This window comes from Arvicanthis niloticus, chromosome 4 (assembly GCF_011762505.2).
Source record: "Arvicanthis niloticus isolate mArvNil1 chromosome 4, mArvNil1.pat.X, whole genome shotgun sequence".
In the NCBI taxonomy this organism is placed as follows: Eukaryota; Metazoa; Chordata; class Mammalia; order Rodentia; family Muridae; genus Arvicanthis; species Arvicanthis niloticus.
This window is the reverse complement of record NC_047661.1, coordinates 56,300,957-56,445,135: the sequence shown is the minus strand read 5'-3', so window position 1 is coordinate 56,445,135 and position 144,179 is coordinate 56,300,957. Positions and strand designations below refer to the sequence as shown.

The 144,179-nt window shown below is 38.6% G+C and overlaps 1 protein-coding gene across 2 annotated transcripts; it reads left to right on the top strand.

The window, feature by feature from the left end:
• The first annotated feature begins 58,630 nt into the window (after positions 1 to 58,630).
• Golim4 (golgi integral membrane protein 4) lies at positions 58,631 to 138,951 on the top strand. 2 transcript variants are annotated; one of them, XM_034500090.3, is made up of 16 exons: positions 58,699 to 59,488; positions 105,764 to 105,838; positions 107,243 to 107,292; positions 109,037 to 109,090; positions 110,667 to 110,817; positions 113,707 to 113,789; positions 114,508 to 114,591; positions 118,714 to 118,875; positions 121,473 to 121,775; positions 122,669 to 122,922; positions 123,728 to 123,810; positions 125,068 to 125,171; positions 129,039 to 129,206; positions 129,532 to 129,600; positions 136,807 to 136,875; positions 137,228 to 138,951. In XM_034500090.3, the coding sequence occupies exons 1-16, from the start codon at positions 59,302 to 59,304 to the stop codon at positions 137,372 to 137,374; spliced, it is 2,043 nt and encodes a 680-aa protein (XP_034355981.1). In that variant the 5' UTR covers positions 58,699 to 59,301; the 3' UTR covers positions 137,375 to 138,951. The 2 variants fall into 2 exon arrangements, with proteins under 2 accessions (XP_034355982.1, XP_034355981.1); XM_034500091.3 differs by lacking the exon at positions 114,508 to 114,591 and having other exon boundaries at positions 58,631 to 59,488.
• The last annotated feature ends 5,228 nt before the right edge of the window (positions 138,952 to 144,179 follow it).

Sequence of the window (144,179 nt, the reverse complement as noted above, 5' to 3'; positions counted from 1 at the left end):
CAGATATACCATACTACACTAGAGACACATTAAACATAGGTAATAAACTCCAGTTAAATAGGAGAACCATTCTAGCGTGTGATTTCTGATGTTTGAAGTCAGCAGTCTCTTCTATTTCGTTACAGAAGTTTTGAGGAACTGATTCAGACTTCTTCTGAAGACAGGCGTTGTGCTACCACTTTGTAGGTTTGCTCCTTTTTATTAGCTTTTATAGTTAGCAGAGAATGTAAGGGTTTAATTGTGGCATAGCTGTTCTTACTTATGCATTTCCACACTACCATTTCCTGACATCTGTCTTATTTCTCCCTGGTCTTCTGCTTTTTTCCACAATCCCTTCCTCTTTCATATCACAAGCATTTATTACCCTCTCCTTTGCTATTGGAAAAAAAAATCGCCCTTTAATCTAACATCTACATTAACACATCCCTGTAAACAAATGATGAGAATGGTCACAAAATTTAATTATAGTTCATTATCAACTTAACTAACTTTGGTTCTGTAATTAAAAGAGGAAGTAAACTACTCCCTAAGGACCAAGCAAAATGTTAATAGTAAAATGATGAAATAGCCCTGTTTGAACACAAGCACAAAGTACACGTGTCCAAGCACACAACAGTTATTTGATTATTACAATGATTAGACTGGACTTATATTTAGGAAAGTAGCACATGGAGAAGACGATATTGCTCACTATAGATATCAAGAAAGAGAGATCAAGAGAAGAATAAGTAAAATGCAAATTTTAACTCATATCTCTTCTAATCTAAATAGAAAATGAGAAGAGGATGAAACAAAGAAAGGACCCAACTTCTACTAGCCTATGTTATACAGAGAGGGATTGTGTTCATATTTGTCAAAATGACTTTTGGGTTTGGTAAAAAGAACTTTGGTCCAGTTTGCTAATATTGACATTGAGAGAAATAAAGCTTCATTAAAGATAAGTAACTGCTAGTGTGAGATATCAAAGGCAGGCAGGCTCCTGTGTGAGATCCCAGGAGTTCAATCATCCAAATCATTTTCTGTTGTAGGTTTTGTAAGTAAATTGTAATGTAAGTAAAATAACTTACCAGATATTTTATGAAAAAGAATAGAAAAGGATGCAAGGGTGTTCTTAAGATAATCAGACAGAGATGGTAAGGGCATTACAAGTCTCATTGCTGCAGTGCACACTTCATTGGTCAGAACTCTGAAGGAGGGACACAAATAGAATGCACCAAAGTTCAGACACGGACGAGTCCCTCTCTCACAGGAAGAAAGAAAGTGAATTTGAAAATATCATTAAGTTTGATGTTTTATTCTGCTGTGCCGAGTAAAAGGATCCTTAGTAGGCAGAGAAAGGAACTAACATGAAAGCAGCAGAGATCGGTGAGAAAACAGTGTCGGTGACCAAGGAGCCTCATAAATACTGCTTGGTATGGATAGGAATTAGCCAGATTCTAAGAATATAAACACTAATTGAAAGAAAATGAAGAATTCTAATGTGAGTTTGATGTTTACAACTCCTGTTGTTTTGTATCTTGTCTAAAATACAAACAGACCCATAAAAAATAATTGGCACTTTGTTGTGTGACTGTTCTTTCCAATTGAGGAAACTATAGGAAAAAATATTAGGGAGCTTGTTTCATGCAATGATTGCATTGGTTCATTAAACACAATGCAGAGCCAAAACCTACAACAGAAAAATCATCTGGATGATTGGGCTCCTGGGATCCCACACAGGAGCCTGCCTGCCTTTGATACCGCACACTAGCAGTTACTTACCTTTAATGAAGCTTTATTTCTCTCAATGTCAATATTAGCAAACTGGACCAAAGTCCTTTTTACTAAACCCGAAAGTAGTTTTGACAAATATGGACACATCCCTCTCTAGGCTAGTAGAAGAAAAATTATTTTGATTAGATTAATATTTGAACACCAACCCCCATATTAGCTGGTTGTGGGTTTCACCAATCCTTCTTATGTTGTGAAAGTCAGTGTCTTCACTTATGAAACAGGGCTGATAAAATCCTGCTGTACACCTGCCCTAACGCAAGGGAAACAGTAATTTAAAGGACAGCATCATGCCTTGCTTATTACTATTCCTGAATGTTTGCTCATCTATCGATCATCTGTCTGGCTGTCATGAATCTCTCCATCAACCACCTGTCATTTCAAAATTATAAGACATGCCTAGCCCAATAATGAATAGTTGATCTTTCTAGTGTTCAGAAATTGTTTAAAGTTTAAAATTTGTTCATTACATTTTGTTATGTTCAATGATCATCAGACAATCTAACACATGTGTATATATGCATGCTTGTGATATAATATATATATGTCATCTAAATATATGTTACATATGAAATATAATATCATGTATAAATTATATAAAATAAACTCCATAACTATATCTATCTGGTAGGATAATGAGTCTACACAAAACCAATAAAAGTAGATTTAAGGTCATGAAGTCAAGCAGGCAGAAGAAAGTTTCACTAAGTGTACCATAGCTTGAACACTATAAATGGAGATATTTTAACTATCTCGTATTATAACAGCTCATGTTATAAACTTATCAGTTTCCTTCAAAGTTCTATAATTATTCAGATTAAGACAGTGCTTCAATATGTACCAACTATAAGAAGCTGGTCTTTGAAAGAGTTTACTTAAGGATTAAAGAATTACATGTGTTACTACTTCATTAAATGCAAATGATGTTAAATATGTCAAGCCCACTGTTTCAGTGTTTGTCACTCATATGTTTATAATATCACTCATATGTTTATAATAGTGAACACTATCTAACCAGTCTTGAGCATTATCCAAGACTTTATTTTGTTAAGTATTGTTGGTGCTTCTTGTGCCCATTGCTAAAGCAAGCTTGGATAACTTTTATTTTGGTGCACAGAATTAAAAAAATATATATATGAACAAGAATTTAAATAAATATTAACTGTAATTATCCTTACTTTAAATGCTCTTATTAGTTGCTTTATCTCTATCATAATAATATCTAACATTAAACACTTTTACTATTCTACTCAGTATAATCATTTCTCACTGTGAGTAGTTAAAGAATGTTAAAAATCATTTATAATAGAAATTACCTATGAATTTCACTGTGTAGATCCCACATATTGCTGTATCATGGATTGATTACCTTCTTTTATAAATTTTATACTTTCTATTTTAATGACATTTTCATCTATATATTATATAAAAGATTATTTTATATTTTTCATTGATATCTACTTAATTAACAATTAAAGGATGCTTAGAGAACACATGAAAATAACCGCATACTGAGTTATATACGTTATGTTTGTAACAATTTTCTAGATGTAGTTAGTGTTACTTTTTAAAAGATGTTAAGAAGCAGGAAATAAACAATTCTCAAAGTATTACAGAAACTAAAATTAAAATTTGAGATTTTTTTTCATCTCATTTTATATAGCTTTAATAAAAAAACAAAACTACTTGTAGGATTTCTATATTTCACCCTAGGTAGATGACTTTGATATTAAAATAATTCTTTGTTTTGTATCTTAATTCAGTCTGAAGTTTTGGGTAGTCTAATTTTCAGCATTATTCAACAACCACAGCCTGATTTTCCATTAAAAGTAAATATTTATGGAAAGTTTTAGGTGAGCCACTGTCACATGATCCCTGTGATATAAACATTTATATCTCCCAAGAAGATGCAAATATAATAAATAGAAGTATCTGAGACTCAGAACTCCTGGGTGTCTTTCATCTCTGTAATCTTATGGTGTATGTTGCATTTGCCATGATCATTCAGCAGTAGCCATCTGGTATATGGGATATGAAAACAGACTGGTCTATTTGCTGGATTCTAGCTAGCTGAGTTCTCTCAGTTGTTTCCCCAGCTTCTGGAGCCCTGTCTCACCTCTGGGAGTTCTGCTTCAAGGACCATTCTCTTCTTCCTGTAGACTTTCATTAGATTGGTTCATTGGTATAACTGTTCACATGGCATTGTTACCACACTCACTGTCAACAACTGCCAAACGATAAAGCAGCTGCTAGGGTCAACTTGAAGACCTGATTCTTGTCCAGCACCAGTTTCCATCTGTGTAGGACAAAAAGACATGTCAAGAAATTATGCTTGCTAACACTCATCTCAAAATGTGCTTTGGTTTAACACATCACATATGCTTCCTGTTTTTCTTTTTCTTTTTTTTATATATTGAATATTTTATTTATTTAGATTTCAGGTGTCATCCCCTTTCCCCATTTTTCCTCCCTAGAAACCCCCATCCCTTCCCCCTTCCTGCTTTTTGCTTTTATACCATTTTAATTACATGCAAGTATTAAGGTCAGTTCTAGGTTAAGCTAGCAATACATGTTTATTGCCTTGCTTGTTCTTTGACTTCCTGTTTTTCTTACACATGACTTTTGTTCATAGACGCTCTTCCCTTTAATCAGAACACCTCCTTTTTTCCTTCTGTTATACTGTGTTCTGTTACTATAATACCAAATATATCAAAGATAATTTATTTGTAGATTAAAAAAAAAAGAGAGAGAGAGACTTATTTTGGATTTATTTTGAAGATTACAACTCAGTCAATTTATCCCACTGTTTGAGTGCTCAAAGACAGATACTGCATCAAACCAGGAAGTGTGTGGTGAAACAAAATGATTCTCTGAATGGCTCAGAGCAAAGGATAGGACAGACAGATGACTGGAGTCCCAAAATACCCATCATGATCACACCTCCAGTGATCAAAAACTTCTCACTAGATCTCAACTGTTAAAGGTTTCATTGATTCACCCAGGGGAACCACTACCCCACCACCCAGGGGAACAAGTGTTCAATGCCTGAGCTCTTGGGTAACATTTAAGGTCCAGACTAGAGAATGTGTATTCCCACACCTCCTGTCTTCCTGGATTGGCTGACTCTCCATGTGATGACTGACTCATGACAGTGTTGCTTTCTATAAGAAGGGTTACTGCAGTCAAATGCTCTACCACTGAGGGTGATGTGTAGGAGGAGCTAAGGTGGGAGGAGTACTGAGAGGAAGAAAAGGAGTAAGAAGAGGAGAAGAAGAAGGAGAGGAGAAGCTAGGTGATGAAAGAGAGATAGAGGGGGGAGACAGGGAAGCAGATGTTCATGTATCTCCACCAGTCAAAGATAGTTGATATATCTAGGTTGGGTAGTGGGTTACACCTCTGATTGAACAATACCAAACTTATAAAGCCTATGATTAACATTTCTTAAAAAAATGTATAAATACAAAATGAAAAGGGGGCATGGGATAGGGGTTTTCTAAGGGGGGGGAATGGGTAAACGGGATGGTATCTGAAGTGTAAATAAAGATCTAATAAAAAAAAAGAAAAAAAAAGAAAGAAAAAAATGAAAAAAAAAAAAAAAAAGAAGGGTTACTGATGGTTGGCTTATTTCATGTTGGGTCACATAGCTTCTTCTCTTCCTCTTAACAGATATCTTATTATAAAAAAATAATCTTTAAAAGTCTCTAATTTGCTTATAGTACAAAGAATTATGGTTTATTCATCTGTGCTCACCCAGACACTTGAGTTTAGTAAAAGAGTTCATATGCATGGTATTATTGCATTTTATATAGGATTGGCACAGACCAATAATGATTTAAGTAGCAATAAGCTACCATGAAATGGATTAAAAACTGTACTGTGATAATAGTTTTATATATACTTTGCTGGGTTTTGGAATATGATTTTTATTCATTGAGGATTAAACCCATTCAAAGAAATATGCATGCTTCTTAAGAATCTTTGAATATTTTTCATTTTTCCTTTGGTGTTAAAAAGATCTAAGCAAAAATTACCTATGTATTGATTTCAGATACTTGACATTATGTCTTACTATACAGCCCTAGCTGCTATGCACATTGCAATGTCAATACAAACAACTATAGCAAGAATGTGCTCATTTAAGGGAGTCTTGGTGATCATTAGTTTAAAATGGCTTTTCAGTTGCTAGTGCTCTTTCAGCAATTTGCCACCTTGAGAATCTTATTTGGACTGTGACCACTTGTCAAAAGTCAGAAGTACTTCATTTATCTGCTAGAAAAAATAGATTGTCTATCCATATACTCATCTCTAAACCTCATTTATTTGGTGACCTTGACCAATGTGAAACTTGTTGAGTATATCACAAATTGGTATTAGATTCTGAAACCAAAAAGATGAATTGTAGAGAGCAGGTCATTGAAACTGATAGGAATAATTTATCTTAACAGCATAATAGAATGATCACATCCTGATGGAGTACATGAAATGCTTGAAGAATGATTTTGAAGTCAAAGTCCAGGAAAATTAACAATTTCCAACCCAGAGATGCTTCTATAGTTGTGTATATTTTCTCCAATCACCAAATGCTGTTCTTTGGAAAACATAAGCATATCTTCATGTAACAATTTGGAGAATTACAAATAATTGGCTACAATTAGAAATAGTTTCCACCAGGTTCTTCTGAGTGGAATAATGTAGACTAAGCGCTTCTTGGTATTTAGGTTTTCTCTTTTGTAATTTTAAAAAATATCTAAAACCTCATTATTGTCCTTTCTTCCTGTTGTCTCTTTTAATCTTTTTCCTTTGGGCTATTTTTCTATAAAACATTATAATTAACATTGCACCAGGAAAAATGCAGTAAGGGGAAACACATTAGTAAAATTTTGGGTGATGTAACTTCTCATGTAATCTTAATACAGATTTATTTTATTATACTCTCAAATGGTATTTTTACCTGTTCATGAAAAAATCATGAAAATGGCAGTGTGCTTGAAGGGACTACATATTTTTAGAAACTGAAAGGTGCAACAAGAAAGGACATGATTGTGCATGCCTGCAATCTAGGAGCAGAGATAGGGGTTCACTAGCAGTTTGAAAATGACATGGTCTTCATAGGGAGCGCTAGACCAGCAGGGAAGTACAGCAAAACCTCTTTCAAAATAAGCAAACAAAAAGACAAAAGCAAGCAAAGTAAAAACTCCAAATTGAAAGATAGACAAGAACATACTTATTTATTTTATATTGATATGTATTCATTGTACATAGTGGTGGGCTCTATAAAAACATTTCACTGATGAATATCATGTACTATGACCATTTTCAGCCCTCTGTGTTCTTTCTCCTGCACATGCTGATAATCTGCTTCCTCCTTTATATCTCTCTCCTGCATTAAAGTGTGTGTGCATGTGTTTGTGTGTGTGTGTTTGTGTGTGTAATTTTATGAATCTGTAACACCTGGGATTCATAAATAAGAAAACATATGCTATTTGTCTCTATCTGTTTTATTTTTCTTAACCTGAGCATCTCCAGTTGCATCTGTTTCATTGGGAATGACATAATTTTATTTTTCTTTTTGGCTAAATAAAATATTCCACTTTTGTGTTGATACATCCGTTGATAGACACACAGGCTGATTTCATAACCTACTAAATTGCACGTGTAAGGAGCTCAATGCTATGCTCATTTAGAGTCCTTGGGGTGTATATACAGGAGTAATATACCTAGGTCACAGAATAGCGCTTTTGAGGATAACTTGGTCATACAGTTGTTTATATTCAGCTTTATGAGGAATGGCCACCATGATTTTGGTAATGGCTGAACTAATTTATATTTTCTTTAACACAGATTAATGTTTTCTTTTCATTCATTAACCTGTCCTCTAAATGCCAACTGCAGAAGGATTTTTTGTCTATTTGTTTAGTGATAGAAGTGATAACTGACCTGAGGTGGAGTTCTAAGACAATTTTAATTTGCATTTCCCTGATTACTAGTGATATCAAACAAGTTTTTGTTAGATCATGAGTTTATCCCTTTAAAATGCTGGTCACTCGGAGTTGGCCAGATCTCTCGTTGACTAAATAAATCAGGCCATAAAATAAATCAGGCCATAAAATAACTCATACAACTCTCTCTCTCTCTCTCTCTCTCTCTCTCTCTCTCTCTCTCTCTCTCTCGTGTGTGTTTATGTATGACAATTAAGAGGTCCTATTGAACTGTAGCCTAACGGTCCTTCAGTTCTGATCCTTCCCACGTCCTATGTCATGTAGGCTATAATGAACTAAATCCCATGGTATACATCCCCAAAAGATAAGATGTCAAATATTTTAAGGGTTCAACACTCTTGATCATCAAGGAACTGCACATTAAAATTTGATGATTCATCCTATCTCAATCAGGCTGCTAAGATCAAAAAAATAATTCACTACAATTACTGGAAAAATGTGAGGAAAAGGTAACCACTATTTACAATGAATTCATACACAGTGAAGGTTGAATCATAAATAAAATGAAATCAGAGTTTTTAGATAAATTGATGGAACTAGAAAATGCTACAGTAAGTAAGGTAATCCATGACAGAAAAGTAAACATAGCCTGCTCTCTTTAATTCATAGAACCTAGCACCAAATTCTTAAATCCAATCACATAACCAGTAATAACCTCAGACCCAAGACAGTACAAGGGACAACAGAAATACATGGGAAAGGAGGAAACTTATCTAGAGAGGGGAGTAAGGACAATACCACAGTGTAGGAAGAAAGGTGAGGTACATAAAAACTAAGGACTAAACCACCAACCAAAGAGTACACATTAAGGGATCCATGGCTCCAGCAACATATGTAGCAGAGGATAGCCTTATCTGCTGCCATCAGTGGGATGGGAGGCCCTTGGTCCCATGGAGTCTTGATGCCCTAGCATAGGGGGTAAGGCAGGAATGGGTGAGTGGGTGGTGGAGGACCCCCAATAGAGGCAAAGGGGGGATGGGATGGAGAATTTGTGGTGAAAGAGGGAAGGGAGATATCATTTAAAATGTAAATGAATAAAATGTTTAATAAAAAACAAATAAAAATAAAAAATAAAAGACATAGCAAAACATCATTGTAGATGCTTATTAAAAGTTTATAACCAATTATATCTGAGCCTAGAGAGATGGCTCAGTGCTGGTTTTGCAGCAGATCAGAGTTCAGTTCCCTGATGAGGAAAAAAAGTGATCAATAATTTTATTCAGCTATTAAATCTGGGAACCAATATGACCTGCTCCCTAGGATCCTGTAGAATTCTTGATTCTCAGGTTCTGAGACATTTCAATGAGAATCCTTTCTCTTCCTGAACCCTTATTTTCTCTGTCTTTCCTTCCTCACTGAGCATATTGAACCTATAAGCCTATTTATCTAAAACCTATTTATCTATATACCTGTTTATCTGAAAATTGAAAACTATTCAATAATTACTTATGCAATTATTTTATTTTCTCAGTTCTTTTCCTTTTTGCTACTTGATTTAGCTAGGTAAGTAAATTAGTAAAATGATCAAAAACCTGAGGAAGAACATAGAGAGCATGAGGTCCTTGTACTCACAGGTTAACACTGGGGAAACCAGGAATGTTAAATGCATGGGAGTGTCTCCTTGATAGAGGAATAAAATACCAGAATTTCTCCCAGAAAGCTGAGGGTGAATGTTACTAATGACCTGGTGGCTTTCACCATCTGTAGAGCCAGACTTCACCCAAATCCCCCAGAATGATCATCCCAGACTCTCCCTCTCTAGACTTTATCTTTAGGTCCCAGTTAATAGAACCCATTATTAAGGAAGATGTCACCTGTACTTTATAGCCACATCAGATCCTAGATGTCAAAGCTATAGAACACATCTTCATGGCCACACGTACTTTGCAAAAGAATTTTTATGTAATTGTGGCCTAATCTTTATAGCACACTTGGAACTGGAATCATTGTTGCCTGGAAGCTATTTTCCAAAATTGAATTGTGTATAAATATGTTTACAATAAATCACCTAGCATCAGGATCTCTAGAATTTTGATCCAGCATAAGTCAAGCTGAACCAGGTTTTCATTCCCACTTCTTCACGAATTATTTCACCACCAACTATGACACCTGCAGGGATGAGCACAGAAGAAGAAAAGTTGACAGGTCTCAGACCATCCAACCATCCTGTTTATTATGCATTCCTTCTTTTTCAGGGGAGATGATTTTATGACAATCATCAAGCCTGCAGAAATTGTACTGTTTTCTTCTATCTTCTGTTCAGCCCTATGTATCCTACCAGGTCTGAGAGTTTCCATTTATTTTTTTCTCATTTGTAGTGTTTTCATTTCTTTGATGGATTATTTTTATATTTAGTCCAGAAGCCTTCAATGCAAAGCATTTAGTTTCTTTTCAAATAATGCCAATATTGAGGTCACTTCAGTGCTCTGCTTTTCTTTTCTCTATATTGACTCTATTTATAAGACTTTTCATATGCTAAGTAACTTGGGGCTGTTCCCTAGGATTTAGGAATGTTTTTTGTGAGATCTGAATTATTTTACATTTTTTTTTCTGAAATGAGATGGTATTATTATGTAGTAAAAGCTAAGTCAAATCAAAAATTTCCTAACTTCCGTGGTTAAGAATTCAATTTTGTAAACCAGAACCTTTTTTTGTTTGTTTCTTTTATGTTTATTTGTTTTTAGGTTAGAATAGCCAGCTTTTATTTCTAGATAGATTGAACATTTTCCTGAATCCAAAGTTATCTACAGTGTGACTTAAATACATGCCAGAGCATTTACAGTCAGGTTTGCTCTTAAAGTCATTTCTACTAAGCCTGCTGCTCACACAACCACTTAACTATAACCTTCAGTACTGCCACTCTAAAGTATTTTATTTTAGATTGGATATTTTATTTATTTACATTTCAAATGTTATCCCCTTTCCCAGGTTCCCCTCTGCAAACCTCCTATCCCATCCCTCCTTACCCTGCTTCTCTGAGGGTGCTCCCCCACCTACCTACAAGCTCCTGCCTCACCACCCTAGCATTTCTCTATACTGGGGCATCAAGCTTCCACAGGACCAATGGCCTCCCATCCCGTTGATGCCAGATAAGGCCCTTTAAGGTCCTTCAGTCCTTCCCCTAACTCCTTCACTGGGGTCCCTGTGCTCAGTATGATGGTTGGCTGTGAGAATCCGCATCTGTATTGGTCAGAATCTGGCAGAGCCTCTCAGGAGACAGCTATATCAGACTCCTGTCAGCAAACACATCTTGACATCAGCAATAGTTTGGTGTCTGTATGTGGGATGGATCCCCAGGTGGGGCAGTCTCTGAATGGCCTTTCCTTCCGTCTCTGCTCTACTTTTTGTCCCTGTATTTCCTTTAGACAGAAGTAATTCTGGGTTAAAATTTTGGAGATGGTTGGGTGGCCCCATCTGCCAACCAGGGGTCCATGCCTAACCTCTGGATATGGTCTCGACAGGTTCTCCCTCCCCTTTGTGGGGTATTTCAGCTAATGTCATCCCCGTGGGGTCCTGGGAGCCTCTTGCTGTCCTGGCATCTGGGACTTTCTAGATGCCACTCCCAGTTCTCCATCCCCCATTTTAATGAATAGAGGTCACACATCAGACATGGATCCTATATTCAGAGTTTGGCCCTTTTTTCCTGGCTCTCTCTTTTCTGAGAACTTCTGGGTACTCACAGCTGATATAGACTCCCCAGGCAGTTCTGTTAAGTCTTGCAACTTAAAACACAACTGGGCTTTTTACTGTCTTAACACTGCCTAAGCTAAAATAAATATTGTTTATGAGATTTATTTTCTTTAAGGTTCAACTCTCTCAAAATTTGTCTATGTATTCAGTGTTCAGAGCCAGTTAACTAAAACTACTATAACATGTATCAGAATCACTTATATTCATTTTAAACAGTTGTAATAAGTGACTTCTAGTTTCATAAGGCAGATGCAGTTGTGGATGCCAGGAAATGAATGCTGACAGGAGCCTGATATAGCTGCCTCCTGAGAGGTTCTGCCAGAGCCTGACATATTCAGAGGCAGATGCTTGAAGCTAACCATTGAACTGATAACAGGGTTTCCAATGGAGGAGTTAGAGAGAAGACTGAAGGAGCTGATGGGGATTTCAGCTTCATAGGGATAGCAACAATACCGCCCAACCAGAGCTACCTGGGAGCAAACCTGGGAGTCTAAACAGCCAGCCTGAGAGCACACAGGGAGGGACCCATGGCTCCAGCTGTATATGTAGGGGAGGATGGCCTTCTTGGGCATAGGTAGGAGAGAAGGTCCTTGGTCCTATGAAGGCTGGATGCACTAGTGTGGGGGAATTCTAGGGCAGGGAGGTGGGATTGGTTGGTTGGGTGGGTGGGGGCACACCCTCATAGAAGCAGAAGGAGGGGGGATGGAATGGGGGTTTCTCGAGGGGGGTGGAGAATGGAGAAAGGGGATAACATCTGAAATGCAAATAAATAAAATAGCCAATTTAAAAAAAAGAACTAATAAAAACTATCTACTTACAAATACTCTTTTTAATACTATTAGAAGCCTCAGAAATATTAACAATGATACATATTGTCTTAATTAGGGTTTCTATTGCTGAGAAGAGATAGACAGCAAGAGTTATAAAAGAAAACATCATGGTGGGAATCATTGTGGCATGCAGGCAGACATGGAGCTATGAGCCTATGGGGGACATTTTCATTCAAAACATCATATATACTTAATGTGTGACACAGGTATATTTATTTTGCACTCAGACACAAAGTGTTTGCTAAGAACATGTTACCATATTAGCATATATCTTTTTGGTCAAAATTTTAGATTTTTGAGGATAATATTTTCTCAATTAAAGATATTTGTTATTATATTGTCTTTATTTAATTTTGTAAATATTATTGAAAGAAGTTCATATGTAAATTAAATGTTTGTCTACCTTTGATATCTCTAACTTCATACCACTCTAATGATTTAGTACAATGCATAATATATTTCAAATGTTAGCCTATACGTACCTTTTATTTTTTACTCTCAGACTTTATTCTGAAAGCACATAATAGGAAACTGCTTCATTTGGTACTTTTTGTAGATTAAAACAGCCTTTAATATGCTGCTAAATAGTTCAGTAACTAATAATTTTGTTTTTTACTGAAACTGTAAAAGATATAATCTTTCTTAAATACCAAATTCAATTAAATATCTTTCAGTGATGATACCAAACAATGTTCATTTTTCTTAGCAATACAAACATCTATAGTATTTTGCTTCTTGACCTGTTGGTAATTTGAAACTTTCTGCTGTCAGATGGTTGGACTGTTAGCTCAAAGAGTGTTTCATCTTGCTGTGGACAGTGTTTGGCCTTTATAAGGCAAAACAGTTCTGTTGTTGTTTTATGGGCAACATAATGATATTCATTAGAAGCTTTCCCTTTGAAAACCAGGTTGAATACTATAGCAAATCTGCATCACAATGTCCTACGCTCCTTTCAATGTGTGAGGTAGGACAGAACTTTAATAAAGATGCTTCTTACAACTTTGGCAGTGCGTTCCATGTATGATAGTGGGTTGGTGCTGAATCATTTAAGATATGATATTTTACAAGAATATTAATTAAATAATGTATAAGAAAATTATATATATATATTCATGTTTTTCAATAATTTCTATTTACTATGGATCTGGAGAGAAGGCTCAGCACTAAGAACACATACTGCTTTACAGAGGATTTACTTGTTTTCTGAAACTGTAATCTGATAGGATCCAGAGGACATCCAAGAGCATCCATACTCCCAGGCACACATCCTCACAGAGGGCACCCATGCTCATGTGCACACACTCTCACACAGGGCACCATGTTCACATGTACACACCCTCACACAGGGCACCCATGTGCCCATAGGCACACCCTCACACAGGGCACCCATACTCTCACACTCTCATTCTCACAGGGACAGACACAGAATTTAAAATAAAAGTAATGCTAAACCATTTTGAAAACTAAGTAAATGAAATGAACCAGTTGTAGAATATCAGCTTGTACAAGGACACATGCCAGCTCTATGTTGACATTATGAGTGATAAAGTGGTTGTTTTAGGAAGAGGGGGTATAAGAGAAAATCATTTGATTACATGCAAGCTTGGGAAAACTTCCAGTGAGTAAGCAGGTGATGATATTTTTTTTTGGAGTCCACACACTGAGTTTTAGGAAGAAAGTTATTAATTTCATACATTTTATGATACAGAGCTAGCTGTGAATGATACTAAAGTAGCAGAATTTCTTTCTTTTTAGCCTTGCAAAGTGCTTATTAATTAGCATATGTCTTAGTCAGGGTTTGTATTCCCGCACAAAACATTATGACCAAGAAGCAGGTTGGGGGAGAAAGGGTTTATTCAGCTTACAGTTACACATTGCTGTTCATTACTACAGGAAGTCAGGACCAAAACTCACACAGGACAGGGACTTGGAGCCAGGAGCTGATGCATAGGCCATGGAGGGATGTTGCTTATTGGATTGATTTTCCTGGCTTGCTCAGCTTGCTTTTTTATAAAACCCAGGCTTAAGATGGCACCACCCAAATGGGCCCTCCCACCTTTGATCACCAATTGAGAAAATTCCTTACAGATGGACTTTATAAAGACATTTCCTCAAGGGAAACTCCTATCTCTGTGATGACTCCAGCATGTGTCAAGTTGACAAACAAAACCTGCCAGCACAACATGTATTATCTGACCAATTAAAAAAAAGCAATTTTTATATATAGTCAAAAACTATATATAAAAATAGGTATGATTTTAAGCCACATGGAGCTTAATGCTGTATGTAGTATACAGAGTAATTAAACATTGAGTTGTAAATTCACATGACTGAAGCATCTTCTTTAGTTTTAACTTTGACAGATGAATTGAAAGAGAAACAAAATCAGCCAGGGAATGATCAAAATTTTTAGCTTCTCAGGGAAAGAATATAGAGGCTTTGTAAGGTTAAGTATGGCTTTCTTGAGAAACTGTTGTGAATTATCTTTGTAACAACAAGGGAAAAGAGAGAGAGAGAGAGAGAGAGAGAGAGAGAGAGAGAGAGAGAGAGAGAGAGCGAGAGAGAGAGACAGAGAGAGACAGAGACAGAGAGAGAGACAGACAGAGAGAGACAGAGACAGAGAGAGAGAGAGAGAGAGACAGAGAGAGACAGAGAGAGACAGAGAGAGGGGGGATTTAAAACCACATTCAGGTCTGACCTACACTTATTAAGTTATGAAAAGCTTTGAACAATGAAATAAAAAGAGGCATAGCATTATTTGCATGCTGTTTTCTGCTCTCTCTCTCTCTCTCTCTCTCTCTCTCTCTCTCTCTCTCTCTCTCTCTCCCTGCCCTTCCTGTGGTTCCACAGTCTTCATATTATCTATAGAAAATATTTGGATGAAGCATTCACAGTATAGTGTAGAAGATTTGTATACTTTATTACAAGGTCTGACGTTTGCTCAAGGGTGAGATCAAGCAAAAGCCAAATGGATTTCTGTCACAATTTTCTTAACAGTCTTTATACTGTTTCTTAACATCCCTGGAATAGATAGCTTTCCTCATGGTTATTTTCCTGTCCAATCAGTGATTGACAGGCCTATTCAATTTTTTTAAACCAGGAATAAAAAAGAATAAATATGAATTTATAAAAGTAAATATCCCTGATAGAACCCCAAAATGTCTAAGGGCTAACTACTACCTCATTGTCCTTCTTTTCATCTAGTCTTTTCAAGTAGTGCTTCAAATTTTAAGAAGGTGAAATTGTGGTATTTCATTTTTTATCGTGTGTGCATTTGTATGTTTGTGTGTGCTCACATGTACGTGTACTATTTTCATGTGTGTGTATAGGCATATTTATTTGTGCAAGTATGTGTGGGCCCCAGAGACTGAGGTCAGGATGTCTTCCTCAATCACTTTTCCAACTTATTTTTTCTGAAACTGAGTCTCTAACCAAACCTGTCATTATCCAGTCAGCTAGACTGCATAGCAAGCAACATAAGGGATCTGTAAGCAACATAACTGCCTGTCTGCCCTGCAGTAGTGAGATTTCATATGTTCACTGCTATGTCAAGTTTATATGTGTGCAAGGGATCCAAACTCAGGGCTTTATGCTTGTTGGCAATCAATTTTCCCACCAATCTATCTCCCCATCCACAGACACATTAATTCACTTCTGTTACCTATTGCTGTTTTGTTTGTTTGTGTTTTGTAACCAAAATTTGTTTCTAAACAGGACACAGGAGTAGTCCAAAGATCATTTTTAGTGGAAAGATGAAGTATGTCTCTGCACTATAAAGTGTTCCAGTTAAAAAGGACAAAAACAACTAAATGTTTGCAGACTAATCTCTGCTAAGCTCAGAAATCTTATATTCACAGTTATATTCAACATCCCCAAGATGTTGAAGTAATTATTTAAATCACCTGCTAGCCATGTTCACTATCTAAGCTGTGGTGGCTCTGCCTAGCTCAGCCGCCATGTTCCACAGCCAAAGGCCATGTGTATGCTGCAGCTAGAAATGGCCAGCCAGAAACACCAGCCCTGCCACCCAGGAGACACCAGCATGGGAAATGGCTCTGCCAATCTTCCACACTGTCTTTGCAAGGCTGGGCATTCCCCAGACCATCCCACCAACCACGTGAGCCAAGAAGAAAATGAGACTCTAATGCTTAAATATTAATCAAAGGCTTTATATGTTTGGTAATGCTCAATAACAATATGCCCATACAATTAGAGTTGTTTCCCAATTAGCTAACCTAAGTATAAGTTGTTACACATGATTGTTCTTCATCCTCCTACATCTCTCTGCCGTCTCTAACTTCTCCTCTTCCTTTTCCTCATCCTCTCCTTACTCCTCCCACCTTAGCTCCTCCTACACCAAGATTATTCATTTTTGGAAAATGAGGAGCACTGTATTTTTGAAAATGACAGTATTTAGCCCATTTTCCCCTGTTCAGGCTGAACAAATCTCTTTGCTAAAACCCATTTGCTAGTTTCTTTTAGTTATGAAGATTATTAGGCCCTTTGGGGGTCAACAACAATTAGAGCTTTGAAGTTTCTGTTACTTATTTTACCAGTTGATGGTAACAAGGAAGGCATACATCCTCAATTAGTGTTGAGTCTATTACTATCTATATACTCTCCTACTAATGAAACCTAATTTGATGCATGTAGTGACCACAGGAAATAAAACAGATGTAGATATAAAAGAAGCTCATTAGGAAGCAGCTCTCCCCATTAGAACTCTGTTAAAGAAACAAGGCAATAGGTGAAGATACTTCAGATAGAAAGAAGTTGATTTATCTATAGACATCCAGTAAATATGACAGAGTAGGAAGTTCATTCTTGTGGTGGTTTGAATATGCTTGGCCCAAGGTGTGGCAGTATTAGAAGACATGGTATTATTGTAGTAGCTGTGGCTTTGTTAAAGGAACTGTGTCTATGCACAGGTGGGCTTTGAGACTATCTTCCTAGCTGCCTGGAAGACAGCAGTCTTTTCATGGAGGTCCTCCAATCAATTTGTAGGACTCTCAGCTTCTCCCTTTCTATGCCTGCCTGGAAAAGGCCGTGTTTCCCACCTTGATGATAATGGACTGAACTTCTGAATTTGTAAGCCAGCCTCAATTAAATGTGCTTTATAAGGGTTGACTTGGTCATGGAGTCTCTTCCCAGCACTGAAACCCCAAACTAAGACAGAAGTTGGTTCCACAGTGTGGAATATTGTGATAGGGCTGACCATGGTCTTGTTTGGAGGAATATGGGTTTGGGAACTTTGGAAAGCTGCGGAATGCTTTAAGTGGGGCTTGATGGGACCTCCTAGCAGAAATGTGGAAGGCAGTGGTGCTGAGGGTCATTTGAACTGTGGACGCCTGGCTCTGGAGATTTAATAGGACAAGAATTTTAGTATGTGGCTCTCTTAATTAGGGTTTTATTGCTGTGAAGAGACAGCATGACCAAAGAAACTCTTAAAATTACAAAGTTTAATTGGGGCTTCCTTACTGGTTCTGAGATTCAGTCTATTATCATGGCAGGAAGCATGGCAGCATGCAGACAGGCAAGGTGAGGGAGGAGCTGAGAGTTCTATCTACATCTCCTTCCAAAGGCAAACAGGAGAAGACTGTCTTTCAGGCAGCTAGGAGAAGGGTCTCAAAGCCGCCCCCAAAGTGACACACTTTCTCCGCCAAGGCCACATCTACTCTAAGAAGGCCACTCCTCCTAGTTGTGCCACCCCCTAGGCCAATCAGATTCAAAACACCAAAGTGACCTAGAGACTATTCTTGTGATCTTTATTCAAGCATGTGGCTGCTTTTTTGCCCTTATCTCTTTACCTGAGGCTGAGGTAGAGAGTAGAGAGATTTCAATTAATTGCATTCACAAAGGAAGTCTCAGAAAAGCCCAGCATAAACGTTGTCCTCCAGTTTACCCTCATGAAGAATGTTGTGATTAAGCATAGCCAGTTTAAAAAGAAAGAATATAAAATTTAGTTTCACGTAATAAAGGGGCTGAAGTAAAATGGAGCTGAATCCTGTAATCCAAGAGAAAAACAGATTAAGTGAGTGATGAGCTCAGGTCAAGATCCCACCCACAAGCTTCTTGTTTGTGTTTGCAGTCGAACAAAGAATAGTTTAGATATTTAGGTTAAATGAACTACAATCCAAAAATGGGGGAGAGGGGGCACACTTATGGTCGAGGTCTTGAGGCTGGAAGGCACCAGCTTTAGATCTTGAGGAACGGTGGTCATGAAGACCTTCAGCACAGCTTTAGAAATAGTGCCCGTGCAAGACAAAGTCAAGATCTCTGAATTCATGGGCAGCCTGGGACGGAGAAAGCACGCAGCGAAGATAAGCTTAAATCCAGGTGTAGTGATGCACACCTTTAATTCCAGGATTCGGGAGACAGAGCTATGCGCATTCCTGAGTTCATGGGCAATATAAGGAGCAAGTTCCAGAACAGCTGAGCTTAGGTAGGGAAGGAGTTGGAAAACAGAAAGCTGCTGATAATGTCATAGAACAAAGAGGCTGGATTCCAGCCCCAGCAAGCAGCAGAATTTGGCAGCTTCAGCCATACGGTTCTGGCCCTAGAGTCAAGACTAGAAGGGACTACTGGGACAACTGAGGCTAGTGAGCTGGAGCTAAGAATTTAGCGGTGATTAAAAGCATCACTGAGGTGAAATCTTCTGGGAGGTGTTTTCTTAGAGCACAAAGAAGCTGTGTTCCAGAGATAGCTAAAGTTGTACCTAGTGCTGAAGCTGAGCTTGGTAATGTGTAGGAGTCACCCAGGTGGCACTGGTTTTGAAGGCATGAAGATCACCTGGGCTTGGCACTCTGAGAGACCAGAAAAGGCCACTAGTAAAGGTGTAGCCTCAGTTTTAGTTGACAGACCATATTAAGAAACTTCATGTTTGCTTATTTATTTTGTTAAACAGAACTTTCAAGGCCTTTAATAATCGGGAAGAGACCTCATGAGCCAGAAAGGGCACACTGGAGGAATAAACAGGTAAAAGGCACATGCAATTAAAAGTAGTGGTGTTTGACGGCTCCTTGCCAGTCTCAGGAAATCCTAGAGCTCCATCTACTGGCCCCTCAGTGTAGTGTCAGGGAATTAATCAAGCCCTATACAGAAGGATGGCTTAACAAGGAGTACCCGACTACAAGACTACAGGCATCTTTAAGGTCATGTTCAATTTGCAAAACAGAGGCTGAATAAAGCAAGAATGTTCTCCCCTTCTTCATGACAGGCAGTCAGCCTCATCCAAAGAAGCTTTTCCATTCATCATGGGTATCTCATTTTTTCACTATAGACAATACCCTGCAAAACAGATAGAACTGACTTCATAGAAAGGCTTTTGCAGAATTCGGATGTTGAAGCTAATTTTTTGGGCTAACCTTTCTGCGGCCTAAAAGCACAAAGGAAAAACTGTTCCATCAGGCTCTTGTAATTACCTGACTCAGACCACTTAAACTTCTGTCCCAGTGTTAGTGTAAGGCCCCCACGAATGGAGGACCTCACCCAAGCCTCGGGAATTCGCGGCCACCCACTAACTGTAAGACACCGAACTGGATGTAATCAGCAAGAGGCATATTTTAATCAGTATACTGAGGTCAAGACCCATGACCCACGAAGGGGCAGTGGGGTCTGACACCGGGGCTTTGGAGACAGAATTTAAAGCCCAAAACCACAACTCAGGGGGGAACCACAACCCAGGGGGAGTAAGGGAGGGCTATTGGAGAGCACCTGTGGTGAGTCTCAGCCCATTATTCAGTTTGTGACAGGGTACAAGGAACAGGCTATTCTCTAAAAGTCTATACATCAGCCAAATTCCTGGTATCCAGGGTGCACAGGCACACTAACTTGACTCCCAGCTCAAACCCTATTCAAGCTATCTTATGGTCAGTTTTTAGTTCCTGGTACCCATAGTGCTTGGTCACGCTGTCCTGAACTCCCAGCTCTGAACTCTTATCTCATCTAATTTGTATAGCTAATTTCCTGGAGCCCAGAGCGCAGAACAAGCTGATCTACACTTTTGACTCCATCTATGAAAAGTTTAAAAGATTTTTAATTCTTTCATTAGCTCTTCCTGATCTTACTACATCCTTCCCTCTGCATGTATATGATCGAAAATAAATAGCACTGTTGAGTTTTACCCTAAACTTTGGAACCTCTCAAATGGCAAATCATGTATCTCTACAAATTATTACAGCTTGTAGCACAGCATGGCCTCCTTGCCTCAGGGAACAAGCAGATGTACTATTGTGATGGGTGAAGTATCTGCAGGAATGTTGTTAATCTTTAGAGAGAGTACGATGGATTATATGATTTACTAGTTCCCTGAAACTTAAGTCCTTGTCTTTCCATTCGATCTTAGATAGTAGAACCAACATGTACCAGACTACTCTTTTGAACTTCAGATCTGACATAAAACCTCACCAAGGGGAGGAAAAACCTGCCAAATTTGAAGCCTCTACAGCATTCTTATGGGGCTCTCTACAGCATTCCTATGATGAGTCAATCAGTTTCACCTGTAGTTCTGCCCCAGCTTTATAGACTTGCTCACGTTCCCTTACGGCCCCCTGGTTCAAAGGTGGATGTAATTTAATGGTGACAGAACAAAGGTTTTCAGAGACTATAAGTGAGCATAACAAAGGTCACTGAATATGAGGTTCTTCCAAGTAGTTCCCAGTCCCAAAGCAGTGCTAGCTCTTCTCCCTTGGGATATCCAGAGGAAGGCAGAAAGAAGTCTCAATGTAGTTTGACACAGATTCTAACTATGCTCTCCATGTGATCCATATCCATGTTGCCATCCAGAGAGGAAGGTTTTCTCTGCCTTGCCCATAATACTCCAAATAAACATGTCCTTGAGACTGTGGTCCTACTAGAAGCCATTCGGATTCCAAGTTATGTCACAATTATGCATTGCAAGGCCACCCAAAAGGCAATTCTGATATTTCTCTGGGAACGAAAAAAGAAGCTGATCAACGGGTCAAATCGTTCATTTGGCATCAACTCTAGGGTGCCTTAGTTCTCAGCTTCAGTCATTCTTATTTGCAATATACTTCCCTGGAAAAACACCTTCTCAAATGAGTGATCTAGCCACAGAGACTGTTAAGGTGGATGAGAGATGTGTCTGTAACCACTTGGTCACCAACTGGTGACACTGTTTGAGGAGGTTTGGGTGGTGCTGCCTTGCTGGCAGAAGTGTGTCACTAGAGGGGAGGGTTTTAAGTGCTTACAGCCTTAACCTTCCTGTAGCTTGCCTTCTCTGCTTTGCAACAACTGTTCAAGATGTGAGCTCTTAGCTTCCTGCCTGTCACTTGCTGCCATACTTCCCAGTCAGGATGGGCTCATATCCTCTGGAATGGTAAGCTCAAATAAACCCTTTCCTCTACAAGTTGCTTTGGTCACAGTGCTTCATTATGGCAATAGAAAAGTATCTAGGAAAAAGGCTTCAAGAAAAAGCATTAAAATGGCACCTATCAGCCTTGATGCTTATGATAACATATGATAAAAGGAACAGTAAAAAGAATGGCAGCTGTTCACTTCAGATGGAAAAGTGGTTCACTTAGTTTTGGCAAGTAACCTAAAAATAGTTTTACAACATGCAAATATTCACATGACAATAATATTAAATTGCATACCTGTTTTTCTGAAAAGAAAAACTCAACATCTTTGTAAGTTTTGATAAGGGAAATTGCCTTTAAATGAAATCCATATGAATTACAAAATAAAAATTAATGAGTTAGACTTTACCAAGTTTAAATTTTATCAAAAATAAATATAAAGCTAAAATCACATTAAATATAGCCAGTAGCATATTATATTTAAATTTCATGTTAAAAACGTTTAAAATATTGCTTATTTCTAGTTTATTTGAATCCTATGGAACATCCTAATTGACTGATGGGTCAATAGTGCAATGAAAAACACATCTGACTACAGAACAGAAGAAAAAGAAAAACAAACATCCTAATTGTAAGGATTTGTAAGTGTTCTTCATCTATGTTTCAATATATTTAATGCATTTTCCTTGTTTGTGTGATAAAAAATAATCTATTTAAAATATTTTATTAGTTCTTTGAGAATTTTATATAATGTGTTTTGATCATATTTTTAATATGGAAGTGAAATATTTGAGATGTCACCCTCACCTCTAATTTTAAGATGTTCAGTAAGTCTGTTTGCTTATTTAGTTATTTTCAGTGGTTATTTTAACACAGTCTTGAAGGAAGTATTAGATAGACTTAGTGTATAACCCTTAGATTTTATAATTCTATTTTTTTTAATATTCTATTGCATGTTTCTAACTTACTTGATAAATGGTTATTTATACCTGTCAGATTTTGAGTGTGGATGCTATTGTTTTGCCTCATAAAAACACAGTCATTTCTTTTTTGATTACTATTGTTAGTCTACAATTTGATACATGTATTTAGTAAATTTTTACTTCCCATTTCCCTTTCTCTTTCCTTTCCCTCTCCCACTGCTTCCCTTCTCCATAAGCTCCTCTCAGCTTTTGATGTCTTATTTGTCACCCACTAAATATAAGTATGGCTGTTTGCATGAGCATGAGTGTGTTGTGGGGAGTTATTTACTGGAGCACTGGCAACTTGTCAGTGGCTACACTAGTGAAGAAAATGATACTCTTTGCCTTAGCAAGAATTAACTTTCTGAAAGCCTGCAACACCAGAGCTTCGTGAACTCCCAGGCATGGTGGGATATTGATGATTTCCGTCATAGCTGTGGTGAGTCAATGAGGACAACAGTAGTGTCTTTCATAAGATGCTCATTCCTACCACTGGTCCACACTGTTTCAGTTTTAATATTCTTCTACCACTTCTGCTGTGATGTTTCCTGAGCCTTGGCTGGTAATATGACCTTGATAGAAATTTAAGGTTGTTTAGTTTACTTATTGTATATTGATAGAAGTTTAAAGTTGTTTAGTTTAATTATTACATATTTATAAGAATGTAAAGTTGTTTATTTTTAATTATTGTATATTGATAGAAAGTTAAGGCAGTTTTGTTAGACTACTGATTGACTGTATAGGCTGCTTATTTAAAATGTGGTGTAAATTTCTAGTTTTCTGGCTCTTATGCGTGTTTTAATTGTGTGTAAATTGTTAATGTTAGAGAAAAAGACAACTTTTTAAACAGAAAGGGGGATATGAAGTGGAAATTTCTGGTTTCTTTGGAATCTCACTTGTGTCATGTGATGTTTTTCGGGAAGCTGTCTTATGAGAAGATGTTTTGTTGAGAACAGACATCTGGTGTTTTTCTGGAAGCTGTCTTGTGAAAGGGCATGTGATGTTTTGCTGGAGCAGATTCTTAAGAAGGGACATGATGATTAGCAAGAATAAAAATATAACTCCACAGATTTTGAAGGGACCTTCTTGCATTGGTTCACCTTGCAATGTGTCACTGGTCTTCAATGACAGTGTTCTTGTATTGGTTTGCTTTGCAAGGCTTTGCTGATCTTCACTGGTCTTCACCTTGTGACTTCACAGAAAGAAGTGTGCCAGAGAACTTCTTGTAATTCCAGCTGCCTCTTGCCTCTTCTCCTGGTTTCTTCTGGATCAAAGTGCTGTAACAAATTCATGTTTGCTGTTTTGGACTGCTGATATCCTGACAACAAATATTGGACACACTCCCAAAATGCTTCTTCAAAACAGGACTGCATCTCCCATTTTCTATAAACCTTTCTTTTCTCGTACCTCTGGTAGGTGGGCAAGATGCAAGTTTGAAGCATTTAGGAACCCTTTTTGGAGTAGGTTTTGAAAAATCTAAGCCTACAATATGGTATAAATGTCTCCCTTAGGACCATGATATTTCTCTTCCTGATGTATTAGGATCTCAGTCATTCCTTAATACTGTATCAGTAAACTAACTTAATCTTATTTCATTTGCCTAATACTGTTTCAAAGTACACATAAATGTCATTTTCTGTTAGATCGTAATCATTGAGTCACCTATATAACATACATAGGTATGTTTAATAACATTCTTGGATACATTTGAAAGGGGACCTTTTTTTGTACTTAAAACATAATTACATCATAACCCACTTTCTCTTTCCCTTTAACATCTTTCTTAGCCCAGTCACTTCTGCTTCCTTTCAAATTCATAGCCTCTTATTCTTTACTTTTGATGCATATTTGCATGAATAAATATATAAATGCACCTGCTGAGTCTATTTAGTGATATATATATATATATATATATATATATATATATATATATATATATCACCATTTAGTGTTGGATAGCCAATGGGGCTTCATCTCTAAGTATAACTAATTTTCTATCTTTGAGCAGTCTTAAATTGTCTGTAGCCTTTTATTAAAGCCTGATCCTCCATGATTATGGCTGCCTTGTAAACTTGTGTTTTCATTGTTTAAGTCTTAAGTTTAAGCATCCATATTGTAGAGATGTTACAAATTTAGCTGCCCTATCATGTTCCAATGACACAATCTCATGGCAGTCTTTGTCATCATCTGTCTCTTACCATCTTTATGCCTTCTCTTCCATGATATTCCTTGAACAATAGGGATAAAGGTTTTTATGGATACATCAACTGTGCATGAACAGCCCACAGTCAGTTACTTCCTGAATTTTGACTAGTTGTGGTGTTCTCTTTTCTGTGGACAGACTCTTCTATGATAAGGAGACAGAACTAAAACTGTCTGCAAGTGTAAGAATACATATTTGCAATACACTTGTATAACAGTTTATGAAAGTGGCATTACTAGGTTATGCTCTGGGATTTGTGAACATATAGATAGCACAGGTGATTGACTAGGTTACAGTACCAGGCATGATATCCCTCATGGTGAGGAGGCCTTAAGTCCAATTAGACAGCAGTTGGTTCCTGCGAAGATAGGAGTGCAACTATTCACCTTTAATCACTTTTCATCTTGCCATGCTGATGGTTGTTGTGATCCATTTTCATTTCAGCTGGTTAGGCCTATCCAGTGCTTTCTTTTATGGCCAGTTTGCACAGCATCTTTCACTACTATGGAAGATAGTCCTCAAGAAGGAAGTGTTAGGATCATATCCAGCTTGACTTCTGTTCTCAGTGTGTTATGTTTTCAGCAGTAGAGACTTACCTTTTACCTCTGGGAGGAAACCAAAAGCAATAGCAGTAGCCTAGATTATTTTTTTTTTTAATAAACAACATTATTTCTTGTTGCATATGAACACATCACCATCAAAGTGAAGAAAACAGTTTATTATACTCTGTGAAAAGCAAACATGAAGAAAGTGAAATGCATTTCCTTCTACACTTTGAGAAAAGTAACATTTTAAAAAGACTTTTAAAATTTTATGCTTAGGGATTTTTCCATTCTTTTTTAAACACCTTTTTAAATTTTTAAGGTTAAAATATAACATTTCTCCCTTCCCTTCCCTCCTTCTGAACCTTCTAATATATCCCTACCCACTCTCCTTCAAGTTCATTTTCTCTTTTTTACACTAACTGTTATTGCACAAATATAGTTGCTAGCAGGTATGTATGTGTAACTTGTACATTCATAGCCTGCAGAGGGCAGAAGAGGGCAACAGATAATGAGGAGATGCTCAAGTACAGAAGGCTTTGAGCATCCTGGAAACAAACTCTTATCCTAAGTAACCTCTGCTAGTGCTAACTTTGAGCCCTCTTTCCAGCCCCACTAGAGTAAGTTTAGTATGTTTCTGGAATGTGTGTGATACTGTGTCTTTGTTAGAGCTCCTCCTGCATTGTTTACTATGATGTAACTTCAAAGGAGACTCTCAGAAGCCTGGGACTGATTTTGTTACTTACATTGCAAAAGAGGAGAAGTTGAGGAGAAGTTGAGTGTGCAAATTCTTAATGCCAGAAGAGATTCTTTCTGAAGAATGAGCCTTCATCTCTTTCATGTGAAAAGAATATTGTCAACAGCAAAATAAACTGTTCTAGTTGATGGAGAAAAAAAGGATTTAGCATAGCAAGTGAATGTGTTTTCCTCTTTTGCTTCCCTGAGATAAGCAAGTTTGCATAACCAGGTTCTTGAACACACCTTACAGGATTAGTTGCTATAAACCATTTCCCCAGTGGTGAACTATTGGTAGAGGCCTGTAATGCCAATTTCCACTCCCAGAAATGTGAGACAAAGTGTGTTAATTTTACACCAAAAGAGAAGGGAAGTCTCTGAGCTGGAGGTTCTATTGCTGGGCTTATGCACCATTGCCAAAAGCAACTCAGGGAGGAAAGGTTTATTTCATCTTACAGCTTGTATTCTAGTATTTGGGGAAGTCATGGGAGGAACTCAAGCCTGGAACCCAGAGGCAGGAAAGGATACAGAGGGCATGATGGAGTGCTGCTTACTGATTTGCTCAGCTTGCTTTGTAATAGCTCCCAGTACCATCAAACCAGAATGGCAACACCGAAAATTGGCTGGGTTTTTCCACATCAATCACTAGTTAAGAAAAAGGTACTACATACTTGGCTGCAAGCCAAGCTCATGAAGATATTTACTCAGTTGAGAATTCCTTTTTCTAAATGACCCAATCTTGTGTCAAGTTGACATAAAACTATCCAATACAGTAAGTCATAAAATCTTGAAAACTTAGCACAAATATTTTTAGAATAATAAGCCATAATTTCTTGTAGCATGTGAGCACAATTGCATCAAAGGAAAAGAAGTCTATTTGCAGACTTTGAAAAACCAAAGAGTTAAGAATCAATGAACAAGCCAGGTAGTGGTGGCACACACCTTTAATCCCAGCACTTAGGAGGCAGAGGCAGGCAGAGGCAGGCAGATTTCTGAGTTCAAGGCCAGCCTGGTCTACAGAGTGAGTTCCAGGACAGCCAGGACTACACAGAGAAACCCTGTCTCAAAAAAAAAAAAAAAAAAAAAAAAAAAAAAAAAAAAAAGATGAACAAGACTTCTACATTGACACTTTGGCATAAGCTCTGGTATGTATCTCAGCATGTGACTGTCTTATATAAGCATTCTTTTCTTCCAGTTCACTATACAATGTTCACTACAGTAAAGAGGCCTGGATTGCTACTTTAAAAAGGAATATGCCCAGAACATAAGACTGATTTTATCTGCAAGCATTACAAGGGAGAAGATAAATGGACAAAACCCTAAAAGCTAGCACAAACACTCCCTAAGGAACAACCCATGATTTTTTGTTGTGTGTGAACATGTCACTGTGAAACAGTAACGAGCCCATCGCACTGGAGTTACAGGCCATTGTGAGCCATCATGTGTGCTGAGAACTGGACATTTGGCCAAAGCAGCATTTTTTTTGCCATTTCTCCAGTCCCAAGAGAAATAAATTTAATAAGTTTCTTTAATATGTATCAAGGTTTGATTGTTTTATACTTTCTTTCTGATTAGTGATAGATTCTTAACTATACTATGTCTTCAAAAGGAAAGTCTCAGTATCTCAAAACTGAGTTTGTTACTTAAAGTCTCAAAGAGAAGGTAGACAAATAAATATGTATCATCCAGTACAAACATTTTCTGAGCAATAATCTTCCACTTATTACTGAATCTGAACATTCTATAATCATTGAGAGTAGAAACTTTTTGTAGCATTTAAAAGCAGATAGGAACAAGCGAATGTGTGTTTGTCCTTTACCCCATGAGATAATTCAATGTTTTAAAAGATATATTTGTTTTTAATCATCTTTTAAAATTTTTGTATGTTTCACCTATGTGCATGCGTGCACACACACTCACACATATATAATATGCATGCTCATATACACACACATATATAATATGCATGCTCGTACATGGCCTGCAGAGGGCAGAAGAGGGAAACAGATCCTATGGTCCTAGTTACAATCAGTTGTGAGCCATCATGTGGATACTTGAAAACTAAAGAATCCTTGGCAAATACAATTCTGATTTGAAGAATAAGATTTAGAATATAATGAGGAATTAATGCTCATCTATCAAAATGATGGTAGTAATTGATTTTTTTTCCTAGGGTCTATGACATTACAACACCTAGGAAGCAAGTTAGGTTTCTAGTACCAAATACAATTTTCTTCTATTTTAGCAAGCTTTAAGCCTAATTAGACATCCAATGGTTATTGCCAACATGTGAGTGCCACTTATTGCTCCTTTGTGCATATCCTGCCATGCATGTCATTGACATTCATGGTGTTGCAGGTAGGTAGGATTGTTAATTGTTTCCCTCCCTAGGAAGCTTGCATAGTGTTTTCTAGAACCATGGATGCTAGACCACAGGAAAGAGACTTTCAGATCAGATTTAGCTGCAATAATCTGAATTGGGTATTCACAAATACATGAGTGGTATCTAGCAATAGGGGCCCACTTTCAACCCCCGGGAGGCATTACAGCAATCTGTATTGTTCTAGTCTAAATCTTCTCCCAATACTTAGATTAAGTGTAGTTGACACAGAAAGTATCTCTTTACAGAAAAGTGACATAGTCACAGAAACCACTACTGAACACAAAGCAAAGACCAAAAGATCTGGGGGTTCCAGTCCCAAGGAATACAGCTCCTGCATCTAGGACTTGGAAAGCATTTTTGAAAGATGGTGTGGAGCCAGGCAGTGGTGGTACATGCCTTTAATCCCAGCACTTGGGAGGCAGAGGTAGGCAGATTTCTGAGGTCGAGGCCAGCCTGGTCTACAGAGTGAGTTCCAGGACAGCCAGGGCTACACAGAGAAACCCTGTCTCGAAAAACAAAAACAAAAACAAAACAAACAAAAAAAGATGGTGTGGAAAAATATGTAAGAGCCAGAATTCCACGAAGATTCCTGTGAAACAGTCCCTCTTTGAAATTGCTATATAAACAGTTTTTCTTAAAAATGGCTACATAAACCAGACTGGAAAGATAGCAGTATCAATAAAATGTTAATGCAGAAGCAGAAAAATTTCTTTCATGGGCCCCATCTTCTAGACAAAGAACTACAGGTAACTATTGACTGCTGGGAGGAGAATTAGCTATGCCCATGAATGAGCCCCATTATTGGTTTTTCAAAGTAGTCAGACTTCAAACTATGTACACACAAGCAACAAATATTGGGCTGGGCAGATTTTATATAGATATATAGATATGTGTGAGTAACATACACACACATATATAATTTTAAGACAGGCTATGAACTTTAGAATGGGGGAAGCATAGGAAGAATTTGGGGGGGACAACTGGAAAGGATTGAAGGGAAGAAACGTGGAAGAAAAGAGATAAAATGAATTCTAATTAAAAGCATTTTGAAAACAGACTCCTGGACAAGAGCAACAGTCTAAGCTGCTGAGCCCTTTCTCCAGCCCCTTAACAGAAATTATTTTAATACCTTCATTAGATAGACATTTTTCACTAATCTATTTATTTATTCAATTTACATCCCAATAAAAGCTTCCTCACCCAGTACCCCTACAGAGAACCTCTCCCCTGAACCCTCCTCCCATCTCCTTTGAAAAAGGGGAACCGCCATCTTTGGTATCAACCCACCCTGGCACATCAAGTCACTGCAGGACTAGACACATCCTCTTCCACTAAGGTCAGACAAGGCAGCCCAGTTAAAAGAACTGGTTCTATAGGTAGGCAACACAGTCAGGGACAGCCTACTATCTAGTTGTTGGAGGATCGGCATAAAGACCAAGCTGCACAGCTACTATATGTATGCAGGGGTGGAGGGGTAGGTCCAGTTCATGCTCACTCTTTGATTGGCAGTCTAGTCTCTTGGAGCCCCCAAGAGTCCAGGTTGGTTGACTCTATTGGTCTTCTTGTAGAGTCCCTATCCCCTTCAGGTCCCTCAACACGTTCCCAACTCTTCCACAAGACTCACCAAGCTCTATCTAATGTTTTTTCTGTGGGTCTCTGCATCTGTTTCCATGGACTTCTGGGTAGATGCACATTTTATAAGCAGTTTTTCTTCTGATTCATCAGTTTGCTGGTTTCTCTCCAAAAGAGAAATGGACATATCTCTTACAGAAGCAAAAGTACTTTCGAAGTAATAAGGCTTTATTTCTTATTTCATGTGAATACATTACACAAAAGGAAAAGATGCCTAACCACCATTAGGAAGTAATTAACCATATTTCCTTCCTTCACTCGTTGAGGGGAGTAAGTTTAGTAGGACTGATGGATGCACCACAAAGGTTGACTGTGTTATTTAAGTGGTCTCTACTTCCAACATTCCATGCATCTGGTAAAGATGCTGATGCCACCACTTCTAAAAAACAAGTTCCTGAAACCCAAGATTCATTTTGTTAGATGTGCTTAGAAGGGAATTTAAATGGAGATAGTTATAATAGTCTACACAAATAATTTCTGAATAACAAGCACTCATTTTTTGTTAGATATGAACAAATCACTCTCACAGGGGAAAACAGACTATTAGTGTTGCCTTTTCAAAAGCAAATAGATAGGAAGCAAGTTGTCATGTTCTCTTCCTTGACTCCTTGAATTTAATGGACTTCTTGAATGTACATAAAAGGGTGGCTGTGTTAATCAGCAGACTGACTTCCCAATGCACCATACGTCTTGACTGAAGGTGATGAAGTCTATATTCGTAATTCAAAAGCAACACTTGTGTAAGCCTAAGGATGATATTTTTAGTTGCACTCCAAAAGAGAGTTAAGTGGACAAAGTTCTAACACTTAGCACAAGTTTTATCTGAGTATTGAGGCCTTGATTTTTGATACAATGTGAATACATTTTTGACAAAGGTACAAGAATGTAAACTAAGTGAGCATGCTATGTTGTGTGAGTCCTTGTGAGAAGTGGAGTTAATAACCTTCCAGAATGACTTTCAAATGGTGTTTGTGTTGTAAGTAGTGTTTCCTTCTAGTTCACTATGGATTATTTAAAGTAGAAACCCCCATAGAAACCAAAGAAGACTGATGTCAGTTGTACTCCAACATGGAAGTCTCTTTCTTTGACTCTTTGAGAGAGGTAATGGCACAAGTAGTTTTTGAGAAATAACCATTTGTTCCTTGTTGCATATGAACTGATTACTGCCAAAGGGAAAGTGAATACCAAGTAGCTTTGGAAAAAGCAAACAGGAAGCAATCAAATATGCTTCCTTCTTTGGCTCCTTGACAAAAAGCAATCGTAATGTATATCTAGGATGCATAGTATAGGTGACTATATTACAAGTGATCTTTCCATCCAATTCACCATGCAGAATAGACTCCAGGAAAGTAGTCCTATATTTATACTACAAAAAAGTAATGCTTTCAGAAAATTCAGACCAATTTTAATTGTTTCACTCCAAAAGAAGAAGAAGAAGAAGAAGAAGAAGAAGAAGAAGAAGAAGAGGAAGAGGAAGAGGAAGAGGAAGAGGAAGAGGAAGAGGAAGAGGAAGAGGAGGAGGAGGAGGAGGAGGAGGAGGAGGAAGAGGAAGAGGAAGAGGAAGAAGAAGAATTTAAGTACTAAAAGGGACCATTGCAAATACTATCTGGAGAATAAGCCTTAATTTCTTACTTTACATGAACATATTATTGTTAGAGATAAAAGATGCCTATTATAGACTTTGAAAAGGGAAAACTGTTGAAATGCCAAGGAAAAAGATTTTCTTCTTTGACTGCTTGACAGGTGTAAGTTTTGTAAAAGTTTGCAATGCATTTTGATGGGTGGCTGTGTTAGCATCAGTCTCCCTCTGACACACTGCATTGTTCACTATTGCTACAAAGGCCTATATTACTACTAGAAAAAATAAAAGTACCCAAAATGTAAGATTGATATTTAGTGAAATTAATATAAACATAACGCATGACTCAAATTGCCTGCACAAATATTTCCAAGTCATAAGCATACTAATATATTATTGTCAACATGAAAGTTTATATAAAGTAGCCTTTTAAAAAGCAAGTCACCTGACTACTTCCCTATTGAGCCACTCCACAGCCACATAGAGTCCAACCAGTACTATAGAGCTGTCCCATAGCTAATCCACCCACTTATAAGTGACCCTGCCTACTGTGCCACTCTGGAACTACATAAAGTCCAGAAACCTGGAACATCAGTTGGGTATCTCCATAGCTACTCTGCCTTCCTACCTATCAGTCACTTTATGTACCATGTGATTTCGGTACCACATGGCTTCTTGTGGCTGAGACTTCAGATAGAAACCTCCAGACTTTATCCACCACAAAACATCTACCCAACCTCCTAGATCAGCCCAGGAAACTACATGGAATCCTTCTGTTCCCTAGCACACAGATAAGGTACCTCAGAAAAGCTTTCATTCTATATACCTGAAGACAGTGTACCGTCCTATGCTTCATACCCACAGAACACAAACCCACTCCAGTGAAAAACCATGCATCAAAAAATATTTGAAAGGAATAAATTGGCCTTGAAGATTTTTAAAAAACAGCCCAAAGTTGGGTAGTGAAAGGTTGTAGATTTGGAAAATCTGGGCGAGTATGGGTGAATGCAATAAAAACTCAAAGAATAAATAAAAATGAATGAATAAATAAAATATCTTGGAATAAATCTAATGATTGAAATGAAAGATTTGTATAAAGAAAACTTTCAAACAATGACAAAAACACTGAAGAAGAAACAAGAGATGGAAGAAACTCTCATGTTCAAGGATTGATAGGATTACTATTCTGAAAACAGCCATTCAATGCAATCTCCATCAAAATCCCAATGCATTTCTTCACAGAAATTGACAAAAAGTCTTAAATGTCATACAGAAATGTAGAAACACCAGGGTAGCCCAAACAATACTGAACAACATAAAAGCTAGAGGTATCACTGTTGATAATCTTAAGTTACACTACACAGCTATATTAGTAATACAAGCATCAAGGCACTGGTATAAAATATACATGTTAATCAATGAAACATAATTGAAGACCAACATATAAGTTTGCACATCTGTGGCCACCTCAAAACTTTACAGACTATTGTCATTCTATTTTACTCTCAAGAACTTTACTGCAAGATCTATTTGCTGAAGCCATAAAATGTAGAAAGGTCAAATGGATACTTTTTAGTCTCATTCCTAACGGTTAGCCTTCATAGTGATGAATAGTACCATGCATGTTCTTGCAGGAGAAAAGTCATCCTCAGTCTCACCTATCTGTGAATACTGGGAGTTACAATATTAATTTGCCTGACAAGATATTTCTTGCTGCAATAATGGCACAAATATTGTGGAAGAAATTACTACTTTTGGATTAATCTAAGATCATTCCAGAAGATGGAACCCATAGATGTCACTGTTACAGGCTCACAAACCTATACCTAGATAGGTCATAAGATCTAAGGAAGAATGTAATACTATTGTTTTGCTAAATCGACATAGTATTAAAATGACTCCTAGTGACTTCTTGTTATACCCACTGATTAATGCATCACCCCCACCCTTGTAATAAAAGCTTCTTTCTGAAGTAGGTAACAACACAGAGACCCAAAACTAGTCAATACACAGAGAATAAGCATCTTTGAAGTTCTCAGCCCTAAATGGGATGTCTAGATTACAAGTGTACTGCTCATTTTTATCTCAACTTGATACAAGCTAGCATAAATTTAGAAGAGGGACACTCATTTGAAAAAATATATCGATGAGTCAAATGTAGTTCATTTTCCTTTTTAATTGAATATTTTATTTATTTACATTTCAGATAACATTCCCTGTTCCCGTTTCCCCTCCCTAGAACAGCCTATCCCATCCCCCCTTCTCCTTTTTGTTTTTATACCATTTTAATTACATGCATGTATTTAGGTCAGTTCTAGGTTAAGGGTCTAGCAATACAAGAGTTACAAATAGTCAAGAAACAAGCATGACAATAAACACAAATAGTGAAAGAATAAGCAAGGGATTAAACCCAACTACCTGAACACTCCCATGATCACTGTTTCTAAGGGCTTATCAGGATGACCAAAATATCTGAGCCTACTTCCCTCTACTAGCCCAAAGTCATGTTCATGTCTGAAGCCTACTTCCTGATTCTAGCCTAATATTTAGATTCCTGCCTGAAATTACTTCTTTGTTCTAGCCTAATGTCAGATTCCTGCCTGAAGCCTACTTCCTTGTTCTTGGCCAATGTCATATTCCTGCCAAGTAGCCCATTACCTTTGTCGTTGGCCCATGTCAGATTCTTGCCAAGCAGCCCCAAAGGCTTTCTGCCTCTCCCCCTTTTATATTTCATTAACAAGACTGAATCTTTATTAGGTCATTCTGACAAAAATGCCTTCCTTACCTGTCCTGGAATATGCATTATTGAAAGCAAAGTACCTCTGTCTTAGGTTGGTAAGGCACTGTTCAGAATCTTACCCATCCTTGGCTTGCCAGCCTGTTAATTTAATAGCTCTGTCTGAGGGTCCATTTTCAGGTTCAAGCCATGTACTTTGGCTGCCAACATGATGATGTTTTTAAAGACAAGCTTTAACATGATGGGCAGGAATAAAAGTATTCCCAGGACAATAAGGGCTAGCATGATCAAGCTATATATGCCATTCTTGAAGCTTGGCACAATAGAAATACTGACCTCAGGCCATGGGTAATTTTATCTGCAGTATCTACCATATCAGCACTCAGCAGAGCAGCATTTTTGAAATTTATAAGCTTACCATGTAACTTTAAAACATTCAGAGAGGTGTTAGAATTATGCCAAATATACTTCATTGATGATTGAGGTGGGAGAACCCAGATCATTGTGGGCAATGCCACTCTGGGGATAGTAATCAGGGATGCTATATCTTTACCAACCCTATATTCCATAAAAGGCTAATATATAATGTATACAAAGAACTCAAGAAGTTATACTCCAGTGAACCAAATAATCCTATTACAAATGGGAAACAGAGCTAAACAGAGAATTCTAAACTGAGGAAAATTGAATGGCCAAGAAACACCTAAAGAAATGTTCAAAATTCTTAGTCATCAGGGAAATGCAAATCAAAACAACCCTGAGATTCTGCCTCACACCATTCAGAATGGCTAAGTTCAAAAACTCAGTTGACAGCAGATGTTGGAGAGGGTGTGGAGAAAGAGGAACACTCCTCCATTGTTGGTGGGATTGCAAGCTGGTACAACTACTCTGGAAATCAGTCTGTTGGTTCCTCAGAAAATTGGACCTGAGGACCCAGTTATACCATTCCTAGGCATATACTCAGAAGATGCTTCAACATGTAATAAGGACACATGCTTCACTATGTTCATAGCAACTTTATTTATAATAGCCAGAAGCAATTTTCAGAGAAGAGCTTGGAATAACTGTAAAAACTAGAGGTGATAAATGACTACATGGTAAACATATTTTGCAGACACATAGAAGGTGCACACATGTTCTCATAGTGATTGTGAAAACATTCATAATACTTGCAAAAATTCAAAGCAGAAAAAAAATTCTCAGCATGAAGAGGGAATTTGGACAAAAAGTCCCATGCCAATCTTAAGCGGTATTGACATTTGATAGTTTCTGGGAGGACAGCTAGTGTTGTTTAATAGTGTAAGCCCTATTAGGTCAAACACGCTACAACATATGGCTACACCCAAGAGTAATTGAACAATTTCAACTGGATTTGATGGGTTTAAACAAGCAGAACACAAACAGAAATAGAGAAAGACAGACTTACAGGCAGAGAAAGAAAGAGAGAAAGATTGAGTGAGAGAGGAAGAGAAATAAAATTCATTGGGTAGGTGGGTTAGGATAGATCTGAGAGAAGTTGAGGGAGATGGGTGTATATAACCAAAATATGTTGTATGAAATTATCAAAGAATTAATGAAAATGCCATTTTATATAAAGACAAACTGGAAGCAAGTTGATATATTCCCTTCCTGTATAGGAGTTTAATATAATTCTTGGATATATGTCAAAGATAAGCTGTATTATAAATAATCTTTCCTTGCAATTAACCATCCTTGCAATTAACTTCAAAATCAACTATCCCAGAAGCTCAAGACTGATTTTATCACTTGTACTCCAAGAGAGATTTTAAGTGTACAAAGATGTAAGCCAGCAAATGGATTCTGCATTACAATCCTTTGTTTTCATTGCATATGCAAAGATGCCTATTGTAGCCTTAGAGAAAAGAAACAGGTAGCAAGGGAAGTGAATAGTTTTTTTTTTCCTTGAGTCCATGGGAGAAGCAAGCTTAGTATGATTCTGGGATGTATCTCAGTGGGTGGCTGTGTTATTAGCAGCCTTTCTTTCCAACTCACCTTGCATTTTCATGGTTGCTAAAGAGCATTAGTCTTACAAATGCAAAGACAGCACTTTAAGAAACCTGAGGCTGGTTATGCTGGTTACATTCAGAAGATAAGTGGACAAAGCTCTAACAGGTGCCAAAAGTATTTTGTGAGTAATACACCTTTACTTTTTGTTGCATATGATTCCATTATTTTCAAAAATAGGAGAAACTTTGGTTGATAAATCAAAATTCAATTACATATGTTCTTCTGTTCTTTGACTCACTGAAGGAAGTAAATTTAGTAAGTATCTTGGATGAATATCAAACAGTGGCTGTGTTATAAGTAGCATGGATTTCCAGTCTACCATGCATCTTCAGAGAAGGTAAAGGGGCATCTGTGAGCATTCAGAAAGCAACTCTCTCTAAAGCCTAATAATGAGTTTTAGTTGCACTCCAAAGGATAAATTAAACTGACAAAACTTTCAACAGCTAGTAGTAATACTTTTTGAGTAGTTAAGTCTTCATTTAATATTGCTGTTAAAGTTTAAAGAAGCCTACTGAGCCTTTGGAAAGGTAACAGGAGACAAGTTAATACGCTGTTTACTTTGACTCCAGGAAAAAAAAGTAAGTTGAAATAGTTTTTGATACATCTCAGAGGGTGGATGTGTTACACGCTATCTTTATTCCCACTTACTATCTATTATTCTCTAGAGGTAAAGAGCCTATATTATTCCTTCATACATCAAAATGAATAGTAGCCTAAATCAAGTTTTGTTAGATGCATTCCAAAATAGAATGAGGTGGTGTCTTAATTAGTGTTCTATTGCTATGAAGAAGTGCCATGACTAAAGTAACTCTAGGAAAAAAAGCATTTAATTGTGGACTTGCTTACAGTGTCAGGAAGTTAGTCCATTATCATCATGGTGAGAAGCGTAGTATCACAGAGGCAAGCCTGATGCTAGAGAAGTAGATGAGACATACTGATCTGTGGATAGCAGGGAGGGAGAGAGAGTGACAGGGGCTTCTGAAACCTCAAAGCTCATCTCACCTCAAAGTAATATACCTTCTCCAACAAGGGCACACCTCCTAATTATTCTAATATTCCACTCCCTGATCACTAATCATTCAAATATATGAGCTTATAGGATGATACTCATTGAAACTACCACAGGTGGGCAAAATTCTAACAACTAGCACAAATAATTGTTCTGTAATAAGCCTTCATCTCCTCCTGCATATAAACACATTAGGGACAAAGAAGAAAGAAGCTTATTGTAGCCATTAAACAAGCAAAAGTTAGTAACTAAACATGCTTTGTTTTTAATTACTGGAGAGAAGTAAGTTTTTAAAGCTTCTTGGATGTATCTCATTGGTTGGCTGTATGTATTATAAGCATCTTCCCTTCTATTCTATCATACATGGTTCACTGCAGGTAAGCAGGCCTACATTTCCATTTCAAAAAGCAATACCCACAGACATCTAAGACTGGCTTTGTTAGTTGCTCTATAAGATAGACACTAATGGACAAGACTCAAATATCCAACACAAATAGTCCTGAGTAATAACCCTTTGTTCCTTGTTGCATATGAACACGTCATTCATTATCCAACAGAAAAGAGAGGGAAACTCAGGTTTCCCCTGCCATTTCATGTTGAGAATTCTCCAAGGCTTTGCCTTTCACCGCCCACTCTTCTCATTGTACATCCTTAATCTGTACAATGCCAACTATTTCTTTTCGTGTTTATATACTTGAAACGCTCCACTCTCTGCGTTCAACCCAGAGACAACAAAATTATTCACACATGTATCACAACAGTCTCTTAACTGTGCTTCCGATTTATCCTTTTGATTGTATCTTTAGAATATGTAGAGCCACAATTCATCCAAGGAACTAAAGAAGAAAAAAAAAGTTATCCTTCATTTGTTTTCTTTTATTCTTCCTATGGCCAAACCACCCTGAACATGCCTGATCTTGTCATTTACTTTATCCTTCATGTGATAATTGACTTTATGTGCCAACTTGACTCTCTTCTTCTGGATGTGCCAAAGAGGCACAGCCCATCTTGGGATGAGGTGAGCATTTGAATTGGTAGGCAGAGTGGGTTCATCTAGTGCAAGAAATTGAATTAAATAAAAGACTAAGATACATTTTCTTCTGTGTCTGTTGTCTTCAAAGACCTCTATCTTTCTCAGACTTGTGCTGAGTTGGGAATGTTTCCTTTTGGTCCTACCAATCTTCAAGCCTTTGGACTTGGACTGTGTAAAATGGTTTTTAATAAACTCTGTAATTATTACTATGATGCAGCCAGCTCCCACCTCAAATAATTGATTCAGACTCCTATGGATTTATTTAATCAGCTTTTGCACAAGTACTGGGGGAATTATCCATAATCTATCTTTCTATGCTAGACTGTCTACTTTCCCAGCTGTGCCCCCCCCCCCACACACACCAAATACTTGCTATTTGTGTCTTCCCTGATTATTTTTGCTCCACCAGACTGTCCTCAGGGTCCCTTAAACTCTGGCATGTGCTCCTGGTCCAGCATATCTAACGGAGATCTATTCTCTCAGTCTTCTCCCTCTGTTATTCTCCTTTACTCTTCTTCCTCTTCTTGGTCCTATCTACAACCTCTCTGCCCAGTAACTCAAACTCTGCATCCTCTATTTCCCCCAGTAAGTGGCTATAGCCACAATTATTTAACCAATAGTTTTAAGCTGGGAGCAAAGTTTATATAGCATCACTTGGTATACATGAAAATTTGCTAGTCAGAGCCAACCAGATCTTGGGGGGCAGTATTTCACATTTGAATACATAGCAGCACCAGACAAATCCCCAACATTTCCCCCTTTGTCTAAACAAAAGTCTTCTTCTCTTACAATAATAAATAACATACAGTAAGACAAATTGCTGGCCAGGTCATATTAGTAATTAATAGAGCTCATTAAAAAGCATTTCACATCTGGTGGCCAGCATTGGGTGCCAATTATAAATGTTAATTTTAATCTAAATATACATAGTAAATTAATACAGTAGCTGGAGATTTTTTTGGTTTGTTTTGATTTGATTTTTTTGTGGGGTTTTTTTGGTTGGCTGGTTTTTTGTTGTTTTTGTTTGTCTTTTTGCTTGTTTGTTTTTTTGTTTGTTTTGTTTTATTCTAGCTAGTTCCCCAATAATGGCACAGAGAAACTAAATTTTATTTTAATGCTTCATAGAAATCCCTGGGAAGTCATTTGATTCACTTTAATTCCCTAAATGAATATGGCTCCCAACCAAAACTCCCCAAAATACTTTTTTTTTGGACCTTTCATGCTCCAGTTGAATGCTATTGAAGAGTTTAACTCTATTGAACTTCGTCATTCCTTCTAATGGATCTGAATCTCTATCTGTCTCTCTCTGATTCTATCTCTGTGTCTCTGTCTGTCTCTGTGTCTCTGTGTCTCTCTGTGTCTCTTTGTCTCTCTCCTCTCTCTCTCTCTCACTCTCTCTCTCTCTCTCACTCACTTTCTCTCTCTCCTCCCCTTTCTCCTTCTCTCCTTCTCTTTCAACTTTCCTTGGCTGGCAGAAGTCCCTGTCTATTCTCTCTTCTGCCCCACCATTCTTGACAAGGCAGAGAATAAAGGGTAAGAACTGTTTATACAAACTTGAGACAGGAGATTCTTAATATAAGCATTACAATTCTATGACTGGACTGAGCCACAATATGAGAGCAGAGAAATCAGCATTTTAATAACACAAGCATAACCTTTACATGATACACAAAAACATTATGCCTACAGGACTGGAACAATATCATTAGTGCTTTTAGTTGTCCCTTTTTGAGATTTGAGGGCTTGGACACTGCAGCTACCACAACCATGCAGATACTCTTTTATATTAAATTAATTTCTGTGAAAAAGATATTTACATATCCTCTTTGTTTTTTTCTCTGGAGAAATGTGTTTTAGGTAATAGTTCTCTCTTTGTTCTAAATATGTTCATCCAAAATTCTCATGTTGGAAGTTAACTGTTAATGTGACAGTTTTAACAGTTGGGGCCTTTTGGTGGGTAATTAAGTCATGGTGATTCGGATGATGAATATTACTGGCACTATTATAAAAAAAAACTTATGAGAGCACATTTGTCTTTCCCATCATTCAGCAGAAAAAAATGCCACTTTTGAAGCAGAGAACAAGGCCGTGACAGAATAAAATTTCTTGGTGCCTTGATTTTGTATTTTTCAGGCTGCAAAGAGGTTAGAAATGTTTCTAGTCTTTATAAATTTCCCACTATGAAATATTTTCATTACAGTGACCTGGAAGGACTAAGAGAACACTTGGATCCCATTAAACTTAAAGGTACAAATCACTCTATACTCTATTAGTAAAGAAGTAATGACAGTTTGTCAAATGATCTGAAGAAAGAAGTATGCAAAATGTAACAAATCAATATCTCTGTCAGGTTAAGGAAGTTCTTGTCACATTGCCTGGGATCATTGTCGACCGAGAGGGAATTAAATACTATTCCACAACAACAGAGGTAAGAAAGAATAGGCTTGGAAGTTTCCTAAGAATTTTTATCTTATTTTATTTTAGTAATTTATTTTATGTTACTATGCCCTATGATAAAGGTAAGAACATTAAAAATATGACCTACTAAAGTTTAGAAATGATCCAGTTTCTCTAGCAGGAAATGTTTTTATTATCAGTTTAAAAAAAAAAGTCTAGCTGTAGTCAGCTGAAGACAAAGGAAACATAGACCAAGCAATTAAACAAAGAAATTTATACACATAGTCTACAGCCACATTACCAGTTACTAGAATGTTAAACTTGGTTATCATAAGATTTATCTATCTCCTTTGTTATAAATATCTATGTACCATCCACTAATGTATCATCTATCTATATCTATCATTTATTAGCTATAATCTACCTATACATTGCCATTATCTATCTATATCTTTTACTTATCATCTCTCTATGTGTCATCTATTATCAACCAATCATCTATCATCTATCTATATCATCTATCTACAGTTATCTATCTATATTGATCTATCATTATCTCATATATTTATCACTTATTTATAAATTACTTATCATCTATAAATCATCTACCTATCTAATCTGCCATTTGTCTGTATACCTATGTTTATCTTTACATATCATCATTGTATAACCAATCATATCTTCCTATTTATCATCTGTCTCTTTATTATCATCCATTTATGATTTTTCTATCATCTAACTATATCTACCTATCATCTATTTTCTATCTACATTTATCTATCTGTCTGTCTATATCTATCTATCTATCTATCTATCTATCTATCTATCTATCTATCTAATAAACTGTTTATTCAATACCCTGTAGCCACTTGGTTTTAATAGTCTACAGAAATTAACTGTATTGATTTGCCTTAATTTATTAGTATCATAAAATACTTGAGGCTTGAAAACTTGCAAAGAAGAGATGATTATTAAGAAGTGCTTGATCAAGGCTGAAAGTCCAAATATCATCATGCCATAACTTGTGAGGACCTTGTATCCCATTATGATAAATGGCAGTTGAGACAGAACCATGTCTGAGAGGAAGAAAGCACATCATGCCTGAGTTTGAAGAATGAGGGGAAGGCCCAGTTTAGCAATTCATTCATAAGAACTAGTTTAAGTTTCCATGAGAATAACCTCAATTTCCTCTGATAACAGCACCCTCAATGACTTCTCTTAGGCTCAACTCTCTTATATCACTTCATAAGAAAAAAAATTGAGGAACAAATCATACTCAAAGAATAACAATCACTTTGCAATGATAATCTTTTCATGAAAATTGCTTCTCTCAGATTACATTTGTGAGCAAATTGCATTTTCTTGGGTACATTTCTAGAAGAGAAATTCATAAATCAAATGAGATGAATATTTCATGGCACTTGAGGTATGCTGCCAACTTGCTCTCCAGAAATTGTGTCCTCATTTAGAATTCCTTTGGAATTATTGTCTTTTTCAAATATTTTACAACATGAGCCACATTTGATATAAAATTTAAAATAGGATTTTCTGGAATTACTAGTAATAAAAATTGACATTGTTTTCATTTCTTTGATTACTAAAGAGATTGAGAAAATGATTATCTTTCTGTTGTTTTTTTTATCAATTATAAATCTCTAAAATTCATAATTTTAATTAATTGTGTTTTGAAATGCATGTAACATTACATAAGCTTATCAAAGCCATGTGTATTTTGTCTGTACCAATATTTTCTTTTTAAATGATCCAGCTTTATTGTGTGTATATGATTGTTTTATCTACACATATGTATATATCAGTTGTGTGCCTGGTGCCACAGAGAACAGAGGAGGGGCGTTGGATCCCCTGAAACTGTTATAAAGACATTTGTAAGCTACTATGACATGCTTCCATTTAGAAGAGCAACACGTACTCTTAACCACTAAACTATCTCTTCAGCCCCACAAATGTTTCTTTATGTTTTATATACATTTCAATGTCATCAGCACTGTTTGAGCAGCAATAGTTTAGCTGGAGAGATGGCACAGTGCTTATGAGAACTTGATGCTGTTGCAGTTTTCTGCATCTAAGTTGTGTGGCTCACAACTACCTAGAACTCCAGCTCAAGAGTGGGGAACACCTTCCTCTAGTTTCTGCAGGCATCCATACACATGAGTTCATATATTCACAGACACAATTCTATGTACACATAAACAAATAGTAATATTTAAATTTTTAAAGGAGTTCAAAATGCACTAATTTAGTTATCAAACATACCAATCCAGTAATTCACCTTCTATGTCGTTCTTTCAAACTTGTCTACACTTACAAAGCTGCACTAAATTTAAAGATCAGATTTTCATCCTCTTCTCTCTTCGGAATTTTAACTTGTATTTTTCCCTCATTTTAACATTTATTTTTAATGGTATTGTTCAGGTGTTTCTTAAGGTTTTAATGTTCAGTGTGAGTAGAAAACAGATTTCACCTCATTTGTAAACTCTAGTTGCTGAGCAGAAATTTACTCATTGTTCATTGCATAGTAGATACAAGGCTAGATATGACTACTAGAGGCATTTGTTAGAACAAGTATTTAAACTATAGTTCAAATCAGCTGGACAGTGCACTTGACTCAGTATTAGAATTGATATCATGGCTAGAATCTTGAATGCCCCCCCCATGGGCTACATTCTCAACATGTTGCTCCCCATTTATATTTTGGAAGGCTGTGTAATCTACAAACTGGACCTGGGATAAAAAAGTAGGTCACTAGGGGAGGCAGTCAGGCAGCTATTTCCAGTAACTTTTTGCTTCCTGATCCACTTCCATGTGAACTTGTGTTGCTACTATGTACTGAGACACTCTGTTAAGTCCTCCTCACTCTCAGGCACTGGGGCCCTCTGAAATTGTACACTAAAATAAATCTCGTTTCTCTTACTTGGCTCTGTCAGCCACCTTTTCATAGCAACCTGAAAAATAAATAACACATTAAGAGAGGAAGGGGACAAAAAGAATATGGGCTACAACCCTTTCCTGCTTTATAATATGCTGTGATATCAACTCATTCCTTATAGAAAACAGGTATTAGAAGAAAAGGCATGCTCAGTCATGTTAAAACTGAAAACTAGAAAAAAATCATTATTGTTTTGGACAGAGTGGATTTGAATAGGTTACTGATAATATTAAAACTTTAAACTCTTCATACTATTACCTAAATGTCCTAAGATTTTTAAAAAATACACTTCTACATTACTAATCATATTGTTCCTTCAAATTATAGTTCTTTCCCTTTAACATTGTGAAAGATTTGCATATGTAGTTCACAGTAGTTCACAGGGAGAAAGAAGTCAGCCATGACTATTTTAAGAGCTTAGTCACTGTTTCAAAACAGACTTTGTTTCTCTTCTTAAATGGGAATGCTGGGCAGATTTGTGATACTATTACTCACTCATGTCCAAATATGAATATACATATTTAGTGAAACTGAATAAAAGCAAGCAGCCCAGACTTTAAGTCATCAAACAAACTTTTAGTTCAACTACTTTAGGCTACAGTTTCAATTACTTAATAGTTTTCAATAGCATTTTGTAGAGCTTCTAACATAGAACAAAGTACTCACACCATATCAGTATATATCTATGAATAATAATGTAGTTTTCATTTCTTAAAATTTCTATTTTGTTTCTTTTTCCTCTTTGTTTTATAATTGAAAATACTTTTATACAATATATTCTGTTCATGGCCTCTCCTCCCTCCATCTCCTCCCAATGCTTCTTATCTCCTTACCCTTCAAACCCCATGCCTTTGTTCTCTTAAGAGAACAAAGAGGAAAATTTTTAAAGGAGAGTAAAATAAAATGGGCAAATAAACATACAAAAAAGAAACAAAGGTATAGCACACAAATTGCACACACACACACACACACACACACACACACACACACACACATACACATACACAAACCTACAAAAACACAAGATCTGAAACCACACAATACAAACAAAAGACCAGTAAGGTTAAAAAAAAAACCTGCCTAAACAAAGCAACATGAGACAAAATTCTCCAAAATACCATTGAGTTTGCTCTGTGCTGACCATTCATTGCTGGGCATGAGGTATGTATATATGTTTAATTTTTATAGTATGACTCCTTTAGAAAAACTAATTTTTCTATTGCAAGAAGTTGTCAATTGACAATAACTTTTTTGTTAGGTCCGGGAATTTGTGTTAATTTCCCCATCTCAGCATAGGACACACATTTGGTTTAACCTGTGCAGGGCCTGTTGCATACTGCTACAGTTTCTGTTCATATGTATGTCAACTCTGCTATATCTGGAAGACACTGTTTCCTTGATGTGGTTCATACCTTCTGGCTATTACATTTCTGCCTCCTCTTATGCATAGTCCCTGAGACCTAAGGGCAGGGTTTGATTATGACATCTCATTTAGCACTGTGTGGCTCAAGGTCTCTCACTTTCTGGAAGATAGAAAAACACCATTAGGAGTAAATTTTGTTACTACACTCATTCCAATAGCAGAAAAACAGTATCTTGTTTTACCCTTGTCCTTTGAACATATTTAATCCAAGCAGTGTCAGGCATTGTTTCCGTCCTATGAAGGAGGCCTTAAATCCACTCAGATAGTAGCTGGGGCACACACAACGTATGTGCCATTATTGCAGTAGCATATCATGCAGTTATGTTACTCTTGCAGATACAAGGATTTGTAACTGGGTTGGTGTTTACCATTCTCCTCTGGTAAGTGCAATGCAGAGTACCTTCTGGTACAATAAACCCTAGTAAGTAGGGGTAAAGGCTTTAGATAGGTACCTAATGTCTACAGGTTCACTTAGATTTGATAAATATTGTCAGCAGCTATATGGCCCTACTATTTGTTTATAGAGACCAACCAATAGCCTTGACATCAGCCTGGGTTGCTTGGGAGTTTTCATGAGACCCCTTTGGGGTCAACAACTTAATTAGATATAGCACCTTCTCATGAGTATCTCTCACTCATCGATGTTTTATTTTTTTAGAACTCTGTTTATTTTTATACCCCATTTTAGTATTATGTTAACTGTCTTTTCATGTCCACCGTTTTTGATACTTTATGTATTTTAGATATTAACTTTTTTACTGGATGTATAATTGGCAAAGATTTTTTTCATTTACATTTTTTACATTAAATACATTTATGTATTTATTCACCTTCTATTCCAATATTAGCCACCCCTTTCTCCCAGTACTCTCTCACATGGATCCTTTACCCATTACCCCTCCCCTTCTCCTCTGAGAAGGGGAAGCCCTCTCTGGTGCACACGTACACACACACACACACACACACACACACACACACACACACACACACACACGCAGACACACACACAAAGTGGCCACTTCAGAATCCATATTTCCCATTGCTAGGAATCCCTGCTAGAGTTCCCCCCAAAGATACCTTAGGCCCCACCCCACTCACCAATCCAGTCCTAGAGATGCTCTGCTCCCATCCTGCCAAACAATATCTGTTCTCTCTCCTTCTCTCCCTGTACCTGACCATCCCTAACCACTCTCCTCCCTATTCTCTCTCCCACCCAGTTCCGTCCTTCCCTCCCCCTCCAATATCTATTTTATTTTCCCTTCTAAGAAAGATTCAACCATCATCTCTCAGGTTCTTCTTGTTTGTTTGTTTGTTTGTTTGTTTCTGTTAGATTTTTTTTGTTCTTCTTTGGTTCTGTGGATTGTAATGTAGTTATCCTGTATTTTATGGCTAATATCCACATATAAGTTAGTACATACCTCTTGGGTCTCGGTTACCACCTGCAAAACTCATGATGTCCTTGTTTTAAATATCTGAATAGTATTACATTATGTAAACCAATCACATCTTCTTTACCCATTCTTCAGTTGAGAAGTATCTAGGTTGTTTCCAGTCTCCGGCTATTACAAATAAGGCTGTGGTGAACATAATTGAACAAGTTTCCTAGTAGTTTGGTGGCACATCTTTTGAGAATATGCCCAGGAGTGATGTAGTTGGTTCTTGAGGTGGAACTATTACAATTTTCTGAGAAACTGTCTGGGTTGTTTTCTCAAATATCAGGTGTCTTTAGGTGTGTGGATATATGTTGGGTTCTTTAACTATGTTCCATCTGTTGGTCAATATGGCTGCTTTTATGCCAATATCATGCTACTTCTATTACAATAGTTCTGTAGTATAACTTGAGATTAGGGATGACATTTAAAAAAATTATTCAGTATTATTTTAGCTGTCCTGTTTTTGCTTGTTCTCTCTCTCTGTATGTGTGTATGAGAGAGAGAGAGAGAGAGAGAGAGAGAGAGAGAGAGAGAGAGAGAGAGAGAGAGAGAGTTTTCTTACAAAGCTAAGACTTGTCCATTCTAAGATCTCTAAAGAATTGTGTTGGAGTTCTGATGGGAATTGCATTCAATCTGTAGATTGCTTTTGGTAGAAAAACATTGTCATTGTCATATTAATCCTACCAATTCATGAGCATGGGGGATCTTTCCATCTTCTGATTTCTTCCACTTCTTTCTTCAATGTCTGTAGGAGGAGCTAAGGTGGGAGGAGTAAGGAGAGGAAGAGGAAGGAAGGAAGAGGAGAAGGAAGACGAGAAGCTAGGAGAATGATGGAGAATGAGAGATGGGGACAGGGAGGCTGATGTTCCCTTGTCTATAGCAGTCAAAGGTATATCTAGGTTGGGTATTGGGTTATACCTCTAATTGTAAGGGCATCTTGTTATTGATCATTACCAAATATATAAGCCTTTGATTAATCTTTAAGCATTAAAGTATCAGTTTTCTACCAGGCCCGCTTGAATGGTGGGATGGTCTGGGCAATGCCCAGCCTTGCAGAGACAGCGTGGAAGATTGGCAGAGCTGGCATCTTGTAAGTAGCAGGGCTGGTATCTCTGGATGGCTGTTTCTAACTGCAGTGTGCATGTGGCCTCTGACCATGTGGTTGTGCTAGGTAGAGCAGCCGCAGCTTAGCCAGTTGGCTTAACCGGTGGCCGCTTTTTAAAAATATTACTACAACAAATGTCTTAAAAATTTATCATATAATACTTTCATTTGTTTCGTTAGAGTTACCAAAGATATTTTATATTTTTGGAGGGTATTTTGTTGTTTTCCTCATTTTTTTTCCTCAGTCTATTTGACACATATATAAGAAAGCTACTGATTTTTGTGCGTAAGTTTTGTCTACTGATATGTTGCTGAAAATGTTTATTAGCTGTAGGAGTTCCCTGGTAAGATTTCCAGTTGTTTATGTGTAAAATCACATCATCTGCTGCTACATAAAGAAATTTTCGCTTCTTCCTTTCTTATTTGTATCCCTCTGGTCTCCTTCAGTTGTCTTATTTCTCTAGCTAAGATTTTAAGTACTATATTGACTTTAAGTACATATAGAATAGGCATCCTTGTCTTTTTCCTGATTTTAGTTAAAATGCTTTGTGTTCCTCTGCATTTAGGTTGATGTTGACTATGGGCTTGTTGTAAATTGCCTTTTTATTAACACTGGAGTATGTCCCTTGATCTCCCAGTCTCTAAGCCTTTTATCCTTTTATTGGATTTTTTCTGAGTCCCTTTCTCCATCTAATAAAATGATTGTGTAATTTGTCTTTCAGTCTTTACGTGGTGGATTACATTTATGAATTTACATATATTGAATCATCCCTGAATCTCTGGAATGAAGCCTTCATCATGTTGGGTGATCTTTTTGATGTGTTCCTAGATTCAGTTTCTCTGTACTTTATTAGGAATATTTAATATGCATTCTCTAGAGAAATTGGTCTGTACTTCTTTTTCTTCATTGTTTTTTGTGGGGATGAGTTTAACTATGATCTCAAAAATAGATTTGGGAAAAGTTCCTTCTGTTTCTATTTTGTAGAATAACGTAAGGAGCATTGGCATTAACTCTTTTCTGAAGGTCTGATAGAATTCTGCACTGAATCGATCTGGCCCTCAACTTATTTTGCTTGGGGGGACTTTTAATTACTGCTTTTATTTCACTTAGGGTTGAACAGTTTATCTGATCTGCATTTAACTCTAGGACATCATATATACAAAATAATATTTACTTTAGGTTTTCCAATGTGTAGAATACAGAATTTTTAACTATGTCCCCTGGACTTTCTTGATGTCTGTTGTTACGTTTGTCTTTTCATTTCTAGTTTTATTGATTTGGATCTTCTTTTTCCATATTTTAGTTAATTGGGCTAAAGATTTGTCTATCTTATTGATTTTCACAATGAATCAACTCTTAGTTTCATTCACTTTTATTGATAATTTTGCCTTTACTTTATTGATTCCAACTCCCAGTTTGATTATTTCTTGCTATATACTTACCTACATTGTTAGTTCTTCTTCTCCTCTAAAGCCTTCAAGAGTGGCCTTGAGTTGATATGATATCTCTCCAACTTTTTTCTGTAGTCACTTAGTTGTATGAACTTGTCTCTTAGCAACTCATAACCTGCATTCTATATATTTCGGTATATTGTGTTTTACTTTCACTCAATTCTAGAAACTTTTAAATATATTTGTTAATTTATGTCTTGACTCATTGTTTCATCCTATAATGAGTTTTTCAGTCTTTAAGAATTTGCAAGCTTTCTATTATTATTCAGATTTAATCCAAATTGATGATAAAAGAGACATAATATAATTTAAAATTTCTTATATTGGTTGAGACTTGCTTTGCAATGAAGTATGTGATCAATTTTGGAGAAAGTTCTGTGAACTACTGAGAAGATGATATATTTCTTTTTGTTTGGGTGAAATGCTCTATAAATATATGCTAGGACCATTGATTTGTGACATTATTTAATTCCAACATTTTAATGTTTAGTTTCTGCCTCAAAGACTTGTTGATTATCAAGAATTGGCCATTAAAATCACCCATTATAACTGTGTGGGCAAATGTGTGATTTCAGCTGTAGTAGTGTCTATTTTATGAACTTGGGTGCTCATGTGTTTGGTATATAAATGTTTAGATTTGCAGTATATTCTTGGTGGATTCTTTTCTTTGATGAGTATTTAGTATCTTTATCTCCTTTGATTAATTTTGGTTTATAGTATAGTTTTTATACATTAAAATGGAGTCACCATCTTGCTTCCTGAGTTTGTTTGCTTAGAATATCTTCTTCCTTCCTTTTACTCTAAGTTGATGTCTATCCTTTATGACAAGGTGTATTTCTTGTATGCAGCAAAGGAATGGGCCCAGTTTTCTAAACCGGTCTGTCTTATTTGGGATTTGAGACTATTAGTATTGAGTGGTCTCAGTAAGAAATATGTATTTATTTCTGCTATTTTGTTGTTTTCTTGTGGATTCACTCCTACTTTTTCATTTGATGGTCTGGAATTATTCTTTTGTATTCTGTGGTGTGGTTAATCTATTCAAAATGAAGTTTTTTATAGAGCTGGATTGGTAGATAATATAATTGCTTAAATTTGGTTTTATCATGGAATGATTTTTTTCCCATCTATTGTGATAGATGGTTTTGCTGGGTATAGTAATCAGACCTGGATTTTGTGGTTTCTTACAATTTGTAGAACATGTGTGCAGGCCCTTCTAGTTTTTAAGAGTCTTTGTTGAGAAGTCAGCTGTTATTGTAATTATTACTTGCTATTTTTCCCTTATAGCTTTTAATATCCTTTCTTATTTCTGAGTGTTTAGTGATTTGATTATAATTTGTTGTAGGGAATTCATTATCTGTCCTAGTCTATTTGACAATCTGTATGCTCCCTGAGTCTTGGGGAATAACTTCCTTAGGTTAGTTATTCTATATTAATAACTTCTATGATTTTTATTAAAAATATTTTCTGTGTTCTGCCCTGAGTTTCCTGTATTCCCATTACTTGTAGATTTAATCTTTTCATAATGTCCTAGATTTCCTTAATGTTTTGTGCTTCAAAGTTTTAAATGAATATTTTCTTTGAATGAGGTGTTCATTTCTACTATCTTGTCTTCAACTCCTGAGATTCATTATTTTATCCCCCCTTTTGGTTGTGTTTTTATGCACTTTGTTAATAGATTTATTAATATCTTCCTTAAGGTCCTTGAACCTATTCATGGTAGCTATTTGAAGTCTCTTCCTTGGGATTCAGCAGTATTGTACTTCTAAGCACCTACTGTAGTAAGGTTATTGAGTATTGGTAGAGCCATACTGTCCTGGCTGGTAATGTTTGCATTTTGTGGTGGCATCTAGGCATCTGGGATTGGGATGATGGAGACAATTTAAAGTGTTGATATCTGGTCTTGTATTTATTGGGTAGATCTTTTGTTTCTTTGTTTCTGTTGCTTTCTCTTCAGAAAGTATAATGGCTGTGGGTGGCCTGGTAGGGAGTGCATCTATAGGCAAGTGAGTAGCAGAGACAAATAGAGGTGGGCTAGTAGAACAGGTTGAGCAGAGCTTCTGATAAGCCCCAGGGATCTGAATGTGTGTAGAAAAGAAGAGATTCTGCATGTAGTACTTGAAAAGGCAAAGAATTGTCTGAAGAGACAGGGAAGAAAGGACCAGGGGATACCCTTGATCTGAAGCCAGAGTCACCACTGAATATAGTTGAAATGGCAGGAGGGGCTCCTGTAAGAAGGTTGTTATTGGGGTGAGCATGAGAATGGAGAGATCATAAAGAAGGACAGAAAAGATAGTATGATTCCCTTCCTGAATTCCTGATGGGTTTTGATGCCAAACTTCCTAGGTAGAAAGTTTAGATATGAGGGTTGAGGAAAAAATGGGGATGGGCTGGAAGGATGCTGGTAGGCCTAAGAGAGTACAGTGGGATAAGGAAAGCTGAGTCTACACAAGGTTTGATTGGGGATAGAAGTAGGGATAAAGGATAGAGCTTTGCAGGAGTAGGCTACAGAGCAAGGGAGGACACTGTAGAGATTGTATTGGAGGACAGGAAGGAAAGTGGAAATTGCCTATGTGAATCCAGGTCCAGAGTTAGCATGGGAGATTCCAGGTATCATGTGTTGCTGGGTATAGGCAGCTGACCCAAAGGATTAGGGACATCTTCGAATCTCCAAATGTACTGCTTGACATTATTAATCTGTCCAACTTTACTTCACACTTACTCCTTTTCTGCAAATCAACTAACATGTACTATCTACCAGCCAAAAGCAAAACCAGAGGCAAATCTTACAAACAAAATCCCAGTCATTGTCTTAAGCTAGTTTCTTCTTGAAGCCACATGTGGTTTTTTCTCTTTCCAGTCAAAAACCCCTCCTTCCATGCCTATTACTTTATGTACCTTTTACACTTTTATTCCTCAATCCATTTCAATTGTTTTTCGCAGTGATATTTAACTTTGTGAGTTTGTTTTAAAAGGCTTTACATTTCTTTGCACAACAACCCCATCCCTTTCCTATGAAGAGTCCTCTTCCTGTTTCCTTTGTGTTTATGTTTCTCTTTCTTTCTTTCTTTCTTTCTTTCTTTCTTTCTTTCTTTCTTTCTTTCTTTCCTTTCTTCCTTCCTTCCTTCCCTCCTTCCTTCCTTCCTTCCCTCCTTCCTTCCTTCTTTCCTTCTTTCCTTCCTTCCTTTGTGTGTGTGTGTGTGTGTGTGTGTGTGTGTGTTTACATGTAGGTCCCATGGTGTATTTGCTGGTACAGAGGACTATTACTGGGAATCAATTCTCTCTTCTCACCAAGTGAGTCCTGGAGAACAAACTAGGGTCACCAGGCTTGGTAGTAAGTGCCTGTTCTTTCTGCACTATCTTGTTAACTCCCCACTTCCTTTTTTTGTTTGACTCCTTGCTTCTTGTCCTCTCTAGCTGTAATTTAAATGAATAATAGCAGGACATAACAACTCACCAGTTTAAAGGATGCTCTTCCTTACTGGGTGAACAGATATATGAATTCTCTCCAGAAGACCCTTGGCACATAAACTGCTGTCCTTTAGGCCTGAGCTAGGTGCAGACTGCTGGTGTTCTGATAAGTGATTATGCAATTGCCCTTGCAATTTTAATTTGTGGCATAATTCAATATTATGTAAAGTAAAAAAAAATAGGGTAAAAAAATAGTTGTTTCCATAGACATTTAGATGAATACTTTGAAAAGCTCCACAGTAACTGGTAACATGTAGAAAACCACAGACAAATTAGGTGAAAAATAAGAGCACAAAATCCTTGAAATCTGGCTTCATTTAACACTGAAATCATCTTACCAAGAACTACTCAGGGAAGCTGCATGTAGAATTTGTGAGTGACACACCATGTCTGAAAAGGCAAAGCTGAGGTTCACCTAATGATGCATTCAGACCTGCCAGCAAAGGCTTGGCCTCACATTAAAGGAAAACGTAATAAACATACACATATATGTTTTAAGGTGTCTAAGTGTCACTTTAATGATGTTTGGCTTTCACTGACTCTAATTAACCAACCGCTTATGCTAATTGTCCTGCCTATGAGGCTGCTTTCCTTAGGAGTCCTGACTGAACCATGAAGCCGCTTCTGTTCCTTTTCTTTTTCTTTAAACAATTCAACTTTCAAGTCTTTCAATACAGTATTAAAGACTTAAGCCTCACATCTGCCCGTTCCTTGAAACAAGGGTCGCACTTCATTTTGTCATTACATGCGCCACCTTCTTTTTGCCTGCCTCAACCACATGCTAAACACAATAGTTATTTTTTAAAAGTTGTGATGTAATATCCACCGAAAATGTCAGTTCATGCATTGTAACCTAAGAATTAGAAGTCCAGCTTTTATGAGTGTAAGTCATGTGTAAATCCCTGTACTGTGAAATCACAGTTTCATAAGTGAAGGAAAGATGCTCACTTAGGGGGTAGCATTATCATTTTAATTGGCAAGCTGGAGCTTAATTTTAAAAATCGAATATGGATTTCTAAGTCAATCTAGATATGGAGAGATGCCATTATAGTTTTTAGTTCAATCTGCTATCATGATTCCATCTCTATCCCTCTGGGTTTTCTGTGAACCATGCAGAACACACAGAAATACTTGTTTCACTTTATAAACTCTGGAACTAATTGTCTTAATAGTTACCGACTTACTCATGATGTGGCAGATAATGTGCAACTAAACGAGGCTTGAACCTGGCTCTGTTCATCTCCAGCCACCTTTGAAATGATGCCAAGTGTCTTTACAACTGGCAAGATTATTTTCAGGGACTCTGTAGAAACAGACAAGCCCTATGCTACAAAATCATTGCTTGTCTGTTCTCAGGGTGTTCATAGTCATAATTGTACAGGTTATGTTTTTTTTTAAACACATTTTCCACAATGTTCTTTGTGTGTGGTTGAGCTATGCATTTGAGTTCTATAGTATTCATATAGAGATCAGGGGACAACCTTAAGTGTTGGTCATCCCTTTTTACCGATTTCGAAATAATGTCATTTTGTACCTGCCCATGCCAGGTTAAGCTTCTGTGTAATCTCCCATCTCTGTGTTTCAATCATGCAGAAATCATAGATAGGTACTACTAACTATAGTGGCTTTATGTACGTTCTGAGTTCTAAGTTCTGATGTCCAGGTCAGATCATTACCTATTGAGTGGTCTTACTCTAGTTTTCTATTGAAAATGATTTGACTTATACGGACTCATTATCCGTTTATTCCTTTGCCCTCTTCTTTTGGTATTTGTTTTGTTTTGTTTTACTTGTTGTTTGTTTGTTTATTTGTTTGTTTGTTTCAAGCCAGGGTTTCTCAGTGAAGCCAGCCCTGTATTTCCTGGACTGCTTTGTCTGGAGCTCATCAGCCTCCGCCTCCTCAAGTGCTGGGCTTAAAGGCATGTTCCACCATGCTAAGCTTCCTTTTCTCTCTTTTAATTCCTCGAATAGTTGGAAATTACAAAGATAGACTTTGATTAACATACCCAAGAAAGGCACCAAGACATGCTGAGTCAGGTAAACGAAGAGGTTACAGCCTCAGTCCCACACCTGCTTTTATGCTTTGTTAATCTACTGAGAGCTATGGCCAGGTCATTAAGAAAACCTTGAGAGAAAAGAGTTTTTTTTTTTAACATATTTCTCACAGAACTTTCAAAATAACAGGATGTCCTTACTCCTTAAACAGGTCTTAAAGGTGACAAGAGATGAGGTGACTGTACTAATTAGGTGTCAACAAATCAAATCGGTGGGGTGGGGGAAATGAAAGCAATGGCACTGAGACACGGGTGAAAGTTCTTTAAGAGGAGGTTTATTTCTGTCATCATTACATGACACTAGTCATACTGTGAGTTATTGACATGTAAAAGCCAGTTTATATTTATTGATTGAGCTACCAGTTATTTATTTACTGTTCTGGTATCCTTCATCTTGCAGTAATAAAACCTTCTAACCAAAAGCAGCTTTGGGGAAGAAAGGCCTAATACTTTCAGGTCATAGCCCATCACTGAGGGAAGTCAGGGTACGAGCTTAAAGCAAAAAATTATGGTGTGTGTGTGTGTGTGTGTGTGTGTGTGTGTGTGTGTGTGTGTTGCTTGTTGGCTTGTCCACTGGTTCATGCTCAGCTAGCTTTCTTATGCAGGACAATCTTTGTGGATTGTTACAGTCCACAGTGGGCTGCACTGTCCTACGTCAATTACCAAGCAATATAGACAATCCTCTCCAAACCTTTTTACAGGTCAATGTGTACTAGGCTTTCCTCTGAGTTGATTCTATGCTGTGTCAAGTTTTCAATTAAACTAGGACATGTACATGCTGGAAACTGAACCCTCAGGTTTCCATACGCTCAAGTATTCTAACACAAGCTTACATCTGAGTTCACATTTTTAAAGTGGAATACTCAACACTAATTTTGGGTGTTGTTTGCTTCTCTGACAAGTTATTAAAACCTGTTAAATGTTATTTGTAGAGAGGATAATTCAGGAAAAGTTTTCGTGCAATAGAGATTACTTACTCTACGTTTCTATACATTAGATTGTTCCAAATTACGCATCAGCTGCCTTTTTCCAATCTGATTTTCTTAACCTTTTCTCTTTGGAATATAATCATAGCTGAAGCCCATTCATTTAAGCTAGAGAACAAGCTAAACTCTCAGATGCGATTTTAACACTTCTCACGTATAAGATTTTGATGGTCTTTTCCTTGACTTAGAAACAGAATACTAAATAGCAGAAGTTGTTCAGTACTTGCAACTTCCAAACTAAATGCTTGCGCATATATATATATGTATATATATTATAGATATTTACTTATGAAGTACTTTACTCATGAGGAAACAAAAATAAAATACAACTAGCAATAGACCTTCCAAGACCAGTGGAAGTAGCTCATATATTATAAACTCTACCCAAAGGCATCGCTACGTAAATTTAATTTGTAGGCTCTGGATGCCTCCCATGTTGGATGCTCCAAAGCTCTATTCTTGTATATTCAAGAATCTAGAGGCATTGGTCACCTTGAAAATGTAATATTATAAAGACATTGTCATTAGTGATTTTATGTACTTCTGCAAACCCTTCTTGAATTGGAAATAATGAATAAATTCAGGTAATAATTTTCTTGTCTTTCAAATTTTATGACTAAAATATGGAGTTGTGTTTTATGGTCTTTATTATATTCTGTAGAATCAGCTGTCTGCTTCAGGCAAAGAAGTTAAGAAATGGGAATGAAACTGTTGCTACAAAATCAAAGGTTTAAAATAGGAATCATGAATTCAGGAAGCATATAAAATTTCCAGAGGTTGAAAATACAACAGAATACCACATGCTATGTACTTGATGAGCAGTCTTTCCATCCTCCTTGTTCTGTACAGCCCCTGTGTGTGTCTGTGTGTATGTGTCTGTGTGTGTATGTGTGTCTGTGTGTTTGAATGTTTGTGTGTGTGTGTGTATCTGTGTGTGTATGTGTGTGTCTATGTGTGTGTCTGTGTGTATATGTATATGTACAGAATAATTTCATATTCAAGTATAGGCTAAGATTATTGCTGAAAATTTTGTTTCTTTAAAGAATTTCATCAGAGATTTTGCACAGAGTTTATGAATAAATTTAGTTTTGAGGAATTCTAAAGAAATCCCACTAATTTCTCCCAATTTCTGTGAGTAAAATGGAAAGAAGAAGCCTTAAATAATGGTGAATTCCACAAGACTGGAGACTACAGGAGGTATACCATTACCAGGGAACAAGACTGAGCTGCTTTAGAGCATGTTCCTTTTAAACTAAGCATTCTTTCTTTTTTTCAGAGATGGGGGATTAAACTCAGTGTCTGCTATACTGTAGCTAAGTGTTGCAACAGTAAGCCATCATCCCTAGGCCTTTTTTGACTTTTGATTTGAGACAAGGTTTCTCTAAATTGCTCATTCTGATCCCGGAATCCTGTTGCCTCCATCTCCCATGTAGCTGGGATTACAGGTTGTACCAACAGGTCTGGCATAGGTTCACACTTTGATTACATGTTTAAATGGAGTAATGATTTGTTTTCCACAGAAGGAAAAGATGGAAAAGATAAGATTCTGATAAATTCTCCTGTTGTGAGAAAGTAAGTTTTTACAAGACCTAGACGGGACTATAACTACTATTGTTATATTGGTCAAATTTAGATTCTTTGTTTCCAACACTTATATCGAAAGTCCAGGCTAAGTATCAGTGTAAGAGCATTTTGAACAATATAATGTGATTTCATTAGGTAAGTGACTATACCACCAATCTCCCTTATTTTTAAGTGAGAGAAATGCCCCAGTCTGCCTGTATGACTCTTGTTAAAGTATCAGTTATGATTTCAGGGGTGACCTAAAAACACTCAGCACTGGGACTGTCTTGAAATGAGTCTGGTTTAAGCAGATTTCCTTCATTTAAAGCACTCACTCCCCATAATTAATGGTGATGACTAAAACCCAGGCAGGATATCACAAAAAATATGTAGAATGTAATATGCAGAATGTAATAAGTGCTACTGCACAACAGATACTTTTCAGAAATAATTTATTTCCCTTAGAATTTAGGTCAAGAGGAGAAACAAAATTATAATTTATGTATAACCTCAATTCCACACTCACTCTTATTACATTGAAGAAACAAATGCACTGTGAATTTCTTTGAAGTGGTTTGGCGTTATTACGCTTTTCTAACTTTTTGTTAAGCCTAGTGGGTTTTGTTGGCCTTGAAAATGTAAAAATGTAACTGATGTTTTTCTGCCACCATTAAGAGAAATACACATAGCAAAATGAATACATACTCATTTCAGCCTGTAAGATTTGTTTTTAAATTATTCCATTTGCAGCCAGAGGAAACATGAGATCATTTCTTTCCCTCTGCCAACAGAGTGATTTCCCCACCCCACGTAGCCAGTCAAGTGAGCTTCAGGGTCCCAGCTTACTTTCTACCATCTTTGGTAAGCTTGCACATAGCCTAATGCCTCTAATGAGAAAAAACTCTGTAGGCAGCCGTTGAGAGAATGGGCAAAGAACATAATGTTCTTAACCTGAGCTCATTATGTTGGATAAGAAATGAGCAGGGTTAAGCAGAGTGCATTCATGGCTGCTTTGCGGTTGTTGGTGTGCATAAGCGCTGTACTCTCCCTCCACGTGCATTCCAAGTGCTGGGACATACATGCACTCACATGCGCACACGTGCTCCATGATCACCAAGCCTCAGGCCAAGACAAGTCCCTAGCCCTCCCAACCCGGTTCCTCCGCCTCTCCGCACCCATCCGGGCTCCACGTGGGCGCACCCAGGCGCCAGGCGGCTGCCCGGCCCACGGAGCTCAGAGCCTGCCCGGAGCTGAGAGGGAAGGCGCGGCCGGGGCGGGACAGACAAAGCTGGCGTCCAATGGAGCCCAGCATTAGCTCCCCGAAAGGAGGGAGCGGCGGCTTGCGCGGGCCCAATGAGCAGGGAGCCCGAGTGGGACTTCCTCCCGGAATCCCGTTGGCCATGATAGCGGGGCCGTGGGTGACACGTAAGTTGGGTGGGAGGTGGCGGGCGGCTGGAGCTGCCAGATCAGTGACACCGGCCCACCGCCCCCCTTAACCCAACCACACCAACCAGTTCCCCATCTCTTCACCATCCCTGGGGGACCTTGCGAGAGGACGCCGCAGGGAGCCAGGTCCCTTTGTTGGGCGCGCGTCCCCTACCCGTTGTAGTGACAAAGTCCAGCAGCAGGAGCCGGCGCGAGGGGCGGGGACTCACGGTGGGGACAGCGAGGCCAAAAAGTGGGGAGTAGGGAAAACCGAGCCGGCAGCGTGCGGGGAACCGTAGCGAGGTGCAGCGGGCTCTGAAGTATGCAAAGGGACTCCACGCGGGCCCAGCCACTCGTGGAGATCAGACATCGCAGAAGTTTGGTGGCTGCTGGCCGGGTGGCGTCGATGACCTGGCGCCCCGCCGCCCGCGGGGGCTGAGCGGCCGCCTCTTTCCCTCTGGTCCTGCTTTTGTGTCTCGCGTCTTCTGCTCATGCCGAGTCCAGCTACTTCTCCCGGTGGCCGCTGCTGAGCTGTCCGACATAGCCCAGGACTGAGGACACGACGGCTCCCGCCGCCGCAGCGCGGGGCGCAGGAGGGACTATGGGAAACGGGATGTGCTCCCGAAAGCAGAAGCGGATCTTCCAGACGCTGCTGCTACTCACGGTGGTCTTCGGCTTCCTCTATGGCGCGATGCTCTACTTGGAACTGCAGACGCAGCTGCGCAAAGCCGAGGCAGTGGCGCTCAAGTACCAGCAGCACCAGGACTCACTCTCTGCCCAATTGCAAGGTACAGTTAAGGGGAAGCGCTCGGCCAACTTCTCTCTGAGGTGGTGCTGGGGCTGGAAAAGTGTGTAGAGTTGGCTTAGCAGGTACCACCTATTGACCTTCTGGTGCATCTGAGGGAGCCGCCCCGGGATGTTGGCTTCTGAGTGTATGTGGGAAGATAATATCCCGCTTTTCCTGCTTCCTCCCAAGAGTTATCTTTGAAATTCACAGCACCAGCGCATTGGCCTGCCTGGCGTTTGGTAGGTACATACAACATCAGAGTCTTTTACCCAAAGCACTTGTCAAAGGCCCAGCTGCAATCTAGGCAAACAGCCCTTCTGCTACATCTGCCAAGCCTTTCCCTAGAGGCAAGCCTTGGTTTGTAGACATAAAGAGTTACACAGACATTTCCTTAATCTGTATTCTTTTTCAAAAAAAGAAAAATTAGGCTAGACACTAGTGCTTCATGAGTGGAACCTGCAAGCTTGTGTTGTTATTATTGCTCTTATTTTTATGTTTGTTCATTTAGTAGTTAACTTGAAAAATGCTGGGTGTGATGGAAAAGTCCACACTACTTGACTGCTGATTATCCTGCAGTTATTTATTTTTTTAAAGGCTTGTCTTCCTAGGGAAGCGTTTATTTAGCTGATCTGTCGAGCCCTGTGTATGCGAACTCAGGAATGCACGTGTGTGTTTTAGAGTTAGCTTTGAGAAGTCAAAGAAAGAAAGAAAGAAAGAAAGAAAGAAAGAAAGAAAGAAAGAAAGAAAGAAAGAAAGAAAGAAAAAATTTCACTTTACCAGCCACAGAACACTCAACTTGTGCAAGATGTTTGCAACTTGTATCCTTCCATTTTAAAAAATCACATTGTGAATGTCTACCGTCTGGCGATTCATGTGTGAGTGCATGTAAGTACTTTGTGGTTCCGTTAAGGACATGCTCATTGTATGTATTCTTATGAATGATTTTACCTGTCCTGCTGGTTTGTTTTCAACACTCATGAAACTCTCTAATACAAAGCACATGATAAAAAAAAAAAAAAAAATCCTACCTAAATGCTGACCATGTTTGTTGTGAATGCAAAGAGGGCTTATTGAATCATCTTGGGCAGAAATAAACTGAAGAGGGTATTTCTGACAGTGGATGTGTATACAAATACAAAACAGATTCCTTTGCTTTGATCTAGCTATTCAGAGCATCTTCTAGTAAGACATTTAAGATGGGAGAAAATGATACACAATTATTTGCTTGGTCTGATTTGTTTGTTCCAACTTAGAAGAAAAGAAAGTATTTTTAGCTTCTTGGTGCTGCATGGCTCCAGCCAATAAAAATATGTGGCTGGGCTTCCTTCAAAGGGAAAGCTTGTTTTTGATAGTTTCATATTTTTTTTTTAAAAGTTTAAAGTATGGAAATTTACCTATGAGCTGCTGGTATGAGAAGGGTGGATACTTGCTTATTTATTTAGAAAATCAATGCCATCCACATGAGTTTCAGTGTGTGTGTGTGTGTGTGTGTGTGTGTGTGTGTGTGTGTGCATGTGTTGACTTGCTCATGTGCACATGTGAGGGCCAGAGGTTTTCTTTTTTAATTTAATCTCTCTGTTTTTCTTGAGACAGGGTTCCTAACGGACTCTTGAGTACCTGTTTTGGCTAGGTTGACTAACCAGCTAACACCTGGGATCTGTGTGTGCGCGAGTGTGTGTGTGTGAGTGTGTGTTGTGATGACCAGTGTTTGTTTACCACTCTCTACCTTATTTCTTGAGACTGGATCACTCGATTCAAGCTTTGATCTCACTAATTCAGCCAGACTGTCTGGCCAGTGATCTTTAAGGATGTTCTGTTTTCACTCCGCACCCTGCAGCACCCAGATGCCAGGCACACACAGCTATGCCTGGGTTCTTACTCGGGCCCTGGGAATCCATACTGAGATCCTCAAGCTTGGAAAGCAAGCAAGCACTTGCCTGGCTGAGCTGTTGAGCCATAGTGTACCAAGCGAGCCCCTGAAATGTTACTTAACTGTTGCTTTGGCCTTGCAACGGTTGCAATGATTGTGTAGGAAGAATTAGTTCACAAGCTGGCAAAAGTTTCTGCTTATTTTCCAAAAAAAAAAAAAAAACAAAAGCATTCAGCCTTTCAGGCTTGCTGTTAGAAACATTCATGTTTGAGTCTGCACGCTATTTAATAAGGAACATTTTCTGAGGGCATGCAGCTTTTGTTTTTTTCTTTCCCAGGGCAGATGGTTGGTATTTTACCCTACGGTACCACATACCACCTTTATAGATGAACTTTCAGAGTGTCTAATTTCATTCTTTTTTTAAAGTTATTTATTTGTTTGTTTGCTTTTTGATGGGTATATCTACATGTGGGTGTTCATGAGTGCAGAAATCATAGAGTGATGTCATGTGTCTTTTCTCATTTGCTCTCCACCAATACATTTTGAGATGACATCTTTCACTGAACCTAAAGGTTATTGGTTCAGCTAGGCTGGCTGCCTTTGGGTATCTGCCCGTCTCTCATCCACAGCCATAGGGTTATAGAACAAAATGTAGGTCTGCAGGGCTGCACTTTACCGCCTGCACCATCTTCTGAAATGCTCCCTCCCTCCCTCCCTCCCTCCCTCCCTCTCTCCTCCCTCTTACCCTTGTTTAAGACTTGCTTTATTAAGTGAAATAGATCTCTTGACTTGGATAAAGGTCAGAGTTAATTTTGAGTGGCATTGTTATAAAACATGACTCTTAAAAAAGTTGAACTAACTTTATCTGTGTCAAACGGTACACATGTGTTAAGTGAGCATACTTAAACTGTCTTCATGTAAAGAATAGACTGTACTCCAGGGTCCTTTGAATGGAGGTTACTCTTTTTGTACAATAGTTCCATAATTGGAGCTAGAGAATGACATGGAAAGTTTCAGAGAACAAATGACCTTCTCCACAAAAATCCATGACAATATCTTCTGTATCTATGTATCTATCTATATAGCTATGTACCTTTATTTGTCTATCTGTCTATCTATCTATCTATCTATCTATCTATCTATCTATCTATCTATCTATCATGTATATTCTATCAATAATCTATGTATCTATCAATCATCTATATATCTATCAATAATCTATGATCTATCTCCCATACCAGAACCTTAAGTCTACCAAAGACATGTGTGGAGATCACATGCTGCTGGCAGAAGTCATATCAACCTTTGTCCAGTGTAGTGTTTATTTAACATTTGAACATTTTCTCTTGCTGCTTTCAATTGAGCCACATGCCGTTCTGTTCTGCAAGCAGCCTGCCTCTGGCTAGACTGCCCATTTGGAACACCTTGCAGCTCCCATATCAATTAAATCCCATATGTGGGGGTGGAACCCAGGTTTCAACCAACAATCTTTACTGCTCCCTAGGTGACTCCAAGAGCAGCCATAGTTAAGAACCCTGGCTCTCTAATCTTAATGCTAAGCCACTTCAAACATCCTCTGTACGTGCTTGGCCCCAAGGGTGTTTTCATCTCTTATCCTGGGCATGTGATTAAAAGCAGACTGGTCTCTGAACTGTGTTTCAAATTCTAGTTCTGCAACTTTTTTTGTGTGAAGTCAGGCCTAATTTTTCTTATTTATCAAATGGAGATTAGATCAAATGGAGATTAGAGTGACTTATGTCATCAGGGTTGTTCTAAGTATGAACCAAAATAATACCCATAGTACCCTTAGCACAAACATGGAATATAGTAAAACGGTGTGATTGTCAGGCTCCTCCTTTGAGATAGAAATCTGTATCTATTCCTCTTCCCAGCTTGGTGTTATGCTCAGTGTTGAAATTGGCTAAGTTCTTTGTACAGTTATATACGCTCCTTTGTTCCTAAGCAAGCATTAGGAAAACAGATACACTGACATAAGCTGGTGCACTTTACCCTGGGCAAGTAACGGCTCTTCCTTGACAACTTAAACACGGAATTAGAGTTTGGTTACTGATTAACCCCTCTGTATTACAGTAGATTAGGAGTGATGTACAGCTTCCAAGCTAATGATGGTGTGTATGAAGGTCTGGAATAAGATGGAGCTAGCACACACTGAAGACTATTGAGTGTGATCTCTGGAAACCCTGTTCCCTGTCACGACAGTGATGACCACATTCCACTGAAAAAGATTTGTACAATGCTGTATATGCTCTAAATTCAAACAAGTATGTTGTAATTATTTAGAAGAAAGGAGTTTTATGTAAAAGCCCCATTTGTTACATAAGTTTGTTGCCATGAGGACAAAATCCTATCCTGACCAGGAAGGTATTGTGCTATGACCTTTCTGTTTTCCAAAGCTCCTAATTTGCTTTAAAACAAAAGTCCTTCAGTTCAAGCCCACGCTCTTTAATGTCCTTCCTCTTTCCTCTTGGTTCCTGGCATATAACTGGTACTCAGCAACAGCAGGTGAATAAAGAGATACACTTACCGAGGGACAATGCAGTACTATTCCTTGAATCTGGCTCGTGAGGCAGAGGGCTTCAATTTGTTGTGCTTTCTCTTAGTTGTATGATCTTGGACGTAAAGTTAGTTAACCTCTCATGGCACTGATGCTTGTCATATAGATTTCAGGATAATTGTCATATAGGTTTCCATGTGGCCCAATATCTAGTGTGCTATGCAAGATGAATGGAGCTTACATTTGGATTAACTTTGGAAGCTTCTGTGCAGCAGAGTTCTTCCATAATCCATTCTTCAGGTGTGCAAAAAAATGGACAATGTTTTTCATAGGTATAATAATTTCTGTGTGCCACATTAAGACTTTGCCTTAATGTGTCATCAAGTCAACATTGCCTTCAAATAGCCATCTCTGTTCATGTATATCTTACACTTAAAAAGAGATGCCTCTTTAAAGATACTAATGTGGTTTAAATGTGCAATTTGCCTTGTGGGCCTATGTGTTTGATGTAGTTGATTGTCAGGTGGTGGTGCTGGTTGTTACAAGGTTGTGCAATTTTTAGGAAGTGGCCCCTAACTAGAAGTGGGTTGCTGTGTGGAATGGGTAAAGGTATAGCTGATTTCAGGGGAGTTCTATGGTCTGTAGAGTATGAGGTGTCCCAGTCTCACTACGCATTACCATGCCTACCAGAACACCATAGACTGTGCTCTTCTTAACTGTGAGACAAATAAATCCCTCCTCCTTCATGTTGTGTCTATGAAGTCTTTTGTTACAGCAACAAGGAAAGCAGTTAGTAGACGTTTATATTTTAACATATAAAATTCATTCCCTAATTAAACGATAAAAGCTTATAAATACTTCATGCAGCTCCCAGTAAAGAGTTCTGTCCTGTGTAAATAACAGACACAAGAATCTGCAGCCTTCTCTGAATGTTGCATCAGCCATCTCTACTCTGTGGTAAGGGAAGCACCGGGTGAGTATGTCAAAATTGTTCAGGCCATAAAGACCTCTAATGTGAGTTTCAGAGAGATAGGAAACCTGACCTTGACTTTGCTTAATTTTCCTATCTTTGCAAAGAACATTGTTCCTTAGACACTGGCTGAAAGAATCCAAGAGTTAGGGAAATGAGGACTCAAGATGAACTGAAGGTGAAATGGACCGAAAATCAGGGTAGAGAGGAACCAGAATAGGAGAGAGACTGGGAAAAAGATTAGTAGTGGCTGATGAGTGTTCTGTGTTATCATTCTTGCTTAGAACTTCATGTTCTTAATAAAGAAAATAGAGTGGAAAGGGAGCCACAGGAAATGGGGAAGGCAGAGTGGGCTTTGAGGTCAAAGGTGACATGAGCGCCACTTTCATAGGACTCACATGAGTTCAGAATATTAGGCAGGCAGTTCATTAGGACACTAGGCAGTGGCTGTTGGATGCATTAGGTTTTGTCTCACTGGGCCGCCTCTTATTCTATGTATTTGCTGGGACTACTCCAAGTTTAAATGGAACAATTTCAGAACTTGGTGTCCAGTTTTGAAGAAACTGTATGGCCCTCTTGTTATCTTACTTTTTCTTTATTTCATTTGCTTTGTTTTCTTTTCTTCTTTCTTCCTTTCTTTCTCTTTTTCTTTTTTGATCCTATTTTAGGAAAGAAAAAAAAATACATAACAACATCTTACACAACAGAAGCTTAGAGTTATTGGTTTTCATTTAGACCAAAAAGTGTTTGTATTCTATCATGGAAGAGAAAACATATTTGTGACTTTTACTGCTAGGTGGTGTGTGGGATTCATAGACTTATTTAAAGTGAAAGTTCTGTGTGTCTATCATATGGTCAAAGAAGAATGGTGAACCCCTTTTCTTTTGAGAGTAAATTTGTTCTGTTAGAATTTTGGAGTCTATTACAACAATGGATGGTATTTGATAACCTTTATTGAAGGCCCACCATGCCAATGTATCTTGTTGAGCACCACCTCAGACTCAAGGAGCAGTCTGGGGTTTTCAGGAGTTGCACTTTGCCATGTCAGGATGGTATTTATTGAAATGAAGGGTGGAACCCGAATGTAACTTCCTGTCTGGGTTGTTTCTTCCATGAGCTTAGTCCTTCTCATAATGACATAAATGCGTTCTGAGAAAGTTAGATTCAAGGGAGGATTTGAATAAAAATTAGACTAAAATGTAAGTAATTAGACTATGAGGATTTAAATAAATATTAGCCTAGGAAGTAAGAGGTGTCACTGCAAAACTATGTCAGGGTTTCGGACATGGGCTGCCACATGAGTTGAGTTTTAGATGAAGCAGATGCCACCTGAAATAACACTGAATCACATGGTACAAAACTTACGATCCCTACTCAAGGCTTTCTTGACAAGTCAAGGAGAAACTCTTGGTTTGATGTTAGACTCTTTCCACAACTATTTCGTAAAAGGACGACAACTTCAGGCAAATAACAATGTAAATTTGTTTCATGATCTATAATCTCATTAAACGATCCATTGCGGTTCATTAATGTAGGACAGATCGCCCTTTGCATTTACAAGGCAGTGGGTCACGTTTTCTTTTCAGAAGTCTGTTGTAGAGGAAGAGACACACTTGGCAACTCTCTTTACTTGACAGGTGTTGACTGACCTGGGGAGACCTCAAGTGAGGAGGTCTGCAGGCTTGAGGTTTAGGGATGCAGTAACTGGTCAGATTTGATGGGAACACTGAATTTCACATTTCCCTACATTTTGAGATGGATAATTCACTCACCATGTGGTTCAAGCTGAGCCCAAAGCCAAATCCCATTTTGCATTGAGAAGGCAGCATTGTCCATTGGCCTGTGCCCTCTGAAGGCCAGAAGCAGGCCCTTTTCAGTTTCAACTATAATGGTATTGCTATTTCTAAACAATGCTGTATGTTTCTGAATGAAATGTTTATGGTCTTTGTTTTCATTGGCCCATGAATGAAACCATGTCTGCCAGTTACAGCTCGTCACTCATAAGCTTTTGCTAAATGGCCTCATAGCCTAGAGGGATAAGCCTCTGAGATAAATTGCTTTGTGACTGTCTGATATTTAGAAAATATTGCTTTAACTATTTTTCACACATGAAATGACTCAGCGTGGTAGTGAGTGGGACCCTGAAAGTTGTGGTGTCATTGTGAAGGATAGGCACTGTAAAGCATTTAAATGATGTAATTTGCTTTCCTTTGAGGATAAGTGAATCAAAAAAATTAGAATCACTTTAGTGGAGTCAAATACTCCATCTTCTAGCTTTCATTTTATTTAATGTGCATTTTTTTAAATTGAGGTATTTGTTACAAGCCACAAAACCTTTCCTAAATAGTGGTCTTTAAGAGAGCTTTGACATTGCTTATGAGCTCTCTTAAGTATAGGTGTAATGCTAAAACAAATAGAAACAAATTACAGTGAGACAGATGATAATTATTTGGTTACTTAACTTTGAATGTAGCAATTTATCATGTTTACATTACAGAGATTTTATGTTATAAATATAGTTTCAGTGATACTGATTCAACTATCCAGCCGTTTTATGTATATTGTGTTGGAAGGGTAAATATTCATGTCTGTGCCTGTATATAGAGGTCAGATGTCACCACTGTGCTTGACTTTAAAAAAAATTGTGTGTGTGTATACATGTATGTGATGTATGGGTATGATGTGTGTCTGTGTATGTTCATGTGTGAGTGCAGGGACACACATGTCACTGTGTGCAAGGACTGGTCACAGGACAACCCTGTGTATCACTCCGTAACTTCTATCTTGTTAAGACAGTTTTTCTAGGTTTACCTCATGTTACACTAAGTTTGCTGGCCACCAGACTTGTAGGGATTCTCCTGTTTCTGACTCCTATCTCACCAATAAGAACACTGGAATTACAGATGTGAGTTACAACATCTGGCTTCATATGGATTCTGGAGAATCCAACTCAGCACCTTATGCTTGTGGGCCCAGTATTTTCACCCTCTGAGGCATCTCATCCTTGCCTAGTTTGCTCGCGTGGTTTTATTTTGGGGGTGTAGTGGGGAATCAAACTCTGGTCTTCCTTAATGTTACAATCTGAGTCCTGTCTCCAGCTTTTCATGAACACTGAGAGAGCATCTTAAATAGACTTGAAGTTTTGTTTAGAGGTCCTGATGATGGAGTAAAACAAATTAAGTAATACTGATGTCAAGAATCGCTTTCATTCATGCAAGTATGCCACCACCTATACAACTTCTGCAAAGCAATCCTTCTTATTGTATAAATGAGTTATGGCTCAAATTCAGAAATCCATGTCCAGTCTCAGTGTGGATGAGGTTCCTTGGGTGTCCTTTGATACAGTTTCTTTAGTGTAACTTCACGTTTAGTCCCCCTCTGCTTTGGAGCTTCAAACCTAAAGGAAAAATGATCAGTTCTTAACGCTGTCAACCTTCACAAGACAGGAAGGAGACAGGGAGATGTTTGCATTCTGAAGCGTTAGTGAAAGAAAGGAAAGAGGAAGTCATTGATCCAGAGCATCTCTGAAATCAGAGTAGAGATACTCCCTTAGGTCCCCAGGCCTTGGAGTCACTCTCCTGGTCTTTTGTACCCTGGGGCTCTATGTATATTCTTGAAGTCTTGCATCCTGTACATGCCTGCTGCTCTGCCTTTCCACAGCATTCTCTGCCAGTGAAATGCGTGTGGGTCTATAGTATCTTCTTATTTTGACCTCTCTTTCCCCTTTGGTCTAAGCTGGCTGTATTCTGATAAAAATCTTCCCAAAGATTTTTCTAAGTTTCCTGGGACACTTTGTAGATTTTATCTATTTGGGCCTGTCCCAATTCATACAGCCTCTAGAAAGGAGTCCTCTGCTTTGTGTTCATGCTGGGACAGATGAGCGATGGATCTCTTAACTGTCTCCCTTTTCTTTAAGCTCATTGATAAACCATGAAACCTCTTAAAACCCAAACTTCTGTGAAGAATGTCATCCAGCCTGCTTACACTTAGATTGAGAGGATCTGTGACAGTCTTAGGAGGCCCTTCGGTGTGGCATTCTGTTTTTAAACCTTTCCATGGCTTTAAAAGAAATATTTCATAGGTAGAAACTGGGCTTGAATCTAATGACGTCATGCTTTTCTGGTAGTGTCATTGTATGACCTTGTTTTCTGGTCCTGTCTTTCAAAATTATATTTATTCATTTCAGTGTGTGTGTGTGTGTCTGGTCCAGAGTGTGTGTAAATATGCCATGTGTGTATGGGAACCCTAGAAGAGTGTGTCATATCCAGTGGATTGGGAGATAAAGATGCTATGAGCTGCCATGGGTGCTAGGAATCAAACCTGAGTCTTCCGTAAGAGCAACAAGGACTCTTGACCACTGAGATGACATGTCTCCAACCATGATGCTATCATTTTTTTATTTTATAATTATGTGGCTGTCTAGAGAGACTGAAAGCTTTCAACCCATCAAGTCATAGGTTTCTTTTATTAGCTATGCATCTCTCAATTCACCTTTTCCCTAGTACACACTACATATCATACTACAATAAAAGAAACCTGGTGACATTGTCAGTATTTTTTTTCTAGGAAATCTCCTTAATTGGATGATTCAATTCATTTGGCAGTTTTTACTCTTAATATACCTGCAGGCCACTGGATCACATAGCTACATGGAAATGTGGGCATTAATGAAATTTCTGTGTTACATCATTTCTAATTTCCAATGAACTTTTTCTTACTTTTAAAAAAGTCCATCCATCCATCCATCCATCCATAGATGGATTTAAATTTCAAACTTCTCTAAACCATGTGATCCAAACTAGCACTCTTTTTTTAACATATACAGCTCTAAGCACATTCTCACATTTGTATTTATTTTATTTTTGAGGAAGGGTCTTATATTGTGAGAACAAAATTTGAAAGCAGCATTGTAACAATAACAAAAATTCATGGTCAGCAAAGACCACCAACAATTTGTTAAATATAGTCATAATAAAAATATTAAGCTCCTGCAGGGGCAGGGTGACAAAAAAATAAAGGCATGCAAGGGCGTGCCCAGACAAGTCCAAACAAGCCCAACTGAGTAATGGGCTATCTGGTGTTTACTTCTCTCTCCCTCCCTTTTCTGGGAGGTCCGAGTTTCTACAAGTTCTGCCAGTTCTGCAAGTTGCTGATGTTTGAAATATCCAATCATGTGTAAGCGCGCGAAAATGCCTTCCTCCCCCCACCCCATGCTATAAAAGACCCTTTAACCCACCACACGTGGCCAAAAACCCTGCTCTTGGAGCTAAAGAGCATGTCGTTTTTGACCGCCGGCTCCTCCCCTAATAAACCTCTGCTGATTGCATCCAGATATGGTTTCTTGTGATTTTGGGGGGGGTCGCGATTCCGGAGGCTTGAGGAAGGGTCTCTCGAGTATGGGGCTCTTCAATATAGCCCTCACTAGCCTGGAACTCACTATGAAGACTGGATTGAACTCAAACTCAGGCTTCTGCCACCCAGATGCTGGGCTCAAAGGTGTGCACCGTTATGTCCAGTTTCCCACTTTAAGATTTAGATGGTGGTAACCTCCTCTAAAACCTGAATTGATTATTTTTTTGTAAAGCACCTCATCCCCAAACTAAATTGGCTCCAAAAAATAGTAATTGCCGCAGGGGTTCTGTAGCAAGTGAGTGAGTGAGCAGCCAGCAGTATTGTTAAGCAGGACTTGAGTCATCTCAGAACTTTACTGGAATTGAAGGCTGCTTCGGGTTTGTCTAGAAGGCCTTGGAAAATTCTCTTCCAGTCTTGTGCTCATCCAGGCCCATTCACAGGGCTATCTTAAAACATAATAGCAGGAGAGAAGTCTGAGTGACCCAGGACTGTGGTATGGTAAAACAATAGGCAAGCTGAAGGCTACACAGAAGAAAGGGAAACTCTTTACGTTGGATTCTAGTTTTTGTTTCCTGCTGGCTGAGTGTCAGAAACTTCCACCCACCCAACAAAGTCAGAAATACTGTTTACATTATTTCTTACAGAAACAACATTCCCTGTTACAAGAGATACCTCCAATCTGATGTTGTAAACAGCAGAAGAACTATGCTTGTTTAGGGATAGGATGCTTGTGACCTGTATGTGTAACCTATCCACCCACCTCTCTCATCCATCCTTCTAAACAATGTTCCTCATGAAGCCACATTTACACAAAGGAAACACGTTAGGAGAAATAAGTAAACTCCTTCATACTTTTGTACTTAATTTCTGAACTTCGCTTAATATTTAAACCATAGTGTGGATTGCATCCTTTGAGCAATGTTAACTTAAGCCACAGAGTCACATATCTGGCTATTGTAAAGCTGTCTATGTGTGACACTCTTAAGAAGCCTGGAACTACACTGGAGAGCACACTGTCTTTTCCTACATGCATCAGTTGCTCAGTGCTGGTCCTTAAGTCTAAACCATGTACAATCCCTTATTTTTTGCTTGAAAAGCTTGGTAACTTCATTCATTCTTCTCTCTGATTGGTCCTGAAATTCTTTCCTGTGACATAGTCAAATATGAATTTGACTGAATGAGCATCCCTGCAGGCACAACACCTCAGGCTACCTTCAGTGCTGGCTGTGTCCTTTATCGAAGATGAAAGAGGAGGTGTTTTAATAACAGGAAAGATCTTGGAAGCCTTTCCTCATCATTTTTCCATATTCCATTAGTTTGAAATAGAACATTGAGGTCTGTTTCCAAACAGGAAGATGGCTGTAGGTCCATCTGGAGCTAGAATAATGTGAGATTTATCTGATTATTGCTATTTATTTATTTGTTATTTGAACGTATCATTAAGACCTAAGCCTCCATGGGATGGTATATATGAAGTTCTGCATGGGTACATGCACTCTTCAAAATTATTTTCTTGGGTTATCTGACATAGTAGTTTTATAAAAAATATTCTAATATGCATTACAGTGTGATTATTAACTAAATTTGAAGCATATTAGCAATAAATGGACACTGGAATCTTACTTTTGAGGGCAGTATTTAATGTTTAAACCATTTGAACCTTAGAAAATTAAAACTGTGTGATTGTTTGAAGTGAAAATACAGGACATAGGCTTTTGCAGTAAACAGTAAAAGGGAAAGCATTGCACACCTGGAAAATTCAAAGTTCCTTGTGAATATTTATGAAAACTAAATGTAACTGATCACTTAGACAGTAGAGAGGGAAGCAGTTCCTTGTGTGGTCATTGAATAGGGTTTTCACATACATAAAGATCTCATTCGGTAGAAGCTCTTTATTCTTTGCTCTTAGGCATCTTTGGCTTTGAAAACCAGCATCAATTGCCTGACCGGTCAGTTCAATTTGTTCATTCAGCCCTAGATTGAAAGTCAAGTTTAACATTTTGCTCTAAAGAGTCTTGCATAATATTAACAAAACCAAAAATTCAGCCTAAAAGCCTTTTGGGGAAAAGTCACTTGATGTTTTCTGGATAGCTATAATTCTAAGTTCATCATTTTCTCTGTCTCTTAAACATATCTCCATAACTTAGAATGTGTGAGATAAGTGTTTCTACTTTCCATTTGACCTCCATTGGACTTTCTAAATATATTCTCCTCCTCCTTCTCCTCCTCTTCTTCATCTTCATCCTCTTCCTCCTCATCCTTCTCCTCTTCCCCTTCTCTTCCTCCTCCTTTTCCTCCTCTTCTTCCTCTTTTTCCTCCTCCTCTGCCTCCTCCTCCTTCTCCTCCTCTTCCTTCTCCTCCTCTTCCTTCTTTTCTTCCTCCTCCTCTGCCTCCTCCTCCCCCTTCTCCTCCTTCTCTTCCTCTTCCTCCTCTTCTTCTTCCTCCTCTGCCTCCTCCTTCTCCTTCTCCTCCTCTTCCTCCTCTTCTTCCTCCTCCTCTGCCTCCTCCTCCTCCTTCTCTTCCTTCTCCTCCTCTTCCTCCTCTTTTTCCTCCTCCTCTGCCTCCTGCTCCCCCTTCTCCTCCTTCTCTTCCTCTTCCTCCTCTTCTTCTTCCTCCTCTGCCTCCTCCTCCTCCTTCTCCTTCTCCTTCTCTTCCTCCTCTTCTTCTTCCTCCTCTGTCTCCTTCTCCTCCTCCTCATCTTCTTCTTTAAGGATGCAGCAAAGCTTCAACAACATTGTTTTTTTTCTCCCTGTTTATATATCCCAGCAAAATCTTTCAAACAGCCCAAAAATCACAATGCAGTTCCATTCTATTTTTCTTTAAGTGGATGATTATAGTGAGTATACATAAGAAAAAAAATGTTCCCCAATACCTTCACATGATTACATATTTTACTTATTACAGATTAAAAAAAAACCAAATTATTCTCAAGAACTCACATACATTTGTAACTCAGCATTTTGTTATAGATTAGCAAAGTATAAGCCAGCAAGGCAATTTTTTTAGTCAGTTTCTTTTACTGGCAGGCTGCAATTTGCAGTTTCTGCCTTTGGCTCTGCTGAAGTGTATTATCTGTTCTTATCAGGTTTATATCTTATATGTCCTCTATCTAAAAGCATTTTATGTTTTAAGGCATCACATAATGGATTTCAGTATAGCATTTTAATGAACAGGTATATTTCAAGTCTAGGAAAATGGCTGAATAAATAAAGTACTTGTTGTTTAAGTCTAATGACCTGGAGTTCAGATCCACAGTACTCACTTAAAAAAATCAGATGCAGTGATACAGGATTGCAATCCCACAGCTAAATAGACAAGAGAGTGCCTGGGGCTTGCTGGACTGCCAGTCAGCCAATTGGGCCAACTCCAGGTTCAGTGAGAGATTCTATCTCAAAGAATAAGGTGAAGAGCAATGGAGGCTCATATCAAATATCTGTGGTCCCCACATGAGTACACACACACACACACACACACAGAGAGAGAGAGAGAGAGAGAGAGAGAGAGAGAGAGAGAGAGAGAGAGAGATCTCTATAGTATTTGAGAAGTGTGTAGAGGTTATTTTGTTAAAAGCTGTGTGGGGCCATATTCCAGTCAAGACTCAAGGAGAGTTGTACTCTATTCAGTGAGAAGCTGCTGTTCAATTTCTGTAGAATCTCCTATTCTACTCCCACTAAGTAGAACTGTGTGTATCAGATTGTTGCTATGATACCATCTGGCACCACCCTATGACTTACTGTGGTATTAACTCATATCACCCAAGTTTCTGGGTATGTAATTTTTATTCTCTTCTGTGTTCCAGAAGTCGAAATTAGAAAAAATTCTTTTCATGTTCTGTAATATTGTATTGAGATTATGTAGCAAAGCTTTTAGAGAAACTGACATATGGTATTTTTCTTCTTAGCTCGGTGTTTGGCTGGGGTCCATCTGGCTTAAGCTCCAGGATGCTCTGTTTTGTTGAAAGTGTCCAAGGAGAAAGTAGCAGTTAGCTTGCTGAGATGATGGTATTTAGGAAAGCATGTAAGATCTTGTATGGAAATTCCAAGAAGTCAAGTCACCTGAAGATTCCACAATACGTATATTGTGAATGGGGCTTTTGGGGCTAGCTGAACCTTTATAAAGAAAGTGTGTTTTGTTCTTACACTTGGCCTCTAGACCATCTCAAAACACCTCCTCTTTCAGAACAGCTATTGTCCAAGACCATGGTGAGCACGTGACCTGTAACCTTCTCTCCCTTAAGGTAGGATCTGTGGGCATCCATGAACTTTCTGAAAGCTTATGTCAGTTCTCTATAGGTTCCTTTGTTTCAGACAGAAACCAGTGTTTCAGTCAAACTCTAAAAGCATTAGTAACCTAAAGAAGGTTAAATCCTACGGCTTTAGGGAAAATTTCTCCTCAAGTTTTTTTTGAGTGCATCTTAGAATTTTACCTTCTCTGTGTCCAGCCCAGGAACATGTTAAAGATGGTTTCCTGAAGCCTGAGTCTATAATGGATGGACAGTGATAACTGTTAAAACCCAGAGCCTTAACCACCTAACCACCATTCCCAATTAAATGAGAATCCCAATTAGATATTAAACATGGCATCTAATAAATTGACTGCCTGGAATTGATAAATAACAGTTCAGTGACTTAATACTAATATATAATCAATAATAAGATAATAAATACCAGTAACTGCTTAGTAATTTAATAACAATAATAAGTGAGCATAAAAGAATTGAACTTTCATGAAAAAGTTATTCTTTCAAGTCATGTTATATGACCTGAAAATAAGCCTATGTCTTTACTATTACCATTTTAAATGTAGGAAAATTGCAAACACACAGCAAGATACTGACAAATTTAAAACTGACCTGCAGGCTGCCTATAACACAGATTTCTTACTAATATAATCAATCCTGTTTCCAACACTCCCTCATCCTGGAACTAAAAGTGAACTCTTAGTAGTTTACACAGAATGGGTTGGATTCCTAGCTTGTAACCCCTGAAAGCATGTAAACTTCTCAGATTCTACCAGGGTTAAGAATATTCACAAAGTGAGGCCTGACAGAGCACACCTATACTTAATGCCAGTATTTACCAGGCTAAGGCAGGAGGGTTATGAGTTACAGGTTAGCCTGAATAACATGGTAATCTCATCTGGAGTTACTTTAAGAGGTGGTCTATTTGGAGACCCCTTTCAATTCTTATAAGCTATGTTCTTGGATAATATTGATGGCTATTCCAGCTATCAGCAAAAACCCACTGCCATGCCTTTTCGCTTCCTATATCATCGTTTCATAACTTTGCTGGGGATCCCACATCTGCCCTATCACTCAGGCTTATTCTTTTGAGATGGGGTCCTTCCTTCACTGAACCCAGAGCTGGGCAGATAATCTGGAAGCTCTAGTTATTCTCTTGCCTCCGCTCTCCAAAGAGCTATGGTGACTCTGGTGCTGCGGTATGTGTGGCTTTTCTTTTCTTTTTTTTTTTTCTTCTTTTTAAAAAACTGGTTATTTTATTTATTTACATTTCAAATGTTATCCCCCATTCCCAGTTTCCCCTCTGCAACCCCCATCCCATCCTCCTCCCCTCTGCTTCTATGAGGGAATACCCCTAACCACCTACCCACTTACTCACCCACTCCCACCTCACTGCCCAAGCATTCTCCTACACGCCCCTGTTGGGTTGTTGACCCTTCACAGGACCAAGGGCCTCCCCTCCCACTGATGCCAGATAAGGCCATACTCTTCTACATAAGCAGCTGGAACTTAGATTGGAGCAGAAACAGAAGGAAAGGCTATCCAGAAACTGCCCCACCTAGGGATCCAGCCCATCTCTAGACACCAAACTCAGACACTAGCTGATGCCAAGAAGCACTTGCTGACAAGAGGCTGGTATAGCTGTCCTTTTGAGAGGCTCTGCCAGACCCTGACAGATACAGATGTGTTCACAATCAACATCAGACTGAGCACAGGGACCCCAAATGAGGAGTTAGGGGAAGGACTGAAGGAGCTGAAGGGATTTGCAACCCCATAGGCAGAACAACAATATGAACCAACCAGACACTCTCCCCCACCAAGAGGTCCCAGGGACTAAGCCACCAAACTAAGAGTATACGTGGAAGGACCCATGATTCCAGCTGCATATGTGGCTTTCGACTGGGTACTGGAATCCACTCTCAATTTCTCGTGCTGGCATCAAAAGCAGTATGAACATCAGAGCCACCACTCCTGCTCCTAAATATAGTCATCTGTAATTTTAAAGTCACAATTTCTGTCAACTTCAGTCACATCTCAGGCCCCCGCCCTGTAACTTACTTATTGCTGTGTTGCTTTGGAAAGAATCCTAACAGAAAGAGCTAAATATTGGAGAGGCTCTCAGAGAAAACCAAATGTTTCCAGAAGTGTCACTTTCGGTTCATTTGGAGGACTTTCTTGTAAGTTGTTGATATAACCTAGGTTACAAAATCAGGACTTGGAATTTTGTTTTTGTATGTTACCTTTTCTCATAGAATAGTGATTCACAGTAATAAAATAACAAAGCTAAGTTTGTCACAGTCTGTAATTTGGTTGTGATTCTGGTCATTATGCAACTCATACTACCTGGACCACAGACACATGGTGTACATGGTTTTAGGTGCACTCCTCAAGTCTGTAGTGTCTAACTGGGGCTGCATGGATTGTGACTTGGGGACAGTTTTCTCTGGGAAGATGACAGTGACACTGGACAGCCAGTGTTAACACCTTGAATTTGGCATATTGTCACCTGTGTCACATTCTCTCTGGGCCAGTACATCACATAGACAAACTTAGAAATTATGGGATGGTGGAGATTGCTAAGCATGATAGAATTACACCAGTGTAACTATGCCAGGGAGTGCCTGAGTGAGCACACCCCTTTTACCACAATTACTTTCAAAATGCCTGTGGTTGGAAATCAAAGGAAAAGGTGACTGTACTTGAAGAATCACTTTGCAGTTACCGGACAGGAATTTAATAAAGCATAATGCCAAGTAACATAATTTAATCATATCTCTACATATTTAGGTAGAAGTTGCAAACTTTGAATGAACAAGCCCCTGGAATAATTTCTAAAAAAAAAAAACCAGAAATATGGCAAGCTTTTTCTAAAACACTGTAGATTACTTGGGCAATAAACTTGTTTACTCAAAAGCTGCCAACAAGAATTGTGTAGGGACCAGAGAGCAGCTTCAGACTTGCTGTGGACCTGAGTTTGGTATTTGGCATCCACACCACCTGCATCACTACTACTCTTCTAAGTCCATATTCAGGGGGATCTGATGCTTTCATCTGGCTTCAGAGGGTGGACACCCCCCCCCCACACACACACACACATGCACCACACACAGAGACAAATAAAAAACAAGAAAAGAAATCAAGTAGAGTTTCAACCAGACCTGGTGGTACTTCCTTAGGAAGCTGAGACAGGAAGACTGAGTTTAATGATGGCTTGAGCTGCAGAGTGAGTTCGAAGACAGCCTGGTCAATTTAGTGAGACTCTGTGTCAGAATGAAGTAGTCCAAAGAGATTTCCAGGCGTAGCCACTCCGTGGTAGAGTGTTCATCAAGTACATCTGAGACCCTGGACTGAATCACTAGTGTGATGGGAAAAAATAGCTAACTATGTGTTTTCCCATTGGACTTTGATAACAATTCTTTTAGTGACATAGCATAAGTGGAACATCTTTTCCAGATAAGTAGCCTGATTTTATGAGCATAAGATTGCTAAGGCCTTGAGTTTATTTTGTATACTGATATATCTAAGATAAAAGAAAGAAGGTTAAAGCATGTCTCTACAGACAGGTTTGGGCATTTGAAAGTTTGCGAATTTCTGTTGGGTAAATGTGCTGCTTTCCTTTAAAAACAAGATACTCCCTTTAATTCCGTTGTAAACAAAATTAAAGGAAGTAATGAAGCCATTGCTGTTTTCATGGCTTCAGCACCCACTATGACAGCTATCTCCACTTATAAGCAAAGCCTTAGGAGAGAGAGAGAGGCTTGTGGGGAAAGCTAGGGAGACAGAGGCTTTGCCTTTGTCTGTCTTGTAAACAACTCATCTGATTTTGAGCATTTCTGCTTTTCAAGTTGTATATTTATTCTTTCCATGTTCTGAGAGAGTTCTTTGTGTATAAGTAAAATGTGTGTGGATGCTAATGTATGAATATTCATTTGTGTGTATTTATGCCAGTTTTTTAATCATCATACTAGTTAGATAACTCTTAATAGCAGTTTCTCTGCCTTTTTTGGAAGTAAATTTTAGTTCTTTATGTCTCAGCCTAAGAATGTCAGAAGCTCAGCATTGGTCCTGAGGTAGACAAATACAGACTTGAGTTGTGATTAGTATTTTCCGTTAGTCATCTTCACATGATTTTTGTATGTGAAATAGAAGACACTGTCTTTCTGATGTGTTCATTGTGTCTTCTAAGAAAGGTTTCAGAGTGAGAACATGCCTGTTTTTGTTAAGCCCTACTGAATGGAACTGTAAGTCTATCAACCCAGCAGTGACTACACCCAGGACTCAAGATACTGAATGTAATTGGAAGATTCCTGTCTTTAGTTTGGTTCCTTAGCTGACGTGAAAAGGGAAATCTAGCCTCACCTTTGGTGTCTTTCATCTTGATTTTATTAACTTTTGTTTTGTTTTTCTCCCTTTGTAATTTTTTACTTAAACGTTTCATCAACAGTCTGGTTGGCATCAAGTCGAATAGACAACAAAGAACCAGTTCTCTTTAGTCCTTTTATATACAGAGGCCTTTCTTCCTATGGCTTGAAACATTTTAATTACAAGTGATAATTTTCCATTACCACATCTACAACATTTTTTGCTTGTTTATGTGTCTTACTGAGTGACATTTAATACCAATTATTGTCTCAGTTTATCTTGTTGACTGATCCACTGCAAAACTAGAACCTATTGTCTGGGTAAAGACTACTGAATAAGATTTTTATATAACTATATTTGTACTTCTTTTAAAATACTGATATATCATATGCATGCTTGAAAATGTCTGAATAAAACCCCATTATCTTATGTAATTAATATGTGCCAATAAAAGTAGATATGCTGCATCTTATCAAATGAATTTTTTCATTGTTACGGTTTTATATGTTGGTCAGATAGAAGCTGTCATGCGGAGGACAAAGGACAATCTTAGGGGTACTTCCTCAGGCACCATTGAACTTGTGTTTTGAGAATGTTTTTCTTTAGCCTGGAACATGCTAAGTAGGCTAGACTAGCTGTTGAACGAACCTCAGGGATGTTCATGTTCTGCCTCCCCAGCACTTAAATAAAAGGCAAGCACCACCACACCTGGCTTTCCCCTCCAAATAATATGTGAATTGAAATATAATTGCGTCATTTCCCCTTTCTCTTTCTCCTTCCAACCCATCCAATGTACGTACCCCTCTTGCTCTCTCCCAGATTCATAGACTTTTTATTTTAATTAGCTATATCTTTCCTACATTTAGTTTCCTGTGTTTCCTATCTGTTTTCCTACAGATTGGCTCAATCTGTATAATGTTACTTGTATGTATATGATTTCAGGGCCGACCAACTTGGTTTTGGATAACCAATTTGGATGGCTTTTCCCAGGGAAGGGTTATTTTTCCTGTTCTCAGCGTATCATTGCCTGTAGTTCTTTGTCTAGGATTGGAGACCCACGAGAGTCCCCTCTTCCTGTTAGCATATTGTCTATCAGTCTAGAAGTGTCAGGAAAGCTACACCGATGAAGTCCTGAGCAATAATACCCACATTTTTACCTAGGTTTTCAGGACTTAATTCAGGGTTCAAGCTAAGAAGGCTAGTACTTTACTGTCTGAGCCAATTCTTCAGTCAATTTTTAAGGTTTTCCTCTGAGTTTATGAGAGACAAGTATGATAATCTCTTGACTCAACTATGACAGGAGGTGTTCACATGCTGTTTGTTTGTTTGTTTGTTTTTATGACTTCTCACATAGTAGCCCAGGACTTTAGAACAATTAGTTATAAATATAAAATAGGTATACAACTTTTCATTTCTCTGAAATTCTAGTTCTACTTTTCTTGTATTGTTTTACTTTACCAACATGATTCCCTCAATGGAAATCTGTCAACTATTTCAGGTGACTTCCTGAATTCATGTCCATCTCAAGATCTTAAGACCTACTTTGTGGTCTATCTAGAGTATTCTTCCTTCCCTGTTAATCACAAGTTGTTCAGCTCTCTGCTCAGATTTCAACCACAAAGGCCTTTCCTTGCAGAGGAAGCTTGAATGATCCATTGCTGCGAAACAAGTACTCCAAAACATAGTTCTTTCAAATAACAAAAAGGAACACATTTGCTATTTTATGCACCCCTTCTCTCCCCATAAATCTAAATGTAGCTTTTCTGAGTGGTCCCAACTCAAGGATTTTTGTAAGGTCATCTTATTTCTTGCTTATCTTATTTTCATGAGGTTGTAAAGACTCAGTGTGGACAACTGCTATTTCATCCCCAATAGTCCAGTGATTAAATATAGAATAATGTCAAAAGTATAGAAGGCAGTTAGTGCTTTGGATAAACATGTATATTGGTTGAAAATTTAGCCCAGTTTTATTTTTTTTTTAGTTCTAAGGTTTTCTTTTTTATTTTCTTGAGAATAGATTTTTATACATATATTCTAAATATTTTCTCTGCCCATAACTTCCTACCTTCTCTCCTATCAAGATCCACTTTTTGTTTGTCTTTCATTAGAAAACAAATAAGCAATGATAAAATAAACAGGATAATAATAAAACAAAATATAATAACATAAAATAAAAACAAACCAATTGGAATAAGGCAAAGTGAATAAACAGAACCTAAAGGGGAAAACAGAAAGCACAAGACACACATATAGACACTGAGATATGCGTGTTTGGAGCCACAGGTATCTTTAAATGCAAAAAACTGGAAGCCATAATATTCACACAAAGGCTGTCTAAAGTTAAAAATAATAGTCTTATACAACATTGTTTTAGTTTGGGTTTTATTGCTCTGAACAAAAAATATGACCAAGGCAACTCTTTACAAGGATGACATTTAATTGGGGCTGGCTTACAGGTTCAGAGGTTCAGTTCATTATCATCAAGGCAGGGGCATGGCGGTATCCAGTCAGATGTAGGGCTGGAGGAACTGAGAGTTACACCTCAGTTCTGAAGGCCGCTAGCAGCAGACTAGCTTCTAGGCAGCTAGCATGAGGGTATTAAAGCCCACATTCACAGTGACACACCTACTCCAACAAGTATCTACCCCTCCTCATAGTGCCACTCCTTGGGCCAAGAATATACAAACCATTACACACATCAGAAAAAGACCTTCCAAAGATGTCACTGAGTTTATGCTTTGTTATCCATCTACTGCTTGGCATGGGGTCTACCCGTAAAAGTAGTTTGTTGCCACAGTGAAACTCCCTTATAGTAAAGTTTTCATTTGTGAATTGAGGTAGCTTCTAGGTCAGAAGTAGTAGCACGTGTCCATTTCTTCTCTCAGCCCTAGGTACAGACACTTGCTGGCCCTGTGCATACTACCATCACCTCTGAGTTCACATGGGCTTTGGTCCTGCTGTGCTTAGGTCTTGGTATCTTCTATTCTCCCTAGCTCTTACATTCTTTCCATCACTTTGTCAGTAGGGTAGCCCAAGTCAAGAGGGAGGAATTTGATGGAGACATTACGTTTACGGCTGAGTGTTCCAAGGTCTCTCACTCTCTACATATTGTCTCATTGTAGATGCCTGCATTTGTTCCCATCTACCGCAGGAAGAAGCTTCTCTGATAATGGCTGGGCATGGCATTGATCTATGAATGTAACAGAATGTCATCAAAAGTTTTTTATTGCTGCATTCCTTTAGTCAAATAGTAGTACTTGGTTTTTCCTTAAGTTACTAGACTATCTAGTCTCAGGTTTGTGGCTAGTCAATAGCAACAGGTATGGGTTTGATCTCATGGGGGTGGGCCTTAAATCAAATCAGATTTTGATTGGTTAATGCCACAAGCTTTGTTCCACCATTGTGCTGGGGTATCTAGCAGGTGAAAGACCATTGTATAGTTAAAAGTTTGTAGATGGGTTTATGTTTATGCTTCTCCTTTGGTAGCTTGCAAAGTACCTTCCGGTTTTAAGACTAGTTAGTTCATACTGCAGGGAGTCTCTTAGTAGGTACCAGCTCTACTTCTCTGTGTTGAATGAGCTGTATAGGTGTTGTCTTTAGCCATTGGTCCATACTATCAGTTTGAGAAGAGCAACCTATAGACTTGGCAACAGTCTGGGTTTTGGGGTGGTTCCCATGGAACCCCTTTGGCCACAAACTCAGATGTAACACATGGCCAGTACTGGAAGCTCCATTTGATGACAAGAAATATCCAGCTGGGGCTCTCCTCATCTTTTTTTTTTTTATTTCATTTAGATTTCTTTCAAATATGTAAATGTTTTTGGAAGCTTAACTTTATTAGGTTTCCAAGACAAACAGTTTTTTCCCACATGGCCCGTAATTTGAGTTGTTCATCTTAGTATTTCTTCCTTCTTACCCCTCTTTCTTCACTCTACCCATTTGATCCTCCTATTCCAGTCTCTTCTACCTTGTCCATCCATAAATATCGATTCTATTCCTCCTTCCTAGGGAGAACTATCCCTTCTGACTAGCCCTGTACTTTCTTCTACAGACTATGTAACCCTTACTTTGGCTCTAGAGATTGTAGATTGCTTATTGAGTTAAAAGATAACATACATACCATATTTCTCTTCCTAGGTCTAATTATCTGACTATGGTAGTTCTATCCATTTACTTGTGAATTTTTTAATTTCATTTTTCATCAGCAGAGTAATATTCCATTGTGGAAATGTAACACATTTCTTTATCCATTCATCAGTTGAAGGTCATCTAGGTTGTTTTCAATTTTTGGCTATTATGAACGGAGCAGCAACAAAGAGATCATGGTTGAGCAAGTGTCTTGGTGATAGAATGGAACATCTTTTTGGTGTGTAACCAAGAGTGGTATAACTGGCTATTGAGGTAAATCAATTCCCATCTTCCTTAGGAACCACCACAATGATTTCCACAATGGCCTTACAAGTGTGCACTCCTACCAGCAATGGATGAGTATTCTTCTTACTCTGTTTCCTTGCCAGCATGAACTGTCACATGTGTTGTTAATCTTAGCCATTCTGACAGGTATAAGATGGAGTCTCAAAGTAGTATTGATTTGTATTTCTCAGATAACTAAAAACGTTTAACATTTCTTTATGTGTTTCTCAGCCATTTGAATTTCTTCTTTCAAAATCTGTTTCAATCTCTACCCCATTTTTTTGTTTTTGTTTTTCCGTATAGCCCTGGCTGTCCTGGAACTCACTCTGTAGACCAGGCTGGCCTCGAACTCAGAAATCTGCCTGCCTCTGCCTCTCAAATGCTGGGATTAAAGGCATGTGCCACCACTTCCCAGCTCTACCCCATTTTTAATTGGGTTATTTATACTCCTATTTTCTGGTTTTTGTAGTTCTTCATATATTTGGGTATTATCCCTCTGTCCATTTGTAGTTGGCCAATATTTTTTGATTTTGTATGCTGTCACTTTGTCTGAATGATGGTCTCTGTTGACATGCAGAAGCTTCTCAGTTTTACCTTCTGCAGTTCATTTATTATTCAAGCTTGTTTTATATGTGAAAGCATGTTTCATTATAATACATTTCCATGTTGCAGAAAGTACTTTGTTCATATTTAGGCATCCCTAAATTCATGTACCTTTAGAATTAACTCACTGTGTGGTGATTTTAACACTATTTTCTGTGAATTTATCTACTTCTAATTGTAGTGCTCTCTCTTTAACCTGATTCATCTGTTGTAGCTGTGGACTTGCAAGTCAAATAACCTATCTTGATGCAATTATATATAAGAAAACACAAAGCTTACTCCTCAAAATTTCTTTCAAGAAATCACCTTAAGATGTAGAAGCATTTCAATCTAACGACATTGCTGCTCTGTCAAGAGATCATATCAGAAGACCTTCTAGGTCTATATGATCTGGCCAGAATACAGACACTGCACACATCATTAATCCCTTTGGCCGGAATACAGACATGCCTTTTAGTGCACACCATTCATTCCAACCAATGACATAATTGAGCGGCAGACAAAATGATGAATCAGAGAAAGATTTGATAGAATTAGCTAGAGAAAGGATACGCTGAACTCTCAGGAGAACAGATATGAAAGAAAGGCTACTAAAGAACAGCTCAGTGTGAGTCAAGAATGGAGGGCAGTTCCATGATGCAGTTAAGTTCAGTTCAGTTCACTCCAGTTCGGAGTAGTTCAGTTGAATGCAGTTGAGTTCACTTTGTCTACTCAGTGAAGTTCAGTTCAGTCAAGTTCCAAGGCAGTTTTTCCAAGTAGAGCAATTCAGTGAGAAGGCAAGAGAAGCTAGTTTGAATCAGTCAGCTAAAAGAGAAGTTTGAGTCAGAATAACTGATTTGATCCAGGCAGCCAGAATTCAGAAAGAACTAGAAAGTGTGAGAGAATTCAGCACTAAGCCCCTGACAACAATTACATCTGGCAAATAAAAGTTACTTTTACATTAACGGAGATGTAGTCACTAGTTTATCTACCTGTTCTCCATTTTCCATTGCTGTAGAACCTATTTATCTTTTAATAAAAATTGTTAACTTAAGAATATTATAGTTCATACAATGTATCTTGATCATATCTATTCTACCTACTTTCAACAGCTTCTCAGCCCAAAACTACCACATACTCCTCCCACCTTTGTATCTTATTCTTCCTTTTTAAAACTAACCCAGTGTCTGTATGTATATGGATGCAGGGTCTACTCTTTTTTTTTTTTTAAATCTTCATTTAGCAGACAGACATAGGAGGCATAGAGCTCCTTGTGCTCATAAACAAACACCAGGGGAACCAGGAATGCTAGACACAGAGGCTTGTCTCTTCAAAGTGAGAGATGATATATAATCTATTTTTCTGTCCAGAAGGCTGGGAGTATAGTCTGATGACTTTTACACTGTCTGTCTGGGTTAAGACCACACCAGATCCTCCCACAGACCCCTGTCACGAGCTTTTCTCTCAGTCAATCTTTAGAACCTATTTTTATGGAAGATGTTACATGTGCTTTACAAAGAGTTTTGATATGGTTGTGTCCTAAACTTTATTATACACAAAGAAATGAGTTAATTATCTCCAGGAAATTTTTTTCAAGTTGTGATACACTTTAAATATATCTAAAACAAACTACCCATACTCATAACAGTTAATGAGTTGTGTTGAATCAAATTTCCTTTTTGCCTTTCCTGGGTCAACACTGCTCGTAGTGGTGTTTGCAAAGACCCCCACAGACAGGATAAACATTTATTAAAGTTTATTTTACCATTTGTCTCTAAGCAATATAAGCTTTGGAAAAGCATCCTTAGAGCTCCATCATGTTCAGCTGTTTATTCTAAGCAACTGTTGAACCTTTTTGACTTTCATGTAAAAATATCATGTTCATCCTAGAGTTGGTATAAATAGTAGATGAGTTAGTTATGGACAGCAGGCTGCTTGGCAATTCATTTCCTTCTCCATTAATTTCCACCCAGGGTGAACTGAATTTTATTTTCTAACCTGACATCCAGTGTCAAGTGCCTTAGGAGGCAGCAACCATAAAATTCCCTTCCCTGTTCCACAGGGACACGGTGCTTTATATCCTGTAATGTAGGGCTGGACCAGAACACTAGTCTTTAAATTAGCTTTCTTTCCAAAGATTCTAAAGGGCCGGGTGATGGTCAATATTGATTCATTTGGTCCTGTCTGTGAAAGAGTATCTAGACTGGGTTAATTGGAGTGTGACAACAGTACCATCCTATGGGTTGGTGCCTTGGGCTGAGTAAAAAGGAGAAAACAAGTGCAGTAAGCACCAGCATCCACACCCTGTGCTCTCTTTCTGGACACACACAATATGACCAACTGCTGTCGTCTCATACTCTTGTGTCATGATCATCTCTTCCCTCATACACTGCCACATTAAACCCTTCCATCTTTAAGTTGAACTTGTCTGGTATTTTGTTATAGCAAGGAGAAAAGAAACAACACAGGGACCACACTAGTTGAATTTCACTGCAGTAGTAACAGAGGTTTTATCCTGTGTAAAATTTCCACTTCAGGGCTGATGATGGTGTTAGGCTTATTCTTTCTCTCTTCTTCCAATTTCAGAGAGTAGAAGCTTGTTTAACAGTTGTGTTACACTTTAGCCTCCCACTGTTGATTATAAGAATGGCATTGTACAGGCATCCCAGTCTCTGAGAATAAAGCCATAAGTGTTTCTGTAGGAGGATCTATTGGTCACAGCAGGTCCACAAAGTCAACAAAACATTCAGAGGAAGGAATTTTTTTAATTAAACTTCCACACCCTTCAATGATAACTTACATTTTCCCACTCCTTCCGATGTTTTCCCACCTTCTTGGCTCATTTGAAAGCAAAATCAAATGAAGTCAGCATTTTCTTTGTGTCATTACGCTGAACTGGGTCACGCGCCTGGCTCACTAGACTGTGCCTGCCCAAACATAGCATCTCAGGGTAGCCCCCTGCCTGCTGCTATGTTGTCTTAGTTTTCTTTTGGTCCAGTTTTCAAACCAGTCAGAATATGCCGCAGTGACTATGTCTCTTGAGAATGTGGCAGTTCTTATTCTTTAGTCTCTCGTGCCCTTCGGACAAGAGTGTTTGGACTCAGCTCTTATCTTACTCCAAATTCAGTTGAAATTTACTGAATGTCTACTGTGAGTTGCACAATGAATTTGAACCTTACACCCGACATTATGGGTCAAAAGAAAAAAAAATCAGATAATCTATGACTAAAGTTACAAAAGTAGGCACAGCCAAGGAGGATTACAGCTACATTCTTGGCACAAGAATCTTTTTGTGGCAGGAGATTGTGAATCTGAGGCCAATTTAGGCTACATAAAAAGATCTACCCTCAAAACTATAACAAAACCAACGGTAGCGTGAGATATTTCCTGGGGAGACAGGTCACATGCATGTCCTACTCACCCTAGATAGGAAACCACAACAGACAAAAGTAACAAACAATTCTAAGTTGAACTTGTGAACCAATTAGTTTATTAGAGAAACTTACCGGAGTATGTGTGAGGATCTGCTTACAGGCTTATGCATGGGGAGCTACTTATGAGAGTATGCTCTAAGAGCTATTTACGGGAGTGTGTGTGAGCAGCTGCTTACAGGAACAGGTAAAAAACAACTACATCAGTGAAAATCCTGCCCCAAGGTTAGTGATGATTCACGAAGTTCCAGCCTTGTTCTCTGTGCAATTTAAAGGAAGGCAGCTAGGCAGAGTGTATCCTTTAGGCAGCTAGGCTTTCCCTAGCAACTGCTTTCCCTCCAGCTGTTTACTAGCTCCATCATCTTAGGAAAGACCTTGAACATCTGATAAGCTTCCATCACCTTTAAAGTAGGTTCCACGAGTGGAAACATGAGTGACAAGTTTGTTAACTGAATTATTGGAAGAGAATAGTAATAATAGTAATTCATTTTGAGTTTCTATGTGTATTTTTTTTAGTTCATCTTTGAGTCTGTATTTGGCAAGACATACTACTGCAGAGATTTTACTGAAGCCATGGTGTGAATGCCAAGCTTAAGAAGGCAAAGAAATACATGTTTTCCCAGTATTTGAAATTCACATAAACTTGAGTTCAAATTTGTCTTCTATTTTATACATATATGTGTGTGTGTATACACATGTATATATATTTGTGTGTGTGTATGTTATATCAATATATGATATCAATAATATATTTATATTATAACATATACATATCAGCATATCTAAAGCTTTCTATCCACATAGCCTATACCACTGTCTACTTTTCTAGAGTACTGAATCTGTAAAAGTACCAACACTGGACATACTATGTGATAGACAGAACTGTCAGTTATCCTCACCTACCACTTATAGTTGATAAACTACAGCTGAGGAAAAACAAAGCAATTGGCTTCTACCTTAGGAATGCCCGGTGAGTTAGTAAGCTCGTCTTTGCTTTCCATAGCTTTATAGTTGCCCTTGAGTGCTTGAACACTGACCATTAGATGGGATGATTTTAAATGAGAATGGCTTACAAACTAAAATAGAGATGCCATAAATCTCTAATAACCCTCTTAAGATCTCCCTAAGGAAAGTCAGTTTAGCATATCATAATACATGCTGTCTCCTGCTGCATATTTCGGAGCAATCTTTGAATGCCTGCTGTTCCTGTCATTAATTCATTTTACTTAGAGATTTTGAACATCAAAGCAACAAAACTCAGTTCAGTAGAGTACTGAGGAAATGGAATATTCTGGTCAATTTACGTCTCTGTATTAAAAAATAAACCTGTTTCTGGATGGCTTCTGGTTTCAGTGTTTAAATAATTCTGTTGCATTTGAGTTTATATTAAAAGTTGTATGATATCTTTTTTTTTCAAGGCTTAGTGAAGATCCTTATCAGCTGTATTAATTACTTTACGTCACTGGAAATAAGAAAGTCTGTTATCAGAAACATTGCTTCTCATGTTGTGTTAATGTAGGTCAGATGTGATGTATTTTCCTTGGGTGTAACATTTAACTGTCCTTGTTAGTAAACATTGGTCTTTCTCTTTCTTCTAAACATTTGATGCAAAAACCAGCAATAAAAAAGTATGAAGTCAAAGCACTAGTTCATGATTACATATACATTTAGAAGGCATAGAGAGTTTTAAGAAGTTTTAAGGCTTGACGGTTTATCTTCAAAGAGCTAGAACTTGTGGTAGATTTTAGGGGTTGTTCTACTTTTTATTTACAGAGCAAATAGTGAGAAAATAGATCTTCTTATCCAGCATTGCTGATTTGACTTATGGATCTGATTTTTAGTTTAAATTTTTTAGCAAAATGATGGCAAAAGTTAGACAAAGACAGAAATAAAGCATCTCTTAATGGTTTGAATGTCTGTACTGACTCAGCATTGCAGTGAATTGTTCAGTGTGGGAGAAAAGAACAAAGAACAGATCAGTTGTAAACACTTTTATCCTGCATGAAGTTGATATATTTAATAACAATATGTCTTTTCAAAAATAGTCACTTGGAAAGTGGAACCATTAAAAAGTCCACATTTTTTTTGTTTTTGTTTTTTTAACTGGGAGTGTTAAGTGAACAGGTTTAATCACAACCTTGGGTTGGTTCTCTCTTGGGCTCAACATGGCAAAGAACATAAACCTTTTAGGATATTATTGGTGCATTATTAATATTTGGGACAAGCTGCTTTAATTTCTTTAGTGCAGTGTTAGCCATAAACATTTCTACCTGACTAAGATATTTTGTAAACATATTTAAATTAACAAGGTAAACTTAAATTTGTAGCATCCTCTATTTCTTAGTTCTGTAGTTAAAAGAACTAAAAATATTTTGTGTATTCTCCTAATGAAACACAAGGCTAGAAAAATGTTAATATATTTTGTTAGATTTCATCTCTGCTCTTTTTTGAGTTATGACATTCTGGGTAGTAGATAGAAGTATTACCCTCTGCCCTGTACATAAATTCCATATATATATATATATATATATTCCCCATTGTGATAATGTAGTTGTCTTTTCTGCCTTAGAGAAATTCTTTATGGGTGCTGGCCTCATTTTTTTTCATTTCTCAAATGTCTGTCATATCCTCTGATGTGTTTAGAATCAGTCTCCATCTCAGTCTGATTTACTGAGTTCTGTCAGTATTTTGACAACTACCTTTAGATCAGAAGGTGTCTTTTTCTTTTTCTGCTTATGCGCTGCAATAATGACATACTGGAGGCTGTCTTATTCATAACGTATACAAAATTATTTCTTATAGTTTTGGAGGCTGAAAAGTCTTGAGGAGCTCACATCTGGTGTGGCACTTCATGCTATAGCATGCCACAGTGGGGAGCAGGAGAGGGGAGAGTTGGACAATGGAGTGAGAGGAGAGAGAGAAGGGGAGGGAAGAAAAGAAGCCAGGGAGAGAGTTGAGAGGGAGGAGACAAAGAAAACATAAACAAACAAGCAAAAAAAAAAAAAAACAACAAAAAAAAACCAAAACAGTGTCTGTAGCCTGGACCCCTTTTATATTCACCAAAACTATATGCATGAGGGTGAGACACCTATGACCTAAGCTCTTTAAAGTGTTCTACTTATTGTTATAGAATTCAGGATTAATTATCCAGTACATGCTTTGGTGGAAAATTAAAATAATATAATTCTTCCCTCTATACTCCGGTCTTATGTCCTCTCACAGGCAAAATGCATTCATCCCATTGTGAGAGTCTCAGATGCCTTTAGGTCCTTCTTGCATCAATTCAAAAGCTCAAAGTTCACACTCTCATCTAAATCAGGAACAGACAAGACTCTTGGTGCACAATTTATTCTGGGCAATGTTTCTGTTCCAGCTGTGAGCCTCTGACATTAAACTAGTTACCTGCGTACAGAATACCATAGCAGATAGGCCTGAAGGGAAAAATCAGACAAGAATAGTCAGCCCTACGTAATTTCAAAACCCAACAGAGGAAACAACATGAAATTAAAGTTGCTGCTTAATCTTGTTTGGTGTCATAACCAGCTCCCTGGGCACAAGGACAAGAGGTTTGGACCCACAAGCATCCTGTGGCCTCCTCCTGGGGACTTTGAAGGGTGTACAGTTCATCAACTGTCTCATGTTTGGAGCCTTGTGCCACAGCACTTCTAGGCTAGGCTAGACTAATGTGTTGTAATTTCATATATCTGTAAACTTGTGCGCTGTACCACTCTTCACCTCCATTAGGCACTTCTCCAGTAGGGGCTCTCAATTCTAACTGTGCCCTTGGAGTAAGATTTTCACAGCCCTTTTTATATGGCCCTTGAAATCTAAGAGTCGCTGCCCTGGATCCATAGCTCTCGTATTCTGCACAAGTGTAAAATAAACCCTTTGTAGGTGTTGCCAGGTTTATGGCTTGCGCCTTCTGGAGCTGAACCTGGGCCTATCTGAGCCTCAGCTGCGGGTCTGAGGAGCACAGGAATTCTGGGCAATGAATGTAGATGTCCTAGAAATGTTGCCATAAAGTCTTGTAATATTTATGGCTATTATATTGGTAATTGTCTTTTCAACACATGTCCTGAAGAATCAGTCAAACCATTAAAAAAAAAAAGGGGCTTATTTATTCTTTTTCATATTTTATATGGGGTGAATGAATGAATTTCTGAGGTAAAGCTAAATTTCCAGAATTTTTGTTTGCCTACATAGAATGCTGATTTCCTCTCCGTTTAGGGAACTACTCAGTGTGTATCCCCAGGCTCCTTGCTTTGATTAGAGGTAGGTGGCAGCGGTGGGGAGATTCTTGATTCAAAAATGTATGGTACTGATGTATTGGACTATGAGCTACTTGCAAGCACAGTATTTTTCATTTTATTACAGAATTAGTAATGAGAGCCACAAACTTCTTTTTACTAAAATTAGCACTCAAAAGTGGGTCCTTTACAATGTCAAGCAAAAAGTTAGTGACGTCAGTGAATGTGCTCCCAAAATTCTAAAGGAAGGATGCAAAGGGCAAGCATGAATATTAACTGCATATTGTCCTGTCTTTCTTACTTGCATTAATGCAGCTTTACCATCTGGGTGGCATAGTGCGTAAATGATGTACGGGTAAATTTGAGGACAATAGCCACCTTTTTCCTCACGCTCTCAATGACACAAAATTGCCATAAGTATTTTAAGCAGAAGCAATAGAAGAAGACCTAAGCCATATTGACTCGGTGCCCCCAAATGTAGTGACTTTTAAGTAATTGCATTTCCAAGTACTATAAATATAAGATGAGCTAATAGCTCAAGATGGGTTCAAGATCCTATAATGAGCAGATAACCGTAATTTCTAATTATCATCTTACATACCCCCCCCTTTAATTAGAGTAAATTGGACATAAAAGTTCTTTGTATACACACTGAAATAGACCCTGGAAATGTAATTTATTGTGATTGCCACTGAAGTGCATTTTAAAGGACATTTTTCTTCTGAATACATGGACACTCATCTGCAAATACATTTAACCTCTTAGTGACAGTCTATCTACAAGATGATAAAGAATCAAACAAATCATTAGTGGTTGATGGTTTATTGTCCCTGAGAAATTATAATTTACCTTTTGTCCATGGTAAAACAAAGGTGGACTGTCTAGTGTGCTAATGAGTCTTTGCTTAAAGGCTTTGGCTATAATTAGTTTTACTGTGGTTTGCTTGAAAATGAAAACATAACATAAAAATATAAGGCAGCTACTCCAAATGGATGCTGACCTGCAGAATCTGGAAACAGTGAGATTATTTTGTACTTGGCAGAACTTTCCTCTTTTCACCTTCTTTTAAAAATTTTGTAGCTGTTAAAACCATGCTTTGCAGAGGAAAGTGGTCCACAAGTCCTTCAGCTCTTGTCAAGAGCCTTAAACCATCAGCTAAGGAGATGTAAGGCTTGGCTTTTCTGTCACTTGCTGAATCCTTGGTTCTTCTCAGGCCATTATTGATTCTGAGATTTATTGTTAGGTTGAAGATAGAATTATTTACCTAGGGCCTTTCATAATTCTGGTGCTCATAACCTTGCCTGCTAAGCCATTTCAAAGAATAAGAGAGTGACAGAGCAGGAAGAAACCTTAGAAGTCACTGGATAGGTCTTTCCATTTTATCAGTGATGAAATTTTATATATATATATATATATATATATATATATATATATATATTCCTCAAATATATATTTAAATAATGTATACTCAAATAGGCACATAAATGGTACTTTAACAATGATAGTCTTAGATTATATTAATATGTAGTAGTTTTCAAGTTATTGAAAATCATTGGTAACAAATAAAGTAGAATGACTTCCTTCACCACTATACCATTCCTAACAACCAGAGTCTTCAGTGTTCTACTAAATTAGGTATTTCCTTTCCTGTTAAAACTTAAGTACCAGAGAATGCTCAAAGCCAGTTTGAATTAAGTCATTTTATTGGTTTGGCTGGTGGCACTGTAGGTAAACCTCAGCACACAATAGATTCGTCACAAGTTGAGAATATCACATGTCAATAATGCAATCAGCACAGCTATCCTAGATGACAGCTAAGCAAAACAAGACATTGATAGTTATCTGTCATTCCCTTTTGAGACCATGTGAATGACTAGAAGTACAGTGGTTTGAATGGGAATAGCCCCATAGTCTCATATATTTGAATAATTGATTTCTAGCTGGCTAAACTCGGAACAATTAGAAAGTGTAACCTTTTTGGAGGGTAGTGTGTCACTAAGGGCGAACTTTGGGGTTTCATAAGACCACACCATTTCCAATCAGGTCTTACTCTTTCTTGTCTCCTGGTTGTTGCATAAACATGTAAGCTCTCATCCACTGTTGCAGCACCATGCCTACCATGGTGATCATGGACTAACCCTCTGAAACTTTGTGCAAACCTGCATTTGAAACCTTTATTTTATGTTGTCTTGGTCACAGTGTCTCTTCGCAGCAGTAGAACAGTAGCTAAGATAGGGAATGTAATCTTTCAGCTTCCTGAAACCATCACCAGGGTATTGCTTGCCTGAGAAATGATCAAAATTTGACAGGCTCTTTGAGTGAATGCATATCTTTCACACAGTTCTAAAGTGAAAAAATTGACCTTTTGTGAGTTGAGTTCTACCCTCTACATTCACACAAGTTTCTTTTTTTGTTAGTATAAATATATGTCATCAAATTTCACCATTGGAAAAATGTTGTTGACTTAGCTCTCTACCTACAATTTTATTCCACAGAAAACATATATAAAAGTGAGACTTCTCAGCTCTGTGCTCAGAACTGGTCAGCATCAGGTAGCTCTTGGCTCTGGCCAATGTAATTGTCTTTAGACTATTTAAAAACCATCACTTAATGATCTCTTATCACTATGTGATTCTCTTTCTCCTTTTGTTTTTCACTCTTAGATTAACCCATTTGATTCTCCTTTAACTTATTTTGAGTAGATTTTTATCTGCTTTCCAATCATGGAATAAAGTTGAAAAAGGGAAGACTAGGAAGTCTCACTAGAATGCTGATACACTCAAAGAAGTAGTTTGTCTTTCTACTTTTATTGTCTAGTCATATGCTTTCAATAGATACCATTCATAGATTTTATTGTACTTTTTTCCAAAAATCTCAAATGTACTTTATTAGATGATGGAGAGATTTTTCTGTCTTTCATATGGAAACATTGAAGTTGTAGAATATAATAGTGTCTGTGTTAGGGTCAATAAGCTGTATCAAATTTGAAGCTGATTTAAATTGGACGCATAGAATCCATCTTGATATGTAGCCATCTATACTCTTTATATGTAAATTTTAGAGGTAAAAATTGACAAGAAGGCTATAATGATCATGGGTCTTGCTTTGGAGTTGGGCATTCTTTAGTTTGCCATTTGTGTAGTCAGTTAACAAATATTCTTTTATTCTAAAATTTACATATTTATGTGTGTGTGTGTGTGTGTGTGTGTGTGTGTGTGTTTACACATGCATCAGGGCATATGTGGAAGTCAGAGGGTGATTTGCAGTAATTGTTTCTCTACTTGCATCACATGGATTCTAGGTATACAGCTAAGGTCACCAGGCTCAGTGATCAAGAATGCTTACCTAAGTTAAACCATTTTTCTGCCTGCACTAAAAAATACTCTGCACAAGGGATGGATACCCAGGTGGAGCAGTCTCTGGATGGCCCCTCCTTCAGTTTCTGTCCCAGGCTTTGTCTCCATATTTGCTCCCATGAGTATTTTGTTACTCCTTCTAAGAAGGACCAAAGCACCCACATTTTGGTCTTTCTTGTTCATGAGCTTCATCTGGTCTCTGAGTTGTATCATGAATATTGCGAGCTTTTGGGCTAATATCCAATAATCAATGAGTGCATAGCATGTGTGTTCTTTTGTGATTGGGTTACCTCACTCAGGATGATATTTTCTAGTTCCAGCCATTTGTCATCCCTTGTGCAGTCACCAAAGTTAGATGCTGATGTGGATACCAGGAAGTGCATGCTGACAGGAGCCTGGTATACCTGTCTCCTTAGAGGTCTTCTAGTGCCTGAAATATACAGAGGTGGATGCTCACAGCTAACCATTGAACTGATCATGGGGTTCCCAACGGAGGAGTGAGAGAGAAGACTGAAGGGGCTGAAAAAGTTTGCAGCCCCATGGGGAGAGCAACAATACCAACCAACCAGAGCTCCCAGGATCTAAACCACTAGCCTGGGAGGGACCCATGGGTCCAGTTGTGTATGTAGGGGAGGATGACAGTGTCAGGCATAGGTGGGTGAAGAAGTCCTTGGTCCAGCATATCCTCATAGTAGCAGGAGGGGGGGGGGGATGAGATAGGGGATTCCTGGGTGTAGGGGAAAAATTAGAAAAGGGGACTACATCTGAAATGTAAATAAAATATCCAATAAAAAATAAGTATTTCTTGAGTAAATTATTTAAGAATAACAATTTATGAAAAGAATGTGTGAGTAACATGCTAATGGTTGGTTGTATAAATCTTTATATCATGGATAATAATTTTATATGCAGTAGAAATAGTCACGTAGATTTTTTTTTGCCTTAAGTATTTTGCTTCCTAAATATTTTGTTCTTTTTATATCATCAGTTATTCTTGTTTTCTTAAGTCTTATCACGAACATAACAAGGGTAAATATTTGCAAATATTACAGATAATAAGTGTTTGTATTTGGCTAAATGCACACTTTTAGGCTTGTGTGTCACTTAGAAACAGAGGTTTTGAGGCTAACACACCCCGTCTTCATGGATACACTGGTGAGCCATGAGATTATAAACCATAACTGAGCTTTGAGTCATTTGTTTCACTCCTCTCAAGCATCTCTTCCTCAGAACCTGTCTCCAAGCTAAGGCTGGTCCTTGGCAGCGTCACAGTGGATAGCACAGGCTTATAGAGACTGACATTTTCACAAGTAATTCCACAATGTAGTGGAAATGACCACTATACATACATGAAGTATTATTTTGGATAGACACAATGCACGGCATTTTAAAGAGATTGGGGAGGGGAATCCCTGCTGTCTCTCAAAGCCTGGGTGAGCACTTGGAAAGCTAACACAGATGGAAGACTGTTCATTTGGTGCATGCCAGTGTAAAGGAAGTACTCAAGGCTGCTCAGAAAAAGCTTTCCAAAAATCCTCCAAATCCTCAGATCATCACTGAGAATCTCCTATAATCCTCTCTAAAACTCACACCTCCTATAAATACTGTGCCCTTTCTTAAAGGAAAAATAACTCTTGTATTTGACCTTGACAGGTCTCACCCAGCAACCCCAGCCTTCTACACTTCAAGGCTTTTATTAGCAGTGTAGAGATTAGCGATTGACACGTTCCCCTATCTTTAACCTGGGATCTCACTCAGTGCAGAAGTTAATTTTATTCATAGGCCCATGTGTCCTTGGAGAATCATCAAGGAAACGCCCATCTTCTTTACAAATAAGGGGGAAAAAAGGAATGGTACAGAGAGCTATGGAAGAGCGCTGTACCTTTTATTAAACTTTGTTATTTGATGATAATCATTCTCTTTCAAAAGTCATAGAAAGTTTGTGCTTCATCAGTTTCTCATCCCAAAGGAGTTTGAGTCTAAAACTGAACCAAGAGTGAAGGATATTGCTAGGAGTTTTAACTAAGCTGTTGAAATGAGTGTTCGATATCTACTGGCAATTTCGGAGTCTCTGCTTTTACTTTTGCCCTCCACTTTCTACTAATTAACAGGGGTTTAAGACTCTTCACTAGTAAACATTAGTAGCTAAACACTTTGGCTGGAGAGGGACATAAACTGCCAGGAAGGATTAGCTAAGCAGTGGCCGTGGGTGGGGACAGACAGGGCTTAAACTCTGAGACTTCTGTGCAAAGCCTTAGAGATGCAATGTGACAAGGAAATGCAGCCTGAGTGTTTGTTAGATTACTCTATATGTTTCTCTATGCTGATACTTGCAACAGACAGGAAGTGGGACTAAAACTGAGTGCATGGTGTACCCTCCCCTCCGTCATCCTCAGTTATATATATGCTTATAAAATTCTACCCTGTAGCTATAAATATTGGCCCCATCATTCAATCCATTTTCATTCTTAAAAAAATTATTTCCTATTTTTTTTTACATGTCTGTATTGTACATTGAGGATCTTCTCACTCACGCTATGATGTTGCCCCATTTTTAGACCCTCCTTCTTATACCTCTAGACAATTTTACTTATTTTCATCTGATATAGATAAATAGGTAGGTAGATAGACAGACAGACAAATAAATGATAAACAGATAGACATAAATGATACATAGATACATAGACACATAGGTAGATACAGATACATAGATGGATATAAATACATGTAGATAATAAATTAGAGAGATAGATAGGTAGATAGAGAGAGATAATAGACAGACATATTTACATATTTACAGAAGGTTTTTTTTTTAATGTATGAGGCAAGGCCTTTTGTATCCAAGACCTGGAAAAAAAAAAAAAAATATATATATATATATATATATATATATATATATATATATATATATATCCAAGAATAATCTTGACTGATTGATTCTCCTGCCTCCAATGTCTCTACCTCCAGAGAGTTGTGGATTGGGAATTGAACCCAGTTTTCCATGCATGCTAAGCAACTTTTTTGTCAAATGAGCTTCATCCCCATCCTTCTGGATGTATTTTTCTGGTGCATTTTTAGTCATTCACTCAGGCATCTTGATTTAAATGTCTAAAGATACTTTGCTTTTGTGTATTCCTCTCTCTTTGTCAGTGGTTGTCAACCATGCTCACATACTAGAGAGGGTTCTCTTTTCCTTGCAAAATTAGCCCTCTGATTTTGTAACTTATCAGGTTACTTGAGTTCTTAAATATTGAGCTACTTTCTTTCCTTAAGAGGGAATGTTTCGATTTGGAGGAAATAGTTACACAACGCCCTGATTGTATCTTGTAACCCATGAAGTCTCATTAGTATTGAGCTCCTAACTCACTTCTGTTCAGAACAAACCAGTGGTTCCCCATATCTGTGTGATTAAAGATCCAAGTTAGAGGCCTAAGGAAAGTTTCCCTTCCCTCTCCCCAAGCCTTTTGCCCTCAAGGTTGGCCATAATCAGGGGCTCTGACCGCTGAAATAAAGTCATTTCATACTAGAATCAGGGCAGAGCCTCTGCAGTCCCTGGGTACCTTCTCCACGGCTTCATTTCAAGCGACAAAACTGTATGAGGAAGACACTTGAGCTCAAAGTGACCTCATTTGATGCAGTTAGATATTTATGGAAGGCACCTGACAGATTTTTTTTTTTAAAGCCTACAGGAACATTTAAAAACAGTGGGTATTTATTCCCAGGAATGTGTCCTCAAAATTGCAAAAACAAAATGTCTTTGGAAACAAGGCTTTCCACAAAAATAAAACAAAATCAATCAGTCTCAGAGTTGGCCAAACAGAAAGCATGACTGTGCTCTCACCGGACAAATAGAGGTGACAGTCATCCTAATCATCATGAGACATTGGGCAAAGTTTCCAGAATAGGCATATGACATAAATCTCCCATGTCTATATCCAGGACAATTTGTGTCCCTGGAAACTGTGTGAGAATCTAAACCCCGGCTTATGTTGATATTGATGTCACTCTACGTACAAGTTTAAATCGAATTATGTCTAGAGATATCGGCAAAATGACCCTTTAAAAGTGTTTTCTGTTCTTAGTTTGTTTTTATTATTGTTGTTGTTGTTCTTTCTTGGTTTGAGACAGGGATCCTCAGTCTGCCGCACACCCACAAACACACACACACACACACACACACACACACACACAAACACACCTTTAAGTGCTAGTCCACAGCATTAGTTTGTTCACTCTTGAGCTTTGTATACGTAGAATCATTCAGTAAGTACCAACTTTCTGCCTGGCTTAATGTTCTAAATATTTTATTAATTTTTGATAACTTTATGAATGGATTTTGACCATATCAGCCCACACTTCTCCCCATAACTCCTCAGATCCACTCCCAACTCACACTTTTTTTTTTTTAAATTACCCAACAACTTCAGTTTGTGCTACCCATATATTCATGGGTATAGGACTGTCCTACTGAATGTAGTTGACCCAACAAGAGCCACAAACTGAAAGAAAACTGACCATCCCTCTCCTAGAAGCTATCAACTATACATAACTCCTCAGGAGTGAGGCATCATGAACTTCCTCCCACTCTGTGCTAGAATGTTGACAGGTTTGGTCTGTTTCAGTGCTCCAGTGAGAAAAGGGGCACTACTTATAGGAGCACGGACAAGGGGTAACTTTAATTAGCATCTATGACTTATGGGCAGTGATATCAGCCAACAACCTACTCTAGCATACACTAACCCCCAAAAGCTGCCTTCCTAGACCACCCTATATGACTTACACATAGTTCAGTGAAGTCTCTCTGCAGTAGCTGTTCGTGTTCTTCCCTGGGGAAGAGCAGTGTGGATTTTGTATCTGACTGAGCTCCTGAGCCTCATAAGTTGTGTTAGCTCTTGAATCTTGCAACTTCTCCTTTCCTCTAAGAGGGAATGCTTCAATTTGGAGGAAAGAGCTGCACAACACAACTCCTTGATTGTATCTTGTACCCCATGAAGTCTCATTAGTACAAAGTTCAGAAAAAGCCAATGGTGTGGTTCCCTACATCAAGATTCAAGTTAGAGGCTTATGGAATGTTTCCCTTCTCTCTCCCCGAGCCTTTGCTCTCGAGGCTGTCCAGAGTCAGGTGCTCAGACTTGTGAACTTCTGTCTTTGAGCACAAGTATGCCTCCTATCTGCTTTCTCTGTCTGCGGCACACATTCTCTCTCTCTGAATCTCTGTAATCCATTTAAGTTTAGCTTCCAATGGGTTCTTCTTAAGGAGGCCTTGCACCCGGAAGAGAGACTTGCCTCACCATCCCTCTCCACACTTTGAATATCTTTCAGTCTTTTTTATCTTGCTGTTTCAATTCCCATATAATATAGTATTTGTTTTGCTCATTATTCATCATGTCTGTGTTTCAGTCAGACCAGAATATTGGTGTCTAGAAGGCAGACTTTAAAAAAAAATGTTCATGACCATAATCCCAGTGTCAGAATAATGCCTGGAACACAGTGTGTAATCAATAAATATTTGCTTGTAACACAGAAACCACATAAGAGCTGGTATTTGAATACTGGACTTTAGTATCTTTGGTAGAATTATGTAAAGTGTCCATGGAGGCAATTTCTCATAAAAAACAGTTAGATAATTATGAACATTGACTTTTATGCTTACTTCAAGTACATCAGTTGCAAAGAATATAGGTTCATTACATGTGCCCTTAATACCAAATTAGATACTTTTCTTGTTGATATGACCAAATACCTGAATACAAGCAACTGAAAGAATTGTTTATTTTTGCTTATAGCTCAAAGAGATACCACCCATCATACTAGAGAAGGCTTGGGGACAGGAACTTAAGGCATTTAGGCACATTGCACATACTCTAAGGAAGCTGAGAGCAGATAGCATGTGGGGCTGCTTTCTGAAGCTTTCTCTGGTCCCTAACAGTCCACAGCCTTCCAAAACATCACACCAGCTGGAGATCAACTGTTCAAACACATGAGCCGGTTGGGGGCATTTTACATTCAAACCATAACATATGTTTACCCCATCTGAAGAGGGTTTGGGTGTGTCTCGGTATCAATTTGTAGGTCTAGAAACAACTCCTCTTGCCCCAGCTTTGTTTACCTATTTCCTTCTTATTTTTCTCGTCTTCCATTATTTTCCCGAAATACTTTAAAGTAATCTGGCTGAAATCCTACTACTGCTGAGATACGAAGCTACCTGTATAAAGTCTATATACAATATGGTTTTCTTTGGAGTAACTTTTACTTCTGTTCCTACAGCTTGTCCACTTCTAACCCCTGTGCCTGTTCGGCCATACATGCCTTTTAAAATGTAGCTTTGCCCTGTACAGTACAAGACTCACATACAGCTAGACATATTCCTTTCAGCTCTGAAGATGTTCCATAAACAGTCTGCAAGCTCAGCTTCTGCTTATTTCGGGGATTTAGAGGTGGGTCTTCAACTAGGCCAATCGAGAATTCCTGCCCACTGAGCCACCTCCCCAGCCCTGAGAAAGTGAAAGGAACTCAAAAGCCATTTATGTAGATACCTGAAGAAAAAACAGTTAGCATTCTGCTGAGTTAATGTGACTCTCGCATGTTCAGGGAGAAGCAAGAGGACTATGGTGCTGGAAGATGAATAATAAATGAATCATTGAAAATGTGAATAAAAGACGTGAGAAGGCACTACCTCAAAGTCTGTGTCTTAAACAAGCAGGAGAGTTAAATAATAACCAAAATAAAGAATAAATTATACACCAGACAGGGAAGGTTGTAATGGACGGTATGTGTGTTAACTTCATGCCACCATTATAGCAAATACCTGAGACAACTAGCTTATCTAGAAAAAAGGGTTTCTTGGGTTCAGTCTTGAAAGTCCCAGACTATTATGCTTAGCCCTGTTTGTTTTGTTTTTATTTTGTTTTGTTTACTGTTTTTGTTTGTTTTACATGTGGTAGGGGAAACTGCTTACTAATAGCCAAGAACAAATAAAATCACCTTAAGAGAACACTCCCGCGACCGAGGGACCCTCACTAGGTCACACCTACTAAGGTTCCACTGCCTCCCAGTGGTGTCACTCTAGGACTGAGCTTTGAACCTATGGATCTTAGAATCCATTCAAAATCCAAACTTCAACAGCGTGCTAGCGGGATGGAATGAGATGAAATCCTTGACATAAGAGTGTAGGAATCATCTAAAAGGAAGACCAGGAAGGAGCACCTTAACACTGTGCTTTACTGGTGCCCTCTCCCTGTCCTGGGAGCAGAAGGAAAGATCCAGTGTGAGGATCAAACCTGGCTGGCATCTCCCCTGTTTTTTTAGGTACTTTTTTGCTGTAGATTTTGTAAGATTTTCTGTTTTTGTCCTCACAGTTAGTATGAATAAAATTATAAAAGCAAGAATAAAAGATACCAGAAAAATATATCTGTAACAGAAGATGTTGACTTCATCTTCTGTACTATGTGAATTGGTCCTACACGTCACAGGTCAACGTGGCTATCGTAATAGGACTGGGGAGAAAACTCGGTTAGTGAAGTGCCTGCTGAACAGACATGAAGACTCATGTTCAGTTCCTCAGAACCCACATAACGAAAGAGCCAGGGACCATGGAGCATGTCTGTAAGAGCCACACTGCCAATGTCACAGGTGGATGCCCTGCATTGTATTGGTCACACAGTGTAGATGGATAGACAGGCTTCATGTTCAGAAAAAGGTCCTCTCTCTCTCTCTCTCTCTCTCTCTCTCTCTCTCTCTCTCTCTCTCTCTCTCTCACATGCACACACACACACACACACACACACACACACACACACAAAGACTGCTATCAGAGAAGATTCCTGATGTCTGTCTTGTCTCTCTCTATGCACATGAACACTCACACACATCCACAGGAATGTGTATAATACACAGTCACATACAAATTATCCTGAATACCCGATTTTAGTTCTGCAGTTACCCAAGATCCTTTTAAAACATTCTGTTCTGAGCGATATGTATTGCTTTGAATTAAATATTCTTTTTAAAATTTGTTAACTATATATGTGGCTTGCTGTAGACACAAAATTTGAAATTACAAATTTGTTGATTTAAAATTTGATTAACGACAAACCTACAAATCGAACAATGTGACTCTCATCCAAGCGTTAGCCCTTGTTTAATAAAAGTAAAATGGTGTATTGTAGTCAGATCTGAAGAGGGGAAACATCATGGACTATTGCTGGGCCTGCCAAAGCAGCATTGCCCACATCCCCACCCTTGGCTTAAGGAGTAAAGCCATTTGGTAATGCTTTCTGAAAGATTTTAAATGTTACCTTTTAAAAGAATTTAACTATTTTGTGTGTCTGAGTGCTTTGTTGTGCCTGTATGTAGATGGACTACAAGCCAGTGAAGGGCAGCAAAGGGCATGCTGATCCCCTGGAACTGGAGTTACTGATGGCTGGGAAGCATTCTGTGGGTTCTGGTGACCAAGCCTGGGTCCTCTGCAGGAGCAACAAGAGCTCATACCACTGGACTTTCTCTCCAGCCCTGACAAGAGTTGCTTCTCAGTTTTGAGTTGGAGTGTTTTGCTCTGAACTTCTGACAATAGTCTTTCACCCAGAAGTGAATGCATATAGCATTTCTTTTGTAACTTTTAGATGAAAGTCAGTGTTAAGATGCCAAATGGTTGGAGAAAGCTCTCGAAAGTTGTTTTAAATCCCTATGAGCTTTTTCTTTCCTTTTTTGTTTTGTTTTAAATGGAAATGAGCCATTTTCCATTCTTTACTGCATGGAAAATAGTCCATCCTCTTTCAACAAACTTGGGACATGAATATTACAGAGGGTTTGTTTTTTTTTTTTGTTTGTTTGTTTTTTTTTTTTTAGTTTGGGTTTTTTGTTTTGTTTTGTTTTGCTTTTCCATGAGTTTCTACATTTCAAATCTCATTCCTGTGCCAGCTTATATCAAATTAAAGAGTATGAATGGCAGGTTTCAGTCTATCCCCAACTAGATGTGCTTGTTGCTATGAGAATATCCATTGTATGCCATTGTGCAGTTTGAGTTCATCTTGACTAATGCCCTTCAAAGTTTAAATAGAAAAATAGAGACAGCTGACAAGGATTGATTAGCAATATTTCTTCCAACGGAAACAATAAACCCATTAGATAGATCGCCAGTTCAAAAGCCTGAGAAATGCATGGTGAAATAACTGTGTGTGTGCGCGCGCGTGTGCGTGTGCGTATGTGCGTGTGTGTGTGTGTATATGGGGTGTGGGGGGCAGTTATCATCATGTTTTCTAAAAAGACATAAAGACTCTACCTGATCTTTCTTGTCTTTAATACTTATGAATGATTATGGAAATATGGGCTTCCAGATTCTAATGAACTGGGAAAAAAAAAAATGCTCACTTGCGGTCTCTTCAAGGGGAGGTTTTAAGTAAAAAGAAATGGGGTAATAGTATCAGCACTGGATAAACAATATCCATAATCATATCATAATTACTAGTATAACCTTTACCTCTTCCTGCCTCGTTCCAGCAATGATTCAGGGTGGGGTTTTTAGTACCAATCTAGACGACAAAGGAAGGAGAGCAACAGTCACTTGTAACAGGAAGCTGTGACTGAGAGCCAAGGGGAAGCAGGCAATCCCTGCAGCAGCAGCAGGTCATAGCAGGAGAGAGAGGAGGGGAGTTATCTGAACCCTGACAACTTTGGCAGCAGCCATTTGTGTGAAGACAGTTCTTGTGTTGTATATAGACAGCTATTGACCAAAGATGATGGAATTATATTAGCCAAGGGGTGCTTGGGTCTGATCAAAGCATGGAGTCACGGAATTGGCTTAGCTTGCTGGACAATGAGATCACAGTTGACATAATGCTGAGGGAACAGGAGTTGGAGGGTACATCTGAAATTGAATTTATCCCTTTCTCAGCCCTCACAGCCTGCTCACTCTGCCACTGAGGTTTCTGTTCCCAGATAATGTCCGAGAGACATTTGTTGGGTTCTCAGGCTCCTCTTGGAATTGAAACAAAATCAAATGCCCCTGAATTTTTCAATAGCTTATACCTGTACACATGGCATTGGTTTGCTGATTATTGTATCCGATATAGTCTAGTGTAATAAATCATATTTCATTCACACCAAGGTGAATTTCTCTCACTTGCAGCTTCTGCTTGCTGCAGATGTACACCCTTCGCGTCATTGAGAGCTGTCACGAGCACTGTTTCCTTGTTCACTCCACACATCCAGCTTCCTCCCTATTTTCCACATACCTGACTTCTTCAGAGTGTATCAATAATCAGTAATCCGAGAAGGCAGGAAGATCTTCTGGAATACACACTGATGCTATCATGGCTAGTAAATCTGACTCTGTCAGCATTTTCTTTCAGAGATTCTTTGGGGTGTCTCTCTTTCCTCTTTCTTTGTGTTTCTTTTACAAGTTGGCTACAACACTCTACTGGTATGCTGCCTCACTTTCGATAGCAATTGTCTTAGCTCACACGGGTTGAAATGCAGAGCACACTGATTTTTCAGATAAGGGATATTGAGAAGGAAATACTCTTTGGTACTTACCAGGGAAATTAGAACAGGAGATGTGGATTCGTGAGCAACTGCTTTGTGGCCTGTAATTGAAGTCATGCAAGTAAACACAGTTGCCTGGGAAGAGATATGGTGGACCTCCTAAAGATACATGGTTAAGAGGGAGCAGAGGAAAAAGTTTCTAGCTGACTGACATGTAAGTACTTGCTAGGGAGTCACCCCAGAATTATGCCTAATTACATGTGTATTCTTGTGCATATTGTTTGCACAAAATCTGGGTCTTTGAATAGATCTACCTGCTTTCTTTACCCCACCTGTGAAACTTGGTCTTTATTTTAATTGGATGTGAGCCCTATACTGTTTTATATTTTTAAAATTTCTTTGAATTTTACTCTGGATCTTTTAGCTACCTGACAAATTTAACTCTTTCTCTTCCAGTTGTATATGAACATAGATCAAGATTAGAGAAATCTTTGCAAAAAGAAAGGCTTGAACACAAGAAAGCAAAGGAAGGTAAGACAATATGAACTTGTGTCCTGATGCTTCCTCCTACCCTTCTTTGATGTATTATGCCCTTGAAGTATGATGATTTTTGGGTTTTTTTGTTTTGTTTTGTTTGTTTGTTTGTTTGTTAAATTGCCTCTCAAATCTGCCTGAAGCCAGTGGTATAACTGGGCAGAGAAAAAGCTCTCAATGAATGTCTTAGGCCCACTGCAGACATTTTATATAGTCTTGCTAATGGGGAAGTAGCCCTTTTTTTTTCCTTTGGGAATTCAGATAGCAAGTGGAAGATGTTTGAGCTTCATCACCAGGTCATGACTCAAAGGTCTTCATTTCCTTCCTTCCTATAGAGAACTGTCTGTATTAAAGGTTCAAGATTGGGTTTAGAAGCTTTCCCTCCTGTTTCTGCAGCCTTCATGGCATATATACATTATCATACAAATTATATCAGAATTAACACATGATGTCCCTTCTAAATATTACATAGCTATATTACTAATGCAGCAAACCTCTGTTGATGGTTGGGGTTTGGAAAAACATGCATTGTTTTGAACATGACACTCCACCTTAGGTCTGTCACTTAATGAGTCGACCCACTACCTGGAATCTTTTGAATGAAGCAGCTGTTACTATATGTTCATGAAAAATTTGACTAGCACAACTGTTCACTTAAGAACTCCCACCTAACACAGGCAATGCTGTTGAATTTTGTCAGAGCCTTTGAAGAAAGCATACACTCTGGTATCCAGCTACAGGAAGTTATCTCCATTCTTAGTTCTTACTCATGTTTTGCAATGAATCTTGGAATTTAAACCCTTGGCTCCTTTAGTGAGTGTGGGGGTGGGTGCTGGGTACTATGCAATACACTCCTGACTCATAGGTTGAACAGACTTAAACATTCGGAGAAATGCTTTAAGACTTGTCTTTGCCTGGTCTTCCACTGCAGAGTGATTTTATAGAGCCATCTAGTGGATAATAAAGTTTTCAGAGCATTGAAGATGGCTTAGAGGGCTTGATTGTCTTTTCAGTTCCTGAAGGAATTTAGTGTGCCCTCTGGTGGGTAGCTATAAATCACCCTTGTCTCAGAAGCATCATACCCCCTTCTCTGTTTCAAAGGCAGATTTTACAGAGATTATTGTAAGTGTGCCATTAGTCACTTGCCACAGATTCTGATGATGCAGGGTTTCAAGACAGCAGGGAAAGTACAAAACTATAAGCTTTGTCATCTGTCTTCCAAAGTTGCGAGAGGTAAAATGATATACATAAATCACTAGGTATGTTGATTTGAAAAAAAAAAAACTGTAATAATTTTTATGAGCCTGAGTAAAATATATAGCATTTATTCCTGGAGACGTTTAAAAGTTTTTAAATGGATTAACTCACACTTTACTTTCTCTATTTTTTTATCTTTCCTAGATTTCCTTGTTTATAAGTTAGAAGCACAAGAAACACTTAACAAAGGAAGGGTAAGGCTTGGTTCTGTTTTGGCTTTTAATTTGTTTCGTGAACTTTGAGGGAGAAAAAAATATAACTGCAAAAAATTTTACTCTATCACAAGCATTGTAGGGTGGACATGTATTTTTGTTATAGAAAATACAGAGAGGAAAACGTGTGTATTGTTTATTTAAAACTTATCTTTCTTCTTGTCACATTGCTGATGACTTGTGATAAACTGAGGTAGCTTCTCTGTGTCACATGAGGTTTGTTTGGTTGCATTTGGATCTGGATTGTGTTTTGAGATAGACTCTCAGATATCCAAGAAGACAATAAAATCATTGCGTAGTAGAGGATAACTTTGAATTCCTGATCCTCCTGCCTTCCCTTCCGTAGTGCTGGGATTATAGGTATGTACTACTGTGTGTACCAGCAGGGAAGCTCATTTTTATTCCCTCTCTTATTTACTCATGGTATCTCTTTTCTCTGACATGTAAGACTTCTGTTTGCTTACAATGTGCTATCAATCAGTAGAACTGTCTTAGAGTTCATATTGCAGGAACCTGAAGGAGGAATTATGGACAGAATGAGTGATGCTGCCATTTAAAAATATTTTAAAGTTAAAATTGGCTGGAGAAAAGCCAGTCTTTGTCTTACACTAGAAAAATGTATGAGTGTTAGTTGAATAAAACATTAGTGTTTAGTCATTTCAAAGCTGAGAAAAGTCAGTTCTTTGAATTGCCTGAAAGACTTTTTCAGCCTTCAACTCTAAGTTGCTTTTAAAAGCCCCAGCCAGACATGGGTGCACACGATTGTGTATTGTATAGTGTAATTTCTTTATAAGCTAAAATAGTAAAGAAAGAATAAGGCAGGAGATGAAATAATGAACCAGAAGTGTATTTTATTTTATGAGCTATGAGAAGAAAACAGAAGAGTGTCCCTGTGTGGTAACACAGCACAGCGGGGACTGCCGTGCAAAACCAAGTCAGCCTAGAGAAGGGAGTAGCAACCTGGGATGTTGAAACCAGGAGGGCTGTCTGGACACCTGCTCCCTTAGACCGCAGGGATGTTCTAAAATGTGGGATCAGAAGGGAGACTTTGGCCCTCATCAGCTTGGGCTCAATCTGCATTTCTTCTTTTGCTGCTGTGTAAAATACTTAAATTGGTTCTGGTTTCCTACTGTGGTGGTACAATGAAGATTGTGGGAATACCCACTGAAGTTGAGGGAAGAGTAGCCTTTTGATTCCTCCCTTAAGACAGCCTAAACTGGTGAGGTCTTCTCTTAATTGATGTATCTCCCGCACTAAACCCTGTATTAGTCATACACAGTGACTTTCAGAAGTTCCTTGAGTGTCTGGGCCTCTAGGCTTCTTTGGATTATGAGAAAGAAATCCAAACTATTTCTAAGCATCCTGTAAACCTATCCTTTTATGATTCCATGTCTAATCTTTTTATTTCTCAGAGCTTATGAACCCAGGAGAAAATTAAAGCCTCGTTTCTGCTATTAAGTAAGAAATAGGACTTCTTAGGGGGTGGCTCAGTGGTTGAGTGATTTCCTAGTTTATGCAAGGCCCTGAGTTCAATCTCCAGTAGGGCTAAATAAAAAATAATAATAATAATAAAAGAAATGGCCCTAAAGACATATTCTCTCTAACACAGAATTTATGTTAGCTTACAAAAGCAAAAATGAAAATCTTTTATTAGGGAAGGAAGCTGTCCACAGCAAAAGAGCCAGATCAGCTATCTTTTGTTAATTTAGTTTTCTTTTACTTACAGCAAGATTCCAATAGCAGATACAGTGCATTGAATGTCCAACATCAGATGCTGAAAGTAAGTAACCTAAAGTGTCTTGTATGAATGAAGCAGGGAGCAGGTGACATTTGAACTGATTAATGATGTTTACTATTATCATAATAAGAAGGGCTAGAGGAAGGTGACTTGGTATATTTTGTCATAGTTGTCTAAAAATTGTTAACTGTTTTAAAACCTCGCATGATTATTTCATTTTTTTTTTTTTACAAAGATGTGGTTAATGCATTACCTACTTTTTCATATAATAATTGGGCTCTCTGGTTACCTACATTTTAAAATTAGTTCTCTTTGATGTCTTTAGAGTTTATGGTTTGCTTAGTCTCTCACAGTGGTTTTTCCTTTATTTTACACGGACTGGAGTGTGTAGACCTCAAAAGCATTGTCTGTGTTACTAATGGCTGAGAGGTGTACCTTTAGCTACTCAAAGATCACAACTTATTATTTGAATATTTTCCTTCTTTGGGCCTTGGGAAAAACTCACTCTCAAATGTCAAAGGAAGAGCAAAACTATGGAAATTAAGAGTTGTTGATTCTGTCAACCTGAGAGAGTTGACAGTGTACAGCACCATGTGCAAATCCTCCCATGGTCGCGGCCCCACATTAGTCCTGGGTGTTAGTTTTCTGCTTTCTATCCCTTCACATCAGCAGGGCACACATCTCCTGTTGATACCAGAACCTCTCCCATCTTCTGAAGTATTGTACTTAAAGCAGACCATCCCTCCACCTAAGCATTTGGAGACTGTAGAATTTAACTAATTTGTAATGATGCTGTAAAATTCTAATATGAAATCAAATAACTAAAAATGAATTCTGGAAACAATTCCATCACTTTCCCCAAGGGCAAGATGCTCCCCTCAGCCTCTTCAATACTGCAATCACTCTCAAACTGGGTCATTAGGAAACCAAAAATCAAAGAAATGTTGAATAAAGTGGTCATTTGTGGTCAGTGGTCTTACCTTTGAGTATTTCTATTTAGAAGACGATTGAGTGCATATTGAACATAAGCAGACTTTTTCTTGCCATCATTTCTTTGACATTGAGTCAACATAACACCAGTGGTTTATGTACCGTTTATCATGAATTGGGAAGAACAAGCAATCTCAAAAGGATTGAAAGCATGGTATAGATATGTGCAAATACTATACCATGGAGAGTCTTGAGCAGTTTTAGATTTAGGTAGCTTAGCTTCGAGTTACCCTGGAACCTCCCATGAGTACTCTGGAGCCCTGATCTTGCTTGTTAACTAGAGAAAATACACAAAATAGCCAAGGTCAAATTTGTTCTTATCTTTACCTCCTTTCTATGGTAACTTGACTACAAAGAAATAGCCTCAGATTTCCCCCTTTTCCATAGCCTGTGCTAGCTTCTTACTCTTATTGCTGTTTAAAACCAAGAGATTTATATTTGAACTTGATCTCCAACTTCTCAGTTGAAAAGTAAGTAATGAAAGGGACACACAAACAGAACACAGCCGTAAGAACTGAGCTTATTCTACCATACATTCTTACCTTCTGATAAGAGACAGGCCACTCGGTCAAGAAATAAACACTTGTATGATTTGAGAACGTTTTCCGCTCAAATATTCCTTTTGCAGAGTCAGCATGAGGAGCTGAGGAAACAGCACAGTGACCTGGAAGAGGAACATCGCAAGCAAGGGGAAGACTTCAGTAGAACATTCAATGACCACAAGCAGAGATACCTGCAGCTTCAGCAAGAAAAAGAACAAGAACTTTCTAAGCTAAAAGGTATTGGATAGGGCCGGAAATGTCTTGGTACACCATTCCAACAGGAACACACACTAGCTCTATGGTGCTGACCTACTGTAAGGCCTTTAGATTATTAAGTGCTTTAAACTTTAATAATCACACTGTATAGCAATATCCCTTATGCATAATCCACTCGTTTTTACTCTTTTAATTTTTGTTTTATGTAAATGGTGTTTTTCCTACACATATGTCTGTGTACCACAAGCATATTTTGATCCTGTAGAGGCCCCAAAGGGGCATTAGATACCCCAGAACTGGAATAAGAGATGGTTGTGAGCTACCTTGTGGATGCTGGACATTAAACCAGGATCCTGTGGAAGAGCAGTAAGTGCTCTTAAATTCTAAACTAGCTCCTTTTTCATTATTGTTAAAGCAACACTTATATTTAGTAAAATTATATATATGAAAACCAGAATATATATGAAACCAGAATTATAAAAAATCAGACACAAATATATGATTTCTGACTATCAGGGTATTCCAACCTCAGAAATTTATACCCAGGACAAAAGTGGAAATACAGGATGCTTTAGGGAACTAGACATCAGTAAGAAAAGAAATTACATGTATACACATAGAAACACACACGCATGTACACACAGATGGACACACAGAAGAAATAGCAAAAAAAAAATCATACTTATAGGAAAGAACTTTTGGAAGAAATTTCTTGAAGGGATCTGAAACACCGGAGTATAGAAAGTGCCTTGATATCATGATGGGTGCTTTACATGTTCATGCTTATGTTTTATTAGAATAATTGTGTTACTATAGTAATTTCTGTTAATTATCAACTCGAATCAATCTAAGCCCACCTGAAAAGATCTCAATGAAGGATTGTCTGGCTTAGGTTGGTCTGTGAGTATGCCTGTGATGTTTTTTCATATTTGGGTTAGTTGAGATGGGTTAGCCTAATTGTGGACAGCATCATTTCATCACTTGAGTCCTAGACTGAATGAAAGTGGTTAGGAGAGCTGAGTACAGGTATCCTTCTTTTTCTGAGTCTTTACTATGGATGCTATGTGATCAGGTGTCTCAGCACCTGCCACTGTGACTTCCCTAAAGGGATATGCTATGACCTGACAATGTGGACTAAAGCAAACCTTCTCTCCCCCAAGCTGCTGTTGTTGGGGTGTTTAATCACAGCCACAGAAGTGGAAGTAAGGCAGGACTCTAGATAACAGACTTATGTAATAAAGTTGAAGGATTTTGTGATTGATGAAGGGGCGGTGGTGGCTAGGGGCCATGAGTGTAGGCAGTTTTTGGTAGTTCCTGTGGTAAAAGAGAAGTGTCCATATCTCCCCTTCTCTCCTAAGGAAGGCTGACAGCACAGAAACCTATATAACTCTCTTCGTCATTGTAAATATAATAGCTAATGACATGTTTCTACAATGTATTTGGACCAGGTGAAACCCTTCCGCTGGATAGTTTTACTGAATTCTGATCACAAACCTGGAGGCTGGCAGGCTGCTGCCTTGCTTTACTTAGCATATAGAGATCTGCAGGCTGGTGAGCAAACCTTACTGGCTGAAGCCCAGAGAACTCATGGAAACAACTGCCAATTGTTTTGCAAATAAAAAGAACCAAAACTAGCTCATTAAGGGTAGATATTTCAAGTGTTTTTGTTAAAAAAAAAAAAAAAAAAAAAAAAAGCCCCATGAGCTTACAGTACACAAAAGGTCCTGGTAGCTGACCAGTGGTGTCCTGTTACGACTTCTGAGTTAATGACATGAAAGCCAGATCTTATTTTCTTCTTAACATTTTTCCCTCAAGTGCAATCCTTAATCCTGTGCCCAGGAGTCCAGAAGGGGACAATAAAAAAGTAAAACTGTACCATGTGTGATGAGAAAAGGGGCCTGATTTTCTCTGGTGCTTAAGTTCCTCTGGAGAGATGGAGCCTCCTCTGCAGAGGTATCGCTATATGGGAACCATTTGTCTGGTGTAGTTCAGATTTAGTCCTGCTGTCCTAGCTCATGTATTAATCATGCCCTGTTTCTTTCTCCCAATCATAGCCTCTTCCAAAATCAATGATAAAAATCACTAAGCCAGGACTTGTTCCCTTGTATTATGTACTGCCATGCATTCATTGACCTTATACCAACAGATATTATTAGATCCATTTTTAAACGGTGATAAGTAAGTACTCAAAGATGGAAAAGACTATATAGGCATGTTTTCAAAAGACCACCAGGTTTGTAAGTTTCAATAATATTTAACATATAACACACATGTAATAATAGATCTTCTAAAAGTAGAGAGATAGATCTAGAATTTGCAAGAGGATGCTGGTACCTGAACAGGAAAAAGAGGTTTTAGGACTTCACTCTGACTCCACACTCTCATAGTCTAACTCAAAAAAGACCTTCTCTGAGTCAAATTGATATTAACCAAGAACTCAATGATAGGACTAATAAAAAATTAGAGGTTATCATGAGATAAGTAGGGTTTCTGTTGTCTCTAGTACTTTCTGAGGGAATGTGAAAATTATTCATGCTATGAGAAATAAAGTCTGTTCTGTTCATAACTACTTTTTATTTGTGAAGATCCTCAAATGTGAGACCATCTGCCCATTACATTCAATCCCAAGGGATAGTTAATTAACAGAAATGTTTTATTTTCAACACCTGTGTAATTAAAATGTTGACTTAATGTGAAATGCATAGACTGTTTCCAGAGGCCAATGATCCAGGTCATTTGGCAACTAGCCTTTGAACCCACACTGTGCGCCTATATAATATAGTCTTTTGCTGTCTTGGAATATTTTACTGCTAAAGTTCAAAGTGCATCTTTAAAGTTTTCAAGTTTCAGATAATGGCATAAAGACTAGAGAGTTCTCAGTATTTATGTGTGGTTGTTCTTGTAAAACAGAAACTGTATATAATTTGAGAGAAGAGAATAGACAACTAAGAAAAGCACACCAAGACATTCACACACAGCTTCAAGATGTCAAGGTAAGATGAATCAGACATTTGGCTCTGGGGCGTTTGTCTCCTTTTCTTTGCAGAATGGCTTCAGAAGTCATTCCTGGGAGCTGATGAGATGGCTGAGAGACTGAGTGCTTGCTGCTGCTGCAGAGAAATCACATTTGTCTCCTAGTGCTATAGCTCAGAACCACCTGTAACTCCAACTCCAGGGAATCTAATGTCCTTGTTGGTCCTCTGTAGACACTGTACTTACATACATACCCCATGACCAACACACACACACAGACACACACACACAATTAAAATAATACAAATAAAAGTTTTTCTTTTCAAAAATTGATTCCTTAATTGATCTACTTTACAGACTCATCACTGACATGGGCTTTGCATCCTGGAGTATACTTGATATTTTACCACTTTGGTATCATAAACTAATGGTGTCCTGGGACATCTGGATATTTCTATCAATACGGAACTCATTATTTTGATGGATAATTACATTGTTCGGTGGTTTTTTACTTACAGAGGCTAACTACTGGTGAAAGGTTTATCCAGGTTGCAGGGCAGCAGTTTTGAGAGATTTTAGAATCCTCCATGAATCATACCTATCTCCAGGAATTTTTGAACTTAACAAATGCTGCTGTCACTTCCGTCAAATGAGCACATGACATTTGGGTGGCCACACCAAAGAGTTTTGTTCTGTGACTTTAATTTAGCTCAACGTGTAAACTTCTTTTTTGTGTAGCAACAGCATAAGAATTTACTCTCCGAGCATGAACAGCTTGTAGTGACTTTGGAAGACCACAAGAGTGCACTGGCTGCTGCGCAGGTTAGGAGGGAGCAGCCTTTGTTGGGTCCTTTTGAAGTCTGCTTACTGTTTCTGAATCCTTTCATGCATGTCGGTTCTGACAACACAGTCTTCAGAGAGTTATGACAGCACTCCTAATCCTGGGGAAAATGCATGCTTTTCAAAGTCACCAAAGAGACTACTAAATAAACTCTTCATTACTTTTTATACATGACTGTATCTGCCTCTGCTATGCCCTACATGAACCATTCTGATACTTAACTCACAGTGTGACCTGTGAAGCTGGTCTTCTGCATCTCTCTGGCCTCTGTCAACTCTTGGTAAAGTAGATGGAGGGTTTTATGATGCTGACTCCCTAAATAAATCATTCCCAGAACTTGTCTTCTCTCGTTCCCTTATTCTCAGTATCCCAGCCTGTACGCATACTCCTTTTGGAATAAGGTTTATATAGGGCTGTTCATACTACAGAAAAGCAGAAGGGTCAATGGAAAAGAAAATCAAGAGTCATGATCTCCATTTGTTCAGAGAATAGGATAGCCCTAGAATAAGCCATTCTCTTGGTATATGTCTGTTAAATGAATAAACAGTCAAATCCAAGCTGTAGAGAGCTTGGCAAGGTGATATCCAGATGTGTATTTTACAGCTGGAGAGCCAGAGAAGTAGGACTGCCTGGCTTACTCACTCGGTTTGGATTCGGAAGATTATTAAAAGCTGTAATGCATTGGGCTCCCATCTATTTGCATCTCTTTCAGTGACTTCTGTTTGCATTTAGGGGACTGGGCTGTCTATCTTACATTATAAAAAGAATTCATTGGCTTTGCAGTTTTCTAAGTGCATTTTAACATTATATTTTTCTTTAATATTTTAAGTTACTTCTTGATGGTTTCATAATATATGCAATATATGATGATAGTCACTCGGCACTTCCACCTCAAATTCCTTAAGCCCCTAACCCATCCCCCTACCAACTTCATGTCCCCTCTCCTTTTTCATTTTATCTCACCACACCTAATTTACTGCCTATATGGACACAGGTGTGGGTCCATAAACTGGAGCACTGGAAACCTAACTGTGGCCACAATCATGGAGAAACATGATTATCCTTCTGGCTGCCATCAACCACCCATAGCTTTCTCAGATAGGAATAGGGCCTTGTGAACTGCCCTTCCTTGGGGTCTTTGGTCCATCAGGTGTCTGTCTATTTCTCTCTTGCCCACAGTGATTTTTTACGTGTATATGAACTGACAGTTTCTAAGCACTGTTGCACTCCAAATCTTACAGTTTGCCAAGAGTTATTTCAGGTGAGGTTCACACAGTAAAATGATAAGCTATGGTAAGCTGATTTGAGCACTGTGCTGCAATAGCCATAAATATTACAATAAGCAACACTCTGCAAATACGCAGTACTAGGATCAAAATCATTTCTTTAGTGACCCAAACCAAGTCTGAAGTAGCACATTAGCAGTACTACTGAGGCAGCTTTTGCGGCTTCTGTCATTATTGTATGCCTGGCTGTGTGCCCATCTGTGTCATTAGAAGACAGAAGGTCAACTGCAAGGGTCACCCCTCAGGACATCCTCCACCCTGAGACAGTCTCTTATTGGTCTGGAACTCCCTGATGCCATCACCCCCAGGAATCCACCTAGTTTCTCTTCTCCAGCCCTGAAAGAATTTTAAAATAGAAAAAAATAATAAACCGGCACAAAGAACCTATATATCGTGTTCTATTTAGTTATTTAGTATATTTAACTGCTGTGTATCCTTAAGTATTTTGATTAAGAGAGTGATAAAAGGTCTGCCTTTTGAGGGTTTTTTTTTTTTTTGGTTTTAATATTTATTCTATAACTAGTGAATCTATAATTAGTGAATCCCTTAATTACCCTGATTAGAGACATATGTTTCTATCCATTTGGGCTGATTTAACAAAGTACCATTAACTGGTGGCCTAGACACAACAAGTCAGCCACAGTTCCAGAAGCTGGGAGTCCTAGATTGCACTGCCCACATTTACATTCCTGTGAGGAGTCTCACCTGGCTTAGTGACTCCTGGCTTCTTGTATTGTTGTGTTGTGGAAAGAGACCAAGAATGCTCCCTGGTTTTCTGTTGTCCAGGTCCTAGCTTCATTCATGAGGATTCTACCCAGATGCACCAACCTTTGATCTTTGGTTAAAAGTGATTTAAATTCAGATATATAAATTTTGAAGGATACACCCGTTAAGTAAATAACATCATATCACAACTTTATCCAAATATCCAAGGGAGGAAAAATTGCTATTTCTGGTGATACCTTATGCAAAATCTTCTTATGAGATTCTTTGTTAACAAATCTTGGACTTACTGATGGTTCAGTGGGTAAAATGTTTGGCACATGAGCCTTTCGAGCATACTTTGATCCCCAGAATCCAGTAGAAGAGGAAAGAAAGGCCTCTGGAACCCACAATGGGTTGTAGTTTTGCTACAGTTTTGATTTGTAGTGTAAATGTCTAATATAAAGATGGACCTAGTTGACCCCAGTGAAAGGGTTATCTGACCTCTCTCCATCCCAAAGGCATCACAATGCACAGGTTGAGAACCACTGCCTTAGAGGAAGAGAGAAAGAGTAGATGGAATTGGGTTTTATATAACTCTCTATGTAAGAACACGACTATATGTGCTTGTCATTTGTTTTGTGGATTTTGTTTTTGGTTTTTGTTTTCATTTTTTCCCCTTTTTGAGCTCCAAAGTTGACCACCAAACGCTCTGACTAATTTCTGAAGTACAGGCATGTTTTAGCAACATGTTCCATTTATATACAAACTGTATGCAAGTACTGCTCTGATACATATTTAGCCAGCTAACACCTTCATTTTTGACAACTAAAAGAGATGAAACCGAGCTGGGGAGATGGCTGTCAGTATAGTGCCTGCCATGGAATCATGAGATGCAGAGTCTGGATATCCAATCCCCACAGAAAGGTCAGATATGGAAGCATATGCTTATAATCCCAACAGTGAGGGGGTTAGAGACAAGACAGGTAGATCCTTGAGTTCCTCGGCCAGCCATCCTAGCTGAGTCACTGATTGATGAGAGGCCTTGCCTTAAAAAAAAATAAAGATGAACAATGATAGAAAAAAGGCAGTTGATGTAGACCTTGGGCTTCTACATGTATGTACACACATGAACATGCACACATGTGCACATACTCTGTATACATATCATATGTGGACACAACACCACATACATACACTCACATATTAAAAAAGAAGAAGAGATAAAAAAAAAAAAAGTACGTGTCTCTCCAGGCATGGAAGTCCAGAGGTTCTATGTAAGTGTTTATTTACATAATAATTCTGGTTTTAGAATAAGAGTGATAGTGTACATGAAATGTGTATACTGATTTTGTTAAAGTTATTGGTGTATTTTCTACCTTTCTAGTTTCTTGTTAAAAAAAAAAAAAAAAAGAAATGACACACTCCCACATCTCCCACATCAAATATATACCCATGCATCTGTCTGTACAAGTCCTAAACTCATATGCTGTCTTTGTTGCTTTAAGCCCAAAGGACATTCAGAGTTGATGAATAAAAACCCAGTTTCATTTCTCCCTTTATCACTGCTCTCTGCTACCCCAGATCACAGTATGAACCATATTTGAGCATAAATCACCTAAGGAGAAGAAGGTGAGCATAGATAGATAGATAGATAGATAGATAGATAGATAGATAGATAGTCCATAACTCAGGACATACTTACTGTTAATGGGTCTCAATTTGAATAATTATGTAAGTCTTCAAGTAGGTTTTTAATGTGATAAAACGTTGATTGCATAGGTGCTTTTCAATAATAATGTTTATAATAGAATAGTTGACAAAGTTTTTATTTTGTCTCACATAGCCTGGAAGACTAACATGTCTTAGATATTTTTTTTTTAGTCTCTTAATTCTGATTCTAATTTGCATGTGCTCAGAAATGGTCAAGCATGTCCAAAGAGGCAGAGCTAATGCATGAGGGAAATCTGCAACTTTGCTAACAAACTTAAGCGCAGTGCTTTCCCTAGTCATCCAGTGAACCTAAAAGCCCATCTAATTAACCCATGAATATTCTCTTTTTTCCTCTTTTCTCAAATTCTACAATTTTCTCCCAACTGTACAATCTACATGTAGACTCAAGTTGCAGAATATAAACAACTGAAAGACACACTGAACAGGATTCCAAGCTTTCGAAATTCTGACCCAGCTGAGCAGCAAAATGTCACCTTTCCCCATGGGACTCACCCTCCTCAAGGAGACAGTGTAAGAGAGAAGCTGACAGGAGAGCTCCCACAGGTGAGAGGTTTGATCTGGGGATCCCTGGGAGGTGAAGTTCCCAATGGAGCTTTCCTGAAGAGAACTCTCCTCTGTACTGCCCATGTTTCCTACCAAGCAGATTCTTACAAGGTCTTAAACATGAGAATCGCCAGTAGGCTATGTTAAAGTACAGGCTTCTCAGATACAGCTCCACTTTCCAATTTGGTTAATCTGAGATTTGGCCTGGAGATTTGTATTTCTAACCAATTCAGGTAGTCTGGGGAACACATTGATAATTAAAACTGTGGCATTTATTTGGAAAGAATTTTCTGACTTTGTCTCTATCCGTGTAAATTTACTTGTATTAAAATGCTCTGGTATCTGAATATTTGAAGCTGAGATGATTTTTCTCTCCTTTGACTAGGTGAAGAGGTTTTAAAGACCATGATGATATTATGTGGCAGCCCACGTTGATATTAAAGCTAATCTAATAGGACTTGGTACATTTCTGGTCTCATATAGAGCGCACCAGTATCATACTAAAATGCCTTTGTAACCTGGTCACAATTCACTTTATTCTTGTTCTTCATGAAAATCAAGATGTGCTTGACCAGTGTGGCCTTGTTTATTATTAGTTCTTACAAAGTCCCTTGTGTGGGCTGGTGAAATGGCTCAACAGGTGAAGGTCCCTGCTCTCAAGATTAATGTCCTGAGTTCAGTTCACAGGACCCAAATGGAGGAAGGTAAAGAGTTGTCCTGTGATCTCCACATACATGCTGTAGCAGGCTTACAGTAAATGTTTCAGAAGTCTTGTCTGCAAGTGGCTGGACATCTTATGGGGATAATGAAGTCAACATGAGTAGAGTTCGCAACATGAATGTTTTCAGCATGAACAGAGAGCATTCCTTCAAAACAAGGTTCATGGTTCTTACAATCCAATTCTCTGGTGGGAATTTATATCCAGCAATTTCAACAGCAAGATAGGAGAGCCGGCCTGTCATTTAATTCTATGCTCTGCTAATCTGACATCCAGCTCACTGGGTTCACTGTCTAATGATTCAGAGCTTGGTTTGCTCCAACTGTGAGTGGGAGATAGAAGTTATCTGCTCTAGCCTTCCTCACAGGGACAGAGTGGGGATAAATGGCAGGTGTTTGAAAGCCCTTGAGGGAAACATTTCTACAAGGTAGTTTTATGGCAAATATGCCAAAGGACTTCATCCAATACACACTTCTAGAAGGTCTCAAATATTTAAGAAAGAGCTTTTCTCCCCACTTCATGCTTTACACTCTTAACTTTAACAAGAGTGATAATTATATAACTGCTAGCTTCAGAAGGGGAATTCCTGTTTCAGTTTGCTGACAGTGTGGTAATCTATGCTTCTCATTTGTAAGATATTAATCTTACCATAGATGTAACTTTTTTCCATGAAGAAAAGAGACAAGGCAGTACAAATTTTTCTAGCAGTATTTTCATCCTCCAAGCTAATAAGGATTAAAGAAAGGTGAGAAATTTATGAAATACATGGATATGACTCAACAAACTTACAGAAAACATTTTCTAAAAAAGTTCTCATTTTCTTTGTTTTAGTTTCCTGTATTGACAGTGTTTATACTGTAATTTATTATATGTTATACTTAGAAAAATATATATAATTGAATTATGTTTATTATAATAAACGGACAGACTGCCTTTGATTTACAAAAAGATGTAACAAGATACATTAATATTTGATGGGGGCTGGGAAGCTGAGTCAGTAAAATTCCTGCCACAAACTGATTTAATTCTATATAAAAAGCCAAATTTTATGTGGCATGTATTGGAAAAGCAGAAACGGGGATTTTGGGGGCTCACTGACCAGCCAATCTATTCTAACTCATGATCCTGGGAGTCCTAATGATGGACTGTGTCTCAATTTAGAAGACGGAGGCCTCCTGAGAAATGTCACCTGAGGGTCCCACATGCTCCCACCTGCTCCCACATGCTCTCCCAACATACAGTTGTGTGTCTGTACACTCACAAGCACACTGGCTGGCACAGATTGGTATATCATAACAAAGAATATTTTGTGTCTTGCTTAGCTGAAACTGTTTACACAAATATGGATGCCCATTAGTAACTAGGCCCTTTCTGCCTACTGGTAAATGAAGCTAATGAGAAACCAACCCCACCCTTCTTCAATGAATCTCAAACCTTATCCCAGTCCTTTCAAATATCTGCTGAAAAGAAGACAGCTGACTTTGAGGCAGCGTTCATAAGCATGAGGATTGAGGATTTCCAGTTTTTATTATATTTTACTTGTTTATTTCCTTTCCAGTCTAAGCAAAGCTGGAGTCAGATTGTCTTTGAGGAAAGTGTTTTCCTAATATGTGGTTACTGCTAGGCTTCAGTTTCCGGGTCTCTGAGCATTCTCTGAGATAAAATTTTGCCTAGATTATTTCTGTCTTGGGGTGAGATGACACAGTGAGAATGAAATAGCTCCCTCTCACCACCTTCCCTTGTTAGTCATAGCTGTATACATTTCTAGATGCCAGGATTTTGCCATAGCCCTTTACTTGCGGTAATAGAAGCATAATGCCACCACTTTTGAAATAGGAAAGTGTCATGTCTTGTGATGTGCTTATCTTGAAATAACTAGGCGCAGCAGAACCAGGAAGCAGTGCCTAGAAGAGTGGAAGAAAAACCTCTGTCTGCCATGCAGAAAGGTGCAGGATTTCAGGCTCTAGAAGAGCAGAATCAAGTAGAACCGAGAGAGCCAGAGGAGCGTCAAGTGGAAGAGGAGCACAGAAAGGCACTGGAAGAGGAGGAGATGGAGCAGGTGGGACAGGCAGAGCATCTAGAGGAAGAACACGACCCTTCACCAGAAGAGCAGGATCGGGACTGGCACAATCAGCAGGGACAGAATGCAGCCCACCTTCTGGATGGCCACCCTCAAGCTGAGGTGCATGGGTGCTCATAGAAGTTCTCTCTGACAGGGCATTTAAAGAATAACAAAATAATAATAATAATAATAATAATAATAATAATAATAATAATAATAATAATATAATGGGACTGTGGAGATGCTCAGTCAGTGAAATACAAGCAATGCCCTTGGGTACTGAGGAGATTCTGTCTTAAACAAACAAATGAAAATCAAAACCAAAACAAATACCCATAAGTACTATCTAAGGAATGACAACTGAGGTTTCACTCAGGACCCATACCTGGACAGCACAAATAGACACACACTGCACACGCACACGCACACACACACACACACACACAGAGTCTTCCTCTCCCTCTTCCCCCTCTGTCTCTATCTTTCTATTTCTCTCTCTCCTCTTTCTGTTTTTCTCTTTCTCCCTCTCCCTCTCTCTGTCTTTGTCTCTATCTCTCATCTCCTCTACTCACCAGTGTAAGCAGAAATTTGACATTTTTTTTAGCCTGAGACTGACATACACATTTTTGTAGTTAACATCCTTGGGTCTTTAACTATTTATTCCTAGACAAAGCCTTGGTCTCATAAATTGTGCAGTTAGTGTGGGGTTACCAGCTTAATTCAGAACCTGAATTTTAATTAAGGTTGGAACTGATTTATTTTCTGGTGCTCTGTAGCATTGGAGCAGGAACACACTGAAAGGCTGCCTTCCAGCTGACAGGTCCAGAAGAAGGCCAAATCCATTCAGAGAAAGCTGAAAATTGCAAGTTCTTGGGCTTTCTGTGCCATTGGCGCTTACCTGATGTAAAGTGTCGACAAGCCTATCCTGCCTCCTGAATTTGTCCCGACAAGCAAATGAAGGGGATGTGGAGGGTCTAACCCTTCTAGCTCAGCATGAACCCCTCTTCTTCTAGGTGGAGCATTTAACCAAGGCAGCTACAAACTTTCGATCCCCATATGAGGAACAGTTGGAACAGCAGAGGCTGGCAGCAAGGAGAGATGAGGAAGCCCAGCGTCTGAGAGAACATCAGGAAGCTTTGCACCAACAGAGGCTCCATGGACAGTTTCTACGACAGCAGCAGCAGCAGCAGTTCCTGGACAGAGAGTTGGCACAGCAGAGGCGGCCAGACCATGAGGAGGGCCAACAGCAGCATCAGGAGCAACTAAGGTAACTTGCCCCTTCCTTTGGTGGGTGTAGACAGTCCTTCCTCTGCTGTCAAATCAGCATTGTGTACATGTAGTATATGGCAAGAGAGAAAAGAGAGAGCCATAAAAGAGTTTTTATGGCTCATGGAGACAAGATAGGAAAAAATATTAGGGAAATAAATACTAAATACTTAATTTTAAGCATTTTTTTCTTGCCTAATCATGATAGTTATCAGTTGAAAAGAGGACTTGGTAATAAAGGGCTTACCACACAAACATTAAGACCTGTGTTCAAATCCCCAGAATCTATGTAAATCTAAGTTCAGTGGCATACAGTCTATTTCTGGGCTAGTTCATCAGGATGGGAGATGGAGACAAGGAGAATCTCTGGACATTTTCAGCCAATCAGCATGGAGTACGTAACAGCAAACAACAAAAGTTAGGCTCTGAGTCAAACAAGGTTGAAGGCAAAGAGAACATGCAAGGTTGCCTTCCAACCCCGTGGCCTGTGCTGCTCCATGTTGGTGCACCCCTCACAAAGCTTGCATGCACACACATTGTGCACTCCTGCAAAATAAAAGCAAGCAGTCTTGAAATACCCTAGCATCCTCGGTTCCAACTTTATTTCATCAGGAAATGACCATTTACTTTTTAAAGGCGGGCTTTGAAAACATATCTATTACGCGTTATTATGTGTCTAAATCTCAGAAACAAGTTATGGCTTATTCTGAAAGTTGAAATCTTTATTTAGCCCTGTCTTGAAAGATAAATGACCGTGGTCAAACTGTGCCTGCTGATTTTTATCTCCAAATTTGGGTCCCTGGCAGGCAGCAAGCTCATTACAATGCTGTGGACAGTGACATCGCACAGGGAGCTGAGGACCAGGGGATCCCTGAAGAAGAGGGAGGTGGTAAGACTCCTTAGATGATGGCTCTTCAGTCAACCTACTTGGTCATATCACCCATAGCAAGGAGCACATTCCGTAGCTCCAGCAGGCCAATTGTGTCCCTGCGTAAAGGCAGAGGACAGCTGTGACTCTTGCTAATACTCTAGCCACACTTGCTGTGAGTGCTAGCAAAAATATATACCACCACTGAAACCTGGCCAAGGTGGTGACTCTTTCCAACATCATTGTCCCCTCTGTCAAATCTCTTTGTGTACTTAGCAGTTACTCCTGACAGACAATCTTAGGATTGCTATTCTTAGGAAATTTTCCTGTTTTCTACTTAGCCTAGAAATTCCATACTCTTGTTTACATATATATATATGGCAAACATCTAGTATGAAATTTGTCAAATGCCACTTTCTGTGGAGCTGGAGCTGAAGTGAACTCTCCTTGGTACCACCGAGTCTTAGGAGTGTTTGATTTTTCTAGAAAGTATCTTAAAGAAAAGCAAATGTGCACGCTCCATCGGCAGCCTGTTGTGGTATTTTATCACCCTAAGAGTCAGGAAATTGTTGCATTTATGTCCCCCATGGGTCACTTTAACTTCTTCTACTTGTTGTTCGTAAGACTAAGAGCTATTTGCTCCCTTCGTGTTTAATAAGTCCCTCTGAGCACTTGGAGCTTGCCAGAAGGCTCCCTCTTCTTTATTGTCTCCAAACTAAATAAGTCTCTATATATTTAACCTTCTATCTTATACCTTACTTTTTGAAGGATTACAGTTGTTGTGAGCTCTTATAATTCTGTTAATCTGACTACTTTTTCCCCCTCAAAGGCTAGCAAGTAAACCCTTGCTAAGCGATATAAGGGTGTGATTTCTGACAGCAGTCTGTCTGATTCTGAGTTCACAGTTGTACTTGTCCCTTTTGAAATGAAATGTCCTAATCTTGGAAAACCCTATTTTCGCCTGACATTCAACATCAAAAAAATTAGTTATGTCAAATTTCTTTTATTATGCAAGTTTTGATTATTGTTTTAATATCTGGTGGAGAAAAGCCAGCCTCTGCTATAAATATTCCTTAACAGGAATATAATGGTATATTTACCCATCCATTTGCAATGCATAAAATGGACAGAACGGTTCAGAAAACAAAACAAAACCGAAAACAAAGATGTGCCAGTACTGGAGATGGAGATGAGATAGACACACTATAAGCTGCTTTTCAAGAAGAAAAATCCTGCCCAATCTACACAGGGCTCATTTTGATTCCTTTGCTTTGTTAGCCTATGAAAGAGATAACCAACGCCAGGATGAAGCTGAAGGAGACATCAGACAGGAACTTCATGAACCAGGACACCAAGAAGGCGACCCTGAAGCTGAAGCAGATGTAAGTATCCTCCTCTGGTCCCAAAACTTAGTAACTCACAAGGCAGGCAGGAAGAAAAAGAGAACATGTGTCTGACTAAAGCTTTTAGCTCCAAATGTGCTTTCTCATCAGACAAAAGAGTGAATCTTGTGTAACCATGCAGGAACAAATCGGAAGCGTTGAACTGCAAACCATGAGGTGGGGTATTGGGGATGGATGGCAGAGTTCCTGCAGGAATCATACCTTGCAAGGAAACAGCCACTAAGAAGTGAGAGTGAAGCATGGCACTGTCAGCCTCGGTCAGTCAAACTAGATCATACCTTCTAGAGAGTTCTTATACATTTTAACACAGTAGAACTTTGGTGTGGAGGCTGCGGAGTCTCCAGTTTGACAGTTCTCATAACCAAGCTTCAGGGATGGCTACATTGAAATTCCCTTGCATAATACAGGGCTAGAGCAAAGGAGCTGAGACCCTTATCATAAGAATTCGTTCTATTGACTGGGAAACAGTGCTCAAGGCTCAGATCTAGAGAGGAAAGATTTGCAGTAAGCATAGGGGTAGGTGCTGTTGATGGAGGATGCAAAGTACACACTGATAAGTATTCTCTACCAGTGGAATACAGCAATCCAAGCCAAATTAAAGTATATAAAGGCAGGCTTGTTGGGAAATACTCTCTGACAGGCTCACTGGTTCCACCCAACCAGGCCAGGAAGGTTGCCGTGAGGAGGGGAACAAAGGAGAGGGGCAAAAGAAAGCATGTGCGTATAACAGAGAGAAAATGTAGACAGAGGAAGAAAGAAAGGAGAAACCAAAATGTATAGATGATAAAGGGAAGAGCTTCTAGGGGTCGGGAACTCAGCTCCTGGGCTGAAATTCCAGGGTAGAGGCAGGATATGCCAGCCATGCCCTGTAACAGGTCAAGACTGAAGGATGCTGGGAGATCCTGGAGACCGTGTCCACTTTGGTATATAAAATATACACCTCAGCCTTTGGCTTGGGTCTGAATTCCAACCCGTGGGTCTTCTTAAGGATGAGTTCTAGTCACTGAAAGACAAAGCCCATGATTAGGGCCTAAATAATTCTCAGGATTTGGGGGAAATTCAGGTGGAGGCTGATTCCTTATAGAGCAGCAAAGGATCACCACACCACGTTGTTTGACCACATCCCTCCAGCTTTCCAGACCAGGCATCCCACTCTTCTTTCCATTGAAGAGAGCAGGCCTGTGTCCTTAACAATTCTGGTTTCTCCAATGATTATTCTGGGCTGTGCTTTCTACAGTGGGGGTTTGAGGAGATGGGCTGGAGGTTGTTCTCGGGATTAAAAACAGCTTTAATTTTGGCATCTTTTAGACTGATTAAACTTTAGCTTAGAAGAACAAAATTGAGACGTATTGAAAAATACAGTGACTCTTAAAGATGAAGAGGAGGGGACAAGGCAGCAAAGAGGTTAGAAAGGGGATTGGAAAGGAGACTTCATGTTTGCTGAGCATGTTGTGTGGTCTGTTGGGTTGTCAAGTGTGTCCTATGACATTGTTCCATGCTTTGTGACCATCCCAATAACAATGAATACGGATGTGTGGCTGCAAGTTTGAAAAGAGGTCATCAGGTGCCAAGATAGTATGCACAATTCAGAGTGAAATTATGTTGATGCCTGGATAGTCTTTGCGTTGACAGAAAACAAGACCCTCACCTTTCAGGTTGGGCAGTCTAGGTCCTTAGCTGTATGCAGGAGAAATGCAAGCAGTTGTGGAGTGGATGCAGTCTTGTGTTTTGTGTAGATGATGTTTGCAATTTACATTAGCTCTCCTATCATACACTGTGAATAAACCAATAGGTGAGTTCGGATGACACTCAGTCCCTGAGTTCTGAATAAGTGGATCCTGAAATTCTTCTGATTATTGGTGCCAGCATGTTTTGGTAGTGACATGGAGATTTGATGCTGATGGCTTTTCTACTTAACTTGTAGAATGCCTTTTTTTCCCTCTCTGCAATAACCTTTAGGAAAATATGCAGCTGGGAACCTAGCTCTGAACTATTTCCAATAATGGAAGGAGGAACATATGAGGGAATGAGAACTGTCCCTTGAGAACAAGAAAGCTAGTGCAGAAAAGCCTACAAATGTATAAGAGGAAATGAAGGCCGCCAGTGCAGCAGGATGGGTCTGATCTACTCCCTGCCTTATAATATTCTTAACTCTCCTGACATCTTTTTGTTCATTGTATTCAGTGCACTGGAAAAGACTGAAAGCATTTTACCTGTCTTCTTTAGTGTGTGTTACCTCCAATTCAATTCTGTATTCACTATTTTATTTGATGAAACATTTCTTTTTCCTGTAACGTCCCCCCTTCAATTGTTGCTTGGTTGGTGTTGGGGCTAGCATTTGCATTTTTATGAACTTAAAAAAATGATATTTAGTATTTTTTTTCTGCTCAGAGTGGGTTACACTTTTTTCTTGATCCTTCGCACAAATGATGAATAATTCATACAAGAAAGCCTATAAAACGAGAGATTGTAGAGTAATTGGAATTGGATGTGAAGGTGATGACTTATCATTTATATTGAGAGCAGGGTCATTTGCACTTGAAGCTTCAGGCCAAGCCTGTGCAGTAATAAGCCATCTGACACTGCAGGGAGCTCTTGACCATGGTCAAGTAGCCCAGTGAAAGAGCCCCTTGTCTACCCAATGCTGAGAGACTAACTCCTCCTCTGTGGCTTCCGAATCTCACAGAGAGCAATTCCCACTTCCATTGGTGTCTGAAGGCTTACCAAAGGATTAGGGACACCCATAAGAAGCAGAGGTATATCTGCCCATCTCAGGATCTTTTTGAGGATGGGTGTTATTTAGCCAGTGTCCTGGGTGCTTAAATGGATAACTGAAGTAATTGTGAAGCCAACATAATTACTGAGAACTCCCGTGGAAATATGTTTGGTGATGTATTGTCTGATTTTTTTCCTATCCCCTTCTATTGCAATATTACATTTCTTCACAGTAGCCCTAGTTGATAAAAAATTTGGCTATGCTACAGAAGGACTGTTTCCTGTAGCATATAGGCTTTCTTTTCCATCAACTACTCTCTGCCTATTTACATGTGAAGAATTTCTTTTGGGGTGCTGCAGAGATGAATCAAGTAGTCAAGTGCTCGCTACACAAGCACGAACATGCTCAGTCTCCAGCACTCACATATAAAGTCAGATGTGGTAGCGCCTGCTTGTAAGCCTGGTGCGGGGGAGCTGGTAACTGAATGCCCAGGGTTTGATAACAAGCCAATTTAGCTTAATGGATGGGCCTCGTGTCTCATTGTATGATATCCTATCTAAAAATACAGTGCCAACTGTTTCTAAGGAGTGACACCTGAAGTTGGTGCACTTCCAGGCAGGTGTATGTATATATGTACACACACACACACACACACACACACACACACACACACACACACATATGGAAGTGCACACACTTGCAACCAACACACACATTTCTCTTGAAATTTCTCCAAAAGGGAAGTTGTGTGAAAGTCAGCATATCAGAAAAAAAGGAGTTATTTGCCCATCTAACTCTCTCATTTTGATTATTACTGATTTTTTTTTTTTCCATTTGCCCCTCTGACTTCTCTTACCACTGTTGGCTACGTGCTAATGTTTACATTACTTACTGCTAGCATTTTGTGGAATCACTTGCACAAAGGAAGTACTGTGTGTGCTTCCTCAATCGATCTGCTTCCTGAAACACTGACAAAGCATGAGTGCCATCTTTGCAAGTCTCTGGTAAGATTGATCTGAACAGTCCCATGAAGGGCAAATTCATTTTCGACCAGTGTCTGACCTTTCTGGGGAAATTAAACTGGAGCCTCGGTTTTGAAGTGGTGGATGCTTTTTATGAACATTTTGCAGAGGGCCGCTGCGGAGGATATAAACCCAGCAGATGACCCTAACAATCAAGGTGAAGATGAATTTGAGGAAGCCGAGCAAGTGAGAGAAGAAAATTTGCCAGAGGAAAGTGAAGAGCAAAAACAAAGTGAAGCGAAGCGAGGGAATGTAGAAATGGATGAGCACTTGGTGGTAAGATAATGCCTGGCATGAAGAGTGGGTTCAGCCTGAGCCTTTTAGGAAATGCCTAGTTTATGGGGAAGGTAAGCATTTATGTGAGTTAGAGAAGATTTGCCACATCAGCAAGTCTTGGACCCTTGTGTGAGATGCTCTGCTTGTAATCCCAGAGCCAGGAAAGGGATGACCCACACTCCACATTTGAGAAATGAACATTTATTACTTTCTGGCTACTGGTGTATTTGCAAGTGCACTTTTCATCGAGATATGCTCATTCTTTGACCCAGCATCCTGTGTGATGATTCTGTAAGGTAATATGAGCCTCTCCTTGTTTCAACAGATGGCAGGGAATCCAGACCAGCAGGAGGATAATGTTGATGAGCAGTACCAGGAAGAAGGAGAGGAAGAGGTATAAGATTAGATGCATGGGACAGGGCACACTGGGCATGCTACCCTCAAACAAATCTCAGTTCTGTGGGCTTTGACATTCTGACTTAAATGGAATGAGAAAGGGGTGGGAGCTTGAAGACTATATGGATCATGGCATTTGAAAGACTTAGAAGATAAACCAGAGTAATTTTAAATGACCACAAATTTGGAATCGGGAAGACCTGTGGCAGATGGACGTTCATATGATCTTTCTGAGAGTATCCACATATGCTTTTTCTCACATCGAAGAGAGAACAAGGCTCTGCGCTGTCCAGGGAGTATAGACTGATCCCTAGACCTTTGTCTGTGGAACCTTGCCCATGTCTATCAGAGATAGCCCACTGTGAAAGTAACTTTTATTATCCTGATGTAATTGTTATCTTGGAGGCCTATTGTTGAATAAACATACCCTTTCTAGTTCTTTCTGAAAGCTGGCTAGCTGGTTCAACTTAGCTCTTCTGGCTCAAACTCCTCTCCAAGCTGACCGATACAAATTGGCTTCTCTCAGCTTCTGACTAAATTTCTCTGCTTGGCTTCAAACTAAAGGTGACAATTTAATCTAATCGTCTGGCTTCCTCTTATTCTCTGGCTTCAACTGCTTCTGCTGACCTGCATGAGCTCAGGAACAAACCCAACTGTGCTGCACTGTACTGACTCCCAACTGACTTAACTCCAGATACACTTGAAATCTCTCTCCCAGCATTGCTCTTAAATACCATTTTTCCTGACAGTTGGGTGCATTCTCTATCTGACTCTTTCTCTGTTTTGTCTCTCTGACCCTCAGTTAGGCATCACTTTCCAACATGGCTGCATCTTTTTATAAACTCATTTTACCTTAAGGATGTATGCTAGGGGTGACAATTTAATCTAATCGTCTGGTATATCTGTATTCCAGCCAGAAGAATTAAAGATGGTGTGGCATGTCTACATTCCAGCCAGATCACACAAACCTAGGTCTTTGGTTGTGATTCCTTGCCAGAGTAGCTGTGTTGCTGACTCAGTTTCCTCTATACCCCAAGGAGTGAACTGTAATCCCTCTAACTCACTGCAAATATTTCTAGAGATCAGTCTTTCATTCTGACCTCGTTCCTCATATGAATGCAACATCTTAATTGACCTTAATAATGAGAGTCACCTGGCAAGTGAGAGGCCTTGAGTTCAGTCCCCAGCACACCTTCTCCACCAAAAGAAAAAAAAAAAAAAAAAAAAAAAAAGGACAGGTAAAATATGGAAAGGACCGGGATTCATTTGAACAAAATACATTTAGATCTAAATTTTAACATTCAATTTTAATTGTCTTTCCATTGTAAACTTTTGGCATATTATCACTAATGAATCTTATACTGAACCTATCGCAGTATCTCATTCTGGTGATTAGAGAGCTGGTAAGTTCAGTGTGTGAGAGCAGGTGTCTCTTGAGTGAACTCCTATAACTGGGCATGTCTTTGTTAGCATTTTATTTCTGTGAAGAGACTCAATGACCACAGCAACTCTTACAGAGGAAAACATTTAACTGGGGCTGGTTTATGGTTCTGAAGTTTAATCCATTATTCAGAGCAAGAAGCATAGCAGCATGCAGGCAGACGTAGTGCTAGAGAGGCAGCAGAGTTCTACATCTGGATCTGAAGGCAACAGGAAGAGAGAGTGAGCCACTAGGTCTGGTTTGAGCTTCTGTAGCCTCAAAGCCTACATATGGCTAGGAACAGTCTTCCTCCAATAATGCCACACTTACTCCAGAATGGCTACATGTCTTCATCCTTTTATATAGTGCCACTCCCTATTAGCCTATAGTGGCCATTTTTATTCAAACTACCACAGGGAGTGTGGTTGAGATCAGGTCAAAACCCCACATTTACTCTCTTTGTAGATAAGTCAGTATTTCCCAAGTTAAAGCCCTGAGAGCCACTTCATAATCAGTATCTTGCAAACACACAGCCTTCTCCCTGAAGGAAAGGGTAGATAGGAAAGTACACATACGACCACCGAAAGCCAGGCCCCCATGAAGAGAGCAAGTGCTCTGCTCCAGCACTCTCAGCTGCCTTCCCGGGTCTCTGCCTCATTCTTCCTGCCTCTGTCAGCTTTTTAGAGCCAGTGCTAAAACTTGTGCTTTTTCCAAGAAAAGAGAAAAGCACGCCACTGTTTATGACCGCAGTCCTAGTCTATGAAACAGGCTTGAGCTTAGCATTCTGTCACATTTCCCCTCCTGCTGTTTGTCTTCATGAAGACCCAGAAATTGTCTTTTCAGAAAGAGTATTGAGAAAGGAGCAGCCTTGAATATTAAGACATTTGCTAGAGAGATCGATTCATCAGGACTGTTCCTGTAACAGGGTGTCTAGACTAATAGTCCTTTGTTTCTTTATGTCCAATGGGGAGGGGATGTCAGCCTTGAGGGATTAAGAGAGAAAGGGTTCACCTTGACTTCCTTTTAAAAATTCAGAAGGGTAAACATAAAAGTTTAATCAGTATTTGCTGAATCCTTCTCAGCTCTGTGGTATGATCAGTTAAGGTAAAGGAGAGCGATCCCGAGATAGGAGAGACAGGGATGGAGGGACAAGAAATACAAGCAAGAGCATGCAACCAGGCAGAGGCTTATGCTGTTCCACTGCATCCTTCTCCCAGAGGGCATCCTTCCCCTCCCTTGTGCTCAATATTTCTCTCCTTGGGCTTGTCTGGATTATAGCGCTGGCTTGTTGCACAAAGTCCTATGCCCTTCCTTGAAATCTTATAGAAGGTCATTGTCTATACTTTCTAAATCCCCGTTGCATTAACTCTGGATTAACACACCACACACACACCGTTTCCTGAAATTCTCCATAAAGCTTTTCTTTCCCTTAAGTAGCTCTCTGTCCACTGAGCATCGCTTGCTGTTTTGAATCTGCTAGTCCTTTCCAGTGTTACCAGACTTCTATATAAGAAGAAGAGTAGATGTCACATTTCTTTCAAGCATTAGTAAACAGAGATGAGGTACTGAGCAGCCTACAGCAAGAGATTCGTTTAGTTCAAAAGCATGGATCCATTGTTTTAGTGTATGTGGTTGGGCAGCATTGGGGACTACAAAAGCAGTGAAATTCTGAAGTGGCTTCATCCCCATCTTCTATTCTTATTCTGGGTGTTCCAGCTGCTCTATAGCTGCTGGGCTATAGACTTAAAACAACCCTCAGTTTCCTTCCCTCCAAGACAACACTCAGTTGTATTGGTATTAGTATTTAGTTCTTGAGAATTGTATCCTATCTGCCTTACATCTGTCAGAGCTGCAATCATCAGACTTCCTGGCTTGAGAATGGGAAGCAAAGGAAGGGAGAGGAGAAAGAGTGGGAGGACAGGGGGAGAGAGCTTGTATGTGCATGTGTTTGAGTGAGTATGTGTGTTTGTGTGTGGGGGGTGTGTGTACATGTGTATATTCTGATGAGTGAGAACACGTATGTGATACAGGTACACATTTACATGTATTCCCATGAGTGTGGTGGCCAGGGGCCAGTTTTGCATGTCATCCCTCTCTCTCCGGGGACAACCACCTTTGTTTTCAAAAATAAGGTCTGCCATTTGGCCTGGCATTCATTAAGTAGGCATGTTGTCTATCCAGAAAGCCCCAGGCTTCTGTGATTATGTGCATGCCACCAGGGAGGCTTTTTTTACATAGGCTCTGAAGATTGGCTTGTGCTCCAGTTGCTTATTCAGCAAACACTTCACTGACTATGCTACCCGCCCCCCAGCTTTTCACTAACATTTTTATCCCAGCCATGTTATCTTTCTAAGACACAAAAATGATGAGCCCTCCTTGTTTATTTCCTTACTGTTTTTAGGGTAAAAAATACTTACTTTAATATTTCTCTCATATTGTTAGCATTCTAGATGTTTTATCTACTTTTGAGTGAAGAGACATTATTACATAACAATAAGTGTTAGGTATTTTAAAGTATTTAAATGTTGAAAATAGTTTAAATGACTTCATGAACAATTTGCATACTTTCCTAACTCTAGTACAACAAAAGAAGCAGATTAATAAGAGTATTCTCAGAGAGAAGTAAAAGGCTACTGGCACACCTTCTGTAGCCAGAGGAGAACACACATGACACCCAATGTGTTCTAGTCACATGACCAACATGTCAAGAATCTTTTCCAGGGCTAAGGGTGTGGCTCGGTTGGTAGAGCTCTTGGCCAGCAAATAGGAAGCTTATAGTTCTCTCCCAAGCAACATGTAAGCTAGGTGTGGTGATGCACACTTATAGACCCAGCACTTTGGGAATAGAGGCAGGAGAATCAGAAGTTCAAGATTGTTCTTAGCCACACAGTGAATTTCAACCCATCCAGGGATATGAAGCCCTGCTAGGAAGGAACAAGGGGAGAAGGGAGAAGGGAGAAGGAAGGGCAGCTTTGAAATGGGCACAGCTCTTAGACCTTGAGGGTCAGCCATTGCTAAAGGCCTTTGACTGTCACATTCCACAACCTCTGGATCCTTCCATGCTTAGCTTCTGAAGGTGATGCCTCCTGGTTCCTAGCTAGGTCACAGATTCTCTCATATGATGTAAAACTTTACTACCTATGATAGCACAAGATGGTGAGCCAACACTAAATTCAGACACAAGGTTATTTTCTCCAACTTCAAAAGCACTGATTTCAGGACTACAAATGAAAAGTAGTGGCACTGGGATGTGTTCAGTGGAGCTTGGTGCCGGCTTTAGTGGGATATTAAGGCAGGCTGTTATGGAAGATGTAAATAGTCTAAGGTGAACTTTTGGCCTGTGGCTATCAGCTTAAGAATATTATATAGCTCAGAAACACAATATCATCTGTTCTTATTTAGTAATGTAATTAAGATGAGCTTGTGTTGCTTTTGCCTCAAACGTGATGAATACATTACTGTTATATGTGTAAGAGTCTATTGTCTTTATGGCTAGAATATTATGGAATATCATTTTTTGATTCCATAAATGAAAGACCCATTTAAATCATCAGTGCCCAACTATAATTAAAATGACAACTGGGACATAAGCTAAAATTTCCACAATAGATCCAATGAGTAGAGAAAGGGAAAAACATTCTTAGGAAGGTTGTTATCTCCCGAGCCAGACATGTTTAACTAGCATCCATTGTACTCCCGGAATAGTGTCCTGTCTCAGCTCTGACCAAGAATCACCATGAGAAGGTTATGAAAAATACAAATACATAAACCAAAGCTTCCCTGGTGGAAATTATCTTTCAAGTGTCCTAGAAATTAGGGCCCTTTTACCAAGTGGATAATGGTGTTTTGGGAATCTCTGTTTAGATAGCTAGTCCTAGGGAAAGCAGTGGGGGATAGACTTTGCAGTGTGACCTCTTGAACTCTTGAACATGTGTGAGTAGTTCTGCCCATTTGCTAAACATTTTCTCACCAAATGGCTTAATAGGATCCACAACTCTCAGACAACTCCTCCCCCAACACATACATAAACACCAAGGGCCATGGACCTTCTATTCAACACTTTTATTTTATGCATAAGAAATTTGAGTTTCAGAGAGGTCAGTTACATTTTTTTCAGAATCACATAATTTATAGTTTATTCTTGAGCTTTACTTACATCTTACCCAGGCCTGGCATTAGGTTTACATTGTTAAGTTTTTTAAGAATTGAAAAGTGTAGCGTTAATGTGGGAGAGTTCTTGGTGGAAATTAATATGGAAAAATGATAGAAACAGAAACTTACCATGTTGTATCCCTTAAATATAACAATTGACTTAAGACACAGTCATAACTGGGATGTGATAGAGTGACATCTTTAATCCCAGCTCTCAGTTGGCAGAGGTAGGTAAATCTCTGTGAGTTTGAGGCCAGACTTTTCTACTGAGCAAGTTCCAGGGTAGTCAGGGCTATAGAGACAGACTCAGTCTTGATAAAAAACAAAATCAAACAAATGAACAAACAAGACATAGTCATTATAAATTATGTCACTACATGAAGAGAAGTGGGGGACCCTTCCCATGGAGTGATGGGCCTGACCATCTGCAGTCATTGACTAAGGACAGCCTTGCTGTGTCATCATGGCAAACCTGTCCAGGGGGTATGCGGACAAGATGGAAACAGGCCAGTGGCCTGCCTTTCTATACGCTCACTTTCAACTTCCACTCACCTTGACTACTCTTTTCATGTCCTCCTATTTCTTCAGTTCTGTAGTTCCCAGAACAACTCAGCTGGACATCTGCTACAAATATGTACCAGGGTTAGGTCCCGCCCCTGCATGTTCTTTGGTTGATGGTTTAGTCTCTGTGAGCCCCCATGGGCCTAAGTTAGTTGACTCTATAAGGGCTTCTTGTGGTGTCCCTGATCCCTCTTCCACAAGTCTCCTCAAGCTCCTCTGGGTTTCTTCTGCTCTTTCAGATGTTCTGAGTTTAGGTCCTAGCAACCACATGCTGACTCACAACCATCTATAATGGAATCTGGTGCCCTCTTCTGGCCTGAAGCCGTACATGCAGGCATAACACCGAATACAGGGTTGCATAAAACTGAATACAGTGTTCTGACCATGTCTACAGAGCCTAAGATGGACCGTTTTGTCTTTATAGGACTTCCATCCTATCTGACACATAGATTTCTGGACCTCTCCCATTTGGAAGAGGCACGACAACAGGTTTTAAAGAGAGCTGCATCTCTGTCTTCTGACTTTGTAGAATTAATTCATATCCAAACAAATAAGAAATTCAAATCCAGGTGTCTTTCCTTGAGAATCATATTGATGGTAACAATTTTCTTATTGTTTGACAGTTTCATATATTTGTATAATGAATTCTAATCACTTTCCTCCCCACTACCCTTCCCCATCCTTATCCCTCCTTCAACTTCCTTTCCTTCTGGGATACTTCTTTCAACACGTTTTCTTCCCACTGTCATGTCTTCCTTTTGAGTGTGGCCCTCTGAGTGTAATTAGAGTTTCCTGCCCAAGCATGTGTGGGAGGTCATTTACCAGAGCCAAGGCATCTTGTCAGTGGCTGCGTCACTGAAGAAAATGACACCTGTTCCTTCCACAGCCAGGAACTGCCAATAATTTCTACAGAGGCATATAAGTCAAAATTTTGATCATCATTTTTCAACTTTAATTTTAGTTCCCCTTTGTAAAGATGTGCGATTCTGGATTAATATTGCAGAAATCAGAGTATTTTGTGACAAGTATTTAAGTGGAAAAGCAGCGCTCAGTCTTTGTGGTCTGTTTTAGGTTCAGGAAGATCTGACTGAAGAGAAAAAAAGAGAATTGGAGCATAATGAAGAGACCTATGGTGAAAATGTATGTGTATTTCCTTGCACATGTGCATGAGTATGTAATTGTACTAGCTCTATATATGTGTGTGCATGTGATACATGTGTGTGTGTGTTTGTATGTCTGTGTGTATTATATATATCAGTGTGTGTGTTTGCCTATACTGATCTGGAATGTCGCATTTACACATATAAATCACACACACGCACACAGACAGAGACCAGCAATATATTCCCTGCACCTCTCAGGCAATGCCGAAGTGAGATAACTTTTGTTCACATCTTTCATTCTTCCAAAATGAATGACGTTGCATCCTTTGATGAAAGAGATGATCAATTACGAACTCTACTTAGTCTTTTGTTTTTCTTTTATCTTTTAGCCTGATGATAAGAATAATGATGGTGACGATCAAGGAGTTCACAACGGGGCGCATCCCAAAGGAAGACAGGAGCAGTATGAGGAGGAGGAAGATGAGGAAGACGGGGCCGCTGTTGCTGAGAAATCACATCGTAGAGCTGAAATGTAACTGGACCCAGTTTCTAGACTGTGTTCGGCCAACAGTTTTTTTTTTTCTTTTCAAGCTGCTCTAAAACAGATCCCGCCTACTGAATTCTAGAGTATTTAATTACATACAAGAGTAAGGGTTTAGACTTTTTTAACTTTTTTATTAGAAATGCTATACATTTATATGAATATATTTTGATACCTTAGGTGAGAACTTCTTTTATAGTCAAGTTAAACATGGACAAGAAGAAAATCAGTAAGACTTGCCTTCAGGTGTGAATCTCATTTCTCAGCGATGGTAGGATGATGTGCTTGGCTTTTGTGCATGTCTCCATTTTGTTTCCTGGCTTCCAGCTGGTCTACTGTTTATCTCAGATAAAATGCAGGATATAGAAGAAAAGGTGTACTGAAAACACTGTGCAAATGGCAAGGGAATGGCTGGAGGACTAGGCTGGTGGCCTGGTGGCTGTTCTTGCAGATTCTTATGTACAACTCTGAAAAGATGTCACTACTGCAGAGTGTTGGCAAATGAGGTCCGTCTGCACAGTTACCATGCAATTAGAAAGCTTGTGTGTGTGTGTGTGTGTGTGTGTGTGTGTGTGTTAGAGCAAAGACATTGTTTTTCAAACTTTCAGGCCAGTTAGAAGAATACCTAGCAATGCTTAAAAATCACAGCTCTCTTGCTTGAGAGGAGTCAAGTATGAATGTTGAATAGTATTAATACCCCTATGGAAGTATCTTAGACTCAGTTCTGTCAGAGAAGCCAAAGGAGCTGACACACTTAGAAAACAATGTAGGATGTGTGATGATGCTTCCTGGGTGAACTCCCAGTCTCCATCACTTCTTCTCTAAAGTCTCTCAGTTACATGCTCATTAGTATCCACTTTCTACAGCATATGTTTCTCTCAAGCTCTGTGCCTTGGTATATAACCGTTCGGTTCACAATTATGGATAGGGAAGCATGCAAAGCTACAGTTTAATGGGATTATTTTTCAGAATATATGGTAAAATATCTATAGCACTATGGTAGGCACTTCACCCTTAGCGGCTTGACTATTTACCCAGAATTGACCTGCCTTTGCCTATGTACGAGGCATTCTAATGACTAAAAAAAAAAAAAAAAATACAGCCTTTAAAAGAAAACTCAAACTGGAAATTTTTTTCTGGAAATGAGCACATATTTTAGTTTAGATCACAGATAGTGTCAAACACATTGAACTGGGCCACAGTTAATCTGTATGTGGTACTTTCAAAATAATAAAAGCAAATTTCATTTTCTGTTATTATCATATGAGGTAGTTTTAGTTTTTAATAACCACACTCATGTATGGTTTTGATTTTCTCATCTGAGCAATTATGTATTTATGCATAGAAATGTTCTGTTTAAAGTTAGTTTGGATTTCCAGTAACCATAAATCAAATCTCATCTTTATGTATAAAAACTCCATATGTAATGTAAAATGTATTATATTGTACATAATACTCAGAATACAATTATTTTGGTAAATTAGTTTGTATTTTTAATGTCCCTTTGCAGTATTTAATTATTTGAAACATATTGAAACTTGGGTAATAATCAATAAAGCTATAAAAAGTTAAGGGTAACTCTTTTAAAGCATATAATTTCTTAGTGGTTTGTTTGTGTTCTATGGTTTTACTTTATAGGACAATATGAATTAATGAATTATTAAATGCCTTCATCAAACTGCTTGATTTTTCTTTTTTTTTTTTTTTTTTTTTCCTGCTTTGACTGGCTCCTGAATTCTCATCCCCGAACCCTTTTCTGAAAAAAAGAAGCTAATAATTTTTATTGTCTATAAGGGGTAGAAGTAAGAAACTGAGCTATAAAAATCTGTAAAAGCGTGTGTGTCATGTCCACAACTCATATGTAAATCTCTCCATGAAAGCAACAATCACAAACCATTCTGGAATATTTCTAACACCTTGTTAAAATAACATTTTAGTGAGAACTAAATCAGACTAAATTTGGTCAGTATTTCCATTAGTGACCAGAATAAATAGAAATGATCACTCATTCATCTTGCCAATTATTCTATAACTTTTGGTTGTCCAAAAGTCAGAGAACTCTAGAGATGATGGAGTTGGTTCCATGCTTGCTTTATACTCACGAGGACTTGAGTTATATACCTAGCACCTATACAAGCGTGTAACCAAGGAGATCCCTGAGGCTTAGTATAGCTAAATCAGTGAGTTCCAAGTTCAGAGTGAGACACTGCCTCAAAAATAAAAAATGGTAAAATAAGATACCTAATGTGGATTTGTGGCCTCCATAGACATAGAAGTCAAAGTATTTCCTGCCTGTGATTTATTAGAAGGAACAGAAAGCACTCAATTTGGCATGCATGCAGTGTAGCACAAAAGAGTACACGTGTGATGATTCATTATTGGCAAGAGTGATCAGACAAGATTTAGCAGTACAGAGTATATCCTTAGCCACAGGCACCAGTGACTTACTCTCACCGAGGAAAATGACTTGTGTGTATTGAATAACATGCAGTCACAGTGTGGGAACTAGGTGACCTGGACCCTCTTCCATTCCACTGCTCCCTTAACACTGGGGTATTTCTCTTAAGGTTGATGGAACTGCCCCTTAAACATCTGGGATTGTTTACCTCTTCTGAGTTTATCATTTTGTGTGTATTTTTGATCACATGATCCATTCATAATATGGCAAGTTGCACAGAAATGGCTTACGTTGCTTCCATTCGGATACCTTCTCACAGCTGTTCTGTTTATTCCTTGATTCCTTCATATGTATTTCCTGGCTGGCTGTTCTCTCAGTGTAGTTGTTTGAACAGGTTTGGCCCCATAGATGCATGTGTTTGAATGCATGGCCCACAGGTAATGACAGAATTAGGAACTGTGCCCTTGTTAGAATAGGTGTGGCCTTGTTGCAGGAAATGTTTCACTGTGGTAGTGGGCTTTGAGGACTCCTAGGGCTCAAGCTCTACCCAGTGTGCTCCTCCTAGCTGTCTGCAGAACAGGATGCCCTCCGATGAAGACGTAGAACTGTCAGTTCCTTCTCCAGCACTGTGTCTGCCTGCAGGCTGTCATGCTTCCAGCCATTATGATAATGGACTGAACCTTAGAAACTGTAAGCCAGCCTCAATGAAATTACATCCTTTGTAAGAGTTGCCTTGATTATGGACTCTCTTCAAAGCGATGGAAACATTAACTAAGATAGTCAGTCAATGAGATAGCTTCTTATACCTTCCCTTTATTTTATTTTATTTTATTTTATTTTATTTTAATTTTCTTTGTTTTTAATTTTATTGGATATTTTATTTATTTACAATACAGATGTCATCCCTTTTCCCCATTTCCCCTCCCTAGAACCCCTTATCCCAACCCCCTCCTCCTTTATGCATTTATATCATTTTGATTACATGCAATGTATTATGGTCAGTTCTAGGATGAAGGCGTAGCAATACAATAGGTGCAAATAGTCAAGGAACAATCGATACAATAAACACAAATAGTCAAAGAAAAAGCAAGGCGTTAAACCCAATTACATGAACACCTCCCCTTTAAATAATAGTTCTTTTCATGTTTTATGACAGATACTTTGTCTCTGTTTGACCCTCCTCCCAGGCCTCATTCATTTGATCAGCCTAATTTTTTATGTCCTCTTATACTACCTTCAAAGTCATAATTCTTTAAACTACATTTCCTTGTACCTTATAAAACCTTTTTAAATAGATAAAAGCTCTGTGTAAATTGTGTCTCCTTACACCAAATTTTGCCAGATAGACAAATGAAGTCCATCCTTAATTCTATCTTCCCATCCCACAGGCTCCTACCAGCATAACTTCCATTTGCCCACTCTCCTGGTCCAGGCCTCACTGATCAATATTTACCTGCTCCTTTCTTCTCTACCTTGTTCCTAATCTCTCAAGCCTGAGCAAGTAGAGTTTTAAAGATAAGCTTAACACCACTCCATTGTGCAATTATTGAAGAAATTGCCATTGCATGTGAGAAAAATCCCAAACTTTCAAACATAGTCTACTCAATTCTTCATGAGATAGCCACATCTGAATTCTTCAGCCGGCTACCTTACTTTTAATGAATTATAATAGTATGATTTGTCTAAGTCAAACACATCTTCTTCAGATGTTCTAGATAACAGGCGCTGGCCTTGTTCTCTGTATTGGAAATTGACCAGCAGAGCTGATGATGCTACCCCATCTATTTGCAAAAAGCACATGATCCAGGCACACCAGATACCTGACTCAATACTTATCAATTTGATTTCCTCTCTAGGATATTGCTTTTTGAAGATAATTTTAAGATGGAATCCCTGAAGAACTTGTAACAGTGTTTATTGGCCAGTATATTTTCAAGGATATTAGTAGAACTAGTAGCAGCTTTCAAAGCTAGAGATATATAACTCCAGGCCATGGGGGCCAGGGGTTGCCTTTTGGTTTTCCTTCAAGCCAAGATTTGGACAAGTTTCCTAGATGAACCCTTATAAAATGAGAGTTTCCTAATATAGAGGATCATATATTGTGTCAGGAGTTTAAAACGGTGCAACACATACTTAACCCCATGACACATGGAAGGAAAGGGGACTGGTGTGATGGGGAAGCCAATGCAGCCTTTGCCAAAGCTGTACAGATTTTTTTCTTTTGCTGGATGATTGTTTTGGGTCTCACCATAGCTACCAGTTTCTTTGGGAACTGATTTTTAAGTTGGCATATACTTAGTGAGGAGTTGTGATGCACAGAGACCTGCATTGAGGAGTCATTGCCACCCAGTGAGAGCTGCTAAGTACAACACAATGAAGGACAAGCATGTCTGCATTCTCATAAACTTTATGTAAACAGAAAGCAAGGTGCATCTGGCCTGCCAACTATACAATGCTGCTGATCTATGTGGCCCAAATACTCTGGTGAAAATATTATTTCAGTAGGAAAGAAGATTTGGGGATCTTCAGGTATGGGGTCAAAGGTATTTCTATTCCTTGGTTATTATCGCTTTGACTTTTTATTTGGCAAACACCCAAATGTCTCTGGACTGCTACATCTATACACCATTTTAACTAATTGGAAACAAAATATATTTGTCCTCTACCATCTTGGCTGACCTTGTTCTCCCCATTCTCTGTATGGTACTAATGGAGCTTGAAATTAAATGTCATTTCTGTTTATCTGTTAATGCATTTCTGTTTTTCTATTAACACATATACAGCATTGCCCCAAAAGTACATGTCTTCTAAAGAACTGGTTCATTGGAGAACATAGGCTTGAGTAAAATCAGTTGATGTCTTTTGACTTGGTATGTCTTTTCCTCTCTGAAGACTTAAAGTATGTGTACCAATGACACTGGCTATAATGTGTAACAATTATACTGTTCACTCATTATAGCCTTAGAGTTTTGGCTTTTGTGGATATTTGACTTTTGTTAAGTTCATGTACTCTACACGAGTTAGTGATTAAAATTTTATTGAATTATTTATTTTAATTTTGAGACATAGTCTTGTTAAATTACCCAGGTTGGGTTTGAAGTTCAGATTCTCCTAGCTTTACTCCTCCATCATTGTGTGAGTGTTTGCATATGGCCATGTGTAGCTCCAGATCAGTAGAGGGAGTCATAAAAACATGGGTAAATGTGCACGTGAAGTTCAGAAGACAACCTCAGGTGTCAATTCTTGTGAGTTCTCTACCTTGCTTTTAAAATAAAAAGTTTCTTTTATTCATTTTCATGGGCTTGGAATGTGCCAAGTAAGTTAGGTTGGCTGCACACTGAGCCCCACAGACATGCCTGTGTTCACCTCTTTAACACTGAGATTATATGTGAGTACCACTCTCCCTGACATTTTTTAAAATTTGGGACCTAAGAATCAAATTCAGGTGCTTAGACCTGTAAAGCATGCACATTACCAACTAAGATATCCCTTTTGCCCTCCCTTAGGCATTCCAATAAATGTTGTCAAAATATCTCTTACACCCCTCAACCCTAGCCAATTACTTTCTGAAGTGGCTTCAAAATCTGATGAGGAAATCTGGAGTCTAGCTTTCCTTCTCTTGGGTGTGCAAAAGATTGGCTTACTGACATAAGAAACATAAAATTTAATAATGGTAACCATATGGGACTCAGGGTCAAATTATAAAAGGTAATGTATCCTCCTTGTTCTGACCTTTGGGTCACTCACTATGAACATCCCACTCACCACATCCTGGGGCTATTGAGCCAGCCTTTGAAGGAGGCTGTGAACATCCACACAGAATGGAACGGTTGTTTCCTAACAATGGCAATACTAGAGAATTTGGATGGAGTGAAATTTCAAAATCCCGTCAAACCTTCAGATGAATCAATTTGGTTATGATAAGAAACTTAGTAGAACAACCTTAAAAAAATCACTGTGCCTTCGCTAGATTTTACAGAATTGGGTACACAGCAGTAGCTAAGACACCTATCTTCAGAGCAATTTATAAATCAAAAGTGAGCTGGGTAGTGGTGACTGTGGTGTACAGACAGCTACACTACCAGGGACTGTCTAGCCAGGTGTCGCGATAGTGTGGAAGCTGGAGTTCATCCCAATGAACTGAACAAGCTTAAGTCAATCCACTTGTTGAAAACTATTAGATGATTTTTAATAGATATTGATAGCCCCTTGGTAATATTTTTGTTTCATTCTTGACTTCCTGTGTTATTTTGTTCAGAAATTTCAAGCTCTTTCTCAATATAATTATATTAGATTCCCTGAGAGAAAAGCCTAGACACTAGTATTTACTAAAACAAAACAAAACAGAACAAAACAAACAAAAATCCATCATCCTAATGAATGTCATCATAGGGACACTATG

What these genes read in the sequence shown, in the direction of transcription:
- Golim4 (XM_034500090.3), top strand. Translation starts at nt 59,302, where the DNA reads ATGGGAAACGGGATGTGCTCCCGAAAGCAGAAGCGGATCTTCCAGACG. An exon ending in ACTCTCTGCCCAATTGCAAG is followed by an intron (nt 59,489 to 105,763) that starts GTACAGTTAAGG and finishes TTTCTCTTCCAG; the next exon opens with TTGTATATGAACATAGATCA. An exon ending in AAACACTTAACAAAGGAAGG is followed by an intron (nt 107,293 to 109,036) that starts GTAAGGCTTGGT and finishes TTTTACTTACAG; the next exon opens with CAAGATTCCAATAGCAGATA.